This window comes from Myodes glareolus, chromosome 1 (genome assembly GCF_982192425.1).
Source record: "Myodes glareolus chromosome 1, mMyoGla1.1, whole genome shotgun sequence".
NCBI classification, from domain to species: Eukaryota; Metazoa; Chordata; class Mammalia; order Rodentia; family Cricetidae; genus Myodes; species Myodes glareolus.
This window is the reverse complement of record NC_142026.1, coordinates 7,981,717-8,125,895: the sequence shown is the minus strand read 5'-3', so window position 1 is coordinate 8,125,895 and position 144,179 is coordinate 7,981,717. Positions and strand designations below refer to the sequence as shown.

General features: G+C 40.2%; 1 protein-coding gene, 1 long non-coding RNA gene and 1 pseudogene across 3 annotated transcripts; 1 reads left to right on the top strand and 2 right to left on the bottom strand.

Moving 5' to 3' along the window:
- Positions 1–2,572: 2,572 nt before the first annotated feature.
- Positions 2,573–3,799, bottom strand: LOC148123248 (glyceraldehyde-3-phosphate dehydrogenase pseudogene; annotated as a pseudogene).
- A 31,323-nt stretch (positions 3,800–35,122) lies between these two features.
- Positions 35,123–134,862, bottom strand: Pth2r (parathyroid hormone 2 receptor). 2 transcript variants are annotated; one of them, XM_087903788.1, is made up of 14 exons: positions 134,286–134,862; positions 131,579–134,013; positions 96,760–96,862; positions 87,067–87,177; positions 86,838–86,953; positions 80,929–81,026; positions 78,971–79,160; positions 77,656–77,809; positions 73,936–73,996; positions 68,892–68,955; positions 52,608–52,702; positions 39,134–39,272; positions 38,033–38,074; positions 35,123–36,323 (listed from the first exon to the last, which is right to left on the bottom strand). In XM_087903788.1, the coding sequence occupies exons 3-14, from the start codon at positions 96,812–96,814 to the stop codon at positions 35,931–35,933; spliced, it is 1,518 nt and encodes a 505-aa protein (XP_087759914.1). In that variant the 5' UTR covers positions 96,815–96,862; positions 131,579–134,013; positions 134,286–134,862; the 3' UTR covers positions 35,123–35,930. The 2 variants fall into 2 exon arrangements, with proteins under 2 accessions (XP_087759914.1, XP_048315120.3); XM_048459163.3 differs by lacking the exons at positions 131,579–134,013; positions 134,286–134,862 and adding an exon at positions 118,700–119,208.
- LOC148123247 (uncharacterized) lies at positions 105,166–110,890 on the top strand. Its single transcript, XR_015735015.1, has 3 exons — positions 105,166–105,237; positions 109,665–109,737; positions 110,495–110,890. It is a non-coding gene; the product is annotated as an uncharacterized LOC148123247 (long non-coding RNA).
- Positions 134,863–144,179: the final 9,317 nt, after the last annotated feature.

Genomic DNA, 144,179 nt, shown 5'->3' with positions numbered 1-144,179 from the left:
ATTTCATTGTGATATGCATAATATAGAACAGAACCATGAACCCACAGAGAATTCAGTGGAACTGGTTAAATTCTACATGATGAAAATAGTGTTTCCCCATTCAATAACCAAAAGATATCTGATTTGAGGACATATCTGATAAACATCCATTGCTTATATACTTTTTCTCTATTTTTGTTTTTTATTAACTTGCTGAGGATTAGTTTTTATTATGGCATCTCTCAAACATACATTCTATTTTATTCCCCATATATTTTTAACATAATTTGTTTGATTCTTTGGGAATATCACATCATACACCCCAATTCCATTCATTTCCAACACCCTCCATGTTGGTCCTTAATCCTTGTAGCATCTCCCTCAAAGGAAACTTTAAAAAGAAATAATAAAAGTAAAAGTAAAAACTACAAATAATAATATTAATTTAAAAACAAACAAAAATGATATCAACAACAAAGAAAACCACTTAAGTGCTCTGCCTTCCTTGCCTCCCCATCACCTCCTGGCTCATCTCAGGGGCACTGGGAGCTGCAGTGTGTCACGCAGCAGACCCTTCTGTCCACACAGCTTTACTTGTGAATGTCCATTGTGAAATGGGCTTCAAGAACAATAATTCTCTTTAATCGAGTCTTAATGCTCCCTTATGAGAACTTGTATACATACTCTGGAATTACGTTTCAAAGCCTTTTCTATACTTAATAGCATCTTCCAAAAAGATATTAATTTAAATTTATGCACATTAATATGATAAGGACATATCACTTTCCAATACAATGTTATTGTTATATGCTCTTGCTTCAAATACTTAAATCTAGGAAGAAAGTTTTATTTTTTTTATTTTTTTGAGATTAATATAATTACAACATTTACTCTTTCCCTTTCCTCCAACCAAACCTTCCTATCTCTCCTTATTTGCTCTTTTTCAGAAATAAGGTCTCTTTTTTATTAATTGTTATAAGATATATATATATATATGTATATATATATATACATACATATAAACACAACATATCCTAATATTTCCAATATATGATAATATACTCTAATATTTATATATTTAGGATGTACATTCTAATATATATCATAAATTAGAATGTACATCCTAAATATATAAGCAAAACTACTTAGTTTGAATAATGTAACTTGTATATTTGTTTTCAGGACTGACTATTTGGTATTGGGTACCCAGTTGGTGGGCTCTTCCCTAGAAAAGACTATTTCTCCTGCTTAGTTGCCTGTAGATCTTTGTGTAGGGTTGAGGCCTCTTGGGTTTTTCATAGTTCATGTTAGCATGTCCATGTTCAGCTCATGTTTAGACAGGCGTGTTGGTGAGACTTCATAGGTATTCCTTCTGACATTGTGAGGAGGCGTATCTCACAGAAAGCTTTCTATTCCTTTGGCACCAGTAATTATTCTTTCTCTTATTCCACAATGTTTTCTGAACCTTAGATGCAAGAGTTGTATTGTATATGTGTCCATTAGAACTGCAGAAATTTATAAAACCAATCAAAGTCATAATGAAATTTTTCTGACTGGAGATATGACAGCTCTTTAATTAGACTATATTTCTATATTAATTCAACTTTTGGTTCAACTGTCAACTAATGTACTACATTCTGATCCTTTTATCTCATTAGCATTGAAATTATGCACAGATTGTGGCTTTATGATTTATGTCCACAAAGACTTAGAGCTCCTAGCCATCCTTCCAGGCACAGATGCACCATCTTTACCCATAACTCCTACTAAATTAATTCATAAACACAAAAATACATGCGCACACTCAAATAGCTACACATGTTCATACACACACTTCACATCAATAGTGTAAAATTGCAAAGCTAGAAAGGATTGTGCTTTTTCCTTTGTATCTGCATTTAGTTCTCACTAACTTAGATCCCATTACTATACTGGTTCCAAGTTCTTTTATATCACTCATAAACAGTTACATGGGCTTTAAGTGAGAGACAGCACTATATCATGCGGGACAATCTCCTAATTCCTGTCCTGATTTTTGCTAACAGTTCCCATGATGAGGGACTTCTGGGCAGATTAAGGACCTTGAAGGAGCTTAGACTTGGTATGTAGGCATCACAGCCTGCTATACTTTTTTGTTTATTTTTGAGATTCTAATTTAATTATAACATTTCTCTCTTCCCTCGCTCCCTCCAAGCCTTCCCAGATGCCCTTCCCCACGCCTTTCAAATTCATGGCTTCTTTCTTCACTAATCGTTATTGTATGCATATCTATATTTGTATATACATATCTATTCCTAAATATAACCTGTTGAGTCCATATCATGTTAGTTGTATATAATGTTTTCAGTGTTGACCATTTGGTATTGTACAAGAAATCGGTGTGCTCTTCCTGTTATTCTTTTGGTCTGGTCCCTTTAAGGGCAAGCCATGTCCACACCCGGCCACTTCTGACCCCCCTCGTCGCCATCTTAACCCCTTTCTTCTATACCCCTCTCTCGGCGTGTGCACATGTGTTTTTTCTGTGTCTCCTCTATGTCTGTCTTCATGTCTCTCTGTCTGCCTCTTCTTTAAGTAATAAATGTTTACCTTTTTTTTTGAGGGGATGCAGTGAACTTTATTGATGGTATTCAAGAGAGTAGGGCTCCCTAAGCCCCTCCTGCTATCTGGGGGTCTGGGATGAAAACTGTGAGGGAGAGCTCAGTGTCAGGGGTTGAGTTAGGACAGGGACTGCTCAGCAGCCAGAGGGCTTCTCTCTTGCTGTGTCCTTGCTGGGGTGGGTGGTCCAGGGCGGGCTTCTTACTCCTTGGAGGCCATGTAGGCCATGAGGTCCACCACTCTGTTGCTGTAGCCGAACGCATTGTCGTACCAGGAAATGAGCTTTACAAAGTTGTCATTGAGAGCAATGCCAGCCCCAGCATCAAAGGTGGAAGAGTGGGAGTCACTGTTAAAGTCGCAGGAGACAACCTGGTCCTCAGTGTAGCCCAGGATGCCCTTTAGTGGGCCCTCGGATGCCTGCTTCACCACCTTCTTGATGTCATCATACTTGGCAGCTTTCTCCAGGCGGCATGCCAGATCCACGACGGACACGTTGGTGGTAGGAACACGGAAGGCCATGCCCGTGAGCTTCCCGTTCAGCTCTGGGATGACTTTGCCCACAGCCTTGGCAGCGCCAGTGGGTACAGGGATGATGTTCTAGGCAGCGCCACGGCCGTCTCGCCACAGCTTCCCAGAGGGGCCGTCCACAGTCTTTTGGGTGGCCATGATGGCATGGACTGTGGTCATGAGTCCTTCCACAATGCCAAAGTTGTCATGGATGACCTTGGCCAAGGAGGCTAAGCAGTTGGTGGTGCAGGAAGCATTGCTGACAATCTTGAGGGAATTGTCATACTTGTCATGGTTCACACCCATCACAAACATGGGGGCATCCGCAGAAGGGGCGGAGATAATGACCCTTTTGGCCCCACCCTTCAAGTGGGCCCCAGCCTTCTCCATGGTGGTGAAGACACCGGTCGATTCCACAACATACTTGGCACCGGCATCACCCCATTTGATGTTGGCAGGATCTCGCTCCTGGAAGATGGTGATGGCCTTCCCGTTGATGGCAAGCTTCCCATTCTCAGCTTTAACTGTGCCTTTGAACTTGCCATGGGTGGAGTCCTACTGGAACATGTAGACCATGTAGTTGAGGTCGATGAAGGGGTCATTGATGGCAACAACGTCCACTTTGCCAGAAGTGAAGGCAGCCCTGGTAACCAGGCATCCAATAGGGCCAAATTCGTTCACTCCGACCTTCACCATCGTGTCTCTGGAACAAGGCTGGCACTGCACGAAAAGAAGTGGTGGTCTCTAGAACAGGGAGGAGCAGAGACATAAATGTTTACCTTTATGTTTAGCCTTACGTCTATTTACTATTATCTGCCGCGCCTGCCTGCCCGACTCTCCCAGCCACATGGCGGGACCAGCCTGCCACCCTGGGGATCTTTCAGGGACCCACAGCTGTCCTTGTCGGACTAGCGGCTGCTCTGCAAGCCTGCCGGGGAACGTGCCAACAAGATCAATTATATTTTTTAACAGCACTTCCCCCAGGAGGAACCTTCTCCTGCCCCCAGGAGGAACCTTCTCCCGTTCCCATCTTTCCTCAGTTACATGTAGTTCTTTGGGTAAGATTGAGACTTTGTAGCCCTTTGTCTGTTCAGTTTGGTATATTTGTTGGTACCATAGGTCAGTGCAAAGCAGTCACACTAATTGGCCACACAGACCAGGCAATACACACCTTTACTCCCGGCAACCACACGGCAACCACACTAGTTAGTTAGAGAGGCCAGACAGTGGTGGTGCATGCCTCTAATGCCAACACTAGAGAGGAGTATAAGGCAGGATGAGACAGAAACTTGCTCCCTTTCAGTCTGAAGATTTCAGAGGTAAGCGCTCTCTAGTGGCTTGGCTGCTTTTTTTTTCTGATCTTCAGCTCAAACCTCAATATCTGTCTCTGGGTTTTTATTATTCGTTGTTCAACTCATATTTGGGCAGTCATGTCAGTGAGGTTTTATAGGTATAGCTTCTGATGTTACGAGGGGACACAATCTCACTCTTACTATCTTTCCACTCCTTCCACAGTGTTCGTTGAGCCTTAGGTGTTCTGGAGTGTTTTGTAAATGTATCTGTTGGGACTGGGTTCCACAACTCAGAATTTTGATTGGATGTGGCTTTTTATAATAGTTATATATTATATTTATATATAAATATTTATAATATATTTATTAAATAATAAATATATCTATTTGTTGCAAAGAGAAATTTTCTTACCTTTGGGCAGAAGGATGAATGTTATAAATGTTTACAGATTGCTGTTAGTGATTTGATAGATTAATGAATTAGTGGCTGCAAATTCTCCTCTCTGATTTCACTAACACTGAGTAGTTGGTTAGGTTTGCGGTACCAGGCATGGTATTCCTGTTTTTGAAAGGGTTTTAAGTCCAATTATAGAGCTGTTAGTTATTGCCAAGATAGGTGTGTCATTACTCTACCCATAGGGTTATCATGCCATGATGGTTGTCAGTGTGGATCATAGGCATCATAGCCAGGTAGGACTTTTGGTTTCCTTCCTCCTTTGGAAGCTTGCATGGTACCAAGACAGTCAAAACCCAGGGATAGGGCACTCAGGTCAGTTCCAGCTCAGGAGTCTCTGGGCCCTATTTCTGAATTGTATGGTGTCTTCAGCAATAAGGACTTAGCTTTTACCTCTTGGTGATACCAGTGGTAACAGCACCATACTGTACGTTTTGAGAGTCTCTAAGACAGCTCTGGCCAATAACCCAAAGGAGAGCATCTCATCTCTGGTATTGGGGTTTATGTTAGGTGGTCTTTGGCTCCCGAAGCTATGCTTTTAGGCAGTTTGTGGTCACACAGCAGCACTGAAGGTTTCAAGTGTCTACGTATGGAATCAAGTGATGATCTTTGACAATTCCCACAACCCCTACCCGTGATCCAACCTGATACTGAAACTATTTTTCAGGTTTTAGCACAAGATATACCTACCCCAAAGTTAACTGCATGGGACATACCTACTCTAAAGTTTACTCTATATATGCCATGATTTATGTTTCTCTTCATACCCACATTCTAAACACATTGGTATAAATTCAATTCAACACTTTATGGTAGCTTAGGATACCTTCTAGCTTACACTGCACTGTTAGTAACAATCTTTCTAGAAACAGAAATCATGTCTTGTCTTGTCTGTTCTCTCTGTGCGAAGGCTGTGGGAGAGATTAGTGCACAGCTAGCGATTTTCTTGAATTGTGGTGACATGCCTTGCAATATTCAATTCCTCTCTTCAACTAGCCTTCATTTGAACGTTAAAAATATTTCTTGGTTATGTGTTCATTTCTTGCTACTTTCTTTTTAAGAGAATGAGTGGTTTTTATGGATTTCCATAATTACACATGGGTCAGTAACTTTTTTTAAACATGCTAAACATCAAATAATGATAGGAATGAAACTGGGAAATTTTCTAAAATCTTTACATCGTGGAAGTTTTAGGTAAGTTTATATTTTGCTACAAAGTGAGTGCAATTGTGCATTTGTTATTTAACCCTGGTGGAGATTTCTATTTCTTTTTTTGGTGCCAGGATTGATACAAGAGTCTTGACATGTTAGGTAGCCACTCTACAACTGAGCTACATCCTAGGGTGTCTTTACTCAGTGGTATTTATCTTAAGTCCTTACTTCTTTGAGAAAGTCTTTACCAACTATCAGAACCCTAACATGCCTGGGTGACTCTTTTGTCCATTATTTCTTGGGCATGAATGTCAACTACAGGATCTTCACAGATCTCTTGGAATGGATGTAGCACAAGTAAGTTCTTAAATTTTAGTTCAGACTTGATTTACCAGTGAAATATGATAATCTAAATGTTTAATAAACTCTTTAGTCAGTGAACACACTAAAGTTTGAATATACATATTAATCATTTTTGTTTTTTCTGAAGTAAAATCACTTTAAATACAAATATATTGTTAACTTAATTAATTAAATGACATGAAAGAAATTCTATACATGCCACAAACTTCACAATATATATTTTTTTCTTCTAGTGGTTTCCAACCTTTTGTCTTGGTAAACCAACATTGTCATCTATAAAGTTCCTGAATTAGAACTGTAAAGTTGAGTTACAGAAAAAAAAAGTCAGAAAAAAAATTTCACAATATTTTGAGTAAGTTTACAATTTTCTTTGTACAAATTATCCAACCTAAAGTGTAGGCTGGCCATGACTGCTGAAGTATTTTAAAGAAACCCTATGTGTACCACTTTAACACTTGAGAGAAAAGTGTATATAATATATACATCTATCTTAATTAGATTTCTGCTACTCAGAGAGGGTAAGGCACATAGCTTTGTTTAAGGTTCAAGGCCCTCCTTTCTATATTTAGGCTGAGCAAAAAACATCCTGAGTGAGGTAACCCAGATCCAGAAAGATGAACATGGTATGTACTCACTTATAAGTGGATGCTATTTGTAAAGCAAGGGATATTGAGCCTATAGTTCATGATCCCAGAGAAGCTACGTTACAAGGTGAACCCTAAGAAAAACATACATAGATACACTTAGAAAGTCAAAATAGACAAGATCATCTGACAAAATTGGGAGCTTGGAGGGTGAGGGGAGAAAGGAGGATGGAAAGGTAAGAGGAGGGGGAGAAGGAGAAGGGAGAGAAGAATTTAAGGGAACAGGATAGTCACGATGGAGGAAGGACAGAAATAAAAGCAAGGAAAGAGCTATTTTGATTGGGGAAGCCATTATGGGGCTAGCAAGAAACATGACACTAGAGAAAGTCCCAGGAATCCACAAAGATGACCCCAGCTAAGACCCTAAGCAATAGAGGAGAGGGTGCTTGAACTGGCCTTTCCCTATAGTCAGATTGATGAATATCTTAAATATCACCACAGAACCTTCATCCTGCAACTAATGGAAACAGAGGCAGAGACCCACAGTGGAGCACTGGGCTGAGCCCCCAAAGTTCAGTTGAAGAGTGGGAAAAGTGAGAATATGAGCAAAGAGGTCAAGACCATGATGGGCACACACACTGAAACAGTTTACCAGAGCGAATGGGAGCTCAGCAACTCCAGCTGGCCAAGGAAAGAACTAGCATAGGACCAAACTAGACTCTCTGAATGTGGGTGACAGTTGCATGGCTGGAACAGACTGCAGGGTCACCGGCAGTGGCACCAGGATTTATCCTTACTCTTACACTCTTTACACCTCCTCTTTTTCAGGATCTCTAAGGGGAGGGATTTCATAGAGACCTCTCTTTCAGAGGTGTATGTCTTAAGGACTTTCTCTCCAGGAAATATCTGACTGTAGATTTCTGCATCTATTCCCATTTTCTGCAAGAGGAAGCTTCTCTGAGGATGACTGAATAAAGCATGAACTATTAGTACAGCAGAACATTGTTGGTAGTCATTTTATTGATTTTTTTTTTAGACCAGTAGTGTTTGGTTTAATGATAGGACTCTGAACTATCTAGTTCTTGGTCACAAAGTCATGTTGGGCTTTAGTGGAATGGACCATAGTCAAATCAGATATTGGTTATTCCTCCCACAAGTTCTGTGCCACTGTTGTTCTACCATATCTTGCAATGATAACAGAGTGTTCAAAAAAGTATCAAAAAGGTCAAAGGCTTTTTGGCTGGGTTGGTGTTTGTGCTTCTCCTTTGGTAGCCTGCAGAGTACATTCTCACACCAAAGACACCAGAACAGGGGTGAAAACTCCATGTAGGCACCAACACTACTTATCCAAGTTCAATGAGTCATGTGGGTGTTGTTCTCATCAATGGAGCCCCTGCAGTCAGTTTGTAGAGAACAACCAATTTTAGCAACAACTTGGGTTGTTTGAGGATATCCATGGTACCTCCTTGGTCAACAACTCAAATTGAATGTAACCAAGTCCCACCACTGGAAGCTTCATTCGTTGATAGGAGATGACTTGTAGGGGTTTCATCTCCCTCATTATTGGGAGACCTCATTAGATTACCTTTATATATTTTAAGACGTTTCCACTGTACGAGGTTTTGATGTCATCCATCAAATGCTCCTCAATTTCAGACTTCTCTCCATACATTCCCTTTCTTAATGCTAACTACATTCTCACTCCCTGCCTGATCCCCCAGCTCCCATTCTCACTCACCCTCAAAATACCTGTAAAATCTACTGTATTTCCCTCTTCCAGCAAGAACCTTGTTCCAACCTACTCCCTTCCCTTATATCTGACTTCTCTAGGTCTACCAATTGTAGGTTGCTTATTTTTTTAATGGCTAATATCCACTTAAAAGTGATTAAGTACCATATTTAGCTTTCTAGGTCTGGAGCAATTCATTCAAAAGGATTTTTTTTCTAGTTCCATCTATTTGTCTGCAAATTTTATAATGTCTTTTTGTTTATTTGTTTTTGTTTTGTTTTGTGTAGTAAGAGGAGCAGGCTGTGTCCTGCCATGCAGCTAGCTTAACCCCTGAAATAATCACACAGAAATTAGATTAATTAAATTACTGCCTGGCCCATTAGTTCTAGCCTCTTATTGGCTAATTCTCACATATTAGTTTAACCCATCTCCATAAATGTATATCGTCACTTAACTGTGGCTTACTGGCATGAGTCTAACCAAAGTCGATCTTGGGCAGGAGAACCATGGCACCTGCCACTCTGCCCTTCTCCCCAGAATTCTGTTTTGTCTTCCCCACCTATCTAAGTTTTGTCTTATCAAAAGGCTAAAAGAGTTTCTTTATTTAACCAATGAAAGCAACACAAATACAGAAGAACCTTATATACCATTTTACCAGGTTTTTTTTTAAGTTTATTAAATTATAAAAGTTTCCATTTCCGCCCCTCCTCCCAACACCCTCCCACTTCCCCGACTCCTTCTCCTCCTCCCTCTCCATCCCTAAGAGTAGTCAGGGTTTCCTGCCCTGTGGGAAGTTCAAGTTCCTCCCCCCTCCCTCCAGGTCCAGGAAGGTGAGTATCCAAACAGACTGGATCCCAAAAATCCAGTATATGCAGAGGAAACAAGTCCCAGTGTCATTGTCAATGGCGTTTCAGAAAGACTCCGGGCCCGCCACATCCAGGGAATCCGGCCACATTCAGAGAATCTGGTTAGATCACGTGCTCATTCAGTTCCAGTCCAGCTGGCCTTGGTGAACTCTCATTAGATCAGTCTCCTTGTATCAGTGGGTGATGGCGCGCGTCGCAGTACTGATTTCTTTTTTCATTTTCTTCATCCTTCTGCTCCTCATTTGGACTGTAGAGGGTTCCGTCCGGTGCTCCAACATGGGTCTCCATCTGTATCGCCGTCCAACGTCGGATGAAGGTTTCCTCTGCTCTTGCCCTCCTTGTTCACGTTCTCCTTTCTTCTGCCTCTCGTTTGGACCTAGGGAGCAAAATGTTCATCAGTATGGTTGTGGGCCAAGGCCGGTTCAGGCACCCTCTCCTCTGTCTAGAGAACAATCTGGGGATCTCTCCTTGGACCTGGGAACCCCTCTAGAATCAAGTCTCTTGTAAACCATCAAAATGACTCCCTTAGTTGAGGTATATACTTCCCTGATCCCATATCTATCCATTCTCCCTCCCTGCGATTCCAGTCCCCCAATCTTTCCCCATTCCTCCCCTACTCCCTTCTCTCTAACCCTCTCCCCTTCCAACAGCCCTCCCACCCCCCCATGCACCCGAGGTCACCTGGCACTCTTGTCTATTTCCAATCTCCAGGAGGATAGCTACATGATTTTCGTCAGGTTCACCTTCTTATTTAGCTTCTCTAGGATCACGAATAATAGGTTCAAAGACCTTTAATTACGGTTAGAATCCACTTATGAGTGAATACATACCATATTCCTCTTTTTGGGTCTGACTTACCTCACTCAGTAAAGCGTTTTCTATTTCCATCCATTTGCATGCAAAATTCAAGATGTCATTGTTTTTTACCGCTGAGTAAAACTCTAATGTATATATGCTCCACACCTTTTTTAACCATTCTTCTATTGAGGGGCACCTAGGTTGTTTCCAGGTTCTGGCTATTACAAATAGTGCTGCTATGAACATAGTTGAACAAATGCTTTTGTAGTATGTTAGGGCATCTCTTGGGTATATTCCCAAGAGTGGAATTGCTGGGTCCTGAGGGAGGCTGACTCCCAGTTTCCTGAGAAACCGCCACACTGATTTCCACAGTGGCTGCACAAGTTTGCATTCCCACCAACAATGGATGAGTGTTCCCCTCATTCCACATCCTCTCCAGCATAGGCTATCATTGGTGTTTTTGAGTTTGGCTATTCTGACAGGTGTAAGATGATACCTCAAAGTTGTTTTGATTTGCATTTCCCTGATTGCTAAGGAGGTTGAGAATGACCTTAAGTGCTTTTTAGCCATTCGAAGTTCATCTGTTGTGAATTCTCTGTTCAGTTCAGTACCCCATTTTTTAATTGGGTTAATTAGAGTTTTAGTTACTTGAGTTCTTTGTATATTTTGGAGATCAGACCTTTGTCTGATGAGGGGTTGGTGAAGATCTTCTCCCAGTCCGAAGGTAGTCTTTTTGTCTTACTGACAGTGTCCTTTGCTTTACAGAAGCTTCTCAGTTTCAGGAGGTCCCATTTATTCATTGATTCTCTAATTGTCTATGCTACTGGGGTTCTACCTAGGAAGTGGTCTCCTGTGCCTATGTCTTGTAGACTACTTCCCACTTTCTCTTCTATCAGGTTCAAAGTGGTCAGATTAATATTGAGGTCTTTAATCAATTTGGACTTGATTTTTGTGCATCGTGATAGATATAGATCTACTTTCATTCTTCTACAGGTTGATATCCAGTTATGCCAGTACTATTTGTTAAAGATGCTTTCCTTCTTCCATTGCATACCTTTAGCTCCCTTGTCGAAAATCAAGTGTTCATAGGTTTGTGGGTTAATATCTGGGTTTTCTATTCGATTCCATAGGTCGACTTCTCTGTTCTTATGCCAATACCAAACTGTTTTCAATACTGTTGCTCTGTAATAGAGTTTGAAGTCAGGGATGGTAATGCCTCCAGAAGTTCCTTTATTGTATAAGATTGTTTTGGCTATCCTGGGTTTTTGTTTTTCCGTATAAACTTGATTATTGTTCTCTCAAGGTCTGTGAAGAAGTTTGATGGGATTTTGATGGGAATTGCATTGAATCTATAGATTGCTTTTGGTAGAATTGCCATTTTTACTATGTTGATTCTCCCAATCCAAGAGCAGGGGAGGTCTTTCCATTTTCTGGTATCCTCCTCAATTTCTTTCTTCAAAGACTTAAAGTTCTTGTCAAATAGGTCATTCACTTCCTTGGTTAGAGTTACCCCAAGATACTTTATGCTATTTGTGGCTATCATGAAGGTGATGTTTCTCTGATTTCCCTCTCTGCTTCTTTATCCTTTGTGTATAGGAGGGCTACCGATTTTTTGGAGTTGATCTTGTATCCTGCCACATTACGAAAGGTTTTTATCAACTGTAGGAGTTCTTTGGTAGAGTTTTTGGGATCGCCTATGTACACTATCATATCGTCTGCAAATAACGAAAGTTTAACTTCATCCTTTCCAATTCATATCTCCTTGATCCCCTTATGTTGTCTTATTGCTATTGCTAGAACTTCAAGCACTATATTGAAGAGGTATGGAGAGAGTGGACAGCCTTGTCGCGTTCCTGATTTTAGAGGAAAGGCTTTGAGTTTCTCTCCATTCAATTTGATATTAGCTGACGGCTTGCTGTATATTGCTTTTATTATATTTAGGTATGATCCTTATATCCCCAGTCTCTCCAATACCTTTATCATAAATGGGTGTTGAATTTTGTCTAATGCTTTTTCAGCATCCAATGAAATGATCATATGGCTTTTTTCTTTCAGTTTATTTATATGATGGATTACATTAATAGATTTGCGTATGTTGAACCAGCCCTGCATCTCTGGGATAAAGCCCACTTGATCATGATGGATAATTTTTCTAATGTATTCTTGGATTCGGTTTGCCAGTATTTTATTGAGTATTTTTGCGTCAATGTTCATGAGTAAGATTGGTCTGTAATTCTCTTTCTTGGTCGTGTCTTTGTGTGGTTTTAGTATCAGGGTAACTGTAGCCTCATAAAAAGAGTTTGGCAATGATTCTTCTGTTTCTATATTGTGGAATACATTAAGGAGTATAGGTATTAGCTCTTCCTGGAAGTTCTGGTAGAATTCTGCATTGAAACCATCTGGCCCTGGGCTTTTTTTGGTAGGGAGATTTTTAATAACAGCTTCTAATTCTTCACGACTGACAGGTCTGTTTAGATTGTTCACCTGGTCTTGGTTCAACTTTGGTATATGGTACTTATCTAAAAAAATGTCCATTTCTTGTACATTTTCCAACTTTGTGGCATATAAATTTTCGTAATAAGATCTAATGATTCTCTGAATTTCCTCTGCGTCTGTGGTTGTCCCCTTTTTCATTTCTGATCTTATTAATTTGCATGTTCTCTCTCTGCCGTTTGATTAATTTGGATAGGGGCTTGTCGATCTTGTTGATTTTCTCCAAGAACCAGCTTTTTGATTCATTGATTCTTTGGATTGTTTTCTCTATTTCTATTTTTTTGATTTCAGCCCTCAGTTTGATTATTTCCAGTCTTCTACTCCTCCTGGGTGAATCAGCTTCTTTTTTTTTCTAGAGCTTTCAAGTGTGCTGTTAAGTCTCCAATGTGTGCTTTCTCCGTTTTCTTTAATTGGGCTCTTAGTGCTATGAACTTTCCTCTTAGCACTGCTTTCATAGTGTCCCATAGGTTTGAGTATGTTGTGTCTTTATTTTCATTAAATTCAAGGAAGACTTTAATTTCTTTCTTTATTTCTTCCTTGACCCAGGGGTGATTCAGTAGTTGACTGTTCAACTTCCATGAATTTGTTGGCTTCCTGGGGGTAGCACTGTTGTTGAATTCTAACTTTAATCCATGGTGGTCTGACAAGACACAGGTGGTTACTAATATTTTTTTGTATCTGTGGAAGTTTGCTTTGTTACCCAGTATGTGGTCAGTTTTCGAGAAGGTTCCATGAGCTGCAGAGAAGAAGGTATATTCTTTCCTTTTTGGGTGGAATGTTCTCTAGATATCTGTTAATTCCATTTGATTCAATCCCTCTAGTAATTCTCTTATTTCTCTGTTGAGTTTCTGTTTGATTGACCTGTCCATTGGTGAGAGATGTGTGTTGAAGTCTCCTACTATTAGTGTGTGTGGTTTGATGACTGCCTTGAGTTCTAGAAGTGTTTCTTTTACATAAGTAGGAGGCTTTATATTAGGGGCGTAGATATTCAGGATTGAGACTTGCTCCTGATGAATTGTTCCTGTTATGAGTATAAAATGTCCATCTCCATCTCTTCTGATTGATTTTAGTTTGAAGTCAATTTTGTTGGAAATTAAAATGGCCACACCTGCTTGTTTCTTAGGTCCGTTTGCTTGAAAAACCTTTTCCCAGCCCTTTACTCTGAGTAGATGTCTATCTTTGTGTTTGAGGTGTGTTTCTTGTAAACAGCAGAATGTTGGATCCTGTTTTCGTATCCAATCTCTTAGTCTGTGCCTTTTTATAGGTGAATTGAGTCCATTAATATTAAGTGATATTGATGACCAGTGGTTGTTGACTCCGGTTATTATTATTTTTTGTTTATTTGTTTAATAGAGTTTGTATGTGTCCCTTTTTTGAGTTAAGCTCGTGAAGGGTCGCTAGATGTCTGAGTTATTGTAGGTAATGTTGGCAATGTTGGATTCCTTGGGTTGCGATTTTCCTTCTATTACTTTCATTAAGGCTGGGTTTGTGGCTACGAATTGTTTAAATTTGTTCTTATCTTGGAATATTTTGTTTTCTCCATTGATAGTGAACGATAGCTTGGCTGGGTATAGTAGTCTGGGTTTGCATCCATGCTCTCTTAGTTTCTGCAGTACCTCTATCCAGGACCTTCTGGCTTTCATGGTTTCCATAGAGAAGTCCGGTGTAAGTCTGATAGGTTTACCTTTATAAGTTACTTGACCTTTTTCCTTTGCAGCTCTTAATATTCTTTCTTTAATCTGTATGTTTTGTGTTTTGATTATTATATGGCGAGGGGATGTTTTTTTTTGATCAAGTCTATTCGGTGTTCTGTATGCTTCTTGAACCTTCATAGGAATATCATTCTTTATGTTGGGAAAGTTTTCTTCTATAATTTTATTGAATATATTTTCTGGTCCTTTGATCTGCAGTTCTTCTCCTTCTTCGATCCCTATTATTCTTAGATTTGGTTTTTTGTGTCCCAGATTTCTTGAATGTTTTGTGATGAGAATTTTTTGGATTTGCTGTTTTCTTTGATCAGAGCATTTATTTTCTCTATGGTATCTTCAGACTCTGAGATTCGTTCTTCCATCTCTTGTATCCTATTGGTTATGCTTGATTCTGTAGTCTCTGTTCGTTTACCTAGATTTTCCATATCCAGCCGGCCCTCGTTTTGTGTTTTCTTCATTGATTCCATTTCAGTTTTCAATTCTTGAACTGTTTCCATTACCTGTTTGATTGTTTTTTCTTGGTTTCCCAGTGTATCATTCATGGATTTACTCCTTTCTTCGAATTTTTTGTTATATTTCTCATCCATTTCTTTACTCATTTCTTCAATCTTTTTGTTGTACTTCTCATCCAGTTCTTTAAGGGAGTTATTCATATCCTGTTTAAGGGACTCTATTGCTTTCATAATGGCATTTTTGTCCACTTCCTCTGAATTAAGAGGTTCAAGACCTTCTATTGTAGGGTCATTGGTCTCTGGTGTTTTCATGTTGTTTTTTAGATTGTTGGAGGAGTTCTTGCCTTGGCGTCTGCCCATCTCTTCCTTCAAATGCTCTCTATTGGATCTTCTGGTACCAGGTCAGGTTCCCTTGTTGGGCAGGGACTTTACTGACAGTAGGTCTACCTTTCGGCAGGTAGTCTATTGAAACACAGGCACTCCCTCCTGCCGAGTTGCACTCACAGCCCCGGCCCAGCGCGCAAGGGAGCTGCTCTGGGGAGATCTTGTGGCCCCAGAGGGAAGGGGGGAAGAGAGGAAGGTGTGCCTGGATAAAGACTGGGACAGGATTCGGGAGAGCTCTGCAGGGAGGAGCCTCCTCTGCCTGGTGACCAGAAAGTCGAGGGGGGTGGGGAAAGTCTGAATTCCTCCTAGCCAAAGTCCTCAGGACAGGAGAAAACTCACCCCTCCTCCAATGGATGACTGCTAGAAGATCACTGTCTCTTGCTGACCAGGAGTGTGGCTGAGCTGAGACAGAACTTACCTGTCCTCAGGCAGGCTCTCAAAGCAAAGGAACCGCCCCTGCCGGCCTGAGCCCACAGTCCAGGCCCAGCGTGCAAGGGAGCAGCTCTGGGAAGATCTTGTGGCCCCAGAGGGGAGGGGAAAAGAGAGGAAGGTGTACCTGGATATAGGCTGGGATAGGATTCGGGAGAGCTCCGCAGGGAGGACCCGCCTCTGCCTGGTGATCAGAAAGTCGAGGGGGGCGGGGAAAGTCTGAATTCCTCCCAGCCAAAGCCCTCAGGATAGGAGAAAACTCACCCCTCCTCCAATGGATGTCTGCTAGAAGATCACTGTCTCTTGCTGGCCAGGAGTGTGGCTGAGCTGAGACAGAGCTTGCCTGTCCTCAGGCAGGCTCTCAAAGCAAAGGAAATGCCCCTGCCGGCCTGAGCCCACAGTCCAGGCCCAGCGTGCAAGGGAGCAGCTCTGGGGAGATCTTGTGGCCCCAGAGGGGAGGGGGGAAGAGCACCAGTTTTGTTTTTGAGAAAGTGTTTCTATGTGTAGCTTTGGAGCCTGTTTTGGAATTCCCTCTGTAGACCAGCCTGGCCTCAAACTCACAGAAAACTCACTGCCTACTTTGCCTCCAAAGTGCACCACCATAGTCAAGCTCATGATGTCATTTTTTAACACTCAAGTAAATACTCTATTGTATCTATGAAAGAGACACCATTGCATCAGAGAGAGACCACCAGAGAGACTCAGACTGTAATAAACAAGGTTTATTTAGCATAATACAAACATGTTTGGAACCCATCTCTAACTCTGCTGCAGTGAGGTAGAGAGGAGTTGTGTTTCCTCTGCAGGGTTAGTCTTTTAAAGGTGAAACTACAAAGAGGCTGTTTGAAGCTGCTTTGCACAAATGCAAGGTCTTTTGCTGTATCTCATCCTGCTGTATCAGTTAGTTCTTTGTTTTTAGAGCAAGGTCACCCTGTTTCTGAGTCAGGCCATCTTTATCAGTCTATACCAGGTGACCAGGTATAATTTCTGGGTGGGAGGGAGGAAGATCACTATCTTCCTGGGAAAACATTCTGCTAGGAATTTCTTCTCACCCCTTTGAGAATAAGGGGTGAGGGTCTTAAATGGTGATTGAAAGTTTTACTGTGTATAATCGTCACGGCTGGCATCTGTGGTCTCTTAGAATCTGCAGCATATCTATCCAGGACCTTCTGACTTTTAGAGTCTTCATTGAGAAGACAGGTATAATTCTAATAAGTCTACCATTATTTGTTACCTGGTCTTTTTCTCCTGCAGATTTTGATATTCTTTCATTGTTCCGTATATTTAGTGTTCTGATTACTACATGCTGGAATAGTCATCTATCTCTGTGTGCTAAATTTACAGTGTTCAATCTGGGTTAAGTAGGTATTAATTAAATGAAGTAAGTTGATGTGTCACCATTGCCCACTTAACAGATCAATAATTCAAACATCTAGCTTTAAATGCTATAAAGAAGAAAAAATTGTACATTACTATCAATGTGTGTATGTGTGTGTATAAGTTATAACAAAAGAACCATGAAGTTTACTGTGACAACTTCATTCACAAAAGTAATCATATGATAAGGATTACATCACAAAAATTGACATTTAAGAAAAGGTAATTTGTATCAAGAGGAAATTTAAATAAGAGCTGTATTGGGAATTTAATAAGGCCATAGCCAACACTGTAAAAAATTCTAGATTTGACTGTCAATTCCCACAGTTTAATAACTACCTTTCAGTGCAACAGAAATCACACTAGATTGAAAATGAAAACGTCATACAAAAGAATTTGGGGATAGTAAAACCTTCCCTAAAATGTCAATAAAAAATCTATTAGTTATTAACTATCTTCAGAAGTAGAGTCGGTGTGATATGCAGTTATATATGAGAAGGTCCTAGTGTGTTAGTTTTGTACTGTGTCTGCCCAGTTCCACCTCTCTGGTCTCTGACCTGTTACAATCTCAGATGCTTTTTCCATGAGCACCAGTCTGTGGAGAACCAGCCACAAGTTTCCTGTAAAATATTCTTCAGTTTGTTTGTCTTGTTTGTCTCCTAATTAAGCCAGATGAAAATAAGACGTTTCTAAACAGGAAAATAGCATTATTTAAATAAGTTGTATTAACTAGCTACTTTCTGTGTGAGAGAAAACAAACATGAAAAACCTTCATTATTCTTCACATGAACAGATCAGGTTTTATTCAAACCATGATGCAGCAGGGTTCAGTTGTACATTGTGATTCTTGTGACTATAGAAATTTTCATAAGAATCACAGAGTCCTGTGATTTGGGGAAGCATTCCTTCCCAAGTCATACCAGCTTTGAAAATACCAGATGCCCTAGTAGCCAACAAAAATGACAGTGAAGTGGGATCTCCCCTCCACCACCACATTGCCCCTCATGGTAAGCTGAACTGAGCTGCTCAGACTGTCATTTAAAGATATAGCAGTGACCTCTGGGAGGTCAATGTGAGCTCTGAAAACATCATTTGCCAATAAGAATCTGTTGATCATCCTGACATAACCAGAATACTGAAGTCTATGCTGTGTCTGTGGAGGGGCCACTTGTTTGTCCCAGACTCCCAGAAATAAAATAATCACACAGAAACCATATTATTTAAATCACTGCTTGGCCCATTAACTCTAGCTTCGTATTGGCTAACTCTTACATATTAATTTAACCCATTTCCATTAATCTGTGTATCGTCATATGGTTGTGGCTTACTGACTAAAGTTCCAGCATCTGACTCTAGTGGGGCTACATGGCTTCTCTCTGACTCTGCTAACTCTCTCCCAGCATTCAGATTAGTTTTTCCTGCCTACCTAAGTTCTTCCCTGCTATAGGTCCAATGCAGTTTCTTTATTCATTAATGGTAATCACAGCATACAGAGGGGACTCCCACATCAATTCTGTCTGTTACTGCAAACACAAATGAGTAGAGAAAAGAATTAGATCTTTAATTAATTTAATTTAATTGTGTTTATTTAGAGAGATGGCAATGTGTAAAGAAAGCCAGTTCAAACCCTAAGAAAAGACCAAGGAATGCCTTCAATCTCATCTTTAGTTAGCAGGTTACATAGCAAGGGAAGGCATGCCTAGTCCTGGCCCTCCAGTCAGGGAGTCAGCCATGTTTCTGGACTTGTGATGTCTATGATATTTTTATTATTATCTTTTGCACATTTCCCTCATTTCAAGCATTTCTTGAAAGCCCGAATTTAGTTAGTGGCTGCGAAAATCAAGCCTTATACTCCTTCAGGACCACCTGGGTTGGAGAATTAAGTCAGAAACAGCAAGCCATTAATAGTATGTTTGTACTAAGTTATTAATAATATGCCCATGCAGGCTCTACTGTACAGTATAAAACATAAAGTGCCCCCATCATTTATATATAAAGGGTCCTCTGTCTAGTCTCCTCCTCTATCACTAAAGACTTGAGCAAATGTAGTAGTCTCCAATACTCAATCAGTTTTTCTTTTTTGCTATTAAATCACTAATAAAATGATTCATATAAGATATCAAAATCAAATGTAGTTTTAAAGCAGATTAAGTCTAACAAGAGCTGGATTTAAATATTATTAGCATTAAATTAAGAGTTGGTGAAGGGTAAGAATGCTTATCCGTTGCTCTTAGCTTCTGCCATTTATAGATACCACCAATGAGTAGCTTTCATAATAGTGAATGCGTAGAAACTAACATAAACATTATCGTTAAATGTCAAAAAGGATGAGTAATCAAAAGATAAAATTGTTCAGTCATTTTGTAACAATACAATGAGCAAATTTTTCGGGCTTTCATGAGGTAGTCTGAGAACAGGATTTGTGTGTTTGTATCCAATTGTATATTTTGGGTGGCATTCAAGAGAATTTGACTTCAAAAGTAATTTTTTATCCTCACAGTCAGGAGATATTGGAACATAACATGATTTTATATAGGACCATAGTCCCATTATTATTGATTTTCCAAAGGATCAAAATGATTGGCATTTCTACCATCAAAATGGTTTGATTCTCATTTAATCTTACCAAAGCCTGATTTGGTTTACTATTGAACTCAGTTAAAGTAAGCTTTAAAAGACCACAAGAGTGAAAGAATCACTAAGGATATCAAAGCAAAATACAACTGATTCTGCTACTCTGATCTGCAGCAAAGTAGGAAGTGCCTATAACTGCTTCTGAGTCTTTGATGTGGGGACAATGACTCCATCGTATGTGACCAAGAGCACGGGTTGATCCCTGGACACAAGACTGTTGCTTTGTTTTGTTTTGTTTTGTTTTGTTTTGTTCTTACAATGGTGGGAGAATATTTCTGTAGAGCCATTCTAGGGCATTTTGTTCTTTTGTTGTGTTTCATTTTCAATATTGTATCTTAAGGAAATAACATGACATATTCAACAAATTTTATGTCAAATTGACACAAGATAGAGTCATTTGGGAGAATGGGAACCTCCACTGAGAACACATTCCTACAAGACTGGCCTGTGAGAAAGTCTTTTCTACATTTTTTTTAAATTTTTTTTATTAATTTATAAAAGTTTCCACTTCCGCCCCTCCTCCCAATACCCTCCCACTCTCCCCACTCCCTCTCCTCCTCCCTCTCCAGCCCTAAGAGCAGTCAGGGTTTCCTGCCCTGTGGGAAGTTCAAGTTCCTTCCCCCTCCCTCCAGGTCTAGGAAGGTGAGCATCCAAACAGATTAGGATCCCAAAAAGCCAGTACATGCAGAGGAAATAAGTCCCAGTGCCATTATCAATGGTTTCTCAGACAGTCCCCGTGACAGCAACATTCAGAGAATCATGTTTGATCACGTGCTCATTCAGTCTCAGTCCAGCTGGCCTTGGTGAACTCTCATTAGATCAGTCCCCTTGTATCAGTGGATGAACGCACTCCTCACGATCCTGCCTTCCTCATTCATGTTCTCCCTTCTTCTGCTCCTCATTTGGACCTTGGGGGCTCAGTCCAGTGCTCCAATGTGGGTCTCTGTCTCAATCTTCATCCATCGTCGGGTTAAGGTTCCCTCTGATCCTGCCTTCCTTGCTCACATTCTCCCTCCTTCTGCTTCTCATTTGGACCTAGGAGTTAAATCCAGTGTTCCAATGTGGGTCTCTGTCTCTATCTCCATGCATCGCCAGATGAAGGTTCTAAGGTGATGATATGCAAAATATTCATCAGTATGGTTATGGGCCAAGGCCAGTCCAGGCACCCTCTCCTCTGCTGTCCAGGGAACAATCTGGAGATCTCTCCTTGGACGTGGGAACCTCTCTAGAATCAAGTCTCTGGTAAATCCTTAAAAGGCTCCCTTATTTGAGATATATACTTCCCTGCTCCCATATCCATCCTTCCTCCCTTCCCCCATCCAATCCCCCAAGCTTTCCCCAATCCTCCCCTACTCCCTTCCTCTAACCCTCTCCCCTTCCGTCCACCCCTCCACCCCTGTGCACCCAAGGTTGCCTGGCACTCTTGTCTACTTCCAATATCCAGGAGGATAACTACATAATTTTCTTCAGATTCACCTTCTTATTTAGCTTCTCTAGGATCTCGAATAATAGGCTAAAAGACCTTTAATTATGGCTAGAATCCACTTATGAGTGAGTACATACCATATTCCTCTTTTTGGGTCTGACTTACCTCACTCAGTAAAGCGTTTTCTATTTCCATCCATTTGCATGCAAAATTCAAGATGTCATTGTTTTTTACCGCTGAGTAAAACTCTAATGTATATATGTTCCACACCTTCTTTAACCATTCTTCTATTGAGGGGCACCTAGGTTGTTTCCAGGTTCTGGCTATTACAAATAGTGCTGCTATGAACATAGTTGAACAAATGCGTTTATGGTATGATAGAGCATCTCTTGTGTATATTCCCAAGAGTGGAATTGCTGGGTCCTGAGGGAGGTTGACTCCCAGTTTCCTGAGAAACCTCCACACTGATTTCCACAGTGGCTGCACAAGTTTGCATTCCCACCAACAATGAATGAGTGTTCCCCTCACTCCACATCCTCTCCAACATAGGCTATCATTGATGTTTTTGAGTTTAGCTAATCTGACCGGTATAAAATGGTATCTCATAGTTGTTTTGATTTGCATTTCCCTGATCGCTAAGGAGGTTGAGTATGACCTTAAGTGTCTTTTGATCATTCGAAGTTCTTCTGTTGAGAATTCTCTGTTCAGATCAGTACCCCATTTTTTAATTGGGTTAGTTAGAGTTTTAGTGTCTAGTTTCTTGAGTTCTTTGTATATTTTGGAGATCAGACCTTTGTCTGATGAGGGGTTGGTGAAGATCTTCTCCCAGTCCAAACTTAGCCTTTTTGTCTTAGTGACAGTGTCCTTTGCTTTACAGAAGCCTCTTAATTTCAGGAGGTCCCATTTATTCATTGATTTTCTTATTGTCTGTGCTACTGGGGTTCTACCTAGGAACTGGTCTCCTGTGCATATATCTTGTAGACTACTTCCCACTTTCTCTTCTATCAGGTTCAAAGTGATCAGATTAATATTGAGGTCTCTAATCCATTTGGACTTGATTTTTGCATGGTGATAGATATGGATCTACTTTCATTCTTCTACAGGTTGACATCCAGTTATGCCAACACTATTTGTTAAAGATGCTTTCCTTCTTCCATTGCATACCTTTAGCTCCCTTGTCGAAAATCAAGTGTTCATAGGTTTGTGGGTTAATATCTGGGTCTTCTATTCGATTCCATAGGTCGACTTCTCTGTTCTTATGCCAATACCAAGCTGTTTTCAATACTGTAGCTCCATACTAGAGTTTGAAGTTAGGGATGGTTATACCTCCAGAAGTTCCTTTATTGTATAAGATTGTTTGGGCTATCCTGGGTTTTTTGTTCTTCAATATAAACTTGATTATTGTTCTCTCAAGGTCTGTGACGAAGTTTGATGGGATTTTGATGGGATTTGCATTGAATCTATAGATTGCTTTTGGTAGAATTGCCATTTTAACTATGTTGATCCTCCCAATCCAAGAGCAGGGGAGGTCTTTCCATTTTCTGGTATCCTCCTCAATTTCTTTCTTCAAAGACTTAAAGTTCTTGTCAAATAGGTCTTTCACTTCCTTGGTTAGAGTTATCCTAAGATATTTTATGCTATTTGTGGCTATCGTGAAAGGTGAAGTTTCTCTGATTTCCCTCCCTGTTTCTTTATCCTTTGTGTATAGGAGGGCAACCGATTTTTTGGAGTTGATCTTGTACCCTGCCACATTACTAAAGGTTTTTATCAGCTGTAGGAATTCTTTGGTAGAGTTTTTGCGGTCGCTTATGTACACTATCATATCATCTGCAAATAACGAGAGTTTAACTTCTTCCTTTACAATTTGAATCCACTTGATCCCCTTATGTTGTCTTATTGCTATTGCTAGAACTTCAAGCACTATATTGAAGAGGTGTGGAGAGAGTGCACAGCCTTGTCGTGTTCCTGATTTCAATGGAATTGCTTTGAGTTTCTCTTCATTCAGTCTGATGTTAGCTGTTGACTTGCTCTAAATAGCTTTTATTATATTTAGGTATGATCCTTGTATCCCCAGTCTCTTCAACACCTTTATCATAAAGGAATGTTGAATTTTGTCAAATGCTTTTTCAGCATCTAGTGAAATGATCATATGGTTTTTTCTTTCAGTTTATTTATATGATGGATTACATTGATAGATTTGCGTATGTTGAACCAGCCCTGCATCTCTGGGATGAAGCCTACTTGATCATAATGGATAATTTTTCTAATGTGTTCTTGGATTCGGTTTGCCAGGATTTTGTTGAGAATTTTTATGTCGATGTTCATGAGTGAGACTGGCCTGTAATTCTCTTTCTTGGTTGTGTTTTTATGCGGTTTTGGTATCAGGGTAACTGTTGCTTCATAAAAAGAATTTGTCAATGACTCATCTGTTTCTATATTGTGAAGTACATTAAGGAGTATAGGTATTAGCACTTCTTGGAAGTTCTGGTAGAATTCTGCATTGAAATCATCTGGTCCTGGGCTTTTTTTGGTCGGGGGGTTTTTGATAATTCTAATTCTAATTCTTTGCGACTAACCAGTCTATTTAGATTGTTCACCTGGTCTTGATTTAACTTTGGTAAATGGTACTTATCTAAAAATCAGTCCATTTCTTGTACATTTTCCAACTTTGTGGTATATAAACTTTCGTAGAAATATCTAATTATTCTCTGAATTTCCTCTCTGTCTGTTGTTACGTCCCCCTTTTCGTTTCTAATCATATTAATTTGAGTGTTCTCTCTCTGCCGTTTGATTAGTTTGGATAGGGGTTTGTCAATCTTGTTGATTTTTTCTAAGAACCAACTTTTTGTTTCGTTGATTCTTTGGATTGTTTTCTGCGTTTCTATTTTGTTGATTTCTGCCCTCAGTTTGATTATTTCCAGTCTTCTACTTCTCTTGGGTGAGTCTGCTTCTTTTTTTTCTAGAGATTTCAGGTGTGCTGTTAAGTCTCCAATGTGTGCTTTCTCTGTTTTCTTTAATTGGGCACTTAGTGCTATGAACTTTCCTCTTAGCACTGCTTTCATTGTGTCCCATAGGTTTGTGTATGTTGTGCCTTTATTTTCATTAAATTCAAGGAAGACTTTAATTTCTTTCTTTATTTCTTCCTTGACCCAGGGGTGATTCAGTAGTTGACTCTTCAGCTTCGATGAGTTTTTAGGCTTTCTGGTGTTAAAATTTGTTATTGAATTCTAACTTTATTTCATGGTGATCCAACAACACACAGGTGATTACTAATATTTTTTTGTATCTGTGGAAGTTTGCTCTGTTATCGAGTATGTGGTCTATTTTTGAGAAGGTTCCATGAGCTGCAGAGAAGAAGGTATATTCTTTCCTGTTTGGGTGGAATGTTCTATAAATATCTGTTAAGTCCATTTGATTCATTATCTCTATTAATTCTCTTATTTCTCTGTTGGGTTTCTGTCTGATTGACCTGTCCATTGGTGAGAGAGATGTGTGGAAGTCTCCTACTATTAGAGTGTGTGGTTTGATGACTGCCTTCAGTTCTAAAAGTGTTTCTTTTACATAAGTGGGTGCTTTTATATTAGGGGCATAGATATTTAGGATTGAGACTTCCTCCGAATGAATTGTTCCTATTATGAATATAAAACATTCATCTCCATTTCTTCTGATTGATTTTAGTTTGAAGTCAATTTTGTTGGAAATTAGAAGGGCCACACCTGCTTGTTTCTTAGGTCCATTTGCTTGGAAAACCTTTTCCCAACCCTTTACTTTGAGTAGATGTCTGTCTTTGTGGTTGAGGTGTGTTTCTTGTAAACAGCAGAATGTTGGATCCTGTTTTCGTATCCAATCTCTTAGTCTGTGCCTTTTTATAGGTGAGTTGAGTCCATTAATGTTAAGTGATATTAATTACCAGTGGTTGTTGACTCCGGTTATTATTTTTTTATTTTTTTAATTTTTTTGTGTGTAGTAGAGTTTGTGTGTTTCCCTTCTTTGAGTTGTGGTTGTGAAGGGTCTCTAGATGTCTGAGTTATTGTAGGCAGTGTTGGGAATGTTGGGTTCCTTGGGTTGCGATTTTCCTTCTATTACTTTCTGTAAGGCTGGGTTTGTGGCTTCGAATTGTTTAAATTTGTTTTTATCCTGGAATATTTTGTTTTCTCCATTGATAGTGAATGATAGCTTGGCTGGATATAGTAGTCTGGGTTTGCATCCATAGTCTCTTAGTTTCTGCAGTACTTCTATCCAGGACCTTCTGGCTTTCATGGTTTCCATAGAAAAGTCCGGTGTAAGTCTGATAGGTTTACCTTTATAAGTTACTTGACCTTAATCCTTTGCAGCTCTTAATATTCTTTCTTTAATCTGTACATTTTGTGTTTTGATTATTATATGGCGAGGGGATTTTTTTTTTTTGATCCAATCTATTCAGTGTTCTGTATGCTTCTTGAACCTTCATAGGAATATCATTCTTTAGGTTGGGAAAGTTTTCTTCTATAATTTTGTTGAATGTATTTTCTGGGCCTTTGATCTGCAATTCTCCTTCTTCAATCCCTATTATTCTTAGATTTGGTTTTTTTATTGTGTCCCAGATTTCTTGAATGTTTTGTGATGAGAATTTGTTGAATTTGCCATTTTCTTTGATCAGAGCATTTATTTTCTCTATGGCGTCTTCAGAATCTGAGATTTGTTCTTTCATCTCTTGTATTCTATTGGTTATGCTTGATTCTGTAGTCTCTGTTCGTTTACCTAGATTTTCCATATCCAGCCGGCCCTCGTTTTGTGTTTTCTTCATTGATTCCATTTCAGTTTTCAATTCTTGAACTGTTTCCATTACCTGTTTGATTGTTTTTTCTTGTTTTCCAAGGTTATCATTCACGGATTTACTCATTTGTTCAAACTTTTTGTTATACTTCTCATCCATTTCTTTACTCATTTCTTCAAACTTTTTGTTATACTTCTCTCCAATTCTTTTTTTCTAATTCAAAGTTTATTAAATTATAAAAGTTTCCATTTCTGCCCCTCCTCCCAACACCCTCCCCTCCCCCTTCTCCCCTTACTTCTCCCTCTCCATCCCTAAGAGCAGTCAGGGCGTCCGGCCCTGTGGGAAGTTCAAGTTCCTCCCCTCTCCCTCCAGGTCCAGGAAGGTGAGTATCCAAACAGACTAGATCCCCAAACTCCAGTATATGCAGAGGAAACAAGTCCCAGTGTCATTGTCAATGGCTTTTCAGAAAGACTCTGGGCCAGCCACATTCAGAGAATCTGGCCACAATCAGAGAATCTGGTTGGATCACGTCCTCGTTCAGTCCCAGTCCAACTGGCCTTGGTGAACTCTCATTAGATCAGTCCCCTTGTATCAGTGGGTGATCGCACCCCTCGCAGTCCTGATTTCCTTTTTCATGTTCTTCCTCCTTCTTCTCCTCATTTGGACCATGGGGGTCTCAGTCCGGTGCTCCAATGTAGGTCTCCGTCTGTATCGCCATCCATCGTCGGATGAAGGTTCCCTCTGGTCTTGCCTTCTTTGCTCACGTTCTCTTTCCTTCTGCTTCTCGTTTGGACCTAGGGAGTTAAGTCCAGTGTTCCAATGTGTGTCTCTGTCTCTATCTCCATCCATCACCAGATGAAGGTTCTATGGTGATAAGCAAAATATTCATCAGTATGGTTATAGGCCAAGACCGGTTCAGGCACCCTCTCCTCTGTCCAGAGAACAATCTAGGGATCTCTCCTTGGACCTGGGATCCCATTTATAATCAAGTCTCATGGAAACCCTAAAATGACTCCCTTAGTTGAGATATATTCTTCCCTGATCCCATATCCATCCTTCCTCCCTCCCCCCATCCCAGTCCCCTGAGTTTTCCCCATTCCTCTCCTACTCCCTTCTCTCTAACCGTCTCCCCTTCCAACAACCCTCCCATCCCCCCATGCACCCAAGGTTACCTGGGACTCTTGTCTGTTTCCAATCTCCAGGAAGATAACTACATGATTTTCTTCAGGTTCACCTTATTTAGCTTCTCTAGGATCACGAATAATAGGCTCAAAGACCTTTAATTTTGGCTAGAATCCACTTATGAGTGAATACATACCATATTCCTCTTTTTGGGTCTGGCTTACCTCACTCAGTAAAGCGTTTTCTATTTCCATCCATTTGCATGCAAAATTCAAGATGTCATTGTTTTTTACCGCTGAGTAAAACTCTAGTGTATATATGTTCCACACCTTTTTTAACCATTCTTCTATTGAGGGGCACCTAGGTTGTTTCCAGGTTCTGGCTATTACAAATATCATCCAATTCTTTAAATGAGTTATTCATAACCTGTTTAAGGGACTCTATTGCTTTCATAATGGCATTTTTTCCACTTCTTCTGGATTAGGGTGTTCAAGTCCTTCTATTATAGGGTCATTGGGATTTGGTGTTTTCATGTTGTTTTTTAGATTGTTGGAGGTGTTCTTGCCTTGGCGTCTGCCCATCTCTTCCTTCAAATGCTCTCTATTGGATCTTCTGATATCGGGTCATGTTCCCTTGTTGGGCAGGGGACTTCACTGATAGAAGGCCTACCTTTACTCAGGCAGGCTATTGAAACACAGAAACTGCCTCCTGCCGGGTTGCACTTACTGCCCAGGCTCAGCTCGCAAGGCTGCTGAGCTGGGGAAATTTTATGGCCCCAGGGGAAAGTGAGGAAGAGAGGAAGGTGTACCTGAATGAAAGCTGGGATGGGAGGCGGGGGAGCTTAGCAGGATGGAGCCACCACTGAAGGGAGTCAAGGGAGTCGGGGAAAGTCTGAACTCCTCCTTGCCGGGCTTCTGCCGTGGGCCAGGAGCAAACTCACCCCTCCAATGTATGTCCGCCAGAGGTTCAGTGCCCCTTGCTGGCCAGGAATGTCGCTGATCTGACGCAGGGCCCACCTGTCCTCCGGCAGGCTACTGAAACACAGGAACTGCCTCCTGCCGGGTTGTGCTTACTGCCCAGGCCTCTACATTTTTTTTTGATTGATTGTTGATGTAAGAGGGCCAAACTCACATCTGGTGGTGCCATTCCCAGACTGGTGATTTTGGATGCTACAATAAAGAAGGCTGAGCAAGCCATAAGAAGTATGTCATTAAGCAGTGTTTCTCCATGACTCATGTATTAGTTCCTACCCCCAGGTTCCTCTTGTGTTCTTGCCTTGACTTCCTTCAATTATGGACTGCAAACTGTAAGCTGAAATAAACCCTCTTCTCCCCAGTTGCTTTTGATCATGGTGTTTTATCACAGCAATAGTAGCCCTAACTAAGACCGATGGTTCCATCCAAATACCGTCTAAGTGTTCTGAATAGATGTGGTATTTGTTAAGTAAGCTACGATGTAGGTTTAGTGTTTCAAATGCATTTTTGAATTATGGTGATTTATCACAGTATAATCACATCATAAGTTGAGGAGTATCGACACATGATAAAATACAGGAGGAAAATGTACCTAATTTGAGAAGTAGGTAGACCCACATTACTTATTTACTTATGTTAATTCTAAACAAGTATAGAGAAGCCATCTTTTTATCTAAAACATCTCTGAAGACTAAACAATGGACTCACATTTCTTAGAGGAACTAAATGTAGAAAATGGACAGAGTAGGTCTAATAGGAAAGAAGGTGAATGTATCTCATAAAGTCAGAGGTTCACAATTGTTTTTTAACTTTCAATTGGTATAAAATAATGAGTTCCGTTATGACATTTTATACATATATCATTATATGTTTACACACCTCTCGTTGCCTTCCCCACCCTAACACAGGCTTCCCCATCCACCCATACAACCTTCTGCTTTCTTGTCATACACGAATGTATTGTGTATGTATATGTATATTTAAATTTAGGTTCTGTGTGTGGAAGAGAATATATCTTAGTCTTTCCCCCCACTATACTCTCTTATTTAAGGCCTCTCCTCCCCCACATGGTCCCTCTTCTACTTTCATATCACATTTATGTGGCGATGAATGAATAGATTGATAGATAGAAAAAGTATAGATAGATAGATAGATAGATAGATAGATAGATAGATAGAAAGAAAGAATATAGATAGATAGATAGATAGATAGATAGATAGATAGATAGATAGTAGATAGACAGATAGACAGATAGACAGATAGACAGATAGACAGACAGACAGACAGACAGACAGACAGATAGATAGATAGATAGATAGATAGATAGTAGATAGATAGTAGATAGATGGTAAGTAGGTAAATACAGTCACATTTATCAGATCCTGTGCTGTTGGGTTCTTTTCAGAAAGTTCTGTGTTTATGTCCTGAGATGCCTCTCTTGTCTTTTGTTTTACCGGGTTCAGGTTTTAGACCTTACAGTAAGGTGTTTGATCCATTTTGAGTTGAGTTGTATTATAGGGTAAGAAATAAAGACAAAACTTTATTCTTCTACATGTGGATATCCAGTTTCAGTAGCATTAGTGCCTGAAGAAAGCATTGTGCCTTAGTATAATTCTTGGAAACTCTTCAAAATTCAGGTGGTTGTTCTTGTGTGGCTTTGTCTTGAGCCTCTGTTCTCATCCTATCTAATTTACACACGTAATTTTGTACCAAGCTGATTTTGTTACTGTGACTTGGTGGTATTATTTGAGATCAATATTGTGATAATTCCAGCATTGCTTTTTCTGTTTAGGATTATGCTGACTATTCAGGGTCTTTTACCCTCCATATGAATTTCAGAATTGTTTTATTTTTCTAATTCTGAGGAGAAAGTCATTGGAATTTCACTGAATCTGTAGATAACTTTCAGTAACACAGTCATTTTTACAGTGTCAATTCTGCCAACCCCTGAGGTATTTGGGATTTTTTTTTTCATCTTGTAACATCTTCAATTCATTCTTCAGTGTCTTCACATTTTCATTGTAGAGCTTTTTGGTCTCCTTTGTGGAGATTTTTTTCCCCTATGCTTTTGTTTTATTTTGCTGTTTCAGGTTGGTTTCAGGATATTGTGAATAGAATGTTTTGTGGAGGTTATTTTTGTTTTTTCCTGATCTTGTGAGCAAGTTTGGTTTCAGTGTATAGAAAGCTACTGATTTTTATGTGTTGATTTTGTCTTCTGCCACTTTGATAGAAGTCTATCAAAACTGTGAGTTTGTGATAAGTTTTCTGGTGTTCTAAGCACAAGAATGTGTCACCTACAAGCAGAATAAATGTCTTCTCCAACAACATCAACAACTTAGGATAAAGAAATTTCTGAAACATGTAAGGCTCAGTAGTCTGGCAAATAAGACAGTCTTTACCCTAATAAATATAGCATATGAAATAGAGTTGTTTTTTTTAAAAAAATTGGCATAACAATTGATTTCAAAGAAGCAGTAATAAATGATTTCAATTTTCTTATTATTAGAAATTCATGTAAATTTCTGTAATAGTTTTCTATGGTCACTATTATAAGTTACCACAAAGTCAGCATCTTAAGACAACCCTTTTTATAGGGAAGTCGACAAAGGTCTGGTTTGTGTCTATGAAGTTGCTTTACTTCTTGGCAGCTCCACAGGAGGTGCTGGTTTTTATTGTTGTTTGTTTTGCTTTGTTTTTCTGAGACAGGATTTCTCTGGTAACAGCCCTAGTTGTCCTGGAACTCACTCTGTAGACTAGGCTGGCTCAAACTCACAGAGATCCGCCTGCCTCTGCCTCCCAAGTGCTGGGATTAAAGACGTGCACCACCATGGCCTGGCAGGAGGTGCTGTCACTTTGCTCTTTCCAGTTTCTGTAAACTCCAAGAGTTTCCTGGCTTAGAGCCTCTCCCTCTCTCTCCAAAGCGGGTAATAAGAGATCAAGTCCTTGTATCACACTGTCAGTCCTCCCATCTCTGTCTTTCTTTTCTTTCTACTTTTGAGTGCCATTGTGGTTAAGTAGGTTCCACCAAGATGATCTAAATAAATCCCCCTGACTTAAAGTCAGCTGATCAGCAAATCTCAACTTTGTTTCTAACCTTTGTTTGCCTTCACCATGGAACCTTATGCAGTCATCAGTTCGGAGGATTAAAATTTAAACATCATCAGTGCCATTTATCCAAGAGTCATTCTTGAGCACTTAAAATATTTAATCTGTGAGTGCAAACAATATACAGAAACTCATATTATTCATATGCATAATATTCATCTGCTTCCTACTATTTAAAGCTAAAGTTCTTGGGTATTTGGATGTGTTTAACAGTATGTGTTGTAAAACAAATGTGTTTTCATGTAATTTATCAGGCACAATAAAGAGTTCTGGTCTCATCCATTCGTGTTTACCTTGGGCAATAAATATTATCTCTGATGTCAAACTTTTATTTGGCTGCAAGAAAAATGCAGTATTAATGTTGATTTCAGTAAATCCTACTATTTAAACCTCTTGCATCTGGAACCTCTCATCTTTGAAAACTGACAAACCTCTGGTCCGTGAGCATGCAGCACTTTACAGTGGTCATCTAGACAGGAAAGCTTTGCATCATGTGATGGGGATCGAAGTATAAGGATGGGTTTTCCTCTAGTCATGCCTGTTATATAAAGAAGTTGTAGTCTAGTCTTAGGATTTGGAGCAGGCTAGAAAATTAGTATCTTTCATGTTCTATAAGGATATCCATTCTAAAAATTCCTTATTGTTACAGTGACCACTAAGGCAATTCATAAGAAGTCAAGACAAAAGTGTAACTTAAAGTTATGATAAGAATGACATAAACCAAACATTTCTGTAGAATATTTATGTCACAAAGTTTTCTTCTAAAATGTGTTTTTTCTTTTCTATCATAACATAGTTTGGAAGTAGACTGAAAGTTCCAAAATTCGTAAATTGATCAACTGAATTATAAAAGTTTTTTTCATTTTTAAAATTATAAAAGAAACTAAGTTATAAAAGTCTGCATAAACAGTCTGTGACTTGGCCCATGATGGCTCTCTCCTCACAAGAGGGCAGCTCAGGTAGGCAATGATGCAGAATTGAACTGTGTGGGTTAGGTAAGCACACTGGCATCTCTATACGCTGAATGCAAGGAAGTGACTCTACGCTAACACTCAGAGAAGGAAAGAAGGGAGACATGTAAGTATAGTGCACCTAATCCACAATACCACTGGGTACTGTTGAATCCATTCAATAGTCTGAGAAATAGCAGCTTCAACTGCATTGTTTGTAGCTCAAAATACACTATTCATTTGCCTTTTGCATAGATTTTTCTGCATGACTCACACACTGAGATATATTGCAGTACAAAGTCTTGAAGCATTCTCTACACAAAAGGAATTCATTAAATTATTTCATTGGTTAATGATGTGTGTGTGTGTGTGTATGTGTGTGTGTGTGTGTGTGTGTGTGTGTGTGGTAATGCTTGTAAGTGCATGAGACTCAGAGTCAGTAGATGACATCTGAAACCACTTTCACTCAATGACTTGGGAGAAGCCGATCCACCTTGTGAGTCCTTTTAAAAAAAATAAAACAGTGGCATTGGTCAAACCTACTCCAAAATTATAGTGAACCAATGCTCACAAAAACCCTAGCAGAATACCTGTGTTGTAGGATGCACTCAGTAAATGTTTTCATAACTGAAATTGCGAATTTGGCAAAACATGGGAGCTATGTGCTGGAAGCTGAAGCCTTGGGGAAAGAACATTTTGGTGGCGTCTCAAGAATAATGTGCAATAATTTCCACAGTGGCTGCACAAGTTTGCATTCCCACCAACAATGGATGAGGGTTCCCCTCATTCCACATCCTCTCCAGCATAGGCTATCATTGGTGTTTTTGAGTTTGGCTTTTCTGACAGGTGTAAGATGATATCTCAAAGTTGTTTTGATTTGCATTTCCCTGATCGCTAAGGAGGTTGAGCATGACCTTAAGTGCCTTTTGGCCATTCGAATTTCTTCTGTTGTGAATTCTCTGTTCAGTTCAGTACCCCATTTTTTAATTGGGTTAGTTAGAGTTTTAGTGTCTAGTTTCTTGAGTTCTTTGTATATTTTGGAGATCAGATCTTTGTCTGATGAGGGGTTGGTGAAGATCTTCTCCCAGTCCGAAGGTAGCCTTTTTGTCTTACTGACAGTGTCCTTTGCTTTACAGAAACTTCTCAGTTTCAGTAGGTCCCATTTATTCATTGATTCTCTTATTGTCTGCGCTCCTGGGGTTCTGCTTAGGAAGTGGTCTCCTGTGCCTATATCTTGTAGACTACTTCCCACTTTCTCTTCTATCAGGTTCAAAGTAGTCAGGTTAATGTTGATGTCTTTAATCAATTTGGACCTGAGTTTTGTGCATGGTGATAGATATGGATCTATTTTCATTCTTCTACAGGTTGACATCCAGTTATGCCAGCACCATTTGTTAAAGATGCTTTCCTTCTTCCATTGTATACCTTTAGCTCCCTTGTCAAAAAATCAGGTGTTCATAAGTTTGTGGGTTAATACCCGGGTCTTCTATTCTATTCCATAGGTCGACTTCTCTGATCTTATGCCAATACCAAGCTGTTTTCAATACTGTTGCTCTGTAATAGAGTTTGAAGTCAGGGATGGTAATGCCTCCAGAAGTTCCTTTATTGTATAAGATTGTTTGGGCTATCCTGGGTTTTTTGTTCTTCCATATAAACATGATTATTGTTCTCTCAAGGTCTGTGAAGAAGTTTGATGGGATTTTGATGGGATTTGCATTGAATCTATAGATTGCTTTTGGTAGAATTGCCATTTTTACTATGTTGATTCTCCCAATCCAAGAGCAGGGGAGGTCTTTCCATTTTCTGGTATCCTCCTCAATTTCTTTCTTCAAAGACTTAAAGTTCTTATCAAATAGGTCTTTCACTTCCTTGGTTAGAGTTACCCCAAGATATTTTATGCTATTTGTGGCTATCATGAAAGGTGACGTTTCTCTGATTTCCCTCTCTGCTTCTTTATCCTTTGTGTATAGGAGGGCAACCGATTTTTTGGAGTTGGTCTTGTATCCTGCCACATTACTAAAGGTGTTTATCAACTGTAGGAGTTCTTTGGTAGAGTTTTTGGGGTCGCTTATGTACACTATCATAGGACTGAGATGGGGGAGAGGGAGGAAGGATGGATATGGGATCAGGGAAGAATATATCTCAACTAAGGGAGTCATTTTAGGGTTTCCATGAGACTTGACTATAAATGGGATCCCAGGTCCAAGGAGAGATCCCCAGATTGTTCTCTGGACAGAGAAGAGGGTGCCTGAACCAGCCTTGACCCATAATCATACTGATGAATATTTTGCTTATCACCATAGAACCTTCTTCTGGCGATGGATGGAGATAGAGACAGAGACACACATTGGAACACTGGACTTAACTCCCTAGGCCCAAACAAGAAGCAGAAGGAAAGAAAACGTGAGCAAAGAAGGCAAGACCAGAGGGAACCTTCATCCGACGATGGATGGCGATATAGACAGAGACCCACATTGGAGCACCAGACTGAGACCCCTAAGGTCCAAATGAGGAGCAGAAGGAGGAAGAAAATGAAAAGGAAAACAGGACTGCGAGGGGTGCGATCACCCACTGATACAAGGGGACTGATCTAATGAGAATTCACCAAGGCCAGTTGGACTGGGACTGAACGAGGACGTGATCCAACCAGATTCTCTGATTGTGGCCAGATTCTCTGAATGTGGCTGGCCCAGAGTCTTTCTGAAAAGCCATTGACAATGACACTGGGACTTGTTTCCTCTGCATATACTGGAGTTTGGGGATCCAGTCTGTTTGGATACTCACCTTCCTGGACCTGGAGGGAGGGGGGAGGAACTTGAACTTCCCACAGGGCAGGAAACCCTGACTGCTCTTAGGGATGGAGAGGGAGGAGGAGAGGGAGTGGGGGGAGTGGTAGGGTGTTGGGAGGAGGGGCGGAAATGGAAACTTTTATAATTTAATAAAATCACTTTCTCATCAAAAAAAAACAAAAAAAACACAAAAAAGAATAATGTGCAATAATGAAAGGAAACTTTAATGACCAAAGGTGTATCTTTAAAACAAACTTTTAATTTATCCTCCATACCATCTGTCACATAGCAAGCAACAGAAGAGAACAAAGAAAGAGACAAAGATGCAGCATGACTTAGCATCAGTGTGCATGAACCCACACGGAATCAACTTTCAAACACAAGGTCACTGACTGAGAAAACCTTTAACTTGCCATGGATTACGAAAAAGAAGAGCAAGAGAAGATTTTGGCTCGTCACACAGGGGATATTTCAAGGAAAACCAGAGTGGGTTTCTTTGTTCCTGGGATCAATCATAACTGACAAGAATGTATCACTTTACTAATGTCCAGTCAATTGATTTTACAGCACGTCTTAGAATCTGTCTTCCTTTGTACATTCTTTGATTGCTCCAGTACATAGTCAAAATGAATGCAATCATGGAAGTTCATTAAAATGAGAAAGATAGAGATCCATGATTGCTTTAAAGGAAAGTGATACAAACTTAATGATCTTATCATATTCAGGGTAATATTTATGAGAGAAAGATGGAGCCAAGCATTTGAAACTTTGTCTATGCGAAAGAAGTAAAATAATAATAACCACAGAGAAAGCATTAATTTTGGGAGGAGTAATGCCAACATAAGCTAATAAACCACCCTGATAATATCCTTTTATGCATGAATACTTTTAGTAGCCAACTGGTGGGAAGTGAAAATGTTTAAGCAAAGGGTTATTCCAGAATTCCAGTCTTCCAGCTTGGGTTATCTCCTACACCAGATCCGCCAAATCATTGGAGCTACAAATGGTGACTCAGAAATGCTCGGTTTGTCCTCTGCATCCTTCGGAGTCTAGGGAGAATGCCACTGGCCTGGAAGACACCCCTACTGGAGTATCATCTCCCTGCCTCCCAAGACCTTCTTTAGTCTCCTCGGGGGTGGAGTGCGGCTGACAGTCCTGCTCAGAATTACTCCAGACGTAGCCAGGCAGAGTCACATGGCTGTCGATCTGTCTACTGGCATTCTTGGTGGGTTTGCCAGAGAAGAGCACCAGTCGCGTGCTTGCCCCCATCTGTGACTGGCTGCTGGTGCTGTGAGTGACAGTGGTGAGCACTGAGCCGTACCTGTGGCCACCACAAGGTGGCGTTCTTTTCCAGTCGATGGACAGGTTCCACCGAGTCCACATCTTCTTCATCTCAGCCTGCACCTACAGCGCAAGAAACACGTGTGCACGTGTCAGAAAACATAGAGGAGCCCCACGCCTGAGTTATGACAAACTTTGCTTGGATTTTAGTGATAATAATAATAAACACTGGTTGAGGTCCCTCTGTGTTCAGGGACTCCACAGATCTGTGCCTTCCATACACCTCAAAAAGACCTTTCCAACCAAAGTTACTTATAGTATTTAAATGAGACTGAAGCGCCGCTGATACAAACAACTGCCTTATCAACAGAAAAAAAAAAATTCTGGGTTTGAAGAGTCTGTGCAGCGGGGAGCACAGGACTCTTCATGTGACAGGTCCATCTAAACCCTGTGTGGAAAAGGCATAAAGTCTCGCACACCCCAAGGATAACCTCAGTCCTCCTGAAAGTGTCTGAGAAAACCGTAAAGCTTCAGGGAAATCCTGCTGTTCATTCTAGCTAGTGGACCTGATCAAAGTCCCCTGCCTTTTTCCTTCAAACACTTTCCCACAAAGTACCCACATTGTCCTGACACTCACTCGGAACTCCCCCCTAGGGCCCAGTAGTCCCTTAAGAGACAGGGTGGCTTCTGCTACCCTGTTACTGCGGGAGGAGGACGGAGTCTTAACTTAGCGGGCACAACCAGCTCACCCCGACCCCTGAACCCTGCCTAGTTCTGTGCTTTTTCATTTATGCCTCTAAGCTCCCAGATCTCCATTTAAAGTGCTCTGCCTAAATGAAAACAGAGATCAGCTCTTTGCCCGACACCCTCTAACTACGGAATCAACACCACCCGAGGCAGAGGAAAGCCAAGGAAGGTACCATGCTTGTAACGAAACTGCCATATTGTCAACCTGCAAGAGCCAACAAGACGTGGGGGGGGGGGGCACACGGGGACGCAGGGGAAGCAAAACCCTGTAAGTTGGAGTCACTTGTGCAACACACTCATCTCTTTATTGGGGGTTAGGGTGTGTGTATTGGGGGTGACACTGATACACTTAGCCCTGCTGAAAAGTAAGGTAAAAATAACACAGCAGTAAATCGGGAAGGTGCGTTGGTAAGTTGCCCCTCAAGGGCCTTATGCAGAGACCAATATCCCACAGAGCCAACACGCTCAGAAGCATCTGGTGAGCCACTGCAGCAGCAAGTGTCATTGTCCTTCTGGGACTTGGAGCAAACTGGAAATCTGAGAGAAAAAGGAGGCAGCAACCCAGGCAACAGCAGGGCATGCTGAACCCTCCAGGGCCATCTGCATCATCCACGTGATCATGTGATGTGTAGTTGCTTCTCTCTGGTGACTTCTGAATGGGGTAAGATGGTGCCATCCTCAACTTGCCCTGAAAAACTTATCTCTTTTAATTAAATTTATTTTCATTTAGATTCACCCTAAGGAAAGTGGTTGACTTTTTATAGAACTTTACGTGGACTAAAAGTTTTAGTATTAACCAGAATTGATTTAGAATTAACTAAAATAATCTCCCTCTTTGGGAAAGAGCTCAGGGTTGTGAGGTCAGTCTCTTAGAATTGCCTTACTTCTACCTTCCACTATGGGATGATGTAACAAGCAGGCCCTGGTCAGATGTGGCCTCCTTGACACAGATGGTCCCATGTTTAGATCTGTGAGAAACAGACCTCTATCTCTCCTATGTAAATTACTAAGCTTCTTGTGATCTGTCAAAAAGACACAAGATGGATTAAAACAAAAATTGATTTGGAGCTCATCTTCAGACCTACCTCTCCATTGCAGTAGCAGTAGACAATAGACACGAAGAAACCCTGTGGAGGAAAAGGCTGTATGAGTCCTCTGGCAATTCATGAAGCAATAGCAGAGACTGGATACTTATCAAATATCTTGTATCAAAATGCACCAACTGAAAAGTTGGCTTTTGATGACTTCTTCAGAAAATTATAGAAATTATTTCCTCCTAATATTTCCAAATATTGTATTTATATTGTGTTTGTTTGTGTGACCTTTCCTTGGTTTCAACCAAACTAAGCACCTGAGCAAAATACTCCAAGGTTTACAAAGAACTGATTCCTATGATGCAGTTTCAGTTCCCCCAAGAGTCACCCACCTTATAGCAGACCTACACCGCTTTAACCATCAGGTAAAAACCTCTAGAATGTATTGATTTAGCAAGCCACTGGCTCCCACACCAAGAGCTCAGAGCACTCTCAGGCTCCACCTGAAGTCCACGGTGCAGAACTTTGTCTTCGTGGTGACTCACCTACATGATGTCCCCACCAACATACTTGATAAACACACCGACATGACTCCCTTTTATTCTGTCATAACCACTTCCAAGAGGGCAACTTCCATCTGTACTCTCAGGCACAGTCACTCATGTCTGTCTCAAGCTCTCTGTTGCTCCCTCTGGTATAAATGCATCACTAGATTCAAGGTGAAGGGAAGAGGTGTGGAGACTGGTCCATTTGAGAGGCTGCAGTCTTCCTCTTTACAGTGGGGAAAACTTTCCTTCATTTTCACCTTCCTGTCCCTGTCACCCTTTTCCCTGATTTTGTCTTCTTTTTATTTCATTTACTTTTCATACACACTCAAAAAAAATAAAAAATAAAAAGGACTCTGCCCTGCAGTGATGTCTGTTCTCCAGCAATGTGCCTTGTTATCTTGCTACCCAGGCTCGTTTCTGTGCCAAACAGCTCCACACCAGTTCTCTCTGGGGTCAGAGAATTAACCTGATCCCTAGGAGGGAACACATAGTGTCCTCTCCTGGGCCCTCAGAAGACAGGTATCTCCATCCAGAGCAAAGGGCAAAGAAAGAGGTGGAGGGCACTAACTCAAACTAAACCCACAGCACAGGCGCTGCTGGTCACCTGGAAGGAGTTGAAGAAGAGCTCACAGTGCATGCGGATCTCCCACCAGAGCCCGGAGAAGGAGTGTGGCTGGCAGATGAACACGATGTAATGCACACCGAACACCAGCACCAGGACCAGCGTTGACTTGGCCAGTTTCCTGGAAGAAAAAATACACAAGGTTTTCTATGAAGCAACCTCGGGTGACTTTGGGAAAGCAGCTTGTTGCAGAAGTGAGTCAGAGATTCCTCAGCTGCCACTGTGCCCTTATTCTCCTTCCTCTACTTTTGCTGTTTGTGGGTTGCTCGCTCTCTCTCTCTCTCTCTCTCTCTCTCTCTCTCTCTCTCTCTCTCTCTCTCTGTGTGTGTGTGTGTGTGTGTGTGTGTGTGTGTGTGTGGTCTGTGTATGTCTGTGTGCCATGTGTGGTTTGATTGTGTACGTGCTTATGGGGTGAGTATGTGTTGTTTGTGATGTGTATAGTTGTGTTGTATATGTGTGGTTGTGGTAAACATATGTGCATGTACATTTGTAGTGTGTGTGTGTGTGTGTGTGTATGTGTGTGTGTGTATTATCTATGAAATGTGTGCATATGAGTATACAGGTACTCAGGCCCTGGCATGAGCAAACAGGACATTTGGTGTCTTCCTCTATTTCTCTCTACCATTTTTTTTGACAGTGTCCCTCACTGGACCTGGAGCTCCCATTAAAGAAAAGTTGTCCAGCCAGTGAGCTCTCAGGATCTGCCTGTGTCCACCCCCTAATTCTGTGGTTACAGGTGTTTGCAGCCGTGCCCCGTTTTTACACAACTGCTGGGGTCCCCATGCTTGCAGAGCAAGGGGCTCCTCTCAGAGCCGTCTCCCCAGAGCCGCCCCTTGTCCCTCTATAGTAAGTCCAGCAGTTGATCCTCACTTCCTATGATCAGTATCCCCTAGGTCTCTCTAATTTCACATTTTTCTTCTTGATGGTAGGCTGCTATTTTTTATAAAGTCATTAAATGGCCTTGGTTGTTGTACTACGTCATCTTTAACGTTGGTGTTTGAGACTGAAGCATTTCCTCCATCTTACACCTGAGGTTCAGGGTACATCAGGGAAGAGGGGAGAAAACATTTTGTAAGAACTGGAAAACCAGGAAGTCTGCTGCGAGACGGCGCCATCTGTGTATTGATATGGGACAGAAAGAAATATGAGTTTAGAAAACATTTTTACTTTTCTTCATATCTATCATACCTTTCATAAACAAAAGGGGGAGGTGTTGTGGGAGTATCTTCCGCTGCCTCAGCCAATAGTCGCTGAAGCAGGAGCCGGGAGCAGGAGCCGGGAGCAGGAGCCGGGACCAAGCACCGGAACCAAGAGGGCCTGATCTGGGATCTGTGGCTCTTTTTAAAAGAGAAATATACCACGCCCCAGTGGGCTGGTATTTCAGCGGCTATTGGCTGACGGAGCGGAAGGCACTCCCTGTTGCACTGTGGGCTCGTGCTTCAGCGACTATTGGCTGAGGCAGTGGAAGATACTCCCACAACAGTGTATGACAGAAAAGGCTACACGCATAAAATCTCAACAATATGGCTGCCGAAATAAGACCCGAACAATTGCAATGCCAGTTGACATTCCAACATGGATGGGTGAAATCCCATGGGACCCCATGCTTGGATGAAGAGCTCCAGGCAATTAATGACAATTGAGAGAGAATCAGTCTTCCCCAGGGATGAGCCCTCTGATTGGTTATCCCCAATACCAAGTGGTCAGCCCTGATAACTTATGCACACGAGCACCAGTAAACTGATTCAGCAGGTTATATTTATAATTTTTTATTGCAATAATAGTTAAAAATTTAATGATAATAATAATAAATGACAATAATAATTAAGGAAAGGCTATTTGAGATAGAGTGGAAGGAGCATAGGAAGGGAAGAATGATATAAATGAAGTACATATGTATATGAAATTTTACATTTTAATTAATTTTTTAAAATCAGCTACTCTAGGAGACACTTTGCAATTCTTATGAGTTATATGTGCTCAGTCCTTCTTCTTAGTCTGAATGTTCTGTCAATACTCTGTTTCTAACTATCTGTATTTATCTCTCTCTCTCTCTGTGTCTCTCTCTGTCTCTCTCCTTCCCTCCTTCATTCCCTCCCTCTTCCTCCCTCTTTATTTCTCCCTCTTGTTTTCTGTCTGGTTGTTTGGTTGGTTAGCTGGGTTCTTTTTTCCTTTTCTTTCTTTTATTTTGAGAATTGGTCTCATTACATAACCTTGGCTGGCCTAGAACTCACAGGGATCTGGCCTATGTCTCTGCCTCTGCCCCTGCCTCTTTTGCCTCTAGAAGGCTAAAACTAAAAGTGTGATCCATCCCTGTCCTGGCCTGTATATTTGAAGCAATCCTGAGTTTTCTGATGTGATGGTGTAATATTTAGTTTTAGGTGTCAGTTTGCCTAGGATGCACAGGTAAAGCATTGTCTCAATGTGTCTGTGGAGGATGCACAAAATACTGGTAAAGCATTGTTTCATTGTGTTTCTGAATGAGATGGCTACATGAGTGGCCAGACTCAATATGAAAGGTCTGCCCTCAGTGTGGAATGATGTGGGATGTCCCTCTGTATACTGTGAATACCATTGGTTAATAAAGAAACTGTCTTGGACCTGTGCAGGGAATAGAGCTAGGAGGGGAAAACTAAACTGAATGCTGGGAGAAAGAAGGAGAAATTAGGGAGAAGCCATGAAGCCACTGGAGACAGACACGCCAAAATTTTGCTGGTAGGCCACAACCTCACAGTGACACACAGATTAATGGAGATGGGTTAAATTAATATGTAAGGGTTAGCCAATAAGAAGCTAGAGGTAATGGGCCAAGCAGTGACTTAATTAATACAGTTTCTGTGTGATTATTTGGGGTCTCAGATGCAGGGGGACCGGGAAACAAATAAGCAGCCTCCCACAACAGTGGAGTGTGGGTAGGTACCACCAAGCACCTGGGGCTCACTGATTAATATTCAGAAGGAGGACAAGTACTGGCAGGCTCTGAAGATTGGAGCACCAGTCATTTCCAACAGACCCACAGCTTATCAGCAATCCTGCCTTGAATGAAATGTACAAATGTGGAATTATAAAACTGAAGGAACTGTAGGCAAGGCAAGACTCAGATCAGTGGTTAAAAAGTCCACAGGCTACAGAAGAAACTGTGAGTGAGGGGCGGGTCACTGCACCATGGGAACAGACAGTTCTGACAGAACCAGAGGGCAGAGGAAAGGTCAGTGCTTCCCCTCTTCTGCAGCTGGAACACAACTCTCCTGCCTTCAGCCTTCCAGGCACCGCAGCCTTGCATCTGGGATTTGTATTTGTAGGCTGTTGAGCTGTTGGGTATCCCTCTTAGGCTGAGGGTTACACCATTTGTTTCCTTGATTGTAAAACTTTGAACTGTAAACAGCATCCTGGAACTCTGCTTACTGAAGGTTTGCCACAGACCTTCCCAGTCCCCAGACTCACAGGAACCAGTTCACCAAGTGCTGGCTCATGTATCCACTTTTCTATAACTTCCCATCAAGCCATAAATCTGTTTGTTACATTTGTACACCCGTGCACATCTTGTCAGGCCTATTGATTCTGTCCTGAGAGAACCCTGTCTGGTACAGACAGACTTATTCTAAAATGGTCCCCCCGATCTCTTCTTTTGCTACTTATGCCCTTGTCATCTTTTCCCTGAGTTTAATCAAGTTGGGGTCTTTCTTAATAGATTTAGGCAGCAATGAAAGAATACCACTTCTGGGACTGTGCTGCCTAAGATTCTAACTGTTTTCTCCCTGGTCTTCTGTAGCAAGACAAGCTGCCACAAGGTGAGCGATTTTCCTGAAAGGCTCATGTGACAATAAACAGTAGTCCATCAGCTGAGAAGCACCCAGACCTACCACCAGTGGTCACACCCACTCAGATAAATTCTCCCCAGTCCAGCTTTCCCATAATGCCACCACCCTGATTGACATTTCAGTTGTAGCCCTATAACAGCCAAGTAAAGAAGGGGCACAGAGACTCTTGACCTACAGCGAATGAAATGAAAAACGTGCTACGTTAAACCACTAAGTTTGTAGTAAGCAATTCATCCATAACCAGAACGCCAAGGGCACCATTTTCCAGTTTTGGGTAACTTTTGTTTTGTTTGCACTCTTGATCCAAGAAATTGCCAAATGTAACTTATTTCTTTCTCATTTCTCAAATTTACCCCTTTGTGAATCATTTACACCCAAGAATCTTGAACAACTTCATCTTTCATCCTTACCAATTTCTCCTCTCATTGCATTATTTATTTATTATTTTTCTTCTTGAAACAAGCTGAGTGGGTGAGCCAAGATCTCACTAGTCTAAAACTAAAGAGAACTAGATTCAGAATCCAGGGTTGATGTTTTCTAGCTATGGAATACTGATTCATTTATCTGGTCTCAGAAATGGGGGGCAGAATTTCCAAGTCTCTAATAGTTCAAAGCTTCCATTCCCACCAACACACTGTCCAGGATAGACCACTTTCTGGAATTCCCACGGGTTCACATGGAGGTGTCTAGCTCAGATGTCTAGAGCTGTCTTCCTTCCTCACCGTCTTCAGTGTTTCAGTAGTGTCTGAACCATCTGTTCCCTTGGCGCTGATCAGCGACCTGCCTCTCACTCACAGTTTCCCCTGTAGACTGTGAAATTTTCATCTGATGGTCTGAGTCCTCACTTGCCTTACTTACAGTTTCTTCAATCTTATATTTCCACATTAGTCCATTCCATTCAGGAGAGCATTGCTGATAAGTAGTCAGTCTCTTGGACCTGACTAACACTCTCAGCACACAGAACCTGTGTGTACATGTCCTCCCTCTTAATGCTGAGTAGTGAGCCCAAGCTCCTGTGACTGTAAGTCTAAAAAGGATGTTATAAACACCTAGGGAATTTTATACAGGCCAATTAGATTCAAGAATTGCATTAACTACAGTTGCATAGTCTTAAAACTCTTGTCTAACATCTCTCTGGATGCGGTGTGAATTTCCCTGGAGAATATTCTCAAAATCAAGCTAATTTTGCTTGTTCCTACTTTTGTGGCTAGGAACCAAAAGCTAGGTTCAAAAAACATTAAATCAGAGAGATAGTTTATGAAATGGTCACAATGTAAATGTTTTGTCACCATTCAGTTTAATGCAGACGAGAGAAAAACTGCATTAGACAATGCAATCCATTTGCTATCTGTCAGTTCTGTCCCTGGAGTTCTCTCTTCTTTCTTCTTGTCTATGACTAAGCTATTTTATAGTTCTGTAGGGATAAGGGATCATCTGTTAAAAAAAAAACAGTAATTGAATTTATCTCTAGGATGCTGTATAACAAAGTACCACAAAGTCCCTGCCTTAAATGAGGCTCACTCTTTTCTGTTGATATGCAGTGATAGAAATATAGATCTAGAGCTTCTCAAAACTGAACTCACGGTTTCATCTAGGGTTGGGTTCACATCTGGACCTAGGGTTCTAGGGTTCTTTTGTAAACTCATTCAGATTCTTAAAGACTTCCATTTCATTTGTAAGGTTGTCTTCTGGCTCTCAGCCAAGAGTCAATTGGATTCTACAGGTTCCCTATATGTCCAAACCACAGGCTCTCCAAGGCTTTCGAGGTAGAGTCTGTGTAACATATTATATTATATGATTATAATGATTATATTAGACTGACTATCACTCTTTGTCATATATGTAACCTAATCAAGGGAGAGAACAAAGCTGTCATAGATCTTGCCCTTATTCCAGGTCTAGGTGAAAGAGCAGGTATTGCACATAGCACATGACACATACAGGATACCAAAGACTAGAGATCCCAGAGACATCACAGAAATTTGTCTACCACAGTAATGCAAGTCATTCCTGGCCACTGAAACACAAGTTGTACTCAGCAGATTATTGATGTCTCCGTGGCCCTGTAGAGGTAATAACAAGCTTTGCAGTGTGCATACCTTTATAAATTCATTCCAGCATGTATTTCCTAACTATATGTTCTCTTTTGAATCAGGTGAAATGTTTTATTGCCTCCTCCATTAATTATGGAATCAAATAAAATGGTTGAACTGTGCTCATGTTTATATATTACCTATGATTACATCCTCTTTTAGAATTTATCCTTCAGAGCATATGACTAGCACAAGTGTACACATAGGATTGAGCACAAGCGTCTCTGGGCATTGGTGTTTATTAGTGCCCATATGATCGATCATATACACTATACAGCTTTATAGCTTAGCTGTCTACAAAGACACAGCTGTGTAATGAGATGATCTGGGCATGTAGCAACTGATATGGGTCTTCTGGCTGGCTGGAAGAATGGTGATTGTTCCAGTTACAAGAGAAATGCAAAGGAGTCAAGTTGTTTGGAGACATAGAGTTCTGTTTTGATGTTGGATGACCTTCTGTATATGTGTTGCTTTTATTGGTTAATGAATAAAGCTAATTTGGTCAATAGTTTAGGAGAGTAAAGCCAGGCATGAAATTTAAATAGAGATATATAGAGAGAGGAGGTGGAGTCAAAAAGACACCATGTAGCTGCCAAAGGAGAAAGATGCTAAAACTTACCAGTGAGCCACAGTCTTGTAGTGATACATAGATTAATATAAATGGGTTGATTTAAGATATAAGAGCTAGCTAGGAATACACCTAAACCATGGGCCAAACAGTATTGTAATTAATACAGTTTCTGTGTGATTATTCAGGTCTGGTCAGCACGGAAACCAAAGCACAGTCTCCATTTGCATAATGACACCCAAATATTTGGACATAACAATTTCCACATAAAGTTTGAGAAACCTTTTCAAAAAAAAATAGGATTCTAGATGAACAAAAATAGTCGGCTTTTTGGTAACTGCAGCTTCTTGGTAACCATCTTTTCTATGGTAGACTCTGTTTGTCAACAGCCAGCAGGAGCAGCACTCCTTTAATAGAGGCTTCTTGACTCAACATTAGGGGCAAGAACCTCACAACTCTTTTAAGAGGCCCTGCAAAATAAGACTTAAATGGTATTTATGAGACAGCCAGAGACATGTTTCTTGGTAGTGGCATGGACCTAGAAACTCTGCAGAGTTATGGCAAAAAAAAGTGGCTCTGACCAGTACTTCTGCCTTGAACTTGACTCTCAGGAAGTCAAAGAATGGGGTGGAGCCAGCCACCAAAGCCACAACCTTAATCCTAGCCATATCACTTAGCAGACTTAAGACTCATGTACTCAGGAAAAGATAGATACATACAGCAAAGATAGATTCAGAAGAAGAAAAAAATAACCTCTAAATGGTTTACAATGTGTTTTAAAATATACATAGACTTAGGAGAGAAAAGAAAAAGGATAGAGAAAGTCCTTTTAAAAAAGAAATAGAGTAGTTAGGCATGGTGGCACATACCTTTAATCCTAGTGCTTGGGAGGCAGAGGCAGGCAGATTTCTGTGAGTACAAGGTCAGCCTGGGTTACAGAGTGAGATCCAGGACAGTCAAAGACAGACAGAGAAACCCTGTTTCAGAAAACCAAAGCTTAAAAAATAAAAATAAAAGAAACAGAGGAAAAAAACAAGATGAGAAATATACAAAGAGTATATTATTGTGTTTTCCTTGAATTTTTTGACTGTGAAGGAGCTAACTACTAAGAGACATCTCATTGTGTTGGCTGCTAAGCTAAGCAAACATATATATTTTAAAGTCATCTTGATCTCAAAATGTAAGTCTAAGGACTTGCTACTTTGGAAAAGATGTTCCGCTTTTGTTTTCACAGAGAATAGAAAGCTGTGGATTCCTTAATGGCTAATATAGTTTGATCAAACAATACCTCCTTAATCAATGGCCCAGGTAGTCCAACATCTATGACAGCTTCAGGATTGCTGGCTGAGATAGACCAGCCACACAGGATATCCCATTAAAAAAAAAGTACCACCAATCAGCAGAGAGTAGTCTAGAGAACTGTGCTCAAATTCCCAAATATTGTTTTGAAATGTTTCTTTTCATTTAAAGAAGGTTGATAAATGATTATTGCTCATAGTCAAGGTCTTTCTAAAGAAAAATTGGGGATATGATATAGAAATGAAGTCCTTTATATTAGTATGTACTTTGTTTTTTGCTACAAATTAAAGATCAATTTTGTTATATGTATATTTCTACCCTTGTTTAAGGTATTATGTTTATATATAAACATTTAAAATGTAATGTTTAATTAAAATTTATTTATTAATAGATAGTCACCTGTAATAGTCATATTAGATTTTCTAGATGTACAGAGATATATTTCAGATGGATTAGTATTCTTTAAACCTTTCAAAGACCTACAAAATTTGGCATTTAAAATGTTTTAGGAATTTAGATTTTTCTCAACAATGAGACATGTCTGCTTCAGAGAGGTTGAGGGTCACTGAACAAACTCATTATAGAATTTGCCTCCAATGTGACAAAGCTAGCCATTTGGGCAAGAAATTTCTCTTTCCTGGACTGCTTGATAGTATGCTGCATAAACTGAACATGCAGAACACACAGAATAGTGACTGGTGGACTTTGCAAAAGATGGGATGGTCCTTCAGGGTTCTTGCTTCACAGAAAATACTGCCAGACATTCTGCAGGACACAGAAGAAAGAAACTGATAAACTTTTCCAGTACAAGGCAGAACAGATCTTCAAATTTTGTGCTTCATGAAAAGTCTGCCAGATATTATGGGCCTATAGGCTAAAGATGGATGCTCCAACGTTACAAAAGAACTTTGGATGACTGTCCAAGCAGCAAGATGTCTCTGTCACTTCTAGAACTTTGGAAGTTGCTTACAATGCACTTCCTGATTACTTAGGTAATATTATATCATTCTGGGGCCTTTGATGGAGTTGAAGACTAAATAGTTATAATTATAGTTTTCCAAAGTCATGATAAAAGATAATTAGATATAGAACTTTAGACTCACAAAGATAGGCTAGATGATAGAATATTTTTCTTAATTAGTCAAATGTAAATGGATTAATATTGTAACTATAATTCTTGCTTAATAAATGTTTTGCACATATACTTTTACTATGTTAAAGCTAAAGCCTTTTTTAATTAGACAGAAAGGGGGAGATGAAGTGGGATGTCTTTCTGTATATGTGTTGTTTTCGTTAATTGATGAATAAAGCTGGTTTGGCCAATGACTTAGTAGAGTAAAGCCAGGCATGAAATCTGAACAGAGATAGAGACAGTAGGTGGCGTCAAGGAGATGCCATGTAGCTGCCAAAGGAGAAAGAAGCTGGAGCTTTTCCAGTAAGTCGCAGCCTCATGGCAGTACATAGACTAATAGAAAAAGGTTAATTTAAGCTATAAGCGCTATCTAGGAATATACTTGAACCATGGGCCAAAAGGCATTGTAGTTAATATAGTTTCTACGTGATTATTTGGGTCTGGTCAGCCAGGAAACCAAAATACAGTCTCTGATTACACTATTTAGAAAATATATGCTCAGTTCATACAGTATCTAGTCTGTATCAGTCACTAAGCAAATTCATACATAAAAACTCTAGTAATCTTTATCAAGTCATATTTAACTAAAACAAAGGAAAACAGGCTCAGCAACCCTGTCTATCCCAAGCCTTTCTTGGTTCCTCCTGGCCTTAAGTGACATTTTCATGTCTATGCAAGTAGGTTTTTTTTAATTTTAGTTTAATTTTTTATTCTAAATTTATTTACTTATTTATTGGCAATTAGTTTTTTTTCAGGTTTCTCCTCTTTAATTGACTACTTATATACAAACTTTACAGTATACAGGGGAAAAAAACAGTATTTAAATCAAATACACACAAGCTACCCATATAAATTTTTCACTTCACAACTTCACAATCAAGACAAATATGCAAATAGAGTTTTACATATGCATTTCTGCATATACTTTCCTCACTTCAAGGAAAAACTTCTACAAGATCTCAGATTCTCTCTTTTCCTTCCTATATCCCTCCTTCTCAAAGGGAAGTGTAGCAAATGAAACTGTAAGCTATTTTTCACTATGCTACTGTAGCATCCTGTAGCTGCCTCACTTCTTGTAAGAGAAGCATATTATCCATTTCAGCTGAGAATAGAAGTTCAAAGAAGGAAAATACCCATAAAAATTAGACCTTAAGTGATTATTCACCTTTAAATCTCTCTGCTTTGCTGTCATACTGCACTGGTTTTATTCTGATGTTAAGCAAACATCATATTTAATGGCATATTTAACATCATATTGAATGACAAATTCAGTTAGAGAAAACATTGAAGTGTTCTCCTCCTTGAACTCTTTTACACATCTTTACCAAGTTCTGACAACTCGCCTTGCTTGTTAAAGCAATTTAGAATAAGGTAGAAAAGACCAATTACTGGACATTAGTTTATTTAGTGGTTTGCTTAAAGCACCTGTGTGTACTGCCTATTTGCCAAGCATAACCTCACTTGCTACGTGGAACAGAATGACCTGAAGGAGTAGCTGAAACAGTGGGTCATTTCCCTTAGCAACCTACTGACTACCACATATGCTACTAGAGAATTTTACTTGCTTTCATTAGAGTATAAAATGAGAATACCAACTGGATCTTGGATCAAAGCCTTTCAGGAGCTATCCTGGCTTTGGTTCACAGATGGCATCTCTCTTGCACTCTCATTGGCATCAGTGTGCTTATACTAGAATGATTCTGGCTACATTTCTGGAGGCCCACAGTGAGATCTCCTTCACAATGACCCCACTTAGTCCAGAGAGGCTGCCTCTCTCGGGCCTCAGCCCACTGAAGGTCTCTAGAACTAGGAGACACATTCCAAACAATGGAATTCTGGGGTTCTTGGAAGATTTGCCTGACACTGCACAGAAAATTGCTTTAAGTTACAGGTGTCAAGTTGTTCTCTGCCTCTTAATGTCCTCCTTATTCCATGGATGTGCATCCATGCAGTCCCCACTCAGCCTCTCTGATCCCGTCACATATATTAGACAGGAGGGCACCCTTGCTCCAGGGAAAATTCAATCAATATAACTCATCAATATAACTAACGCCAACTTCACTCCTGGAAGAGTTCTGCCATTGCATGAAGCTGTAAATGTGAAGCCTGGATTGCCTTGGATACCTCAAGATGTTAGAGATACCTGAGCTGTAGGATACCTGCCAACAAGAGCTGATAACAGAGAGTAGAACCAGCCTAAGAGAAAGAAGTATGTCACAGTCAACAAAGCTAAAAGGGTTTGGAGATCTGAAGGGCATTTTGACATCAGATGTGAGATATAGAGATATAGAGTTTGGAGTTTGCCCAGTTGATTTTCAGTCTTGTGGTACAGGAGAATTGTCTATATTCTGTCAATCATGTTTTAAATAAATGCTGATTGGACAGGCAGGAAGTATAGGCAGGAAAACCAGACAGGAAGTAGAAATAATGCAATGACAACAGGAGAATTCTGGGAAGGAGGAAGTTGATTCCTCCCAGTCCTGCACAGAACACCAAGGAAGCAGGATGTGAGCTGCCAGCTGGAAAAGGTACCAAGCCATATAGCAAAAATAGATCAGAATAATGGGTTAATATAAGTCATAAGAGCTAATAAGAAGCCTGAGCTAATGGGCCAATCAGTTTTATAAATTATGGAGACCTTTGTGTGATTTTCTTTGGGGCTAAACAGCTGTGGGAACTGGGCAGGACAGAAACCCCCAACTAGCCGGACCTCATGTTACAATCTTGCTTTTGTATTTCCTCACTCTGCTCCTTTTCCTCCATTTTGGAATGGTGATATATATCCTGTGCCATTATATGTTGGAAGTATGTGATCTGCTTTTTCATTTTTATTTTACAGGGATTACAAATAAGAGCTTGCATAAGTCTCCAAAGAGACTTTAGACTTTCAAAGAGCGTTGAGACTGATAGACTATGGGGGCTTTTGAAGTTGGACTGAATGCTTTTGCATTGTGATAGGGACCAGGGAGTGAAATGAGGTGGTGTGAACAAAAATAGCCCTCATAGACTCTTAGGGAGTGGCATTATTGGAGGTGAAGCCTTGACATAGCAAGTGTGTGAATGGGGAGTGGGCTTTGAGGTTTCAGAAGCTCAAGCCAGGGCCAGTGGCTCACTGTCTTTTCCTGCTGCCTGTGAATTCAGATGTAGAACTCTTAGTTACTTCCAGCACCATGTCTATCCACATACCACCATGCTTCCCACCATGACAAAAATTGACTAAACCTCTGAACGGTAAACCAGCCGCAATTAAATGTTTTCCTTTATAAGAATTGCCATGGTCAGAGTGTCTCTTCACAGCAATAGAACACTGACAAAGACATATATATTTAAGTAGTATACTCTCAAATTAGAACTAATTAACACGGAGACAAAAACACAAATTTCGTCTTCCTAAGTCTGTTTCAGAAGTAGGACTCAATAATCTGGAGTTTTTGAAACTGAGTGCTGAGCTGAAAATATAAATAAGCACTTTGCATTAAGAACTAAAAATCTATACCAGTTACAAATGACATCACACCTTTTCACTTTATGAAGAAGAATGAAAGGTTTTTTTATACCTTCCCCCACTATGGCATCATTCTTGGTCTATCCTCACTGATGGACTATAACATGAGACAAGCTATATTAGTTTATATATAGATTCTTGGGCACAATGTATATCACAATACTACCACTGCAACTCACAGAACATAGTTGAATTGGAAGCTGCAGGTTTGTTCATACTGTGCATCCTAAGACAGTCCCAGGCATCCCTGCCATCTTTGCTGCTGGACAGAAAAGGCTGACTGCACATTGGAGGAGAAGGAATCAGTAAAGAACTTAGAGAACATTTGTGAAATAAAATCAAAATGCTGGACACGGTTTGTTCATTCCTCTGTCTGAGACAGTACTTCATAGCAAACTGGATTAGAAGTTGTTACCTATTTAAGGAATGTAAAACCGTCCATATCTACCTGATTACTAAATGTGTTAGTTCAATTGAATACAGGCCATTATTACTCAGAATTACCAAAATGGCCACTGGAAGGAATGGTACTCCCATGAGATGAACTGATAGTGATTATAAACACTCAACTTGTCCTTTTTCTTCATGAAAGACAAAAAAAGGAACTCCTCCAATCAGTGCATTTGAAATGTTCTTAAAATTTGCATTTAGTGGGTACCAAGTCACCAAAGGACTAGATGCAATACAACAGATGCACCTGCTTGATTATTTTCATAAGGACATATTTTTAAATGCAGACAGTTGTCTAAGATAATCATAAAGAGATTTTTTATATGAATACATATAATTTGTAGAAAATTAACAACCTACTAATAACAGACAAAAACATAGAGAAACCAGGCACAGTAAGACGGTTTGGAATATTTTTATCTTGATTATAGATAAATTATAGATAATTTTCCCCCAACAAATCACAGAAGTGAATGAAACAAAAACACAGTCATAGAGTAGATGCCCCAGAAACACTTCAGAGCAGCTGGTGTGAATTCTTTAAACAGCAAACAAAACATTTCCTCTGATGGAGACACTCTGGATTACCTGTACTGCTTCCTCATGTCGTGCCCAACTGCATTGGTCTCCCAAATCTTGGTAGCAAGAACTCTAACTGTATTCAGGAACAGAATAAAATTCAGCTAAAAGAAAAAAAAGGCAAGGTCATAAAGAAATTAAGCTACTCTTCAAATCATTTATAGAAATTGAATAATTTGAACTTCTTTATATTGAGACTAGGAATTACTCACTCCATAAATTTGAATATAGAATCTGAAATAAGACAGTAAAAACTACTAATTCTCAATTTGCCTTCATTTAAAAAAAATAAAAAATAAATTTTTAATAGCATTAGAAACCAGAAGTATCAGAGAACTTTCAACCAGGATCTAATTTCCAAACATCACATGAAATCCATGGTAGGTTGGTGAGACAAAATTAAGTTATTGTACACACTGGACTACCTTTCTAAATTATAAACTAATACTTGGCTTCTGCCTCTGTGTTGAAGAAAAGAAATAATGGAATTATTGAGAGAATTTTATTCTTTCCTATGATGTAAAATGTACTAGGAGATTATTTTATAAGATGGTGTATAAGGAAAGGCACCTGGTATAGAAAGCCACATTGTATTTGAAAAATAATGGGTGTGGGAACTACTAGAGAGGACTGAGCTCTGTCTTCAAACAAGGAAGAAAGTCGGTGAGATGAGCCCTTGTGTAAGAGGGAGGTGCTTCTAGACTAATGGTTCATGGCTCCCATTTCTTGGACACTCTCTGAGCCTCACATGAATATGGGATCCTTTTATTGTGTACAATTATTAAGGACCCCAAATCTTCCAATTCAACGAGATTTGACCTGGGGTACCCAGCTGTCAGCTGGAATTTGAAGCCATATGCAAAGTTCCGTGATGTGTTTAAGGATCACAGTCTCACAGTCTCTCTTCAGACAGATTTAAAAAAATAGAAAACATGAGAGTCGAAGCTTTCCATGGGGATTGCTTTCTAAACGGTCATATTTATTTCATACCCCAGGATTTCCTATCTACCTGACAGCAGTTTCCAGCAATGCAGCATGTCTGAAGTGAATATCTGGGAAAGGCTGAGTCATGACAACAGTGTGAGAGACTAAGTGATAGAACTTGAACCAAGAAGTGCCCTGGGTGCAAACCCAGCAGCAAACGGTCACTTATCTTCCCTACTCCTTGTAATAGAAGAACAACCATATTAAAATATCCAGAGCCAACGTCTCTGTCTTCATGTCATATGTTAAAGATAAATTCTGAAGACCAAAAAATATTTTATTGGAAGAAATACAAACTAGTTAACCCACCAGTTTAATAAAAGAGGAGACAATTAGTTAAGAGTAGCTAAATTGAATATAAAAAATTAAGAAAAACTAAGCCTAAGCAAAGTTTCAAAGAAAATACACACATATGTATGCACATAATAATATAGTAAAAATAGTTCAGGAAATTCAAGAAAATTGTTCTAAATAACTTAGGAGATATAGAATATAGGGTAACTAGAAAGTGCTATTGACTACTTAAATATCTTGAATTTTTTAACATAAAATGTTTTTTTAAATATTCACAATTGCTCTATGGAACAGACATATCACCATCATCACCTCACAAGGTGACATTCCATGTAGCCACACGGCCAGTGAGAGGCAGGAACTAACGCAGACAGACCACACTGCTGGATCTGCTGTGTGCTCTTGGCCATTCTGTTGCTCTGCCTAGCAAGTAAAACTGACCAAATAAATGATTGAGTTGATTCAAAATGAATCAAAGACCTCAATTTTAAATATGAAATTCTACTTCTAGATGAAAACATTGAAAATGTTCTTGAGAACAATGGGGTCAGCAAGAAGTTTCTAAACATAACCTTCCTAGCATAGGAATCAGCCTGGGAACCAACTGGTGTGGCTCCAGAAAACTAAATATTGTGAGCACAGCAATGGAACAGCCAGCACAGCACACAGGCCACAGGTGGGAGGAAATCTTTACCAAGTACACCTCAGACACAGCGAACGGCAGAAATTAATGCCGAGGAGATAAAACTGCCGATCAATAAATGTTGGAGAAGATGTGGAGAAAGAAGAACCTCCATTCACTGCTGGTGGGAGGGGTAAAAATTAGTACAGCCAGCAGGGAAATAGGTTTGGAGTTGTCTCAAAAAATTAAAAATAGAACTATCATATCTCCCAGCTATTCCACTCCTGTGCATATACTAAGAGAATTTCATACCCTGGCACAGAGATATTTGAATTCCCATTTGTATTGTTACTGTACTCATTATAACAAAGAAATGCTACTAACTTAGATGCCCATGAACAGGTGAATTGGTGCTGAATATCTGGTACATATATAAAATGGAATATTATTCAGCTCTGAAGAAAAAATGAAATCACAAAATTTTCAGGAAAACTGATGGCCTTAGAGTGTATAATGTTAAGCCAGGTGGCCCAATCTCATCACGGAATTTTCAAAAAGTATGTTCTCCCAACTCATCGCCCAGCCTATAATGTATGCATGTATATGTGTAAGCAAATGCATATGTAAAAACACTATAACATTTTAAAAGGAGAATAAGAAAGGTCAGTAAAACAAAGTCAAAATGCATACTAGTGAGTTCTCATAGATAACACACTTTGAGTAAGCCCTTTGACTCTGCTATGAAAGTGTAACACATTCTCAATGCAGACTAGGCCCTTAATGGGCAGTGTCTACATGTGATTCCATGAGGGGTTGTTATCTTCCTGGGAAACCTGAATTTTAAGTTACATGTTTTGCTATCTAAATATTCCTGAAGGGAGTAGCTCTTTAGAAGCACTGCTAAACTCCTAATTTCCATGATGAGGGGATGGAACACCAAGAATCTTAGTTTCAAAATAATAGAGAATGAAGGTTGTTGAGGAAGAGTGCCAAGAGCAGGCAAAAGAGTCAGAGATACACCGCTCCCACCATTAGCAGTCCCACAAAGACACCAAGCCAACAATTATAACATCTGTGCAGAGGATCCGGTACAGACCCAAGGAGGCCCTGTGCTTGCTGCTTTAGTCTCTGTGAGTCATTTGTGCCCTTCTTAGTTGATTCAGGGGGCCATGTTCTCCTGGTGTCCTCCATCCCCTCTGACCCCCACAATCGTTCCTCCCCCACTTCCTTGGAGTTAGAGTAGGTAGAGCTAAGCAATACTGTAAAACAACAATAAAGAAATAGATCAGGCTTTGAGGAACCCACAGCTGATATTTAAAAAAGAATCAGAGAACTAAAATAAGAAATCAGAGGCGGCCACTCACTGACACATTTGAATTTGTATGCTTGTTTTGTTTTGTTTTGTTTTGTTTTTTCTGTACGCTGTAGTTCATTTTCTGAGAACTCTTCAAAATAAGCCACAGGATCAAAGAATGAGCAAGGTGGGAACCACTTAAAAGATCTTTTCCTGATGGTGATTTGACGATGATAGTGTAGAGATCTTCACATTTAAATAACCCTGCATAAACCAATGCAGCTGTGAGAACTTGCAGACTACAGTTTACATTATACACGGGGCTAAGAATTAGAAATATGTGGATCAGGAGTGAGGACTTAGGAGGCATTTTTTATTGTTCTGTCTTTACAATTCTCTAGACATTTACAACGTTGTGCTATGGATCAATTTCTGTGCATTTAAGAAGAGCCAGCTCCTCAGAAGACTACTGGTCTACTCTGAGAAAAGTCTGTTTAATACCAAGTTCAGATTTTCAGGATTTTTCTTTTCTCAACTCACGAACATTTTGTTCTACACGTCTGTAAAAAGATACCTCAAAGACTTCTGACAGAGGAACAAGATGGTAACTCTCAGAAAAGCTTTTAGAAAAGTCTTAAAAGATGAATTTTTAAAATACCATATCCATTGATCTTTAAAATATGAAGAGAGAATAAACAGGTATAATCTACTCTCTGTTGTTTAGGTCGATGATTCATCTCTCCAAACTATTACCACTGGAGGGTCAACCTCCAAAATCAATAAAATAGGAATGAGAAGAAATTTGGTAAGAGGGGATTTATATAGTGAAAATTTAGTACATATCTTTGACAGAATTGAGAATACCAAACTAATTTTTTTCTTAGAGAAAAGTCTTCCTTCCAGAAGTATTTCTTAAATTTCTCAAAAATAGCACTACAAAGAAAATTTGAGCTCTAATATATACTATAGAAGCCGTCTGTGGGTGACAGACTAACAAGAAATGAACTATGCATTTTGTATTTATATTTATTGTAGAATTAAATTGTCATATTAGAATGGAATGTTCGTTACTTACTGTTCAAAACCCCAGTAATTTATAACAATATACCTATAAATGAAGTAAAAGTATTCCTCATGTTCAACATATTAAGAAATAAGCCAATTTGTGGTGTGAATGACTGGGTGGCATTTAGAGGTCTCTGAGGGGAGAGGATGCATAGCACTTGAATTTGAAGGAGACGAGTATTGCAACAAAGGGTAAGGATTAAGTTGGGGTTAACCAAAGAGAACCCTTCCTGCCACTGACAGCTGGGCTGGAGATGGCTCTTGGGTTTGTTCGCAAAGTGGGCCTGTTAAAAACCCTGTAAATAGTGGAGATTGCCTCACTGCGGACAGGACACCAAGGAGCAGTACTGTCTCTGGAGATCTGGGAGGCTGCCCAGGCTGCTCAGTGCAGGTTCCCAGAACAAAGGATGGGCTACCTGAAGCCACCTCCATGTCTTACATTCACACATGCAGGGCTTCAGCCCATTCCCCTAGGGATGAGGAGGATGAAGCAGGAGAAGAAACAAGTCTACATCCGTTGAGTCCCTCCTGTGGAAGGAAAACTCAGGACTGAGGGAAGGAAGGAAGACAGCAACTCCAGAGAGTGGCTAAAGGCACAAACTGAGGCAGACAAATGAGCCTCTGTCTGGGAAGAGAAGGGAGAAGAAAGGAGAAATGGCTGGATTCTGGAAGAGTTTTACTCACCCAGTGGCATCCACCAACAAATTAGTTATATGTTTGCGGTTATATGCATTGGTTACGTTTACTTTCCTTGGTTCCTTTCCTTTAAAAGAATGCTCACTTGACTGGTGGTAACATACCTTTAATCCCAGGCAGAAGCAGGCAGATGTCTGTGAGTTTGATGCCAGTTTGGTCTACATAGTGAGTTGCAGGACAGCCAGTACCACAAAGGGAGACCCTATTTCTCTCTCTCAAAATAAAAAAAAAAAAAAGAGTTCACTTTATTGCACGTAAGCATTTTAATTAAGCTAAGGTGAGGCAACACATTATACAGAGAAGTACATACAGGCTTCACATGACCACCAAAGAAATCATTTAATGCATGGAACATATGAAATTGATGCCCAAAAAGCTACAAAAAAGTACAGACTGTTGTTTACAAGTTGGCACAACTTTGACCTTCCTTAACTACATCAGCAGCATGGGTTATGGCTTCTCCCTTAGATCCTTGGGTCTCTGGACCCAGCGTCAAGAGTAAAGTACCTCACTTAAAATGCAGAGGGCCTTCAGAATACCATACCAGACACCAGAGCCAAACAGGGCTGTGTTGGAGGTCCATCAATCTTGCTAAAACAGGCATTATGTCTTCCATAAAAAAATCACTTAATCTGGCCACACGATGCCTCCGGAATTTTCTATTTTCTTTTCAAACCACATATCTCAACTAAGGATGTAGCTCAATTGGTAAAGTACTCAAATAACAGACACAAAGATCTGAGTTTGGTCCCCAGCACCACACACACACATACACACACACACACACACACACACACACACACACACACACACACACAAGGTGGGGATCAATATGGCTCAAGGAATAAAGATATTTTCTGCCAAGCCTGATTATCTGATTCAGTTTCCAGAGTCTACATGGTAGACAGATCCAATCCCACTTGTCTCCTGACCTCCATACAAGCACAGCATGTGTGCATACCCTACCTGCCTTCTACACAAATAAATAAATAAAACAAGTTTTTTAAAGATTAAGATGGGTGCAGTGATGAAATGATGAAGATGGGTGTAATCTCAACACTCAAGAGCTAGAAGCGGGACTATCATGAGGTCAGGACTAGGCTCAGCTACTGTGAGTTCAAAGCCAGCCTGATGGGGGTTGGTACTCATACCACTCCAATCTCTGACAGCTCTTAAATCTCTTCAGATGTTATCATACATTTTTATAAAAAACTGAAACATACAGTAGATGGGAAAGCCACTCAGTCATGACTCCACCCACCTACCAAACGACCTCCTACATGATTTGCAACTGTGCCTTCATTCCTGGCACGGAAAACATGTCCCATTCACTAACACCTCATGTGAAGAGATGCTTAAACACGCGCAAAGATCATCTATTTCTCATTTACTTTCTCCTAACCTGTCAATTCAGTATCTCAGAATTCTTTTTTATTATATATTAAAAATCTATCTTTTCTCATTTTACATACCAATTCCAGTTCCCACTCCCTCCTCTCCTCCCATTCCCACTCCCTCATCCACTCCTCGGAGAGGGTAAGCCTTCCCATGGAGACTTAACAAAGTCTAGTACATCGGTTTGAGGCAGGACCAAGGCCCTCCCCACTATGTCTAGGCTGAGCAAGGTATCCCTCCAAAGAGAATGGGTTCCAAAAGGCCAGTACAAACAGGGATAAATCCTGGTCTCACTGCCAGTGGCCCCACAGTCCACACTAGCCATACAACTGTTACCCACACTCAGCAGGCCTAGTTTGGTCCTATGCTGTTCTCTCACTGTCAGGCCAGAGTTGGAAGGCTCCCATTAGCTCAGGTTAGCTGTTTCAGTGGGTATCCCCAACATGGTCTTGACCTCTTTGCTCATATTTTCACTCCTCCTCCTCTTCGACTAACTTTGGGAGCTCAGTTCAATGCTCTACTGTGGAGCTCTGCCTTTGCTTCCATTAGTTTCTGGATAAAGGTGCTATGGTGACATTTAAGATATTCATCAAGGCCAGTTTGGCACCCTCTCCACTATTGCTCAGATTTCTAGAGATACCCAAGCCACTCTCTGCCCCACCAGGAGCATCCTCAAAGCCTTCTCGAAGGATCCCTTCACAGTTTGCTCAATCTCTCAAAATACACTTTTCCAGCTATGGTTTTAATTCTTTTCCACTGATGCAGGCCTTAAACTCAGGTCTTAGTGTCTCTGGGAGTTCTAGTTTATTGAGCACTTGAATTGGTAGTGGACGTATTGAATCTACCCATGGAGTAGTCACTGTCCTTCCAGGCCTGACTGGCCCTGCCTGCTGCATCTCTTGCTCTACACCAGGCATCCCTGCACTCTCCAATGAGGCTCTGGAAGCCCCATCATCTAAGCATAGGTCCTGGATTTTAATTTTTGAGACAGATGCTCAGGTATCTCAAACTGATCTTGAATTCTCTTTATAGCTCAGTGAGAATGACTTTGAACTTTGTTCCTCCCGCTTGACTGCTAGACTGGAGACTGCTAGGATTACGGGCAAGCACCATTTCCAAGCCTGGTTTATCTGTTATTAATTAGAATATATTCCTCTTTTATTTTGGTGCTGTATAGGAGAATTTAAAAGCCATACTCATCAACATAAAGACAGTGGTCTTAATAACCAACTGTCTCATTTGGAATGCATGTTTTCATAACAAAGCATTATTTTCTAATGACTGACTGACTCTCTTACAGATTTCAGCATGGGAAAACCAAATGTAACAGGAAAATGCTCAGTTACCAGTCCCACCCTTTCAAAATCAAACTGATACTTCGACATTTATGCTGAAGTTGGCATTCATCTGGCAACCTGGGTTCTCTGACACATTCCTGACTGCCCAGAACTCCTTTATTTCCTTGAGCATAGTTTGTTCCATATGTCACTGAAAAATTCTGACTTCATTTTACCTGGTTCAGTTCTCAGAAACAGAAACATCCCATTAAAAGAAGCCTCATTGTTACAACAGCCAAATCCAGAGTTGGACTGGGACCCAATTCGGTTTGAAAATTCTGTGCTACATTTCTTGTGACTGCACACAGCGAGCAGATCTGTTTGCATCATATCATGGCACACTTGGACAAAAGGCCATAAAGAAAACAAACCTGATATTGTAAAGGAAATATATTTTTAAAGTAAAAATGTACCCATTAAAATGAAAAAAATAAAATAAAATGAAAAAAAATTACAAGAATTGTTCAAGACAGAATTTGGCATGTTTTGAGTGAGGTGAAATAAACAAGGCAAAATGCAGGTTGTGCTTTTTCTGTCACACTGCTGCATGACCTCTGTCTGCAGGTGTCACACTGCTGCATGACCTCTGTCTGCAGGTGTCACACTGCTGCATGACCTCTGTCTGCAGATGTCACACTGCTGTATGACCTCTGTCTGCAGGTGTCACACTGCTGTATGACCTCTGTCTGCAGGGCTGTAGTTTCCATCCCTAGACAGAAAAAGATCTGGCGAAAAAGACTTGGAATTTCTACACTTGTGCGTGCTTTTCCTTATTCTGCCTCTCTTGTATCCCAGTCCCCAAGGACACCTACTTTGTACAGATGGTTGGTCATATCAACTACTATTGATCCAGTGGCCAGTGTCTTCCAGGAAATTCTCAAGATGTATTAAGAATGTAGATGTTCAAGAGACAATATTGTGCTTATTCACATACACCATGCTGCTTAGAGGGCATGACTGTCAACAATGAGAACACTTCCCTTTTTTTTTTTTTTTTGAGATTTGTGGCCATCCAAAAGGCCTAATTGAAGCTAGGACACTCCATAGTGTCCTAAAAAAGAAAAACAAAAGAAACACAAAGGCTCAGAAAGGCCTGTAAAACAAGCCAGCATCAGCAGAGGCGGACAAGTTCAGGTAAACAGCATGTAAAGGGTATGCACAGGAGAGTTCTTGATGCAACACCCAGGGATCCTGGTTTCTGTTAAAGATGCCTGGAGTCCACTAGTTAATAATGTATGTCCTCAGTGCTCCTCACTTGGCAGAGAAGCGACTCGGTCCGCTGTTATTGTGTCTGTGCCCAGCCCAAGCTTGGCCGGCTGTTATCCCGTCTGTACCCAGACCATGGTGAGCACCGTGTCATATTCACTGTCACCATCTTCACCCTTTCTGCTTTCAGAGCACAGAACCACTCAGAAGGAAGGACCACTCTCTGGGTTCTACGAGGGAGCTCTAGACTCACTCCTCCTTTTATTCTGTTAGAGGATATGGGATGCCTGGCATGGAAATCCCCAAAGATCTGGAATCCCAGGACGAAAACATAAGAGAGTTTTCCTCAAAGTCACTGCAAGGCGGTTTTAAATTCTAAGTAACAAGTGGACTTCTGCGATGGGGTTAGGATACAAACATATACACACCAAAACTCTGAGGCTTCACTGTCCCTGGCGAAGACAGTGGAGGAGACTTTCCTTCCTTCCTCTTCCTCATACTTCTAAGCACTTTCTCATGGCTCCAAAATATATCAGTCTTTCTGTTGATCAGATAGGTCTTTTATCATATTGAAGACTTTCTCAAAACCAAGGTTTTGGAAACAAGTTCGTTAAATACAAGTGTCTCCTGGTTTTCTTGGGGATAGAAAGAGTCTAACTTCTACAGGTAGGCATCTTCAAGGTTCAAAGCCACCTTCTGTCACAAAGTGTTGAGAAGTTTACTTTCCCTCTGCATAAGCGTAGTTAACAAACAGGAAACCACGCCAAGTTTAGGAGGATTCATATGTGCCTAATGGTGTTGATGAGCCCTCCTAGATGAGAATCAACTGTTGTTCATCTTGAAAACACCTATACAACACTGATTTTGTTAGCCACAAGAAAAGAATGAGATTTCTATGCCATTTCAGTTTTCAACAAATGACCCACCGCGCACAGGGCACTCTAGTTTCATAATTTAATGTTAAAAGTGTTTTCTTACTGACATTGTAGGAAGCATTTCAGTAACAGGAGAAAGTTCTGGCATTTCACTGTGCCTCCTTAACAGGTGTGGTGTTGCACCTATAAACCCAGTACTTGGAAGATGGAGGCAGGAGAACTGGGAGTTCAAAGTTGCCCTTGGTTACCTATCAAATTCAAGGCCCATTATGAGACAGACATACACACACACACACACACACACACACACACACACACACACACACCATACCACACACCAAAAAAAAAGCAGAGAGATTTCCTCCATAGCAAAACCTCATTCCTATCATCACAACAAAAACAGTACTTGCTAATCAAAACAGAAAGGAAGGAAGGATGAAAGGAAAGAAAAGAAAAGAAAAGAAAAGAAAAGAGAAGAGAAGAGAAGAGAAGAGAAGAGAAGAAAAGAGAAGAAAAAGCTTAAAACAACAAAATAATCATAGGGCAAAACTACAGGATAACCAACTAATGTATAATCCATGAAGACAAGAACTCCATGGAGAGATGCAGGCTGAGCACTTATTTTCCAGAGCAGGGTCCAAACCTGCTAAAATCTTGACAAACTGCCCAAACACTAAACTACATGAAAACAAAATAAGAAAGCAATCTGTTTCACAATAATAACAAAAAGAATAAGATATTGGGGAATCAACCAATGAAAAGATCTGTAAACTGGAAGTTATAAATACTATGGAAGGGAATTAAAAAAGACACAGATGAATGAGAAAATATCCCATGTGAATAGGTTGGAGAAATTAATTTGTTGAAATGTCCATACAACCAACAGAAATCCCCATATTCAATGCAATTCACATTAAAATTCCAAATACATTCTTCACAGAAGTCATAAAAGAAAAAAACCCAAAATTAATTTAAGAGTAACTAAAATCCTAAATAGTTTAAACAATATTGAGCATGACCAAAACTGAAAGCATACTTCTTTGACTTCCAACTATTTTACAAAATCACAATAATCAAAACAGTATGGCAGGGGGCTGGAAAGATGACTCCGAGGTTAAGAGCACTAACTGCTTTTTCAGAGGTCCTGAGTTCAATTCCCAGCAACCACATGGTGGCTCACAACCATCTGTAATGAGATCTGATACCCTCTTCTGGTGTGCAAATAAACATGCTGTATATATAACCAATAAATAAATCTTTTTTTAAAAAAATCACTGCTTGGTCTATTAGCTTTAACTTATTTTTTTTTAAAAAGCAGTATGGCAGTATCAAAGAAAAATACATGTGGCCTACTAGAATTAGAGGTCTCACAAGTAAACCCATGTGTCTATGGTCAAATAATTTCCAAGAAAAAAATATGAGGAATAGACAACGTGTAAAAGAGAATTTCTTCAATAAATAGTGTTAAGGAATCTAACTATCCATATGCAGAAGAATGAAACTGGACCCTCATCTCAAAGTATACTAAAGGCTTAAACATAAGAACTTTAATTGTAAAACTAAGAGGGAAACAGGGGAGAGATGCTTCATTATATTAGTCTTGGAAAGATATTTATATATCACCCAAACCACAGACAACAAAGTAAAACCTGGATGGAGAGAATCCTAACAAAGGCAGTCTAGCCCCAGAGTCTACTCTCTATGACCCAAAACAGGGCAGACCTTCCTGGGGATTCATACCATGTTCAGGTACAGAAAAAAAAAGACAATATAGATCAAGTCTGATGGTATGTACCTGTAAACTCAGCACTCAGAGCATAGAGGCAGAAGGATCAGAAGTTCTAGACCAGCCTGGGCTACTTAGCAACATCAAAACAACCTATAGCTCTACAAAGGAACAATTATAGCTATACCGACAAGACATGCACTATAGTGCGAATGCTTCCCCTTTCTTCACACCTCCACACAGACTTGGTGAAAAGAGACCTAGGGCTTCCACATGGGTGTTAACTGACTGCCCAGCTGGATTGCCAAGGGAAGTAACTAGGAAGCCAGTTTCTCTCTCTCTTTTTTTTTTTAATTGCTTTTTATTGAGCTCTATATTTTTCTCTGCTCCCTTCCCTGACTCTCTCCTCCCTCTTCAACCCTCCACCAAGGTCCCCATGCTACCAATTTACTCAGGAGATCTATCTTTTTCTACTTTCTACTTTCCATGTAGATTAGATCTATGTAAGTCTCTCTTAGTGTCCTCATTGTTGTCTAAGTTCTCTGGGATTGTGATTTGTAGATGGTTTTCTTTGCTTTATGTTTAAAAACCACCTAGGCACTCCTAGTACATATCAAATATAGTACTATCAAATATTTACTAATTTCAGAAATGGTATCTCACTTGGGAGTCAAGAAAGTGAAAGTAAAAATAAGAATATTATGTTTTTCCTCCGTGAGCCACTGAGTCATGAATCATGAAATGCCACACCAGAAAAGTTACAAAAATAAAGGCTTACTCACTTTTTCAAAATTTAGGTACCTGTGCTTTGAAGACATAATGCAGCTTTCTACTATCAGAAAGCATTCATACCAAAAAATATTTCTGTTTGTTTGCTTACTTTTTGAGATTATAATTTATATAACTGTGAGGCAATTTTTCATTTGGGGTATGCTCTTTCATGGTCTTTTTTTACACTATCAAAGCAATCGCGTGCCAGCCCTCAAGCATATGAGAAGAAAGAACAGTCTACCATCAGAAAGCTCTGCACAGTAGGAGGACCCCTCAAAGTGTCTTTGTGGGACAATGGGGTCAGGAACCAAGAAGAGTTGCTGAGAGCCTTCTGTGTCTCAAGGACATGCACAAGCATTAACACTGCTGTGGTCTAGAAACTGGACTTACCCTTTATCGCTCTGTGAAAACACCAGACTTTGCCCAGTTGTTTGTTCCAGGACACAAGAACCTGGAACTCCTGGCAGGTCTTCCCCAACCTCCAGTACCACCATGACCCCTGAGCCAATCTGCCTCAGCCTAACAGCCCCCCTGTCAATCTCCTTCATGCTCCAAGGGACTCTCTGAATGAGAGCTCTGATTCCAAGGCTCTCCAGTGTGAGAACCTTGGGTTCTCACCACCTGCAGAATTCTGTCTCAATTTCTAATGAGTCATAAAAACCTCCTGAAGTTTCATCCCAAACATCCCTCATCCTTGGTTCCTGATGCCAGCATTCAGAACATGAAGTCAGAACCAACACATTTCTCCCCAGACCATTACCAACCTTCACAAATGAATGAAGCCACCCCATTAATCACTAATTTTCTTGCTTGTGGGGTGTGAAAAGTCCTTATGCATAGTGTTGCTTTTATTGATTAATGAATAAAGCTGTTTCAGCAGTGACTTAGCTGAATAGAGCAAGGTGGACATGCCAAGCAGATAGAAGAGGAAAGAAGGCAGAGTCAGGGAGACATCATATAGCCACCAAAGGAGACAGACGCTAGAGAACCTTATCAGTAAACCACGAACCTCGTGGGAAAATACAAAATAATAGAAATGGGTTGATTGAAGATATAAGAGCTAGCTAGGAATGTGCTAGAGTCATTGGCCAAGCAGTGTTGCAATTAATATAGTTTCTGTGTGATTGTTTTGGGTCTGGACTGCCGGGAAACCAACCAGCAGCCACTTGTGTTCATCTCTACGTCCTTTTGAAATGGATATGAAATCACCTCTCATTTTCTAACTGCCAATTTTACGTATAAAGTACTGGTCTTCAGAACTGAAGGAAAATAATCACTTCTTGGAGAATCTCGGTTCTAGCATACATCGAAAGGGTTTTGCTGCGTATGTTCTTACTCTCGACTGTGCTTCCAGGACTCCTCTCTGCCATCTCCACCAGGAGCTTAACCACCATTGTGGCTATCCAGGCGGGCGCTTCCCCAAGGGGTTGTCTGCTATGACTTAATCTCTTGACTCTCAAGATAATTCCTCATTTTATTAGAAAGGCTACATCAGGGTTTCTCTTTGTAGCTCTGGCTTTTCTTTCCCTTAGACTTCTACTTGCCTTTATAAATTTTCTCTTTTATAACCCAACTTTCTCCAAGTTATTGATAGAAATAAGGGAGATATTGATTTTTCAGTATAATTTCTAGCATCTGATGAGAACTTTCTGATACATTCACAGACTAATAAATCGAAAGATTTGAGCAGCTTCTTTTATCCTTGAATTGTAATAAATAAATTCTTGAATGAACCCCGAAGGCAATTCTCACTGAATAGAAAGTTGCTATCTAATGTCTTCAATGATTTATAAAACTGACTAAAATAACTTTATCATATTGGACATAGTAACCAAGGATTATTGGACTGGACAAAGTCTTGTTGAGTAAAGTCCTTGCCCTGCAAGCATGAGAACCTGAGTCAACCCCCTGTAATTTACAGAGAAAAAGCCAGGCATCTGCATACGTGGTGAGCAGCAACACCTGAGACCCTGGAACTTGCTTGCCAAGCAAGCTAGGTGAATCAGCAGCATGTTCCAGGTTCACCGGCAGAGCCTCCTCTAAACAAATGTGATGAGAACTGGTAAAGAGACACCAGACACCGACCTCTGACATCCATACACATACATGCGGACCTCTCCCACACACAAGTGAATGCACACAAGCATACACACATACAGAGAGAGAGACAGAAACAGAGACAGAAAGAGTTGGCTATGTGATTTTAGTTGAAGAAGAAAATGTCCTCCACTTTCCTTTTACCTATTTTATAATTCCTTAATTCTAAGTTCCCATTTTAGCTTAGAAAGCTCAGCAAACAAACCATTCATGTAGAAGATAGCAACTCCAGCCAACAGACAGACAACACTTTGGGAAAAAACACTTGTTTTTGTGAAATATGACCAATTGCTACTGCTTTTACTTCAATTCTAACAATCCTACAAAGAGCTTGTGGGCTCAGAATATCCTTCCTTTAATCAAATGAAATAAAACACATACATTTAGAACATCAACTGAAAACACAAGAGTAGTAAGATATACATTGCTGCCCCTAAAAAAAGACAACAGGAAGACATGAAGGAGCAAACACTCAGAGGAGAAACTAGAAATATGGAAAAGAAAGGGGTGGCCGTACAGAAGAGCAGAGAGCTGAGTGGAAAGGAGAAACCAGCAGAGAACAGCAGACCCTTTGGGAAGTCCACTGCTCCCTTCAGGTTCACGAATGCTGTCTCAGAGACATTCTGCAGCTCTGCCTTGTCACTAGATTAACAGGGTAGCATTCTGTTTACTTTTAAACAGCAACAATTTGTTAGAGTCACTTGTTCCTTTATCCCAGACACAGTTTTTGAACTTCTGAGACACGGGCTAGTTTGACAATATAATGGTAAGGTACAAACAGCCTTCCTAAACTTATCCCTGCACCGTTCAGTTTCCCTCTCTAAGCATCACATCCACAGGCCTTGGGGGAAGGTTCTTTTTGACCTGCACTATTGCTATTTTACCACTTTCCCTATAAGCAACATAAACTCCTACTGGTTGTCTAGACGAGCCTGGGCATATTAACCACAGCCCGTGTGGACCCAGTATGGTTGAGGCTGGGACAGTGGATGACAGTTGTAAGGAAAGGGGCAGAGAGGGCAGAAAGGCAGAAAGGAGGGAAATGGAGGGGGAGGAACAAAGAGAGAAGAAACATGATCAAAGAAAGGCAAAAGTCGTAACTGGGCTTTTGAATTAGTGATAATGTGTTGACATCTATCTAGCATTTGTGTTTTTACGAAGTACATCTTGTATGACTTGCAAGAACCAAGTGAAGATAAGCTAGCATAATTTCTTCTTCAAACCACAGAGACGCTGATGTCATGGAGTCATGTGGAAAAGTGAAAAATAAGCATTTTGCAGAGTCTTGTTGGCCCAGCTGTGTAATTTTGTTTTCCTCTGCAACCCAGACACAATTTGTGGTAGAAATACTCAGACACACGTCTTGTGCAGTACACTCCAGCTCAAGCCTGTCCCTCTACTACCCAGTAGACAGGGTCTTGCAAGGCATCTCTTTATGGGGACCCGACCCACGTCCATGGAGCAAGCAAGATCAACAGAAGAGTCAGGCAGTGCTCTAGAGAGGACCTCACCACCACTCTTCTCTCCCCAAACTCTTCTACTCTGCTGTTATTCTCACTCTCCCTCCTCTCCACCTCCGTTCACTAACAGGTATAGAGAACATTAACTCCAGATGCAGATGATGAGAGGGGCCTTAATTTAGGGCCTTAAATCCCTACACATAAACACTCACATGTGTGATGGAACCTCAGAACTGCCCACAGGGCCACTTGGTGCCCTAACTCAAAGAACGTCAAGCACTGTCTGCAGCAGTCTTGATGTCAGCCACAAACAGGGGCTGACTCTCAGCTGCGGTCTTCCAGCTATCAGGACACATGTGAAAGTTCCTAAATACCACTGTACTGTAAAGCAACACAAAGACTTACCTAGAGTTTCTGTAGCGATTTTGTTTGTTTATTATTTATTGAGGCTACATAAACTTTTAAACTTACCCCAATAGCAGCTAAGATTGGAGCCTGGTAAATCCACCGGTCTCCAGCACTAAGTTCCCAACACCTGAGATACAAAAGAAAAGAAGAAAGGAATGAAGGGAAGGGGGAGGAAGGGGGGAGGGAGAAAGGGAAAAAGAAAGTTTAATGAATAAATTTGGAAAAAAGAAATGAATGAGAATAAACTCTAGCCCCAGTTTCTTTCTTTTGAGAAACAAACACATTTTTTAAATTCTTATCCTAAAGTATCCAGACCACTGAAAACACATTGTGAGTTCTGATCTCCTTACCATGAGGAGCCCATATATGAGTGTTATAATATTGGGAAGTTACTTCTATAGCAGTCAGGTCAAGACCTTGTTTCTATAGCCACACACACACACACACACACACACACACACACACACACACACACACAAAGAGTTGCTTAAGTGTGGTACAATGGTAGTTTGCTTTTATTAGCATCAAAACATGTAGACAGAAGTTTCTGTCCTACCTGGTCCCGCAGCCATTCAGTCCCAAGGAAACACATAGAAGCTTATATTAGTTATAAACTGTTTGGCCTATTAGCTCAGGCTTATTATTAACTAGTTCTTATGAGTTAAATTCGTCCATAATTCTTGTCTATGTTTAGCCACATGGCTAATACCTTTTTTCAGTAAGGCATTCTCATCTTGCTTCCTTTGCATCTGACTGGTGACTGATTCTCTACCTTTCCTCTTCCCAGAATTCTCCTAGTCTGATTGCCCCAGCTATACTTCCTGCCTGGCTATGGACCAATCAGTGTTTTATTAAAGCAATAAGAGTGACAAACCTTTACAGTGTACAAGAGCATTATCCCACAGCAAAAAATGAGACATTTAAAAGATTTTAGCAAAAAAAAAAAAACTATCTCAGAAGTTAGAGCAATTTTATTTCATAGTTTATTATTTGTAGAAATACAACAGAACAGAAAACTGAACATAAATGGTTCTTATCATAGAAATAAAAACAGCTTTGGTGATAGACTATAACTCATAAGTGTCCTCTTGGCTAGTTTTTGCATTTATTTGTAAATCTTCAGTATTAACTTTTGTGAGTATAAGTGGTTCAATCAGGTCCCATTTGAGCAAATGTAACATCTTCCCAATCACTCATTGAGTCGGGAGTTAAACATTTCGACAGGTGTTCATTTCATATCTATGTACAATTTGTGATTTTATCTTTAAATTTACAGTTTATTTTGGTAGCGTTAGTAAAGCATACCATGCAATTTAGCTATTTGTTATAATTAGTTCCTAATTGCTAACTAAAATCAAAGTAACACATGGTCAGAAATCAGTGTGGGAGACGGTAGGGGTGTGGTGAGCTATCCTAAGTGCCCAGACTTTACAGAATGCAGATGACCATTACAATTTGTTTATTCATATGAATAAGTTGAATCCAAAATAAGCTTAAGTCAACCTCACCTAATCTGGTTTGTACTGGCAAAAGCCATACAATAAATATTACAAAGGGTTTTTTTTAATTGCTTCTACTTGAAAGTTTAATGTAACGCTGAAAGTAACTTTTAAACTTACAGACATGAAAATAAAAGGCTTTTATTTCTTTCTACTCAGACAAAATTCAGCATTGGTTATACCAATAGAAAATGATATAAAGAATTTGTGGAAATAAAATGTTAATTTTCAAATTCTAGATAATAATATTAACAAGAAATTATACTTTATAAATAACTTATAGACAATGAAATGTTATTTCAACAATAAGATAAAAATATTTTTAGTTCATATCTACAACTATGTGTTTTGGAGTACAGTTTTCATGCACAAATCATACATTGTCACCAGAAACCATAAAGTAGAGAAGACAGAGATACTGAGACTCTGATCTTCCCTGCATTCCCTCACTTATTTTATAAAGTAAGTGCTGACAGTGCCTAAGCTTTCCTAAACAAACACAAGCATCATACTCTCTCTTTTCTTATTGCTTTATTTTAGATTTTAAATTACTCTCCAGAATCCCATGTGTCAACGGCCTTGTTCCAGCGTCTGGCATTACTGAAAGGTGGTAGGACCTCTACAAGGTGGGGTCGAGTAGAAGGAAGTTAGACTGTTAGGAGCTAGCCCGTGAGGGATAAATCGAGAGCCTCCACCCTCTTTCCTTTGGTTCCCAGATTCCATGAAGCTCCTTCTCATTGTGAGGAACCATATAGGCCCAACAAGAAGGCCAAACAACCACGGGTCCAAACCTCTGAGAGTCAAATATTAGACTTCCTCCTATTTTTAAGTTGAATGTCTTGAGTATTCCATCATAGTCACATAACTCTGCGATAATTAATACCGATTATCAGCACAATATGATCTGCAATTACCTACAAAAAAAACCTTGTGGTCATGTCTGTGCATTATTCGGTGGGTGATTGATTTCTGAAATCCCACCCTAAATGTGAGTGGCACCATACAATGGGTGACAGTTCACGTTCAACCTTCTCTGTACCCTGGCCACAGAAACGAGGACCAGGCACCTCATGCCCTGCCTGCAAGACGTCTCAACCATGATAGACCACACCTGCAAACTGCGAACCAAAATATATCATCCTGCTTAAGTGCCCTTGCCTGGTACTTTTGTCACAGGAGCAATAAATGAAACCAAAACACTAACACACTTATCTCATAAAAATGCAATGCATATGCTACTATGCAATGTTATTTTCCTTTTGAATGTCCATATAAAATTGCATATGTAAATTCCATATTGGTATCAAAATATATCAGTCGCATATATGTTGCAAGACTGTAGCACGGAGAACAACAAAACCCCTACATCAAACTAATTCTGGTTCCTCCCAGCTGAAGTCTGTACAACTTGGAATCTTGAGAAAATGGAAATCCAAGACACAGAATTGTTACACTTGCACATTGAACATTTCCAGGCATCTCTCTTTCACATTATTCAATAGATAAGAAAGATAAAAGAGTGTTACTAAGTTGCACACATCATGGATCACACTACTCTCAAAAGCCTTCATCTATGACCAAAGTCTTGATGTACCAGCTACAAGGCTTTTGAATTCCATACATTTTCATTTTAGTTTTTAGCATTAATAATATCCTCACAAGCTTTTTTTCTCAGCCTCACTGACATTTTAGCTTCATGTCTCTGAACACATGGGATTCAAGCATGCAATTCCAACTCAACAAAATCATTATATTTGGAAGTAGGTCAAAATCGGCTATCTCTAAATGCATTGACTTCAAGGGGTTAGAGTGTCAAAGTTTCAAATTTTCTCTTTTGACATATAAGAGAGGCAAGTGAGACTTCAGACATTTTCAAGAAAATGTTATAACTCCATATTTTAAATTAATTTTTCAGTGGTCGACATCATACACAGCTGAAGAACTAAACTCTGTTCGGATGTTTTAAAACAGATTTTAACACTCTAAGATATGAAGTTCTGAATGCTGTAGTTTCAGGCTCAAATGTTTAACTAGAAAGTATATATGTGTTTATATATCAACATTGGGAACCTGTACCATCCCACCACAATGCGTAAGTCAGTCCCCCTCCCCACTCCCATCTCCCCCTTCTCTACCATATTCTGTAAAAAGAGGAGGCCAAAGAGACTGGGCCCTGGGGACTACGCAAATATTAAAATGCCTGAGTGCATCTTTTTCTGTGTTTTCTACTACGCAGCCCACCTTTGCTTCTGAATGATGAAGCTAAAGAACAACAAAGGAGTTGCAGGTCCCCATTCACTGCCATTCTTCATCTCCTCTAAACAAAGCACGAATAAAGTAGGCTTGTTTCTGTTACTGTGATAACACACACACACACACACACACACACACACACACACGCACACACAAGAAGCAATTACAGAGATAGGGGTTTATTTGGCTTACATTTCTAGAGAGGAAACCAAGGCAGGAACTCAGTCAGCTAGTCACATCCCATCCATAGTCAGAGAGAAACAGATGCTCCCATGCTGCTTGCTTGTTTGCTAGCTACTCAGCTAGCTGTCTTCTGTCTTACGTAGTTCAGGACTTCTGCCTAAGGAACTGCGCTGCCCACAGTCATCAGGGTCATCCCTTGTCAATTAAGATAATCCTCCACAGACGTGCTACAAGCCAACCTGATCTAGACAATTCCTCAGTAAGAGCTCTCTTCTCCAGTGATTTTCAAGTTGCCGCAAGTTGGTCAGTATTTAAAACTAACCATAGTCAGTGTCTTGTAAAGTATTCCTACTTTGTAAGTAAATAGAACCAAGAAACAGAAAGTACTGATTTTGAAATTTTGTCAATTAGCTTAGTACTGATTTTGATAATTTTATCAATTATCAACTAGTCTAATAACACTTGATAGAATTTTAAGACTAGGTCAAGTAGGGCGCGCCTTTAATCCTGGCACTCGCGAGACAGAGGCAGGTGGATCTCTGAATTCAAGGCCAGGCTTGTCTACAAAGTGAGTTTCAGGAAAGCCAGGGCTACGCAGAGAAACCCCGTCTTGAAAAGCAAAAACAAACCTAAATAAATAGAATTTTAAAACTAGAAGAGACATCTTTTGTATTTCCAATAGTGTTTCAGGTACCTTTTGAAAATCTATCTGGTATGCATATTTCTAAATAGCCAAGATGCATAGAAAAATCAAGAATGCTAGCTTTTAAAGAATTAGCTTAGGACTGAGGGTGTGTTTTAATGCTAGACTGCATGCCTAGAAAGTACAAGGCTGTGGGTTCAAGCCTTGGCATCACACACACAAACATGAAAAAGCAAACTCAGAAACTGACTGTGGAATGTTAAGAATGATAGACATAGACCTGTTTTTGTCATCATAGGTTTTTAGTTTGGTTACATAAATCACAAAATTCAGCATCTGAATCTACTCTGCGAGCCTTTCTGTTCTCTGACCTAGGAGCTAAACAGCCTCTGGGAAATGCATTAGAGCCTACCATTGCACACAGGCGATTTCATGCGACTTCCCCAAAGGACAACAGCATCAGGAACAGCAAATGAGTAAAAGCCTGAGTCCACAGAAACCCCCGTCCCCCATTTTGGCTTCCACTAACCTGGTGTCTGCCAGAGTGGCCCGGACCACCGCCCAAACGACAACAAACACTGCTGGAAACCCTGTAACAAGAGAAAGATTTGGAATCCATATTTACTTTCAGATCAAGAAATTTTTTTTCTCGTGTGCCTATAATATTAGCAGATGAGAGGAAAAATAGGGACACAAAAAATACTGTGATTGAGAAAAGGCACATAACACCATATCATCAGTTTGAGAAGTGAGTGATAACATAAAGGGCCAACTGTCCTTGGAAATCTGAAGACAATGATGTTTGGTCAAGTTTTCTCAGCATAGATGGAGGAAAAAAGCACATTTAGAGGGGATCTGAGCTCCCAAAGCCATAACCATGCAGAGGGTGGTACACACAGACACGTGCTTCCAAGGAGCGAGGCAATGAGGGCAGAGGGAAGCTGGAAGAAGCTGTGGGCTTAGAAATAATTTGCTGTTTGCATTCTTTAAAAAATGGACCTCAAGGAGAAGCTGCCGAAGGTTTTAAATCAGGAAGGTTTTAAATCAGGAAGGTTTTAAATCAGGACAGATGCTTCCAAACAGAAGCACACTCATGGGAATGAATTGACCAATCAAAATACCGTATTACAGAGCTTCCTGTATCCTTGGCTCAGTTTTCTGCTTCCTCCCTCAGCACTGCTCTCTCTTACTTAACAAACACTCTGCCACACCATGGTCACTTGCCAGGAAGCCTGCCCCAGAAGCTGATGCTCTCAGACATCTAGAACTATGTGCCTGCTTCCATTTATTCTTTGCAAATTTTCTAACTTCATCTACTTTGTTATAGCAACACAAAATGAACTAAGACAGGGATGTTAACAAATATTTCTATATTTATTTTACCATCAAATGAACAATTAAAAACTATTTTCTAGACTGAGGTCACATATATATGTGGAATACATTATATCCAGGTAATGAAATATTTATATTTGCTGTTGATTTTCACACAATGTGAACTTTTTCTGCATTGAAGGGAGGACAACAGGTCCGTGGCCAGATTGAATGACAAGAATAAGAACATTATATAATAATAAACAGACATTGGCACCTCTTTTGGCAGTTGAAGGTGAGGTATATGAAAGTCAAATATAATAGTAAAAACTACAACCAAAACCTTTTAAATATAAAGTTAAATTACAGATAGATACGTAGATGAGAGAGTAAATGGAGGAGGAGAGTATCGTCTGTGGAGAACTGAGGTGAACAGAAAGACATCAGGATGTGTCAGGTTGAGAGAAAGGCTCCTTATTAACTTTTATTCCTCTCTACACCACTTTTTCTTGTGTGACTATGTGCGTGTATAAGTGTGTGCCACGTGCATTTGGACTAGAGGCATTGGATCCCTGTGAACTGAAGTCACAGGCTGTTGTGAGCCTCCTGAAGTGGGTACTAGGAATTTAACTAAAGTCCTCTGGAAGAATAATCTGTGTTCTTAACTGTTGATCCATCTCTCCGCCCCCTCTCTACAAAGTGTGGTCGAATCTTATAAAAGAAGTCACTTTAATATTTGCCTTTAATCTAGAAATGGTCTGATATGCGTTGGTTCCTCTTCAGATTCTAACTTTCCTTTTCTTTCAATGAATTAATTAAAATTATTATTTTAAAAAATCAGTGTAAATAGTATATCACTACACCATGGGTAGCAGAGTTCTGAGTGCTTGCCTAGCAGGAGAGAGGCTCAAATGGGTGATCAAAGAAAGCAGACAAGTTCCTTTCTACAAGAAAGTCGTTAAAACGTCATTGAGAGAAAATATGCGATTGGATCCTCTGTGAATTATTGCCACAAAGCATCATGCAAAGCAGATGTCATGTTTGTAAGCATTGGAAGAATGGATTTGTAAAAATAAACTCAGCCTCTCAGTTGAGATATAAGAACAGCAATCTATTAACCAACCAGGCGTAGATATGTACTTTTTTAAGGTTTTACTTTAGGATCCAGGAGCTCGTCTTAAAAAGCTACTACTATTCTTCCCATTAAATATGCCCTAGAACAGCATTTCTCAACCTGTGGGTTGTGACACCTTTGATGGGTCAAAAAAAATTTTACAGGGTGACATATCAGTTAACATACGTATCAGATATTTACATTATGACTCACAACAGTAGTAAAATTACAGTAATGAAGCAGTAGCAAAATAATTTTATGGTTGGGGGGTCACCACAGCAGGAGGAACTGTATTAAAGGGTCACAGCAGGAGGAACTGTATTAAAGGGTCACAGCAGGAGGAAGGTTAAGAACCACTTCCTAGGTTATCTTTTAAAGACTGGAGTTCAAAGAGAAGTCAGAAGATAGATTTTGCTGTCATGTGGGATTGTGCCAATGAAATGTGGATAAAAGACGCTCCGTATCCTTGTCTGTGAAGATCCTATGTGCTTTAGTGTGTTCTTAGCCTCCCTCAGGAAACACAGATCTCAAAGGACCTTGCTTATTTTCCGCTGCATCATCCCAGTGACAGAAATCATTGTGAGCAAAAGTTGTAAAAGGAAGTTAGACTCCTACGCTTGCATGAAAATATACTAAAAACCAGTTACTTTTATCCTTTCTTCTTCCGGTCATTGGAAAATCTGTAATCAAGTCTCCCAGGCTTCACTGCGATCAACTCTCGACTTTACCTGGGCAAAGCCAAACTGCACTGAATGGCAAGAGCCAAAATAGAGCTGGTGAGGAGGCCTAAACCTGTTCATTATCAAGCCAGAAGAAATTAGAGAAAAATTAATTCATAGTGCACACAATCAATGTAGAAACTCATAAAAGCGAAAGAGCAAGCTGGTTTCAAGGACAAAACTTTACCCATAAACACCATCTCAAAATTACGACAGCGCTAGCAGCTGGTGCTTTGTCATCCTAAGGCTCAGTGAGATAACCAGAAGTTCCCTTTTCCTTATTCATGTTTTCAGACACTGTGATAATTTTAAGGCAAAATGTGCAAAGGAAAATGTGCCTGCTTCACTGGGAGAGGAAAACAGGTCTTCCAGTTTATTTCTGAGACTTTAGTGCCTTTCTCCTGTGCTGAGCACTCATAATTCAAATGTTAAAGCAGCAACTTAGGTCAGTCTGTAAGTGCTCAGCCACCTCAGGCTTTTCTTTCCCTGAAATTTTAACAAGGACATGGTATCCTTTTCTTTGTCTCCTGACTGATCCAGTAATTGCCGGGTACTAGTAAGTACTGTGGAATGTGAGCTAAGATCCAGGTTTTAAATTTACTCTACTGAAAGTATGAATAATCACTTGACCAGAATGGTAAGACTCCATAATTAGTTCATAGCTTTATGTGTTAAATGCAGTCAAACAGTACTGTAGATGCTTTTCTGACATTCTCATTATTTGACCTATAAACACAATTCAGAGACACAATGTTGTATCTTATAAATTCAAACTTCAAAACTGCTAGGAAGAAATCACTGACAAGGCAGACACGGCACAAGGCAGGGGCCAGAAAGGTTTGAACAAGTACAGCTAGTAATGAGCTCTTTCTAGCTTCCTCCACAGAGTTCTGGTGAGAATTTGATCTAGGCACACTAACTGCAGTTTAAGTTTCAGAAGTTTATTAAATGTATTTCATTAACCAAACAATGAAACAAAACGAAAGTAATATGGGAAGAAGGGTGGGATCAGTTTAGGGAACTAGCTGAAGGAACACTGGTGACAAACAAGACGAAACATACTTAGTTCCATAACCAAAGGAAAGGTAACGCGAGTACTTACCCCAGCCTATCAGGATGAAGCCCCACAGGTATTTGGTGTCCGAAAAGAAAGACACAAAGATTAAGTTATGTAGGTAGAGCCCTTCCACCAGGATCCAATAATAGTTTGTAGCCAAGAAGTAAACAAACATCACGACGGCGATCTTGCACCCAACCTGTTACAAATAAACCAGAATAGCATCGAATTAGGACATTTCCTTTTGCTTAACACGACCCTGAGACCACTAAAAAAATAATTGTTTTACCTTCCGATAATCAAAACTGTCTCAATTCATGACAATGCTAAGAATGTTGAAGAGACCAGAATCTAACTGTCTTAACATAGGTCTCTACAAACTTCAGACTTGATTCTATTTTTAAAATAAAAGTATATTTTTTCTTCTAGTAGTTACCAAATTTCATAATTCTTTCTTTTTGTAAAAATAATGTATGATCATCAGGAGAAAACAGAAGGATAAAAAATGAGGAAAAATATTATTATTAGTCATATTTCTGTGACAAATTTGTTTCATTTCAGGTTTTTTGTGTGACTACAGCAAAATCAATTGCATCAAATGTTAATAACTGAAAAGAGTAAACATTTCACATCTGAGGGATGACAGAAGGACTCATGGCTCTGCTGATCTGAGCTGGGCTCAGCTAGCCGTCGCCAAACAGACTCTGCTTCATCCGTTTCTCTGACATTTACTACACAATACCAGGGAAACAAATCAGAGGCCGGGCCAGGATCACACAACAGGACCACAGAGTCAAAGGGAAACAGAGAGACAGATGGCCATTCACTGAGACTGTGGAGAAAAAGAGTCTACCATAATTAAGTGCCAGGTGCCAACTTAAGTAGATCATCTCCCATGATCAAATTTACTGAACTAATTACTATGTGACTCTAAACACTAAGACTGGGGAATTTAAGAGAAAAGTCGCATGCCTTGGAATTTTATGTTGGGACAAGACTTCAAGGGTACAGCAAGGCAACTGAATATGGTATCCTTTTACATTCCAAGAGTCTGTTTTTGTTAATGATATTTTACTTTTGAAACTATCCATGACAACCACTGTGATCAAATTCCATTGCAATCATGCATTTTGCAGAATTTTCTTGAAGAATGAGTTCAAATGAGTAACTAGATATGAGAGGACAGTTTTATTTATAGACAGATAGGTAGGAAGGTAGATAGATAGATAGATAGATAGATAGATAGATACATACATACATACATACATACATTCCAGTACAAGTTAATAAATGTTTAGCCGAATATGAAATAGAATGTATGTATAAAAATCCTACAGTGAGAGAAATTGAGAGCACGTACATACTGAGATTTGTCCACAGCCGGCCCTCTGATGAAGTTCTGAAGGTCACCCTGCATCACCAAAGACTGCAGCGCCTCTATTCCTAGGTGAGCCTGGGCCACTCTGTCCTTGACAAAGATGCTCACAGCTCTCAGCATGAAGGACACAAACAAGTGCAGGTGGATATAGTTCCTAGTGCAGTGCAATCGTCTATGCAGAAAAAACATTTACTATTCAGATTGGATAAAGTTAGAACAGAGGAAGAAAATATGCCCACCAAACCCAAACACCTCCCCCTTAAAGGAAACCATGGTAAACTCAAAAGTGAAAAGTCATCATTAGGTTTCTTACAGAAACAACTGGTGACTATAATTAAAATACAACTTGATGAGTAATCATTTCAAATATATTCTACCATCGTTGGGATCCAATTTTTGCTGTTAACTATTGTGTTATGTTATACTACAGTGCCAATACAATGTTCTCTCTCTCTTTCTCTCTCTCTCTCTCTCTCTCTCTCTCTCTCTCTCTCTCCCTCCCTCCCTTCCTCCCTCCCTCTCTCTCTCTCCCTCCCTCCCTCCCTCTCTTCCTCCGTCTCTCTCACTCTCTCTCCGCTTCTCTTCTCTTAACTTGTATCCCATCAATAAGAGTCTGCCACATATTCACTAAATGAATTGAGAGGTCAGGAAAATAAATTCTGAGTTCTCGGGTAACAAGATTCCTTGACTCACACATGGGTTCGATTAGTCCTACCCTGTCTGTTCTTTGCTTACATCCTATATTTCACTTGAGGTCTCAGTAGGAGACTTTCCTTTTCCATTTTCCATCCTACAAAACCACTACACACTGGTTGGCATTGTGTAAATCACTGAATACTCCCACGGGGCACTTATAGCCCATCTACCACTTCTTCCATTAACTCCTTGAACTCACAACCATGTATATGGTAATACAACCTTCCTATACATGCTGTTCTCTGCTTTAGTTCAATTTTGTTGGTCACAATTTTGTGTCAACTTAAATTATATAGAATTTTGTTGGTCACAAATGTAGTACTCTTTTATGTGCTGATATAAAATAATTTAGAACATAATTTTGTCCAATAGTACCAAAATAATTTGGAGAAAATGAGATACTCCACTGTGAATGAAAACTTTTGTTAAATTGTGTGCAGTAGCAACCACTTTGCAAACAAATATACTGAACTAGAAATTTATTAGCCTTAAGACTTCACACACTTGATGCTTTCAGATTTTGGAAAACATAAAAATGAATTGTCAGAAACAATTAACAATGTTTCATTAATAATCCTATATTGGCCAAAGAGAGGAATTGGAATGGGATGTAGCTCAGTTGGTTGAGTGCTTGCCTAGCATTCATGACACTAGATTCAATCCCTATGACCATATAAATCAGGTATGGTATTTAGACTGCAATCCCAGCACTGTGTAAGTGGAGGCAAGAGGATCAAGATCAGACAGATCATTACTAGCGTGGTGGTTAGAAAGAAAATGACCCCCACAGGGAGCAGTACTATTAGGAGGTGTGGTCTTGTTGGAGAAAATGTGCCACTGTGGGGGCGGGCTTTGGAATGTCTTTGGCTCATGCTTCCCTCGGTGTGACTTTCAGTTGACTTCCTATTGTCTGTAAAATGTAGCACTCTCAGCTCCAGCACCACATCTGCCTGCTCCCTGTCGTAATGATAACAGACTGAACCTCTGAAACCATAAACAAGCCACCCCAATTAAATGTTTTCTTTATAAACACTATCATGGTCATGGTGTCTCTTCACAGCCATAAAATTAGCCACACAGTGAATCTGAGGCCAGCCAGAGCTACATAAGACCCTATCTCAAAAAAGAAAAAAAAAAATTCAATAGAAAAAGGATAGAGAGCACAGACTGTAAGTATTAGGTGACTTCTACAGGTAAGCATTAGAACATCCCTTCTAGGAGAAAACTCACTGGGAACTACTCACCTGAAGTAGCCAATGATGAGAATGGCCACAGCCAAGGAGCCAAAAGAGATGGAGTAGCCAACAGTATACAGGACATAGAGGCTTTCAAAGAACTCTTGCTGTAGAGGAAAAGACAATCAACATATGCAAAAGAAAACGGTTCAAAACAATTACATTTTTTTCTGGAATATTGTGTCTGGTTCTCTCTAGCTTTTACGGGCTGTAATTTTCATGCTATGAAATGGACAAGTCTAAGACAAGTTGCTTGACAGGCTTTGACACACCAAGTTCATTTGTGCCCCTTGCTAGTAAAAACCACCCACTGTCCACCCACACACAACTACTATCCTGATGTTAGTCACCACAAATTAGCTTTCTCTGTTCACACACTTCATATTCTTCCAGACTGTTCTTAGACTTAGAAATTATAAAACGTGTGCTCTTTTGAGACAAACAGCTTTTGATAATATTCAATACTGTTAAATGTATTTATACTTTATTTCCTGCTAAATTTCTTTATTTAAAATAATAGAATCACAGAATATAGAAAATAGATTAAGCAGTGTTTCATGTATAAAGGTAGTGTTCATGTATCCTCTACCCATTGTTATTTAATTGTTATATGTAACATAATTATACTAAGATATGCAAACCATGAATCCACATTTTTGCAATGTAGTGACCAAGATATCTGCGTAATTATATCACACATGAAAATTTTTATGACTAAAATTGAAATCAAGACACAGAAGTCATCTAGCCCTGCAAAGATCTACTATATTGCTCATATGTGGTCATGTCTACCCCCTTTTTCCCCAGCATCCAAAACCCTGGCAACTTTGAATTTGTTTTCCTTCACACAATTTTTTTTTCATGGTGGTGTGTAAACCAACTGAGACATTAAAAGATTTACTGAAGAGTCCTTGAGATCCATCCAAGTTGTCATATCCATCACTAATTTGTTTTTTTCTTAGTTGCTGAGTAGTTTCCATGCTGTGTTCATATCATATTTACATTATTATATTTGAGTAAGTTCTTTATCAATAGTATATAGTTGGATCATATTTTAACAGATTCAATCAGTTGATTTATGTATTTCAAGTATATTTTATATAATATTTTTCTATTGTTATTTTTTATTTAAAAATTCTTTCTAAATTGTATGTTGTTTGAACAACTGTCAAGTTCTGCTTTATTATTTTGTATATTATATTCGATGTCTGTTTTAGGTATTACATTACCCCGCTGAGTATAGAAGCTGTACCCCTACATGGAATAACTTCAGATTTTCAATGATCCCATATTCTGAGTAATCCGTCAACATTATAACTTTCTTTCTAGGTTTGCATTTGGCATCTCACATAATATTGGTACTTCAGACTTTTGTTTATTCAGTTTGAACTTTGCTGAATCATGTAATTTTCAACTGTTTGTGAATTATTTACTTACTTATTATTTGAATTTTAATTACTCATTCTATGAAAAGAGACCATATTTAGAATTTCAGTCAAGGCACTTATGGAGAGATTATTTAGACTGGTGTAAATTCTATCTTGATGAAACTTTGTGTGTGCTCTAAAAGATGTGACTTTTGAATTATTAAGTATTCTATAAAAGTCGATTTGATCAAGTGTTTGAAAGATAGTGTATCTGTTGCTTGAGAATGGTATTTTTAAAACCCAGCTTGGTGGGATGTCAGTATTTCTCATGTTAGCTCTGACAGTTTTTGTTTCCTAACAACTCTGAGGATGTTTTCTGTAGCTTGACAATCAAATAATGCTACAAGGAGCATGAGTGAGCAAAAGTCTTTCCAATATTCGGATTGTATTTTCTCTGAATATGAACCTAGTAGTGGGACTTCTGGATAACATAACATTCAATTTTTAACTATTTTAAAGAACACAATACTTGTTTCCACAATGGCTGTATTGATTTGTACTCTCACCAATGATTGATATGAAAGGGTCTCCTTTCTTTCTTCTTTTCTTCCTTCCTTCCTTCCTTCCTTCCCTCCCTCCCTCCCTCTTTCTTTCTTTCTTTCTTTCTTTCCTATTTATTTAGGCAGGGTTTCTCTGTAGCATTGGAGCCTATCCTGGAACTAGCTCTGGTAGACCAGGTTGGGCTCAAACTCACGGAGATCTGCCTGCCTCTGCCTCCCAAGTGCTGGGATTAAAAGTGTGTGCCACCGCCGTCTGGCTTTGGGTCCCCTTTCCTAAGCTCTTAGTATTTTTCTTTTTATCATTTTGGTAATAATTGTTCTGAAAGATACAGGATATCTATTGTTGTAGTTTTAATTTACATTTTCTGATGATAAATCATTTACATTTTTCTGAATAGTAATGTTGACTATGTTTTCAGGTCTGTTGGCTGTTGCTTGTCATCCTTTGAGAAATGTCTATTTGCATCCTTAGCCTGTGAAATAATTGCTTTCTTTCTTATACTGAGTTGTCCTTTTTCTGTATGTATCTTGATATATCCTCACTACATAGGCCAGGCTGGCTTTGAACTCACAATCCTCCTATCCTTACCTGCATATGATGGAACTAGAGGTCTGCTGTACCAAGTCTGTACGGATACATTCTCTGTGGCTCTCATGTATGCCCTTCTGCTCTGTGGGTTGTCTCCTTGTTCTGCAGATTATTTCCCTGGTGGGGTGGATCCCTTTTGTCTGTATTGCTAAAGGATATGGTTTTGGAGACCACACCCAATACCCAGAAGAATTTGGTGAAGTTTTTCCCCTTTGTATGCTCTTCTACTAGTTTTACAATTTCAGAAATTACAGTGACGTCATTAGCCCATTTGACTTTACCTTTGTACATGAAATAACAGTCCTCGTACCCTTCAGCATAGTGATATGCAGCATTCCAAACATCATTTATTGAAAAGGCTGTCTTTTCCCAAATTGTGCGTTTTCGGGTTCCTTTCTCAAAACTTGGCCAAGAATAAGTGGATTCACTTCTAACTTCTCTATTCATTCCATAGGTCTGTTTTTATACCATGCCCTGGTTACTAAGTTTTCTGATACATTTTAAAGTTAGAGAATGAATATTCTATGTTTGTCAACACTCAATATAGTTTAAGCTATCTGTGTCCTCTTGTGAGGCTACACAAATTTTAGAATAGTTTCATCTATTTCTATAAAGAGATAAATCTTATTTAGGCAGCTATGTTGTCCTCAAGTAACAAAGCTGCAACATGACTCCTACACATGAATCTTAAGAAATATGGTAGAAGGGGCAGAAAGATTTTACAAACCAGGAGACCAGGAAATCAACTGTGAGATTGTACCTCCTACTTATAACAAGGAAACTACACTCATGAAAACTCTTTGAGATGCTTAATATAAATTGATAATTGTATTCTAATTTACATATGTCTACTAGATAAGAGAGAGCTTACATGGTACTTTCTATAAATGATACTATCTGACATGTCAAGTTCTAATGGGGTTAGCTCACCCACCTGTGTACAGATGTCAGAGGTCAGTGTTGGGGATCTTCTTGCATTCTCCATGTTTCCATGAAATTAATTTTAATTATTCTTTTGTTAGTTAAGTTTGTTCTTTGGCAATTTCATATGTATAAATTTTTGAGACAATCTCTCACTGAACCTAGAGTTCACCATTTTGGCTACAATGGATTGACCAGCAAGCACCAAGAATCTGCTTGTCTCCAACACACAGCACTTGAGTTACAGATGCATCCTGCTGCCCCAGGTTTTCTATGGGTGCTAGAGATCTGAAGTATATCTTCATAAACTAAGCAGTTTATCTACTGAGCCTTCTCCCTAGAACAATCATTTGTATTTTTTATACTGAAAAAATAAAATTACTGAATTCTCACAAGATTCTTTGCCTCTTAGTAAACTTTCAAATAATTTTCATATGGAATATGAGATAGATATAGATAGATAGATATATCATTATGTAATAATAGATATTATTAGATAATAATAGATATAGTATTATATGTAATACTATATAATGTTTTCTATATACATAAGAGCAAGAGTTTGGATTCCCAGAAGCCCACAAAAATGTAAGTAGGCGTCGGGGCCATCTGTAATTCCAGCCTCAGAAGTCAGGAGATTCCCAGAGCAAACTGACTAGTATGATTCATCATATGGACAAGTCTAGGTTTGACTGAGAGACCCAACCTCGATGAACTAAGTGGATGAGTGTCTGGAGATGCACCTCAATACCAACCTCAGGACTCCACATACACACACAAGAGCACATATGCACATACACATTAAAATGGGGGAAAAGAAATAGCATTTATTCTGGGTTTATTAGCCATCCTTGATGATTATTCGTCTTAGAATGCACTGTAATTATGACAAATGGTTGAAAGATTAGAGTTCTATGTAAATAAAGCCATGTTGATGAATGGCCACATAAACATTGTGAATGATGAGCGTTTGTCAGTCTTTGATACACAAAGAAAGAGCAACACCAAGCACACAACTTGGCAGTGAGTGTTAACTTTCTTATTTTTCATACTCACATTTTAATGGCATTTTAAAAGCACATTTAGTTATCAGTGACTGCTTTTTTTCTGTCAAAGACTGAAATGAGTTGCCTTGTGAAGTGCATAGCAATCTCACATTATCTGTCTAGAGTTTCAACCTGGAAGTACAAAACTAAAGACTGAAAATTACCAAAGAGCTCACTGAGGTGGTGAAACTTAGTCACAAAAAAAAAAAAAGAAGAAGAAGAAGGAAGGAAGTTCTATTTTCACAGAATAGACAATGAAAAATTTATTTCAAACACTTCCCATATCTTGCTCTGAAGAGACATCATGACCACGGCCACTCTTCTAAAGGAAAACATTTAACTGGGGCTGACTGGCTTACAGCTCGAAGGTTTAGTCCATTATCACCATGTCAGGAAGCAAGGCAGCAGGCAGGCAGACATGGTGCTGGAGCTGAGAGTCCTTACATCTTGATTCAAAAGCAACAGGAAGTGAACTGTCCCAGTGTGTGTGGTTTGAGCATGTGTAAGACTTCAAAGCCCACCTTCACAGTGAGACACTTCCTCCAACAAAGCCACACCTCCAAATAGTGCCATTACTCCCTTTGGGGGCCATTTGCTTTCAAAACACCACCCTTCCTCCTACAGTCCACCCTCCAGACAGAGCCACCATTTTAAGGCCTGCTCTATGGTCTTCGCAAGCTACATCAACTTGCATCAACTTGCTACACTCATTTCAGCTTCGTGGTCATGTGTCACCACACACTTTTGCTCAACAGGGCTGTGTGACTGGAATTTAACTGTGACTTTTAAGCCACTGGATAAAACTTTCTCACATATACACATGGTTACAGCACCACACCACTCTAATAGGTAACTGGGACACCAGAGTTTAGCCCACAACCCTGCCATCAGCAAACCGTCTCCTGGGCCCACACTCTTTCCCTGGTTCACAGTTGACTCATATCTGTGAAATGAAGATACTGTGCTGGAAGACCTGTACCCTGAACCTTGCTCAATATAATGCTGCAACTTTTATTTGTCATTTAAAATGAAATCATCAAATGCCATCTTCTGAGATAGAACACACTAAATGTGCCATTCACTAAGATGAAAACATTCTTCAGAAACATAGGAGGATGAGATTTGGCATTCACAAGTAATTAAGAATGAATCATGAATCATGTTGCTCGCTACCTATTTGTATATATACTATAACATAATATAGAATAATATAACAATGTAATACAATAAATTGTGTGTGTGTGTGTGTGTGTGTGTGTGTGTGTGTGTGTGTGCCAGATAACTCTAGTGCAAGGAAAACAGGAGAAAAGTTCAGCTGCATCTGACTGTGTCGTTGAATAAAAAGGATTTTGTGTATAATAGCTGACAAGCAAAAACTGTGCCAAAACATTTTCTTCTTCTCCTTGGGGATTCAAAAACATTGAAATATCATTACCTTTCCTATGCTGATATCTGGCTGCAGAAAGCAGTCTGAATAATTAGCCCATGTTTTATTTGAGCTATGAATGAAATCCCACGTTCCATTGGGGGTACAGTGCCGGAAAGCAACTCCTGGAAAGACATGAAAGATGCTAAGATCACAGTTCCTTACGAGTCTGTTATTAAACATCAAAGAAAAGAATAAATGTCTGGTTGCAATCAATCATCTCAAAAAAGTTCAATACCTTTATGATTGAAGTCATAAATATAAGGAGGGCATGGCACAGCTGATATTTTCCCCACTGTTCCTCGAGGCCAACAAATAAGTCCATCCCATTCTGGGAAACAATTGCCTTCTGATAAGAAACAAAAATAAAGAAAGACAAGAAAACAATATTAAACAATGTTTTCAACACAGAAAACGTCAGCTCAGCCCCTGGGATAAAATGTAAAACAAACTGCTTAGTTTGGAAACTAAACCAGAAGAGATGAGAGGCAAATGCCCCCAAATGTCTCATCATGGGCACATTAGCAGGAGTCTGATCTGCTAAATTAAAGTATCTAAATTATTCCAATATAGTCACTATAAAAGCAACAACAGTTAAGGTATAAGAAGCATTGGTAGCACTGTGAGCAGCTGTGGCATATTTCTTCCAACTGTCCTAGTAATAGTTACAAAATTTACCTTAGATTTTTAAAAACTGCTGTTGAAGAACATGATACACAACTTTTTACTAATAAGTATGAACCTCATGCTCATCTCAGACACAGCTGTCACAACTCTACATGTCTCTTTTTTATTTTTATTTTTTAATAATTTTTTTAATTTTTATCTTATGTGGATTGGTATTTTGCCTGCATGGATGTCTCTGCCAGGGTGTCAGATCTCCTGGAACTGGAGTTACAGTTACAAGCTGCTATCTGGGAATTGAACCCAGGTCCATTGGAAGAGCAGTCAGTGCTCTTAACCACTGACCCATCTCACCAATCCCCTCCATACTTTTCAAGACAAATGTAGTCTTATCATTGTTACAACTTCCAAGTTCATCACACCTCTATCTAGAGTTACTAGATGAGTTTTGAGCAGGTCATTCTTACTGCGTATTCCCTCCGTGTTTTCTTCTTCCTCGTTTTCCTTCTTTTCTTCCTCCTCTCTTTCTCTCCCCACCCCCAAGCCTCTCTTCAGGACAGTTTCTACAGCTCTCCCCACCACTGTACTTAAGCTGCTCCTGGTTAGCTGCGGAGAGCAATGCAACACTGTGATAAAGAGGAAGCCTAGCTAGAGCAGGCTGTGTTCAAGTCCTCAAACACGTGAAGTTCCCACAACATGTTGTGTGTTCCCTGCACTGTATGTCTCACTGCGGGAAGCTTTCTAGGGTGTCTGACCATCTGGGAAATGGTAGATCTGCAGGAGAGAGTCCAAGAACGTTACCAAGTCTATGCCACAAGCCACAAGCTCATGATGAACCCTTAGTTTCTCTTGTCCTTGCTGCCTGTTTAGCAAGCTACTTCCTGTTACCAGTTGTGTGTTTAGCTGTTCTCTTACCCAATTCAAACACCAATCGCACACTCACACTTACTCTTACCACATCAGTTCTCAAATCCCCACACAGTCCCCTGCCCCCAGCTCACTCTAAGCCACAGTTTACTTCCTGGCCAGGTCTGAAGTCCCTCAGGATATGTCACTGGCTTGTCCAGGTACAGCTCAGCTGGCTCTTCCTGGGTTTCAATGTCATTTCCCCTGATCACCTCAGTGCTCACTCCCTGGCATCCTCCAGACTTTTTCTCAAATTTCAACTCTGAGTGAACATTCTCAATCTAAAACTGCATCCCAATTCACCACTCCCTCTTCCCTCAATGTCATTCTCCACAGGTCTCATCACCTCCCAGTATTACACGGAGGGGTTTTTTCTATTGTTTTCTTAAGTCGCAGGACTGAAGAAACCCAAGTGAAGCTCTTTCGTCTGTTTTGTCTCGTGCATTAGCCATGCTTCAGGCACAGCCTCCTGCTACTTAGTAGAGTTTAGCAAATGCTCACTGTCAGTGTTGAGCTCTTCAGGGCTCTTTTGCTTTGGTCATACACTGAACTGCCAAGAAGAAAGCCTGTCAGCCACATCACACCTCCACTTCCCCAATAAAGACACTTGCCGTGAGTGCTGCTGTATTCATTTTCTGTGACAAATTTCACAGTTTTAAACAAGGTCAGAACTCTGACTCAGTAGGGCCCTTGCTTATGAACTCAAAGGCCATAGCTGACAGGGCTATGCTCCCTTCTGAAGACTCTGAAGGTGCGCATGTAGTTCCCTGATCATTTCAGTACTTGGCAGAGTTCAGTTCCTCCATTGTGAAACTGGTTTCTTTCTAGCTGTTAGCAGTGCACTTGTCCAACTTCTGAAGACAGTTTGTATAACTGGCCCCTTCCTCCATCTTCACAGTCAGCAGTGAAGACTGGATCCTTCTTGCATGTTGAGCCCCTCTCTGCTCTTCTTTGCTTACAACTCAATTCATTCTGCCACCTTCCTTTTCCATTTTTCAAGACCTAGATGAATATATTGTGTAAACCCAAATAACCCAGAACAACTTTTATATTTTAATACACATAATCCTAAGTCATCTACAACTACAACTTTGGGCCTTTTTGGCTATGTAGCATAGCATTCACGGGCATAACAATATGTGCAAGGCGTAGATATCCTTAGGGGCTCATTTTTCTGCTATCACAAGTACTAGCTAACACTAATCGTGTCAAATTGTTTGGTTTGAGAGTCAGTTCACTAAAACCTCATACAAACACTGATACCCCTGATAATAATTTAGCCTTAACCTGGAATAAACTTCTCCATGTCACCTTGTCACATAGAAACAAACATTTGATGTTTTGTGTCTTGCTGAAGCGAGTAAGAAAAGAAAAGCATCTTCATTCACCCATACCTTTCTCAGAGAAGACAGTGTTTTCCTGGAAACAACCTCCCTTCCCTCACAGGTCGCAGCCTGACTTCACATACTACAGGCAACCCAGGAATTCATCCCACTGCCTCTTGCTGCTGATGGACCATTGCATCTGCCTCTCTTCCTAGAGCATCTGCTTTTGCTGCTGATGTTGCTACTGCTGGATGTGATGGTGTCCTTTGCTTTTCTCGTTGCTCCCCGTGATTAGCGAGTCATTCTCACCTATCAGTTTCTTTTACAGTGCGTTAGAATTCCATATGACTTCCTACCCGTTTACTTTGTTGTTAATAAGTCATGTTGTCTTTTCATATCTGGACTATTGCTGGCGTCTGGGTCTTAAACACCCCGCAAAGTCCCATGGGTTGAAAGTTTAGCCTCAGCTTGTGCCGTTGGGAGGTGGTAGAACCTTTAATGTGTGAGGCCCCCTGTGGTACATCTTCTGGTGACTGGGAGCTGTCCCTGGAAGGGATAGTAGGACCAGGGTTCCTTCCTTCCTCTTTCCAGGAGTTGAATAGCTTTGCTCTGTAATGTGTTTCTGCCATGTTATCCTGCCATAGGCCCAGAGGTACAGAGGAAATCAGTTATGGAATAAAACCCAAACTGTGTACCAAAATAAGCCTTTTTCCTGTATAACCTTGTTTATCTCCAGTTATTTGTTACTGTTTCAGAAGGCTCACACTACTATCCAATCAATATGTACTTCACAACCAACACCAGCTGGACCTGGAAGCATGGTCTTGTTTTCCTGTCTGGAAAATGCATGCTGCCATATCATGTTCTCTGTTTGGGAGTTAGTCACACAGTGAATTAGAGTCTTCATATAAATGTAAAAATCTGTGAGTCAGTGCATCGTACAATTACTCAGTATTAAACGAGACAGTTTTCTGGTTTCTACAAGATGCCACCCGATATGTGAATGAATACTACCCTAGACCTCACTCCCAAATTCAGAAAACCAACAGCCTTCAAAACAGTATTTTTATGGAACATATTAATGTCTCAGGTGGCTCTTTGATAATAATGTTAACTATTCGCAAAAGGTCATAAAGACTTGGGAACATGGACCTCAAACATACAATGTGGATCTCTTAATTAACATGTTTTTCGCCATCGTGTCCAATTTCAGCACAAAAGTAATTACTAGACTCAGAACTCTCCTTTTTACAAATTAGCGCCAGAAATTATAACTCTGGCTCCTGTCTATATCCCAAGCAAAGTTAATCATTACTGAAGCTTGTTCAGCCCTGTATACACAGAATGGTCTAAAATTTATAAAATTCAGCTTTTATCCTTTTTAGCTCTTGAAAAAAGTCAGACCATACTTGGAAGGAGAAGCAGAAGGAAAGAAACCTTCATTTTTTTTTTTTGCTTTTAAATCCTCAATAATTTTATGATTAGGTATTTATATTTGCAACTCTTTTGACAAACATTTAGAAGTTTTCATGTTCTTGTTATATTTTTTAAATGTTCATTTATTTAATTTTGTGTGTATATGTGTCTGTCTGTCTGAGTATATGAATTTGTACGCACATGTATGCAGTGCCTAAGGAGGTGAGAGGAGGCACCAAACCCTTGGAATGTGACATGTGGGCATTGGGAATTGAACTCAGATCCTCTGGAAGAGAAACCAGTGCTCTTAACCTCTGAACTATCTCACGAGCCCCAAGGTTTTTCAGAATTACAAAATAATACTATATAGTTAAAATGTAGAATTGATAGCTGTTGATATTTTACAATACTTATTTCAGTTACCTTGTTTTTGCTATAGCTTTGTATTGTTTGCATGAAGCATAACAGCCCCTTTCTAAATATTTTTATATCTGTCTCTCAATCTCAAGATCACTTAAAATGAAAATTAAGTTAGCTAGTAAATTCAAAATGTCAGTCTAGTCTTTAACAACTTGAAAGTGCAGAATGTTTTACTTAATTTACACATAATAAAACATTTTCATTGAAAGGTAGCTCAAAGTTTGCCACATTTAATACTATATTATTTCTGTATGAAGAAAGATCTTAAAGGAAGAGTTCTCTTTTTAGTATTAATTCATGCACATGTGCACATATTCGCAAATGTCAGGTGTTACACAAGTCAGTGTATCCAGATAATGTGTTCTTGTATCTGATGTTTCTACAGTCTGTTACTGATTTATATTTACTAACCTTTGCTGCCCTAACCCTCTTCCTGAAGGCTTGTTTGTTTGATTGATTGGATGGATGGATGGATGGATGGATTTCTTGCTCTATCCACCTAACTCCTATCCCTTTAACTTTAAAATGTAATGATTATGCATCCAGGAAACTTTCATTTGTCCCTCATGGATATTAATAATTTTTCCAAGATCTTTGATATGTTATCTCTTTCTAATAAATTTGTATATCGGGGTATTCTTTAAAGGTAAATTGAGAGTGTCCTTTGGGATACTCTCAGAGTAGCATTTAAGAAGACTTACTCCTCTTGGAACACACATATTAAAGCCAAATTAATATATAAAAGTTTCTTCTGTGCTGTAACATAGACCATAAAGTAAAAGGAATAAGTATGAGGCCAGAAATTATTCTATAGGGTCATAAATCTCTTTGTTTAGGGTCTTAGCTCAGAAAATCCCACTAACATCTTGGGTTTTGATTACAGTTGAGTAATGAAATAGAAGCCTAGGCCATGAAAAATTTATAACATATGGACAATCCTGCTATAAAATCAGTATCCTTGAGAGAAGACCACACACACACACACACACACACACACCCGCAACACTGGTGAGTGGATATAAAATGAAACCATCATACCCAGCAGAGATAGATTCTTTTCAAACTCAAACTCGCCTAAATTTAGAGCTGAAATAAGAAACAGTGAGAGGAAAAATTCTTATCCAAAATTTTGTAACTAAAGCCCATATTCGATAAGTTGTCTAAATTGAGTTTAAACTAAAGTCAAGTCAGTAGTTTCTGTAGAAGTCTTGTAGAAGACAATAAATAAATACATAAATAGGAGCTTGAGTTCTTCCTCATATCTCATGTGGCACATAGGGAAACAAGGCACCAATGTAGCAGCCCTGGTTCACCAACAAAGTCTGTAGGTATACAAATTACTAAACACAGAATATATAAAAAGCACGTCTAGAAAAGCAAGAAGAGATTCAAAGGTTAAAAGTACAAAAGACTTAAAGTAGGATATGAAGGTTTCTGAGCTTTTTAAAAGCTCAAACCAATAAATTCATAAGCCAACTATAACACAATACTAAACAGTGACTTGGGAAACTTGAAAATACTTGGAAGAAATTACCAAGACAGCACAGGAAAACTAAGAAAAAGACTACAAATAAGACATAAATCCAGAGAGGTGGTATGAGGTACTCCCACGTCAGTCTGCAGGAAGCTCCAGGTGGTGCTGGACAGAATGGAGGAGGGGAAAATTTCAGAAACCAATAACTTTCCCCTCACCAAATCACCAAATACACCTATGTTAATTTTTTCAGTACTGTGGCAAAATACCGGAGAACACCAGAACACATAGGGCAAGACGGGTTTATTTGGGCCCACGGCTTCAAGTGTTCCAGTCCGACGTCCTTTGCTCTGTTGACTCTGGATTTATAACAAAACAAAATTCCGTGGCTGAGTGAACAAGTAGAGAACATTTGCCTCACAGAGGGGGTGGAGAAACGGAAGAAAGGGGGAGGGTAGAGAGAAAGGGGAGACAGAGGACTCAAAGAAACACCTGTAATGTCCTGCTTACCCCAGCACAGCCCACCTACTTAAGTTTCCCAAACCTATCAAAATAGTGCAACCAGATCAAGACCAAGCCTTCCAGGGAGACACTGCGGAGCCAGCTCTTAGTGACACAGATCCTCAGATGCAGAAAATCCAATGGCTTCCTACCTGGACGCAGAGTAAAACTGAAAACATATAAGTCAGAGGGAAGCTCTTAAAAAGACCCAGAGAGAAACAGATAACCAGCAAAGGCTGAAAACTGATTCAGCAACAGCAGCAACAGCATCTAGGATAAAAAATGAGGGATATGCTCAGACACTAGCAGATATATCAGTCAAGGATCATATATTCAAAAAAATATTAAGATTGTAACTAAAAATAACATTTACAAGTCAACAAAACCTCATAGCACAATAAGCACAATCCCAAGTAAATAAATATAAAAGAAACAAAAGACGTATTTGAGGAAGACAGAAAAATTAAACATAAAATTAAGGTCAAACTTGAATTCTATGTGACAATAGCCTACAATCTGGAAACAATTAAAATACCCAAATCTGCTCTTGTAATATGAAAAGAAGATATTATGATAAACTTTAAATTTTATTTCTTCTTCTTTTTTTTTTGGTTTTTCAATCCAGAGTTTCTCTGCATATCTGTTTAATAATCTTGACTGTCCTGGAACTCATTCTGTAGATCAGGTTGGACTCGAACTTACAGATCTGCCTACTTCTGCTCCCAAATACTGGAATTAAAGGCGTGTACCACCACCACGCTTAACTTCCTAAATTAAATAAAAATTTTTAATCCTATGGTAACCACTAAAGGAATTAGTCAATGAGCTATAGATGTTGGAACAGAGTAGAATAAAATAAGCAAAGGTGGGCCTGGAGAGATGGCTTAGTGGTGTGCAGACTAAGACTGTGTTTTTGTTTCCCAGCCTCCCAGACACAAATAATCACACAGAAAATATTTTAATTACAACACTGTTTGGCCAACAGAACATGGATATTCTCAGCTAGCTCTTATATCTTAAATTAACTCATTTCTGTTCATCTGGTTATCTCTACGAAGCTGTGGTTTACCAGTAATGTTCTGGCATCTTCCTCCTTCTGCAGTTACAGAGTGTCTCTTTGACTCCACTTACTCTCTATTTATCTCTGTTTGGATTTCCCACCTGGCTTTACTCTGCTAAGCCATTGGCCAAAACAGCTTTATGTATCAACCAATAAAAGCAACACATATATAGAAGGACATCCCACATCAGTGGTTCAGTTTCCAGCACCCATGTGGTGGCTCACAGTCATCTATAACTTCTGTTCTAGGTGATCTGATGCCTTCTTCTGGAGTCCACAGACATATATGTAATGACATACACATACATGCAGGTAAAATGTTCATACATGCGAGATAAATGTGTCTAAACTTTAAAAAGAAGCAAAAGTGCTTCAATCAATTCAAAAGGAGATTAGAGATGGAGAAATGAAAGGGACCCAGAGAGAGTTCGATTAGGAAGGTATAGTCAAATTCAAATGTTGTATGTTAGCACTCACAATTAAGATAACCAAACTAAACTATTTGTTTGATACACAAAGATTATTAGAATAACTAAACTAAAGTTTAGATGCAAGCTGTTTACATAAAATGTTCCTAGCTAGATACAGTGACACTCGCCTTTAATCCCAGCACTTGGGAAACAGAAACAAGTAAATCTCATTAAATTCAAGACATGCCTGGTCTTCAAAGTAAATTCCTAGCTATGTATCCTGTCTCAAAACTATATGTATGTGTGTATACATATATACATATGTGTGTATGTATATATACATATATATGTGAACATATATAATTTAAGTGTATGGAAAGTTTAATAAAATAATATGAAAAATATAAGTGTTTGCTTAAAATATATTATAAATTTTCAAAATAAAAAATTTCTGCAGATTGGGTACATAATAATGTGAGTGTGCTTACTAATGGAACAGCAAACACCTGTACATTATATCACATTGAAAACATTTTTAATGGATTGAAAAAGTTACACTCAACTAACAAAGCAAGAAATAAATTGGTGTTGATTAATTAACTGCTACTATTTTTAATGTGATTATTTAAGTATATGTGATTTTAATATTCCAATCAAAAGTATCTCTAGAGTTATAGAATCCTTCTTTAAATTGATAAAATATTTTATCACTGGAAAATAAATTTCTAAACTTGCATATATTTAATAACAGTTTCAAAGAATTTGAAGTGAAAACCATCTGATGAACTTTTCAATGAAAAATTCACCAGCATGTTGTTATAAAACATGTTATCTTAAGAAATAAAAAGTCAAGTGATCATTCTGGATTCAGATTATATGAACAACACAATGGAGGAGCTTAACCTGGCAGATTCTATAACACATTGCAGTGGGAACAGGAGCACTTACAGTCATTCAAGACTGGCTACAATAAAAGCCATTAAGTCTCTTTTTTATTATTTTATTGATTTTTGTTGAGCTCTACGCTTTTTTCTACTCCCCTCCCTACCTTTCCCCTCCCCTTCAACCCTCTCCCAACACATTTTGATAAATCACCATCACAACAACTACATTCTCTGATCATAACAACTGTAAAAACAATCAGTCACAATTTTTGAACATTTCAAACCAGTATAAACAGATACCTATCTGCAAACTATATGAAATATAGTTTTAAGGACATTGTTCCATCCAATTAGTTGGGATTCAGAGGGCTCAGTAAATCAACCCCTACTCCTGACCTGAATGTAGAAATATTTGAGAGAGGACTTGAAAACTCAAGAAATAATAATTTCCTTAAAATTATTTTTATTTATTAAATTTATTTAGAATAAAATTATCATTTTAACTAAAAGTTTTCTTCAGAACATGACTTACAGACTGGTTTGAACTGAGATCACAACCTGAGACTGTGGACAATATCCACAGGGACAGAGTCTACACCCTCTGAGCGTACTGCACTGTAAAGGGCAAGTCAACACACAGGCTCCCAACAAGCAGGCAGGTCTACAGAGAGGACAGACACACACATGCTCAACAGAGACTCCTGAACTCGTGAATCAGACAAGTCACTTCTGCCATAGGAAAGGGAAAGTACGTGTGGTAAAAGATGGAAGAACTTCGTTCTCTCTACATGGAAATACAGACTGTTTGACCACATCTCCCTAACACTTAGGAAGACTATTTGAAATTTTCGTGAAGATAGGAATGAAGAACACAAAGAAAACACTGTAACACTGTTTGTTGGCATCATTACCTCCTTCCTGGAGTTGAGTTGTGATGTTGAGCTCACACTGCACTTTGGCTTTCATAACAAGAAGGATCTGCTCTTCTATAGTGATGATGCCATCAGAATCCAGCTGTGGAAGCAAAAGAAAGGCTATCATTTCCCATCAGTGTAAAAATAGGATGAAGTCCTCACTAGTCCACTTCCAATCAAACTATCTGAAACTGTCTCTTATCTGAATATCCACTGGCCTCCATAGGCTCACGAACTGAATATGTGGGTCCCAGATGATGGTGCTACTTGGGGCCACCTTAGAAACCTAGAAGACTGAGTAGAGCTCACTTCCTATCTCCTTCCCCACTTCTTATCTCCTCCCAGCTTCCTAGTTGGTCGTGAAGTGAGTATCTCTACTCCACCACATGGCTGTGCTGTTCTGCTGCTTTACCAAATTTCACAGGTGTCAAACAACCATATAGACTGAATCAGTTGAGACTGTGAGCCAAAATATCTGTCATTCCTTAAGTTTGTTTTTCAGAATTTGGTCACAGTAATAAAAGGAAACAACTATATATACATACATCCATACATACATTATGTTTTGGATAATTTTAATTGTACCAGAAAATGTAAGAAAATTCTAAATTGTGATTTAGGTAATTACATTAGAAATAGTGTAACCAGAAGGAACACTGAAAATGCCTAACATGCTATGAAGGCACAATTCTTTCATTACATTACTATTCTTTCACATTATGGCAATTTTGTTACATAGAAATAGAAGTCTAAATTTAGCTCTACCAGAAAAATGATCAACAAAATATGGACATAACATGCAACATCTGACTGGGTTTATTTATCTATGAAAGAAATAGGTTATTCTAAATTGTCTCCACTCAGCTCCTTGCCTTAAAAACTGGGAACTTTGTAATGCTAAGATATTCACCCATGTATCTATTATCCACTTGATCAGTATTTATTATTTTCACATCAAAATAATGTGTTTTGTGAAGAAAGAAAGAATATAATTTCAAGGACATTGAGCACACTTGTGCAAGCATTGTTCCTGACCTTACAATGACATGAGAAATGATAGTGTCATTAAAACAGGAGCAATCTTTCTCCCCAGTCTCTATTACTCCAAAAGCAACAATTGTATCCACCACAAAGTGCCACATTTAGAAAAATGGATGTTAGTCATTTGTTCTGGGCAAGAGATCATTTGTTAATGTGGAAGAAAACATTGAATTACAACGTCAGAGATTTAAGATCTAAGAGAAACCCTAGTTTGATTGTGTGTGCTATCTTGAAAGTTCATAAAATTGCCACTGTAAATATGAATTCTTAATGTCATAATATTAAATTCCTCATGGTTACAATAATTACAATTCCTTGTGTATTCCATTTTCAAGTAGGTATGATGCTATAAACTATATATATTCAAGAGGAAACACTCTGGAAATTTTAGAATCAGTAGAATAGACATACATTCTACTATTCATACCAGAAACCACAACAAAAAAAACCCTGAAATAGAGATAGATAGACATAGAAATCAGTATAGGTTATAAATAATAGATAGATAGATAGATAGATAGATAGATAGATAGATAGATAGATAGATAGATAGATAGACAGGCAGATAGATAGATAAAATTAAGACACTTCTGAGAGGTGCAGAGAAGAAAGCACACCAGGCCAGGACTTCAGATCCTGTACAATGACACAGTAGAAGGCTACTTGCATTTTCTTTCTGACTCATACACTATAAGTGTGCAGTTAAAGTAGTTGTAAACTCTGAAACACTAACTAAGATAAATTGGCCTCAAGAAAAGATTCTGAACCCAAGAAAGGAAAAGGACAAGTCAGAAAACCTAGAGACATTAATAGTCTGACCCCAGTCAATTAACAGCCAACTGTGGGAAATCTGAATGTGTAACCTAACAAGGCTGTCATGGATACCCCAATGACCTTCCACAGTGATCTGAGAGAAAGGAAGAAAACAAATACTAGCCTTAACAGGCTGCCTTTTTACCCTCAATATCTGCATGTCAATAAAGACCATGTTGGTAACCTAGGAGCAGGAAGCATTAAATGGAGTGAGAGGTGGGAGGGTAGAATACATAAAGAAATGTGAGGTACGCTGACAAACACTAAAGTCGTATGAAAACCTAGGACTGCAGAAGCTTCCCTATATACAGTTTAAATGGAGTTACACTAGCAAGGGAAACAATGTCACTACTAGACACCACAGACCAGTGTGATGGAGGAGGGTCTATGTGTTGCTTTCATTGGTTAATTAATAAAGAAACTGCTTGGCCTGATAGGTCAGAACATAGGTGGGTGGAGTAGACAGAACAGAATGCTGGGAAGAAGGCAGTGAGGTAGACGCTATAGCTCTCCTCTCCAAGATGGACACAGGTTAAGATCCTTCCCGGTAAGCCACCACCTCGTGGTGCTACACAGATTATTAGAAATGGGTTAATCAAGATGTAAGAGTTAGCCAATAAAAGGCTGAAACTAATGGGCCAAGCAATGTTTTAAATGAATATAGTATCCGTGTGATTATTTTGGGGGTAAGCTAGCTGGGATCCAGGCGGGAACACAGCCTGCTGCTCCTTCTACACCAGTGCAGGAATGGGTTACCTCTTTTGGAATTGTTGACCAATAAGGGTCCATAGATTCCCAACTATTACAGGTTATTGTCAGTGCTCTTGGTTACCCTCCAAACATTACAGTAAGTCCCTAATTTTGAAGATAGTATGTGGTCCAATATGAAGAAAGCAAACTGAAACTCATCTGGAAGTTTCACCCCTTCTGTCTTGTTCCATGGCACTGGACAGTTCTATGCACACTATCGGACTGTGAGCTACCATAATATCAGGTCTGTTAAGACATGCCTACTGGTGCTATAGTACCATCATGGGAGTAGCCAATCACTTTACGGTGGAATTTAAAGCATACTCCACAAGATGAGACCCATACCTGACCCATTCAATGGGACGAAAAACCTGCTATTTTTTTTTATTTTAGGCCCTAGGGGAACGCCTGCTATGATCATTCTCCGAAGGTCAGTATTGAACTGACCTTTAATTCCTTATCATTGTAACTATGGATTAGTTCATCATTCAACCCTCATTACAGATGCTTCTGCTTGTAATAAATGGTGATTAACACAGAGGCCAAAACTGGTCAAGATGTAGAGAATGAGAGACTGGGAGATGCTCAGTCCTAAGTGCAACATCTCTGTCATACCCCCTCCTCTCAAGGCTCAGGGATCATTGCAGAAAAGGAAGTAAAAAGAGTGTAAGAGACAGAGGCGGTGGATTACTACAAGGAAACAGTGTTTTTCAGACACAGTTGGGCAGCTGCACAGATAAACTTGGGTTAACAGTTCTTGGCAGCGTGCACAAGATCTGTACAAGCTCAAACAAGAAAAAGCTGCAGCATGGTGAGCAGAGGAGGCTTCAGAGTCCCTCTCCTATCTGAAGACCTCTTAGCGATTGATAATTGCTGGGAAAGAGAGTCAGTTCTCTTTAGTGGTATGGCCCCTGGTAGGTTGGTGTGGTGATTTGAAAGAAAATGACCCCCAAAGAGAGGGGCACTGGTAGTAGGTGTGGCATTGTTAGAGCAGGTGTGGTCTCATTAGAGAAAGTGTGTCTCTGTGGAAGAGGGCTTTGAGGTCTCATCTATGCTCAAGACATGCCCACTGAGACAGTCTACTTCCTGTTGCATGCTAGATATAGGAGTCTCAGCTACTTCTCCAGCACTATGTCAACCTGCACACCACCGTGTCCCACCATGACGATAATGGATTGAACCTCTAAGCTGTAAGCAAGCCACCCCATTTAAATAGTTTTTTCATAGGAGCTGCCACGGTCATGGTGTCTGTTCACAGCAATAGAAACCCTAACTAAGATGGCTGGCCTTGTTTCACGTATACCCAAGACTTTAAGAGCTGTACAGATAGGATTTGTTGGGAATTAAAAAAACAATTGGGTAGCTAGGGAAGAATGTAGATCTAAAAGAAATTGAAAGAGGAAGGAATTAATCATTATACATTTATAAGAATCTCAAAAAATTAATTCAAAGATTAGGAAAAAAGGGAAGAGCAGCAGAGGGCTCTTTCTTTTGTTAAGACTATCTTATGTGTCTTGAATGAATCTTGGTTGTAATATCTCATTATAATTTTGTTCTTACCATTTTGTAACCTGGATATAGAATATATTGCTTTTCATTAGTATTTTTTTGCAAATCCAAGTAAGTTTTTTTTAATTGTTTTTATTGAGCTATATATTTTTCTCAACTTCCCTCCCTTCCTCTTCCATCCCTTAAACCCTCTCCCAAGGTCCCAATGCTCCCAATTTTCTCAGGAGATATTATATTTTTCTACTTCCCATGTAGATTGGGTCTATGTATGTCTCTCTTAGGGTCCTCTTTGTTGTCTAGATCCTTTGGGATTGTGAGCTGTAGACTAGTTTTTCTTTGCTTTATGTCTAAAAGCCACTTATGAGTGAGTACATATATTTGTCTTTCTGGGTCTGGGCTACCTCACTCAATATAATGTTTTCTAGATCCATTTATTGGCCTGCAATTTCAAAAAGTCATTTTTTTTTGCTTTGTAGTATTTCTTTGTGTAAATGTACCACGTTTTCCTTATTCATTCTTTGGTCGAGGGTCATTTATGTTGTTTCCAGGTTCTGGCTATGACAAACAATGCTGCTATGAACATAGTTGAGCACATGTCCTTGTGATATGATTGAGCATCCTTGGGTATATACCCAAAAGTGGTATTGCTGAGTCTTGAGGTAGGTTGTTTCCTAATTTTCTGAGAAATCATCATACTGATATCCAAATGGGCTGTACCAGTTTGCACTCCCACCAGCAATGGAGGAGTGTTCTCTTTACCCCATATCCTTTCCAGCATAAGTTGTCATCAGTGTTTTTGATCCTGGCCATTCTTACAGGTGTAAAGAATTTCAGAGTTGTTTTGATTTGCATTTCTCTGATGGTTAAGGATGTTGAGCATTTCCCTAAGTATCTTTCAGCCACTTTAGACTTATCTTTTGAGAGTTATATGTTTAGGTCTGTACCCCATTTTTTATTGAATTATTTGTTCTTTTGATGACAAATTTCTTGAGTTCTTTGTATATTGTGGAGATCAGCCCTCTGTCTGATGTGGGGTTGGTGAAGATCTTTTCACATTCTTTAGGCTGTCATTTTGTCTGTTGACTATGTCCTTTGCTTTACAGAAGCTTCTTGGTTTCAGGAGGTCCCATTTATTTATTGCTTTTCTCAGTATCTGTGCTACTGGGGTTATATTTAAGAAGTGATCTCCTGTGCCAATGCGTTAAAGTGTACATCCCACTTTCTCTTCTATGAGGTTTGGTGTGGTTGGTTTTATGTTGAGGTCTTTGATCCATTTGGACTTAAGTTATGTATATGGCGATAGATATGGATCTATTTTCATTCTTCTACATGTTGGTATCCAGTTATGCCAGCACCATTTGTTGAATATGCTTTTTTTCCATTTGATATTTTTTGTTTTTTTTGTCAAAAATCAGGAGTTTGTAGGTGTGTAGATTGATATTCGAGTCTTGATTCAGTTCCATTGGTCGTCCTGTCTGTTTTTATGCCCATCCTAGGCTGTTTTCAGTACTGTAGCTCTGTAGAAGAGTTTGAAGTCAGGGATTGTGATTTCTCCAGATGTTCCTTTATTGTACAGGATTGTTTGTGCAACCCTGGGCTTTATGCTTTTCCATTTAGAATATTTTTCTTTTGAGGTCTGTGAGAATTTTGCTGGGATTTTGAGGGCATTGCTTTGAATCTGTAGATTGCTTTTGGTAAGATTGCCATTTTTACTATGTTAATTTTACCGACCCAAAAACTAGGGAGATCGTTCAATTTTCTGGGGTGTTCTGTTTCTTTCTTCAAAGATTTAACGCTCTTGTCATTCAGGTCTTTGCTTGTTTGGTGAGAGTTACTTCAAGATATTTTATATTATTTGTGGCTATTTTGAAGGATGATGTTTCTCTGATTTCTGGTGCGGGAGAATTGTCTGTATTCTGTCAATCATGTTTTAAATAAACGCTGATTGGCCAGGCAGGAGGTGTAGGTGGGAAAACCAGACAGGAAGTAGAAATGATGCAAGGAGAGCAGGAGAATTCTGGGGAGGAAGAAGCTGATTCCTCCCACTTCTGCCCAGATCACCGAAGCAGCAGGATGTAAGCTGCCCCACTGAAAAAGTTACTGAGCCACATGGCTAGCATAGATCAAAAAAATGGGTTAATCAAGATATTAGAGTTAGCCAGTAAGAGACTAGACTTATGGGCCAATCACCATTATAACTTATAGAGATTTCTGTGTGATTTTTCTCTGGGACTAAACAGCTGGGGGAACTGGGCAGGACAAAAACCCCAACAAGCAGGCCCAGCCTTTTCATGTTACAGATTTCTTTCTCAGCCCATTTATAATCTGTGTAAAGAAGGGCTACTGATTTTTTGAGTTAATCTTGTATCCTGCTACATTATTTAAGGTGTTTATGAGTTGTAGAAGTTTTTTGGTAGAATTTTGGGGGTCATTTATGTAAACTATAATATATCCACAAATAGAGAGTTTGACTTCTTCTTTTCCGATTGTATCACCTTGATCTTTTTCTGTTGTCTTATTGCTCTAGTTAGAACCTCAGATACTATATTTAATAGATATAGAAAGAGTGGACAAGTTTGTCTTGTTCCTGATTTCAGTGGGATCACTGGGAGTTTCTCTCCATTTAGTTTGACGTTGGCTGTTGGCTTGTTGTATATTACCTTTACGTATGTCCCTTGTATGTCTGCTCTCTCCAAGACCTTTATCATAAAGGAATGTTGTATTTTGTTGCAGGCTTTTTCAACTTTCAGTGGACACTTGGTTTCCTGCATCATAAAACCAGTCCCTGTCTTCTTTATTTTTAAAATTTCTTGAGATTTAGATTATCAGGAAAAAATGTGGAGTACAGAAGATGTGGGGATCTCATCTATCCCCATGATCAGCTTTTCTTTTTGCTATGTTAACAGGGTATATTTGTTATAAGTGTTAAATTAATATTGATATATTACTAGTTAACATTCACACTTACACATACATATTCTTTATACAGCGTTCCTTATATTTTAACTTAATATCTTCTTATGTTCCAACATCTCACTGAAATACCACAGTACAATTTATGGTATTTCCTTAGGATTTTCCACACTTCTTCCTTTTTTTAATTATCTTCACAGTTTTGAGGTGCTTTGATCAGGCATTTTACATGAGACCACAGAGTGGGGTGCCATTCATAAAGCTCCGTACCAACAGCAGCTAGAATCAATATGCTTCACTGTAGATGTTAGCCTTGGTCTTTTCTTTCTACTTTTATTCAAACATCAAAAACACAAAAGTCATTCCTAGCCCTCAACCTGTATGGAAGTAGGTTATAGGTCATATTTGGATGTCATACTACAGTTTGTCAATTTATGTTTATGTGAATAAAATTTTTGAAAGAAAGTTTGAGAATTGAAGTTATATATATTGTTATTTCAAATATATTTTAATAAATAAAGACTGCCTGAAGATCTGAGAGTAAAACAGTCCCACTGCTCAGCCTTACAGACCAGATTATGGTAACACACACATTTAATCCCCGTAGTCACAATGACACACATCTTTAATCCCAGTATCCACCCTAGTTGTTATAGAAATCGGGTGGTACATGTCTTTAATCCCAGTGGTGCACACCTTTGGCCCCAGCCCTACAGAGGAATATAAAATGGGGCAAGGCAGCTCTCAGACACAGTCTCCTTCTGAGATTCTAGGAAGCAGGATTGCCATTTTAGACTGAGGTCAAGGTAAAACCCAGTGGCTGATTGTTTTGCTTTTCAGATCTTCAGGTTGAACCCCAATTTCTGACCCTGAGTTTTTATTAATCATGCTTCATTTAATTGTGCTTCAGATATCAACTCAAAATTACCTATTATAGTGAGAATGATTGTAAGAGAATAGCATTGCCTTTATTGACTGATGGAAGATGTGAAATATAAAAGAAAATAAATAATACAATGGCTATTGCCTATGCAGCAGTTAGGGAAAATACTACATGACATACAACTATATAAGATGTACTATAAAATTATACTTAACTGTAGCTGTCACAACCTGTATCAAAAATGTAATCTGTAGAGTGAATTCTCCTTTGGTTCTAGTTGTGAAATTACTCAAGGTGACTAATTAGAAAAATGAATAAGGAAAAGGTTTTCAGTACTAGAATACTTCAGAAATGTGAAAATGGTAGGGGAGAATTGTCTGTATTCTGTCAATCATGTTTTAAATAAACGCTGATTGGCCAGGCAGGAGGTGTAGGCGGGAAAACCAGACAGGAAGTGGAAGTGATGCAAAGAGAGCAGGAGAATTTTGGGGAGGAGGAAGTTGATTCCTCCCACTCCTGCCCGGATCACCAAAGCAGCAGGATGTGATCTGCCCCAGCTGAAAAAGGTACTGAGCCACATGGGTAAAATAGATCAGAAAAATGGGTTAATCAAGATATGAGAGTTAGCCAGTGGGAAGCCTGACCTAATGAGCCAATCAGCATTATAACTTACGGAGTTCTCTGTGGTTGATTTTCTCTGGGACTAAACAGCTGTGGGGTACTGGGAGGCATAGAAAACACAAACAAATAGGCCCCCTCATGTTACAGAATGGCGCCCACGTGGATAACTGCATCCACAGAAAGCCTGAGAAAGCTTGGGAAAGACTAGAGTAAAGCATTTCAGTTTTCAGCTGAAGCAGGAAAAAAGCTGCACTGTTTTAAAATGCCGTCCGGCCAGGGAAAACTCTGACTCTTTCAAGCAGGCAGTCCAGACTATGGACACAATGTTGCAGCTTGCTTCCTGGCAAGGACCTTGAAATGCCTTAAGAGCTTTTGAGTGGTGTTTTCTCCATATTCCTTAGCAAATTAAAGACCCATGTGGTCAGAAAAAGAGAGATATACAGTAAAGAGAGATTCAAAGAGTAAGAAAACCTCTAAATGGTTTACAGTGTGTTAAAAATACATGCATGCTTGAAAAAAAAGTTTTAAAGCCTTAAAAATAAAAAAGAAAGAAAGAGAGTAGTTGGGTGTGGTGGAACACACCTTTAATCCCAGCACTGGGGAGGCAGAGACAGACGGATCTCTGGGAGTTCAAGGATAGCCTGGTCTACAGAGTTATTCCAGGACAAAGATATACAGAGAACCTGTCTCAAAAAGCCAAAAGTTAAAAGTAAAAATAAAAGAAATAGAGGTTAAAATAAAGCCACGTAAACATGGAAAATACACAGAGAATCTTGATACTGTATGCTATTATGCTCTCTTTGAATTGTTTAAATGCTGAGGAAGGAGCAACAGCTGCTAAAAGATATTTGCTTATAACTGCTGCAGAATTAATCCAAGATAGGCATTTTGAAAATACCTTGGCTTCAAAATTGAAGTCAAAAGGTATGTTACTTTGGAGAAGAGATTTTGCTTTCATTTTCACAGAAAATGAGAGGCTCTGGATTTATTCAGAGTTAAGAAAAATCATCTTTGACCAAGGGAGACCACCTGAGCAATCTCCGGTAGGAACAGATGGCCCAGATGTCTGAGCTCTTTATCCAGAACAGATTCAAGACTGCTACCTGAGATGATCAAGACTCACAGGACTTGATCATAACTCTCAATTTTCTTTAAGTCCCCATAAGATTATCAGCGCCCCCAACCAGCAAGAAGTAGCCTGGAATACTACGCCCACATTCCAAAAAAAAATGGACTATGGATATTTTCCTTTGTTTTTTTAAAAAAAGAGGGGGAAGTGGTGCGGGAGATTTGTCTGTATTCTGTCAGTCATGTTTTAAATAAACGCTGATTGGCCAGGCAGGAGGTGTAGGCGGGAAACCCAGACAGGAAGTGGAAATGATGCAAGGAGAGCAGAATTCTGAGAAGGAGGAAGCTCATTCCTCCCACTCCTGCTCAGATCACTGAAGCAGCAGGATGTGAGCTACCCCACTGAAAAAGGTACTGAGCCACATGGCTAACATAGATCAGAAAAATAGGTTAATCAAGATGTGAGAGTTAGCTAATAAGAAGCCTGACCTAAAGGGCCAATCAGCTTTATAACTTATAGAGATCTCAGTGTGATTTTTCTTTGGGACTAAACAGCTGGGGGGCAGGGCAAGACAGCAACACAAACAAGCAGGCCCGGCCTTCTCATGTTACATGAAAATGATATATTATCAAACTCATCAATATTTTATATTCCCTCTGTGAACTGTTTTTCAAAAATAGTATATAACAATGCTGATTGTGGCTCTTGTACTACTGAGTTCTATGCTGACTTAATTTGCTTTGCCATTTCCAAATGCTGGTTTCTTAGACATACTCACTCCTAAAATCTCAATTTTTCTGTCTACTTATCAGGGATATTTGACTGTGGCTGGATGCTGCCGACTGATGGTTTAGTTCTCAGAGATTTTATGGCTGTTATTTCTCTGCAGCTGCATCTGGAACAATTACAACAGTATCACAGGTTGGCATGTCCAACTCAGCTCAAGATCCAAAACAACAGCCCTCAGCTCATTTGGAATATAATCTAACAGTTTCAAATTATCACCCTCCTTGTTGTATAAACATCCTCCCATCCCCAAACTCCAGGGTCATGGTCAGTGATTAGTTTACCAAACAAGACCCAAATGTTTTGTGTGTTGTAATTTTATCAAATAGCCTCTGAAGAAAGGAAGACACACATGATTGGAAACAGTGGAGAACAGTGAAAAGAAAAGAGAATGAGTAAATAAAGCAGAAAAATGGTTGTGGAAAATGAAAGTTACATCCTGTAATGTCAAATGAAATATAATGTATAAAATCTCATATATCATAACTGGAAGTATGTGTTAGCTTAATATAATATAAAATAGTAAATGGGATATAAACCATTTTTGCCTTGGACTCAAATTTAGACCAAAAAAATCTTTTTAGAACTATTGTCTTGATAACCCAAAGAAATCTGAGTCCCTTATATGTCAGAACTCAAAACCTACTGTTGTGGGAACAAATGAAATGCAGTAGCCAGCCAATGAGTGTTGCAACCCAGTTACTTATGGAAGATGTGGGCTCCCAGGACAACTTCACAGTGTGCACTCTGTTATTTTGGGTGATTCCTGATATGCTCTATGACTACAGAGTTCATTCCATTTGGAAATGACAAGCAGACAAAAGTTACCTCTATGAAATCAGTGTTGGCCTAATTTGAGATGTGATAAACTGTCAGGAAGATCCTTTCCTTCATGCAGTTAGCTCAGAATTTGAGATTACAGAAAATCAGAACATGGGCCAAATGATAGATAGGTACATAATAACATCAAAGGTCAGTGGCCAAGTCATTCGTAGCTAATGCCGTCGCTGAAGCAATACATCTGCCATTTAGAGCACATCTGTGTCATCCTGGGAGAAAGTAGAGACTAGGAAAACCAGCATGACTGATATCAATCAGCAATGAGAAGGCCAGTTTGAACAGAAGCAGTGATATAAAATCACTACTAGTAATATGATCACTAAACTATTAACTTGTAAACAACAACAGAAACTCCATATACCCACAGTAGTAACAACTGAGTGTATCAATTAAGAACATAAAGAAAACTTAACATGATGACTTGTAAATTAAATACTCTTCTATAGCCTTTCATAATGTGAACCCAGTAAAGCTACAGAGGTCCCTTGAAGTGCTTGCTGGGCAATTGTGATGACCAAAGTTTGGATATCAACACCCAAGCAACAAGGGTAGTATCAGTTCACAACTGTAACCCTACTCTGAGCAGAGAAGGATGATCTCGGGTGACCCAAAAGAGACAATGAAAGGCTTAGGTCCAAGGAGAAGCCCTGCTTTAAATGAAAACATGTAGAGTCATAGAGACGACCTGACATCCTCTTCCTCTCTGATATCTACAGCTATAGTCAGGGGCATTCATCCACACACACACATGTAGGCATACACTCAACACAGACACACAGACACCCACACTCACACAGATATACACTACCAAAACACAGAAACACACTCACAAAGTAAGCACAAAAATCATTTTTACTGGCAAACCCAGGAGTTAAGCCTTAGTTCCCCCATTTTCCAACATAAAGATGTGACTATCAACCTTTGTGAGTGAAAACGGAAGAAGCCAAAGAGAAATACTTCTCAAAATAGGTTAGATGTCTGAGCAATGTAGTCAGCCGTTCTGGGAACAAGCAATAGCTTCTGGAAGAGGAAATCTATGTGTTGTCAGCAAAGCCAGGTCCAAATGAGGGCAAAATGTTACACTTAACAATATTGTGAAGTGTAAGTATAATTTGGGACCCAAACTTTTGTCCAGACAGAGGGACAAGACACAAGACATGGTAACTTGAGAACAGATCATAGGTCAGACTCATTTCCCCTTCTACTGAGCTATCATCACCCCAAGTTTGTTTTAGGCATTGACTCCAATCTAGAAGCATTTCTAAAACTGTTGAACAGGATCTTTGAGGGAACATGATCCACTGTTCCATTTTGATCCCAAGGATTCTCAGTCTGGAGCATGAGAGGCCCTCGGGGCACCCACGAGGTTGAACTGTTATGAGCTGCCATTGTATTTTTGGTTGGGGAAGGTTCTCAGTTTCCTAGGATCTATACAAAAAGCAAATATTATATTGTTTTGGAAGAGAAACTCAGCCAGTTGTATACTTAACCAGGTAACATGAAGAAAGTCCTTAGCAGGTCTATGTAATTTGTTAAGTAAAATGGGCTCACAGAAAATGAGAGACTATGAACCTAAATTGCTGGAATTCAGTTTTATAATTTTCAGGGCATTCTTACTGTGTTTTCTGCTAATCAAAATGGCTATAACTGTTTTCTGATTCTCTGATTTGTCTTCAGGGTCAAAGAAGGAAGCTGATTGTCCTGGTTGGTTTTTGTAGGAACTTTCTTGCCACAAGTTAGAATCACCTTGGTAAAGACCCTTCTGTGAATAATTGTCCTGAACGCCTTAACTCATGTGGGAAGATGCACCCCAACTGTGAGCCGCACTTTCTGGAAGCAGATTTGAAGGGATGGCAGAAGGACAGTTCCTCACTGACCTTCTGACCTTGCTTGGCCTTCCCTCCGGCAGTTCTAATGCTGCTGATGATAATTCCTTTGCTGATCTCAGAACTAGTGTTTCCAGGTTTCTATTGTAAAGTAAGAACTTCCCATGAACCTTTTGGGTTTTCAACACCATATGGGGACTGCTGAGGCACGTAGTCTCAAGCAGCAAGCAAGGACCTGGTTCTCAGCCTCTCAGGGTACAATTCAGCGGTTGCTACCATTTTAGTATAAGATGAGGTTTAAAAAAATCTTTAATAAATATAAGCATTCATGCCATTGGTTCTCTTCCTCTAGAAAGTCCTCATTAACACACATATTAATGGAATATTCTTAATAACATACACCTTATAACAGTCATAAGTGATACGGCTGATGGATCTGAGGGTTGAAGAGAGCTTGCAGAGTGGGATGGTTGAGATGGAGGAAGGACAGATATGGGAGCAGGGAAGAAGATATCTACATTAAGGGAGCCATTTTAGGGTTGACAAGATACTTGCCTCTTGAGGGGATCCCAGGTGTCCACAGGGATGTCCCCAGCTAGGTCCTTGGGCAGTGAAGAAGAGGGTGTCTGAACTGTCCTTGCCCCACTATCACACTGATGTTTATCTTGAATATCACCATAGAACCTTCCTTCGGCGACGGATGGAGATAGAGACAGAGACCCACATCAGAGCACTGGACTGAGCTCCCAAGGTCCAATTGAAGAGCAGAAGGAAGGATACGAGCAAGGAAGTCAGGACCGCGAGGGGTGCGTCCACCCACTGAGACGGTGTGTCTGAACTAATGGGAGCTCACCAAATCCAGCTGAACTGGGACTGAACAAGCATGGGATCAAATTGGACGCTCTGAATGTGGCTGACAATTGGGGCAGACTGAGAAGCCAATGATAATGGCACTGGGATTTGTCTCATACTGCATGTATTGGCTTTTTGGGATCCTAATCTATTTGGATGCATACCTTCCTAAGCCTGGATGGAGCGGGAGGGCCTTGGACTTCCCACAGGGCAGGGTACCCTGCCCTCTCTCAGGACTGGCGGGGGAGGGGAGGGGAAAATAGGAGAGAAGTGGGAGGAGGGGAGGAAGTGGAAATTTTGATTGGTATTATTTATAAAGTAATAAAAAGATAGTCTGCTGAAAAAATAAGCTTAAAAGAAAAAAAGAAAAAAAGAAAGAAATCAGGTTCTGGAGCTGTCATAAGGAATAAAAGGGGAGCATGGCAGATGGAGGGAATGGCCTCACCAGTTAATTCTCACTCCTGCCAATTCAAAAGCCTGCAGCAGTGCCCAGTCTCAACCAATCACTTTTTATTGAAAAGAGCTTGGTTAATCCAGGCAGGAGAAAAGAAAGAGATGATACTTTTATTTTCTTCTTGTTTGTACATCTTTAAATTCAAGACACTCACATTCTGTGCATAAATGATATGATTACCGCTTACACAGTGGTGGGGAAGAGACGCAAAAGAGAATAAATGAAGTGCCACTTTAAATAAAAAAAAAAAATAAAGACTAACCCAGAGAGGTGACAAAAAAGGGAAAGACTATAGAGAAGAAGAGGCATCCTGTGTTCTAGCAGTTAACCACACAACTGAAGCCAGAGACAGGAAAATGAACAGGATGTTAGAGATTTAGTCACAAGGAATTGAGAAAGGTGCTCAGAAATTAAAAATGACTTGATGCATGCAAAGAAAAAACAGAGTCTCGCTCCCTTCCGTCCCTCTGCCTCTGAGCTACTGGAGCTGAAGAGATGGCCCAGAGTTAGTGCATCCAATAAGAACTCCACAAAAATTCATCCCATCAGGGACATGAGGTTTCTTTGTACTTTTACCTAGAAAACAAATGACAAGAGCCGTAGCTGTCAGCAGAAAGGGGAAAAAAAAAAAAAACTATGCTTTGTTGCAGCAGGACTTGCAGCAACCTGCACAATGGGGCAGTAATCAGCAGTCAAATTTCAGTCTGCTAAAACAAAGAGTGTGCTAGCTGCCCATGACCCAGGACTGTCCCCATAGCTCTGTCTACTGGTGCTGGCTCTGTGGTACTTCTGTCTCTTAGGACTGCGCTGAGAGACTGAAGCGCACAGTGTATAGTGACTACATGTGTTGATTTGTCCACGTTCTCCCTTACTTTGCACTCACAATTCTCTATCCCCACATATGTCTCTGTGAAACACGCACTTTTATCTGTACACATTTACACAGTATGCATTAGTACTTTGCATTATATATGTGTGTAAGTGGAGTTTTCTTATTATCCCACGACTTCTCTGTCACATCTCCTCCTGCTTTGTGATCTCATCACGCTGGCAAGAGCATATTTAACGCATTGCTTTTTGCTGTGCACAGTACCCTGTTACGAACACTCACATTGTGCCCATTTCTACAGCAGCACAGACCTGCTTTGGTGCTCATTATGGACGACAGTGAGAAATTCTATGGGCTACCTCTCAGGGGAGAGCATTACTGAGCCAACGGGGTGTGTGCACACAATGTAGCTGAGGGGTGCCACAAAAAAGGCACCAGCAGGGGATGGAAGCGCTGAAGCCAAAGGACAAATCAAGGTGCTTTAACGGCAGCTACTGCATTTTTACATTCTCTGACATCTCAGCCCACTTTCCCCATCTATAAAAACGTAAGTAATGACAGTGCTTATTTCATGGCGTTATTGTGGGAATTAAATGGGACGCCAAAGTGCTCCGCACATTATTGGGTGTCCAGTCGGCAAGTAAGTGGAGTCATGGGTTATCTTTTTTGCCATCCACGTAGATGTTTGACCTTCCAGAAGACTGGATCTTCAGAATAGGTCGGTAGCACTCACAGACCCCTGCCCCATTGTATAGACAGGGACAATAAGAGCAGAGAGAACTAGGTCTGTACACGGGGTTTACTGAAGATGGAGTGTGATCTGAGTGCAGCAACCCAGGTTCCTGAAGCTGTTCTTCCCCTTACTAGATAAGGCCCACAACAGCGCTATCACTCCATTCACAGTGGCAGCAGGAAAGCAGAATCTGCTCATTGGTCTCCGCTTGCATCAGGTATCACACAGGCTTTACATACTCCCATTCACAGCATGAGCTCCTGGGAGTTTGTCCAGATACCGTGATCTTTTACATCACACTTCCCAGAATCCACACTGTGCACCAGTCTATTGGCAGAGGCTACTTTTCCATTCCTGGACACCCAGAATCAAAATAACCTCACAGAAAATGTATTAAATTGAAACACTGCTTGGCCAATCACATAAGCATATTGCTAGCTAGCTTTTACATCTTAAATTAACCCATCTCTATTATTTTTGTGTCCTACCAGTAAGGTTCCGTCCAGTATCTGTCTCCTGTGGCACCTGTGGCTTCTCTCTGGCTCTGCCTACTCTCTCTCTACATCTATCTGCTTGGAATTCCCTCCTTGCCTTATTCTACTCTGCAATAGGCTCAAAGCAGCTTTATTCATTAACCAATGTTATTCACAGCTTACATAGGGGTATCCCACATCACCTTCCCTTTCCTGTCTAAATAAAAAGGAAGTTTTTAACTTTAACATAGCAAGATTACATACAACAACAGAGTTATCAAGCGAGAATTATAGTTACAATATTTATATCTACTTTATCTTTTATCATAACTAAGGAAAACTATAACTATCTGTTCTTCAACTCCATCAAAGACCCCAGAAGGATAAAATATTACCTAAGTTAACAGGAAGTGCATTGTAAGCAACTTCCAAAACAGAATTGACAGAGACATCTCGCTGCCTCGAAAGTCACCCAAAGATCTTCTGCAACATTGGAGTACCCAATCTTCAACCTATAGGCCCATGGTATCTGGCAGACTTCTCAATGAAGCAGGAAATTTCAAAGACAGTTCCACCTGTATTGGCAGTTTGTCAGTCACTTTCTTCTGTGTTCTGCAGAATGCCTGGGCAGACTCTTTCATGAAGCAAGAACCCCAAAGGACTGTCTCACCTTTAGTCAAGTTCAGCAGTCATTTTTCTGTGGGTCCAGTTCATACAGCATAACAGCAAGCAGGCCAGACAAGAGCAGTTTCTTGCCCAAATGGCTAGCAAATTCCATAAGAAGTTTCTTCGTTACCCATCATCCTCTTAAAGTAGATTGGTGGTACCAGGAGCAGATGTGTCTCGTTGTAATAAAAAGTCCTCAGTTCTTAAAACATTTTAAATGCCATATTCTGTTAGTCTTTGAGAGGTTTGAAGAATGCCTATGCATGTGAAATACATCTCTGTACATCTAGAAAACCTAACTAGCATGACTAGATGCTTGACTATTATAGATTATCTATTAACCTGTATTTCTTAATTATACATTACATTTCTAAATGAGCTACACAAACACAATGCCTTAATCAAGAGCAGGAATGAATATATATACATACATATATGTGTGTGTATGTGTTTGTGTATGTATAACAAAATTAAGTTTGTATTAATAAACCTAGATCCATACCAATGCAAAGTATTCATCTCTATAGCATATTGTACTTTTAATGTAAACAAACATTTAAAAACAATATTTGAGAATTTGGGCATAGTTCTCTCCAAACTGTTTTTTGTTGGGTGAAGCATTTTTGGGTGTTCATGAAGACTTTTCAGATGGTCTTGGTCCATCAAACCACATTAGTCTGGAAGGAATCCACAGGTTCTCATCCTCTGTGGAAGCAAAAGCAGAACCTCTTTTCTAAAACAGCATATCCTTAGACCCAAATTTTGAAGTCAAGATACCCTTAAAGTACATATGTTGCTATATTCATAGCAGCACTGTTTGTCATAGCCAGAACCTGGAAACAACCTAAATGCCCCTTGACCAAAGAATGGATAAGGAAAATGTGATACATTTACACAACGGAGTAATACACAGCCGAAAAAAATAATGACATCTTGACATTTGTAGGCAAATGGATGGATCTAGAAAACATCATATTGAGTGAGGACCCAGAAAGTCAAATATCATTTGTACTCACTCATAAATGACTTTTAGACATAAAGTGAAGAAAACCAGCCTATAAATCACTATCCCAGAGAACCTAGACAACAATGAAGACCCTAAAAGAAATATACATGAATCTAATCTATATGAGAAATAGAAAAAATACAGTATCTCCTGAGTAAATTGGTAGCATGGGGACCATAGAAGAGGGTTGAGAGAGGGGGTAGAGGAAGAGAAGGGAGCAGAGAAAAATTTACAGCTCAATAAAATCAATAAAAAAGTTCATATGTTGAGTTGATCTAGATTAGCATCACATACAATGAAATGTCTCTCTGTACTTAGCTCCTTCACAGTCAAAAAATTCAAAGAAAATACAATAATACATATAATCCAGTCTCACTGTGTATTTTCCATATTTACATGTTTTTTTACTCCTTTAATCTATGACTGTCTGTACTCTGTCCCTTTAAAGACTTTGTTTTTTTAAACTATTTACTTCTTTTTATAACTATTCCTTCTCTCACCCAAGCCTATGTACATTTATCCAACACCATGATCCATTTAGAAGTCTTTTCCATCTGGACTTGTCTTTATTGCATGTGTATCTGTAATTATTTTTTGACCAGTAGCACTTTAAAAAAATGCTAAGTGGGCTTGTCTGGAAACGACTCTGTCTGTGCACTGCCTATTAACATGGTGAAGGCATGTTCACTGCCTCTGAGAGCCATGCACAATGCTCAGCTCCAGGGTAACAGTGGGTCTGTGCCACCACTAAGCAATTTGTAACATGCTGCTCACAGACCCCATTTAAGTACTCAGCCTCCTGAAAGAGCCAGAACTGTTCCCGCAACTAGCATAAACCAGGAAGCCGCCATTTTGAAACCATGTGGGGTTTTTTTGTTTGTTTGTTTTCATTTCTGTTTTTGTTTTGATGCTAATGCTGAATCAGGAAGACCTCTCTTCCTGAAAACAGTTGTGACACCCCTGTTCATCACCAGCAAACAGAGCCCATCCAGGAAAAAAAAAATGTGGCTACCAAGAAGCCATGCTTAACTCTGTTCTTCTGTGTCTAGAATTCCTTTCCAAGCTTTCTCAGGTTTTCCATGAATGTAGTCAGCCACACATCGGCATCAGAGGCTGCTTGTTTGTTCCTGGCAACCCAGACCCAAAACAACCTCACAGTAACTGTATTAATTAAAACACCACCTGGCCAATCATTTAAGCATATTGCTAGCTAGCCCTTATATCTTAAATTAACTCATATCTATTAATCTGTGTATCAACAAATGGTTGTGGCCTACCGGTAAGTTTCTGTCTGGTGTCTAGCATCTGTCTCCTGCGTCACCTACATGGCTTCTCTCTGACTCTGCCTACTCTCTTTATATATCTGTCTGCTTGGAATTCCTGCTTTGCCCTATTCTGGGCTGCAATAGGCCCAAAGCAGCTTTATTCATTAACCAATAATACTCACAGCATACAGAGGGGAATCCACATCACCAGCCTGCCTTATAGCCAGCACCATAGGTCTTGACTCTCTCCTGTTCCATGTCTTTTCATTTTTCATGGGCATCCCCCACTCCCGCAACAAACCTCCTACACAGACCCACTAGCACAGGAGAGAAACGTATATGGTGGTACTGGCTATCATGTGATCATCTGGCTTTAAGTCATGCACTGCTGCACTCTGCAATGACATCCAAGTTATGACTGCATGAGCCCTGAATTGTGCCTTGAGGCAAGACTACTTCTTTACAGAAATGACAGCTATCTTTACAAGAATCAATGAGCACTGATCCATGCTATCTATTTTGTGATGTGATTCAATGTCAATTGACAATTAAACATTTATTCTATACTAGTCTATTCTACTTAAATGAGTCTTCTTTGGTGTTTTCTCAATATTTTATAATTTTTAAATATATGTATAGCTCTGAGTATATTCATCACTTATTTAGCACTCCAAAGATAAATCAAGACAGATCTTTTTTTCATAAATACCTTATCTCTTACTCTTTAGCTAATAGAATCAATAGGTAACATTTGGTTAAATAATACCTACAGTGTGTTTCAGCTCTATTATTATTCCTATTAACTAATGAAATTTCATATATAACAATATCCATAAACTAATACAATAAGTCAAGAATTACAGAATTTTAAAAAAGTCCAATATAATTCTAAGATGAAAAACTAAAGGTCAGAGGATGTATAAATATGTAAAGGTAACTTATTCAAACCTACAGTTTTTCTTTTAAGATTAAAAATGTAGTATATAATATGTCATCATACTGTAGGTTTATGAATTCCTATACAAATACACACACATACACACACAGGGAGGATAAAAGGGGTAAGAAAAGAGAGAGAGAGAGAAAAGTCAGTGTTAAAAAAAAAAATTCTCAACCAAGAGGAATTTCCACCCCCAAAGCCACCTAGCAATTTCTGCAAATGTTTACTGCTGTCCCAGTGAGAGCCAAGGGGTGCCACTGGCCTCTAGTGGGCAGAGGACAGAGCCTCTGCAGAATGTCCTATACACCACAGGAGACCGTCCAAGGGAAACAGGCACATCACCCACACAGGCAGTGGTGCTCAGACCAAGGGTCTACTTGTTTTATTGAGAGCAAAAGACAAATGAAATATTCTGCTTATGATTTCACAGTGATTCATTTCTTTGTTGAACTAAATAATATCTCTCATTTCTTGAGAGAAGAAACTTAGAACACTGAGTACAAGAGAGGGTCAGAGTAGATCTGCCCCTGAAACAAAAAGATAGTGGTTTTGAATTTTATCCAAATATCTTATTGGACAGGAATGTAGGAGGCACCTTAGAGATCACAAAGTCCTATAACTCTAATGGAAATTTACGATCCAGTCTAGAAGGCTTTCCTGTAGACACCCGTAGTTCTTCCGTTCATTTGGAGGCTTCTTTCAAACTTAAAAGAATCTATTTTTAAGTGTTCATTGAATGACACTATTTGGTTTTGTTGTTTTTGCTGTTTTGTTTTATTTTTAAACACAATAAGTCTCCATGAAACGTTCTGATTATGTGAGGTAAATGATAGTATTTTTCAGGACACGTATTTTCTAGAAATACCTTCTGATTTTATGTGGCTATGACTATGGTAGATTGGTTATTTTTAACTGTATCTTCTGAATGATTAAAATTTAAGTTGGTCATTTACAAGTCAAAGCCAACGTTTTAAGTACCACAGGAACTTAAATGGGTGCATTTAACTGCCGAAGGAAAGGTTTTTTAAAAAACCCAATTGAATCTTTATTTGATGATCAACGTGCGCCCTCTACCGAATTGCAGAGATATAATCTCGGATCTGTTTTAATCCTCAGGACTCAACCGGCAGAACACCGCTGCAAGCATCTTTCTAGTTAGTTCATCTGAAAAAAAATAAAACTATGAAACTTACGTATACATTGACTAAAAAAATAAGTGAGGATGAGCTATTCCTTGCACCACATTAAAGAGCCGCATTGTGAGACATCTCCCAGAAAATCCCCCAAACGACAGTGGCAATAGGAAAATTACAAGACCACCGCTACTCAACCCAAGAACCGAGCGGTATTTGTATTAGGTCTAGCTCCTTTGCTCCTCTATCAGAGAAAGAGAGTTACACTTTTACACTCTACCATTGATTCTAGAAGTTTTAAGCTCTCAAACACGATAGTGAATTACCAACAGACAGAAACCACTGAGGTGGTTAAAACAAATATCCCGGGAATTCCGTGGAAGAACAAAGTTCTTCCCTTTTCAGCTGTGCATTCTCCGATCCCAAACACTGGTAGAACGCCCGGAGCCCGGGACCTCCCGCCTAAAAAGGATGCTGGGGAGAGCATGGTAAGATGCTGGAGAGAGGCTTGCATCGCGAGTACCCCAGTTCTTACCTGCGCTCCGACCAGGAGACAGCTGCGGAGAATCAGCCATCCACAAACGTAGGGTAAAGCCTCCAGCCAGGCCATGTCCAGAGCCGTCCAAGACACAAGCAGCGTCTGGGTCCCAGACTCGACTACTTGGCCAGTGCTAGGCAAACTTGTGATGGGGAGTGAGACGCAGTTGGGCAGCTGGAGCGCGGGAGCCACCGGCTGGGAGGCTCGGGTCTGGCCGCCTGCACCCCTAAGTCTGAGAACCCGGATTCCGGGTGTATCAGCTCCGGGTGGTCCCGCCTTCCACAGTGCACAGCCTCGGGGAGGCGGCGGAGGATGTAGGCGCGTCCTTTGCCTGTCACTCAGTCCGCAACCCAGGAGCCCCAGACCAAAAGATTCCCGAGGCGACGCTGCGGCCACACTAGACTCTCACTGTGTATGCTTCCCTGTAGTGGGTTCTGAGTCCCCACGGCATCTGTGGGGACGCCTTGAGTCCTAGGAGGAGTAGCCCAAAACTTTCCTCCTTCCCAAAAGCGTGCTGACCATCCACCACCACGAAGCCAGTGTGACAAAGTCTTCCGGGGGCTGGGGGTGGGGCTGTAGGGTCGGTCTCTGTAGCTGTCCACTGCACAATCTACATACAACCCTCTGAAGATCGATGATTCATTTTCTCTTCACTACAGTGGTATTTCCTGGGTAGGATGGAATGGAAGCGGACAGGTATGTAAGGAGTGTGTGGAGTGTGTGTGTGTGTGTGTGTGTGTGTGTGTGTGTGTGTGTGTGTGTTCCACAAAAATTACTAACAAAAAAATCGAATTTTGGGTATAAACGGTCATGAGATCTTCAGTCCTGAGAAAGCTCACAGTCCCAAAGGAAATGATCTGGTTACTTCTGGCAGTGTCTTTGCTGTGGCTTTTTGAGTTTTGGGGGGTTTGTCTTTTAGTTATCCATGAAGACATAGTCTGACCAGCATCAGGACCTACCGGTGCAGTAAAAAGCATGTTTCTTCCCTTCAGAGTCACTGAAACACCCCTAAGATTGTCCTCAAATAGGGAGTTTTGTGTAGATCATAGAGGATTGTCTTCAGTCATTTAAATGCAGTTCTTAAAAAGGTGTGCTCAAAATGGAGGCTTATTACAAATACTTGAACACCATTAGCCTCTTGCTAACCCTTCTCTCACTTGGACTAATTGATAGTAATTTTTATACAAGCAAAAATTTATTTCTCACAGTTCTGGGGCGTCAGTGGTCTGGCAGAGTTGGCTCTGACTGCCGGTTCTTCTCACTATAACCTCACATGACAGAAACTCTGAGGGCATCTCCCGGAATCTCTCATCAGAGCACTGCTATTTATGAGCCCAGGATGGGAGCCCCTCAGCCCCACTTCCTGGAGTTAGGCTGCAAGAGTATGAATTCTGGGAGAACATATGTGTTCTGTCTATCAGTATTCGCCTTGGGAAAGTTGAGCTTAAAATACAGCCTCCTCTAAGGGAGAAGCTCAGTAAGTGTTGCAGTCGGACTTTCTTTGGGCCTCCAACTCCCAAACAATGACAGGAAGACTTTTATGAATTGTGAAAGCTTGGCCTTAACTCAGACTTCTTCCCAACTAGTTCTCAAAACTTTAACCTATTTATATTAACCTATGTTTTGACATTTGACTCTTTACCTCTCCTCAATATAGTGGTCTCACTTCTTCTGTGTCTGGCTGGCAAATGCCCTACCTCTCAGACTCTTCCCTTAATGTTCCTGGCTCTCCCTGGAAGTCCAGCCTATCCTCTCCTGCATAGCTATTGGCCATTCAGTTTTTTACTAAACCAATCATGAGGTGCCTTAGCAGAGACACATCTTCACAGTGTAGAAAAAGATTATCCTTGTATGCTTAATAAATAAATAAATATTTAAAAAAGATTATCCCACAACAAAGTGTACTTATTATGGTTAGTATTGCTGCTGCTTCTGCTGCTGCTGCTTCTGCTGCTGCTGCTGCTTCTGCTGCTGCTGCTTCTGCTGCTGCTGCTGATGATGATGATGATGGTGATGGTGATGATGGTGATGGTGATGATGGTGATGATTGTGATGGTGATGGTGATGATGGTGATGGTGATGATGGTGATGATGATGATGGTGATGATGATGATGGTGATGATGATGGTGGTGATGATGATGATGGTGATGATGATGGTGATGATGATGATGATGATGGTGATGATGATGATGATGATTATGATGGTGATGGTGATGGTGATGATGGTGATGATGGTGATGATGATGACGATGGTGATGATGATGATGATGATGGCAGGGAGGATGATAATTGTGGTTGTTACACCTCAATGGGCAAAGGGCTGTGGTGAACAGAATGCTGTCTATATTAGGATTGCTCTCTTTATTTGACGTGTACAACCTTATTCTTACCTTAACTTTTAATGTTTTGATCAATGCCAAAGGTTTCTCCTTTTAAAGTATCTAAATCTATCCAAGTTTTGTTTTGCAATGTTGTGGATCAAATCACTGTCTCCGCATGTAAGGTTAAGACTATACCACTGAGCTAACTCAGCATTTTTAAATAGTTTCTTCTTTTGATTTCAGGCCAAGATATTGCATACTGGCTTTTGCATAAACTAAAAAACATAAAATCTTTTCATAAAACATCATTTCTCATTAATTATATCTATTTAATGGCAATTTGACAGTTTCTCTAAGTACCTAGTGTCCATGTAAGATCCCTACTATCCTACACTGGACACCAGAAAACTGTCAATATAAAAAAAATACTTTTGAAATAGCAAAATTATTTCTCACTAACAAAAATACAAGGGACACCCCCCCACCCCGATTAAACTTAAGGAACTGGAAACAAGGTACTCTGTGAGAAACTTCATAAATCATAAAATAAAATGTGTCTCTAAATAGTCAGGTGACAAAAGGGCAGGACGTCCTCCAGAAGATTCAGAGATTGTCTTCAGTAAAGCAGGGGTTTCTTGTAAGATTAAGCTGCCAACTTCTGTCACTCTCCTAGGGTGATGGGAACCAGAGTCCATCAAGCCTTCTGTACATTTAAGACTTTGTCTTGCAGACGCAGCAAATGCCAGTGCAGATACATCGGCCGATACACACAGCTTGGGCTTCTTGATTGACAGCTCTACCTCTCTTCAGAAGTCAGGATGCTCCAAGAGCAAATTTCAAATAGTCAGAGGATCTTAAGTATAAAAATGGCCAAATTAGTCAATTAGTATATCACCTATTGTTCGTGTATGTGTGTATGTATATTCATGCATGCAGGGATGGCTCTGTGTGTGTGTGTGTGTGTGTGTGTGTGTGTGTGTGTGTGTGTGTGTTTCTTGTTCTGTTTTGTTTGAAATAAAGTCTCTTGTTCTGTTTTGTTTGAAATAAAGTCTCCTATTAGCCTGGAACTCACCAAATAGGCCAAGCTGACTGACCAACCAATCCTAAAGTCTCATGTGTCTTCAATCTCCCAAGTACTGGGATTATAAGTATGTACCATCTCTCCCAGACTTTTTATTTCAGCAATCACAGTTTCCTCTCCCTCCCTCCTCTCTTCCCAGTCCCTCCACCTTTTAACCCCCATCGACTCCTCCCCTTTTCTCCCCAGAAAAGGGCAAGCCTCCCATGAATATCAACCAGCCATGGTATATCAAGTTGCCCAGAGACTAGGCACCTCTTCTCCTATCAAGGCCAGAAGAGGCAGCCCAGTAGGAGGGAAAGGTACCAAGAGTAAGCAACAGAGTCAAATACAGTCCCTTCTCCCATTGTCAGGAGTCCCACAAGAAGACTAAGCCACAAAGCAGTAACATATTGCAGAGGGCCTAGGTCAGTCCCATACACACTTTTGGGTGGGCTGTTCAGTTTCTGTGATCTTCTATGAGCCAAGGCTAACTGATTCTGTGGGTTTTCTTATGGTGTCCTTGATCCCTGTGGCTCCCACAATCCCCCTTCCCCTTCTTCTGCAGGATTCTCCGATCTCCACCTAATGTTTACTGTGATCTTTTCATCTGCTTCCATCAGTTTCTGAGTGAAGCTTTTCTGCTGACAACTGGGTCAGGCAACAATCTATAAGTATAGCAGAATGCCCCCTCATTGACTGTTTTTGCCAGGCATGTTTGGTTCTATCCTAGGTCTCTTGGTTGTGGAGCCTCAAAAGGGTCAAGATCAAAATCACAAGTGACATCTCAGACTGGAGAGGATGTGAAGCAAGAGGAACTCCTTCCTTGCTGATAGGATTCTACATCCCATCTTCTACAGCCACTTTAGAAATTAATAAGGTGCTTACTCAGAAAATTGAGAAAAGACCTATCTCAAGAGTAAATTATACCACTCCTAGGCATATACCCAAAAGACGCTCCACCATACCTCAAGGACAACTATGTTCATAGCAACCTTATTCATAATAAGCAAAAACTAGAAACAACCTAGATATCCATCAACCAAAGAATATGGATAAAGAAAACATGGTACATTTACACAGTGAAATATCACTCAGTTGTTAAAAACAATGACATCAGCTGGGCAGTAATGGTCCATGCCTTTAATCCCAACACTCGGGAGACAGAGGCAGGTGGATCTCTGTGAGTTTGAGGCCAACCTGATCTACAAAGTCAGTTCTAGGACAGCCAGAGCTGTTACATAGAGAAGCCCAGTCTCTAAAAACCAAAATAAAAATTATATCATGAAATATGCCGGAAAATGGATGGGATTATAAAAGATTATCCTGACTGAGGTAACCCAGACCCAGAAAGACTAACGTGCTATGTACTCACAAGTGGATATTAGCAGTAAAGTAAAGAGTAATTGTAATGACTCAGCCACACAGCATGGCTGACACTTCCCAGTTCCAGGGCCACGCACACAAGCCCTCTGGCAGAAATGCCTAATGGCCCCGGGGAATCTTAAAGGACCCTGCATGACCCACGCGTGGCAGGGTTGCATCACCTACTTCTGACACAACTGTGTGAGCCCTTGCATGCATGCGTGAGTTCCGCCATCTGCGTATGATGCAACCACGTCATCCCCCTGTGTGCTTGCGCTAGGCAACCTTTAAAAGCTTGACGCACCATCTTCAAGCCCTCTCTCTGCACACCGACCTCACCAGGCCTGTACACTGACCGGAATAAACTCTAAGCAGGTTTGTTATATGTTCGTGTTTGCTTCTCACTCGCGCCAGGTAACTTCAGTAACTATGCTACAACCCACAGACCCAAAGAAGATAAGAAGCAAGGAAGGTTCAGGGGGAAACATGAATCTCATTGGGAAGGGGAAACAGAATAAATATCACAGGTGGACAGTGGGGGGTGGGGTGGGCGGTTCGGGATGGAAGGTGGGCTTAGGAACAGGAGGGATCAGGTCAGGGGAGGCTGGAGGGAGAGAATACTATGAGAGACAACTGGAATCAGGAGCATCTCTGCGATGAGCTAGAAACCTAGTGGAATGGAAACTCCTAAGCATCTATGAGGGTGACCCTAGCTAACACTCCTGCTGTCTTTGTTAGGGTTTTGGTTGCTGTGAAGAAACATCATGACCACGGCAACTCTTAGAAGGAAAATACTTAATTGAGGTGGTTTGCTTGCAGTTCGGAGGTTCTGTCCATTACCATCATGGTGGGGAGCTGCAGGCTGATGTGATGCTGGAGCTAAGAGTGCTACATCTTGCAGAAAACAGGAAGTCAACTGAAAGTCACACTGAGGTAAGTTTAGCAAAAGAGACCTCAAAGCCCTCCCCCACAGTGGCACAACTCCTCCACCAAAGCCACACCTCCTAATAGTGTCAGTCCCTTTGGGGTCATTTTCTTTCAAACCACCACACCTAGCAATGGGGCTTACAGAGTCTGAAGTGGCCATCTACTATAACCAGGCAATGCTTCCTCTGGAGGGATTGGGACACCAACCCAACCACATAACCTTCGACCTACAATTTGCCCTGCCTTCAAGATGTGCTGGAGTAAAGGTGATGTAGAAATTGTGGGAGCAAGCAATTAATAAGTGGTCCAGCTTGAGACCCATACCGTGAGAGGGAGCCCATCCCTGACTGTCCCAGACCTTTTTACACAGGCTCTGGAGACCAAACTCCAGTCATCAGCCTTATGAGGCAAGTGCTCTGCCAGATAAACTGTCTTCTCAACCCAAGAATCAATCTTTTTAATGCGGAAGATATTTTAAAGGGGGACAAAGGACAAAAGTTTGATGATACCTCTAAAATCACAACTACAGCTCCCTGTGAGGGTAAGAAATAAAGAGGGATTTACAGCTGAGTGAACAGAGCCTCTTGCCATTTACCCGGGGAGGAATCCCATTCATCAACCCCAGATGTCAAGGACTTCTAGCAAAAAAATTGGCCAGTTCCCTCTGCTGTAATATCTGAGAGTCGGGCCTGGAAATTCTCTGCCTGAAGCTCTGGAAAATGACAGCAACAAAGGGCAAGGAGAATCATGGGTATTTAAAGTGGGGACTTGGCCCAGGTACATGTGTGAGGAAATGGGGCTCTACCCAGGGAAGGACCTCTGTCTAGAGTCCACACCAATGTGCATAGTTCACAGGCAAGTGACTTACTCTCTGTTTAATCTGGAAAGTTTGCTATCAAAAATGACTGCTCACCTCACAGTGCTCATGTGACAACCGAAGTAATGGCCATACCAACAAAACTTCTCTCAGCTCGGCAGAATTATACAAATGACAAGTATGCTTGGTGTCTGTGAGTACCTTCACAACGGCTATCAAATTCAATTTATAATTAAAAATTTTCAAAGCCTATTATAAAGTGCTCAGTAATTAATTTGTAGCTTTAGAAAACAATGAAAAAGAAGCCATAGCAATTCTTATTTTTTTTTCCTCTATTGGGGATTAAGGGGAATAACTAATAAACACAAGACCCAACCCAGGCAAGATAAAGTCTGAAGAAAATTAAAATGTTAGACAATTGCACATTTGGCACCCCTTTCTTCAATCTGTATTTGCCCTAAATTATAAAATAACAAAAACTTGCCTTTTTCTTGAATAATTAGGTGAGAAATTCCTTGTTAATGCTGATAAACCACCCACCCACTCAAGCCTGCTCTCCTTAGCCAGCCTTTTACTACCTGTTGTTCCCCCTTCACTATCCATTTGGGGTTTTCAAATGTGTCCTCTAAATTCCTTGACATGCACTTCCCATTGAGAGCTGGGGCCTGAGTCTCCTCTCTGTTTAAGGTCTTTGATTGCTCAGACTAGAAAATGCAGTAGAATTTAGCACAGCCTTACAAAACCATCAGCTGTTAACTTTAACCTCCAGGATTCACTCTCATGGCGGGAATTTCACAACCTTGCTGCAAGAAAAATGGAAAATGTCCACAGAGAAACCAAACAGAGACAACTGACACTCTCGAGTCTCCCTCCTAATATTCCACACATCACTACCAACCGATTCATTAGCCACAGAAAAGCCCCATTAGAAATGATTCCTCTATGGGCTGGAGAGATGGAGCCGTGACTGAGAGCACTGGCTATTCTTCCCTAAAACTGAGGCTCAGTACCTAGCAACCATATGGTGGTTTACAACCATCCATATCCATTTTAGGAGCTGTCGAACCCTTTTCTGGCCTATGAGGACACCAGGCACAAATGTGGACCACAGACATACATAGAGGCAAAATACCCATTCATTTAAAATGAAAAGAAACATGTTGTGTCATTCAAACTGAACAGCCTGAGGTCATGCCATATGAAGTGTCAGTGCTGCTCCAATCGTAGACTCTGAACTCAGTGGCTGTGCTTTCTGCCATGCAGTGATGAGCAGATGCCACCCAACTGCACAACTCTTGTCCTCGTGGTGCGAAGAGCTAATGTATCTACTCACATAGACTATGAGAACAATGGGTTTTTCCTAATCATTTCACCACATGCAGCCAGGAGGGAGTCCTGATTGGTGCTGACTAAACAGAAAATTCCTTTTGCCCTTTCAGTTCCACTTTTTCTTTCCAAAATTATATGGCTTTCTCAAAGATGGCTCATTCTTTGTCAAGATCCATCCCCACACACATACCATGGATCTTGAAATATCAGGGCTTGAAAAACAAAGTCCCTCAATTTCCAAGATTTCAATCATTCCTGCATATCTCTGACCATATTTTTGCCATAAAAATAGTTTTAATGATAAGAATGTTGTTTGCATGGAAAATATGTTTTAATGAGCCATCGTCAGAGATTAAATGACCAATCAAACTAATATCTCACGCTTTCTAATTGTATTATTTTACAAATTCCTTTCATAAGCATAAATTTTGAAAAAAACATATCAACAAAATACCTTGATCTCCAAACAACCCTAAAACATAGGTTAAACTAAGGTTCCTGCTTTAGTGGTGGTACCCATTTAAATAGGAAAACTTAAGCTCAGAAAGCTGAGTAACTTGTAGATAGAGCACAACCGGAAGCAGAGATCTCAGCCCTGACTACTGTTTTCACTTTCTATCCTCTGTTTTTGTCAGGAAACTCACAGAGGTAGTCAGAGCGCCCTCATTCAATTGTTTATTTCCCCCACAGAGAAAATTTCCAAGTCAAGTCACCCCTCACAAAGAGATTCTTGTCCAACCAAAGGTAGTCACATTTCAGGCAGCATGCTACATCTTGGATAATTTCTTTTGAGACTTTTGAACCAAATATCACTGAGACAAGAGATTAACCTAGTTTGCAAAAAATGACAGTCTTTTAATGCGAAAACAGATTAAGAAAGAACACTGAACAATCTACTTGTTTATTGTACTCTAAAAGAATGTTCTGGAAGCCTTGAAAAAATAATTTGATTACTATTTTTAAGAAACGAAACAATTTATGCTAGGTACTTTTTAGACAGAAAAGATCTCTGTAAGAAATAAACAGGGCTAAACACAGAAATACATTGGTTTTAATATAAAGAAAGAATTATCAACATTAATAAAATAAGGTACCTTAAAACACAGCTGTGAGGTAGAAGAGAGTTTGAAGATTCTGTGGTAAGTTGAATAACAATTGCCTCATAGGCTTGTAAATTTGATTGCTAGGTCACCAGGGCGTGGCACTGTTTGAAAGGACTAAGAGGTGTGGCCTTGTTGGAGGAAGTGTGTCACTGAGGGTGGGCTTTGAGGTTTTAAGAGCACATGCCAAGCCAGGTGTGTTTCTCTCTCTGCCAGCAGATCAGGATGGTTCTCATTGACCAGTCCAATGACATGGCACCCTAATGGACTAAACGAGCCCCCATTTAAATGTTTTCCTTTATAAGAGTTGCCTTGGTCATGGTGTCTCTTCACAGCAATAAAACAGTGTCTGAGACAGCTTCCAAGAAGAAACGGAGAAGATTGAAAAGTTCCTCAGGCGGGGTGCTAAAGGAGAGCATTTCCCAAAGAGCACAAGCTCAGTATTGAGCCTGGTATGCTGTACATAATGTAAAAACAGCAAGACAGGTTCCATGTTAGCAAGAACAGAAAAATGAGAAGTAGAAAGAACTGTAAGTCCCTTGTTGCATGGCTAAGAAGGAATTCCCCTTTGTAAGAAAGCCTGTTCTCTTTGTTTTGGGGGAACAGATCCTTGTGGAGAGGAAGCAAGGATCTGAAAGAAGGAATTGCAATGAGAAGCACCACACACCAGGCTATGCTGAACACCAAAAAAGGAAAAGCATCTACCCTATCACCAGTGTGCTTGTAAGTGGGATCCCTGGAAACAGTGAATATCCTCTAATTCCTGTGTAGGTGAGAGGGGATTTCCAGAGGAAGTAATGGAACAATGTAGAAAGTGGCCATGTGAGGAACACTGGACGCTTTCTCTTCAGGCAAAAAGGCCTTCAAGAGTGAAAAGCAGAACATTTGCAGAAGGGGAATTTAGAGGAATGTGATGGGTCATGGAATATCAGTTGGTACAGAGGAGAAAAGGCAGGTGCAAGCTCTGAGAATGAAAATGATAATTGGGGAAAGGCAAGGAAAGACAGAATTGAGACACTGTGGGAGGAAATCCTAAAGGAATTGGTCTGGCTGGCACTGGGAGGTAAAGGGGATGACAATTTAAAATAACAAGACAGCAACACTTCTAAAACTCTTTGTTAGACTTGGATATCATCTTAGCTTTCTGTTGCTTTGATAAAACACCAGAATAACCAAAAGAAACTGTCGGGGAGGAAAGGGTTGATTTTCCAATGTCAGTTCCAGATCAATCTGAATTACATAGGGACCTCCAGGCCAGTATAAGCTATATAGCAAAACCCTGTTTCAAACAGAAATCAAAATAAACAAATAATTTTTATTTTTATTTTTACATTTCTAAAATAAGTTTCTCTGGGTTAAAATGAAACAATGGAAGCTTCTTTAAGAGTCATGAGCAAAATAAAAAAATACCAAAATAACAACAAATATAATTTATTTTATCCCATCCCTAATGATCTGAGTAGCACAATTTTTACCCAGATTACCTAGTCAAGATAAACATCCAAATAAGTGTCCTAGAAAGCAATGCAAATAGCTCGTGCTATGACCCAAATCATAAACCCACAGCACTGAACAGGAGACAGACACATACTGTCATTGTACATAGTCCCAAAGAGGTACGGATGACTAATTTAATAACTGTACAATATTTCTGTATTTCTCAGGATATTATGGCAACATATTGCAAAATAGCAATGTCTATTACAATCAACCTACAGGTGACATTTGAAGAATGAAGACATCCCTTCTTAAAATTCATATTTCATTCTGTTTTCAAATACACAAGTGTGTTGCTAGTCTCTGGATATATTTACCATGATATAGTGTTGCTTTTATTAATCTATATTTCAGCATGGTCTGCAACACAGGTCAATCAATAGGTTGAGTTCTAGGAAGAATTTAATTTTTTCAGGTGATAAAATTTAAAACCTACTAAAAAATGTTATTTTCTTAAGGACAATTAAGATAGATTTAAAGCCCTGAAGAAAGACTAAAACAAATATTAAGAGCTGGACAATATCAGCACAAACATTTGTAGTTCCACTCTCTACATGGGGAGAAGGCATTGTTATCAGGGAATGGGGTGAGAGGTAACCAAAAGTAAATCTCTTTATAAACATTCAGCGTTGGAAAGGCCCAGGATCATGACTTCCAGGCTGAATGATCAGCCAGGACTCAGGAGTCTGTAGATGTTATGTTCACCATTATGGTTCATTACCGTGAAAGATGTAGATTAAATGTAACATGGGGCAAAGCATGTGGAATTAAGTGCGGGCAAACTATGCTTAAACTCATTTTCTCTCAGTGGTGTTGCCCAAATTCCCAGGGCATATCAAACCCAACATGCTATTTCACACCACATTCCATTCCAACATCCTTGGGGTTTCATTCTCCCAAAAGTGATTCTAACAACTTATACAAACTCTCGTCAACCTGAGAGCTTTGGTGTCTAGATACTTTTTTCGTCTTCCAAATTCCAATCCCATTCCAATCTCACCCCAAACAAAAACATTCACCATAGACCACAGTGTTCCAATGACTCAGCACTTGATTCCAGAAGAAGCTAAGCGCCTTCCTCACACTACTGACAACAATTTCAACAAATATATCAACACCAACAGTGTTTACTAGGAATAGAAAGAGAGTGGATTAGCCAGTTGAAGTGGCACCCACCATAGTCACAGCACTAAGGAGGTGAAGACAGGCAGATTTCTGTGAGTTCAGGCCAATTTGGTCTACACAGGGAGTTCGGGGACAGTCAGTACTGTGTAGAGACACTGTCTCATAAAGGAAAGAAGGAAAGAAGGAGGGAGGGAAGGAAAGGGTGGAAGGTAAGTAAGCATAGGTAGTAAATATTAATTGGTTTTTGGAAGATTATCAACTGTTTTATTTTAAATGATCTTATCATTACAGATTTACAGAAGATATGGCTTGTCAGAAAATAATGAAAGAGGGTGAATATACAAACAGATAATGAGATAAGAATAAGAGATCCTCCAAAATTAAAATTATCCCTTTTGTTTGAGCAATTTCTCCATATATTACTTGGAAACTTGTGTTGTTGGTTTATTTTAACCAAAATTCATTCTACTGCTTGAGAATAGAATTACTTAGGGAATTTGTGCTGAATGATCTCAGGTTTCTCCAGGAAAATGTTTTGTTTATACCTGGTATTTGCCTGATCCCTGAATCCTTGTCAAGCTTGTTGGTGGTAAGGAGCTAGAAATCAAGAGGGTCTGGTTTGATGCTTCAACCCATTATGTTACTACAAAAACCAAAGGTAGATGAGACTAATCTTGGCCTTAAGACTTGATTTATTTTAGATATGTATCAAATGGCACAAAATCAAGATAATAAGAGAACCTGGGTGATGGCTTAGTCAGTAAGTACTTGCCATACAAGCATGGGAACCTGAGTTCAGAACCCTAGCACCAATTTAAAGTCAGACAAGGCAGCATGTATATGAAACCTATGCACTGGATGGAACCATGAATTTTATTGACATACCAGGTGTTGGATGAGGCTGCTGGAAACAAAAGTAGAACCTCTTTTTCAAAGCAACAAATCCTTAGACCCAAATTTTAAAGTCAAGATACCTTTAAAATATATATGTTGGTTTATCTTAGCAGCATGTACAATAAAATATCTCTCTATACTTAGTTTCTTTACAGTCAAAAATTCAAAGAAAACACAGTAATAAACATAATCCAGACTCTATGTATATTTTATATTTACTTCCTGCCTGGCCAATCAGCATTTTATTAAAATACATAATTGACAGAATACAGACAATTCTCTCGTACCATTTCCCTCTTTTTTTTTTTTAAACAAAGGAAAATACCCATAGTCCATTTGTTGGGAATGTGGGCGTAGTATTTCAGGCTACTTCCTGCTGGTTGAGGGCGCTGATAATCTTATGGGGACATAAAGAAAATTTAGAGTTATAATCAAGTCCTGACTGAAGTATCCTGTGAGTCTCGATCATCTCAGGCAGCAGTCTTGAGTCTGTTCTGGATGTAGAACTCAGATCAGACATCTGGGACATCTTGTTGGACTCTAGTGTCCAAACCAAGAAGGAGTCGCCCCCAGAGACCATCTCATACACCATAGCCAATGCAAAAGCATGAGGATTTTATTAATCCTCATGACAGGGGTCCCCCAGCATTCGGGAAGCTGAGAGACCCCGACTAACTGGTACAGTCTACTTTTAAAGGAGAAGGCCCCATAGAAACAAGAGGGGTTGTTCCTTGACCATTATGATTGGCTTATTTGAAAAGGGCTAATACCAATAATTGACTGGAGAACTATTGTTAGATCAGATGAGGTAAGAGGTCATTTTGACCCCGTTTCCCAGGGGACTGAATCAAAACATACGTGTATGGGTAATTGTTCAGGAACTGAGTACGTGCATGTGTAGCTGTTAGGTCCTTGGTTCCCAGGGGAGGAGGAGAAGCACTGAGGCTCACAGAGGCTGAGAGGGTTTGGAATTGTCAGAAATGGCTTCAGAATTGTCTAAAATCTTACATTCCCTCCTCTTATTTGGACAAATATCTCAATCTTGAGATATTAGTAAATTTGGGGAACTAACTGGATCTGTACACAGAAATCAACAAACCAGTGTTGTAGGCCCATCATAGATCAATAGAGGGCACCAGGCCCTGTTGTCCTGGGACTTGGGAGAGTTAGGTTTGTCCCCAATTGCAGGACATATAAGAGCTGATATGGTTGAAACTGCCAGATGAGGCTATTTCCTCATAATAGGGATGTCCTGCTGACAGGCATAGCCAGCAAAATTATGTCAAGCTGGGGTCAGTACTATTTAGCAAAGAAAAGGCTCCCATTATCAGACTAAACAGTTGCTGGCCTGTATTAGAGGTTGCCAGCAATGAAGCAGGAGTTGCAGAAGGGTTCTTAGCACTAGGAGTGGGGCCCAGGGCCCTGGCAAAGGGGGCTATCTCAGCAGGGGCTAGCTGGCCCTGGTCAGGTAATACTGGGTTGGGCCCTAGTATCATGGCCATGGGAGGTGTTATAACAATTCGCAGGGTGAACAGAATTCCTATGTCTTTACTTCCTGGATCATACAACTGTAAACCCCAAGTATTACCTGTTAACCATTTCGTGCTTTTTGCTAACCCCCAACCAGGAGACATTGACATTGGTTTTATATTATCAGACAGCATAATAAAATACTTTAGGCCCCCCTGTACTTCAGAGTTTGCTTTTTTTCCCCAGACAAATATATCATTTAGAATATTTGCATGTAGGACAAGAGTTTCCGGGGATTGCTCAGTATCCTCCCAAGAGTCTTTTGCTAAAACACATAGGTCAAAAGTTAGCTGGGGGAACCAGGTATTCAGGGGATGAACTCCAGTGGCTAGCCTTAAGGCTTGCCTAGTCTCAAAGTTAGTCAGGGTCCAGGTTAAGTCCTGGACTAAGGTATAAACATCAGGGCAAAGATCAGCAAGCCTGGCAGAATCAGGCCTTCTTGAGAGGATTTTGGGCACGCTGAAGCTTTCATTTGGAAGGTCCTGGGTCGTCCTGTGGAGGTGCAGGCTTGACGTGAGACGCGTGGATCCAGGCTGCAATACCTTCTATTTTGAGGGCAGTAGATGTCTTAAGAAGCATGGTGTAGGGTTCCTTCCAGCGACGTTCAAGGTTCTGGGACTTGTGTCTCCAAAAGTACATAGAATCGCCAACCTGGAACAGGTGTGAGATTTCCAGGTGCCCGGGCTGGCGTTGGGAGGTTCCGACAGAGAAGTAGGGAGAGTAGCTTAGTCCAGCGGGCAGCAGCAGGACTAATTAGGACCCCTTTAGGGGAGTCTAATCTGGTCGGCAGCAACAGGCTCTGGTCAGATAGTACTTGGTTTTAAATATCATCTCATGTCCCAAGTCCTTCCCAACATCCACGGAGACAGTCCCATTGCTGGCCCCTGGGAGACAAGTGTGGGAGATGTCACATGTCCCTGTGCTCCACATGGAGCATTGTAATTTTATATTTTCAGGAATCATAGTATAAAAATCTAGCTTTCCCAGGTGGCATCTGTGTTCTGGACCCCCACACCCGAATATTTTCTCTAGGGGAAAATCTTCTGCCAGCCTCCAGGGGCAGCTGTGGGGGATATGCATCTCAGATATCCCAGGAGGCTAGCCCTGCTACTAATTGACAGACATCAGGGGTGAGGGCAGGGGTATCAAAGCAAGGGCTTGAGGAGACATGGATTGCAGGTATGAGCGGGCAGCTGCTGTTCTGGCTGTGGGGTGCTGCGCTTTTTTTCATGTCCCTCTGGATACATCCCAGGCATCAATTCTGGAACGAATGCGAGATTTCCGAGTGTCAGGGTGGCCAGGGGTCTCTATGCCTGGGCTTGGAGATCTGGAGAGCCTTCAACTGCACCTGCAGAATGGGTTTGTGAGCAGATGGGTCATGAGGGGCCTTAGGAAGCCGAGGTGGGGTGGTCCCCCATATTGGATCTACATAGAGCAGGGCTAGGAGGAGGAGCTGTGCCCAGTCTCTAATGCCAGTTCTAAGGCTTAGGGTCTCTATTATTTATCCTTTTTAGCTGTCCTGAATTCTGGGGTCTGTATGCATAATGTAATTTTTCCCAGTCTTATCCATGTCCTGACTTTTCTGGGCAACAAGGTAGTTTTACCATAAATTCTGATTACCTTGGGCAGGCCAAACCTCGGGAAGATTTCTTCTTTGATCTTCTTAGTCATGGTGAGAAAAAGTTTCTCTGCCATCCGTAGTTTGTATCAAAAGGCCGATGTACCTTTAAGAAGACTATTAGTTCCGTGTCCCCCGCCCCTCCTCATCGAGGTGGCATCAGTTGTTGCCTCTCTGAAGCCCACCTCCATTGACTAGGAGGCTTGCGCTTATTCTGGCTGTGCAGGACTCCTCCTGCTCAGTCTGGTGACAGAGGGGTCGTTGCTACAGTGGCAGTGGCGGCGCTGGGTGCGGGCTCCTCGGCCTTCTCCTGGTCTTCTCCCAGGGACTCTAGCTGCTATTCCTTGCCCCTCTTTGCTGTGCGGCTCTGGTCAGCTCCTTGAGGTTCCGCTCCTCGTGGTTCTGCCTCATTGGCCACTGAATTTGCACTGCTGGCCTTGGATCTGTTCCAAATTCCGGTGAGGTGGGGGCACCCGCCAGCCTACCTGAGCCTCTCCAGCCTGAAGCGCCGTCGGCGCCTGCCCTGCCTGCTATCCTGGGGCTGCTCCCATCTGGCTCATTGCTGTCTGTAGGGGCCTTGCCCAGACAGGTGGCAAAGGCTGAGAGCAGCCTACTTTCCCTGCAGGGGAAACAGCAGGGGGAGTGAAAACAAAAAGGCTTTTGATGCCAGATCTACAGTTCATAAGGTGGTTTATTGATAGCATAGAGTACTCAGTCCATAGTCAAATGTTTTAGACATAGCAAAGGGGAATTCCTCCCCTTTTTCCCATACATCCCAGAATCAGACACCTGGGTGCATAGCGTAAGCAAGTGGGGGAATTTCAGTATTGTCACTGTGGCTGTTGCGTAGGCCTCTCAGGTGGGCAGAGCACCATTTAAGTAGCCGGCTGCATTCAGTGCCCGTTCCATTCTCTGACTGCTTCTGCTCAGCAGCTGCTTTGGGAAGTGTCTCGAGCCCAAAGCCCTGTAGGGCCATTCCTCCTCATTGTTTTTTGTTTGTTTGTTTTTGTTTTTTTTTTAATTGGCCCAGGTGGTGGCAGCTTAAGTCCATATTCGGCCACTCAGGGGCTGCTCTGTCTGAGGTGCACAGTCTCTGCAGCTGTCCTCTTCTGTTGCCTCCCTATCTGTCTAATTTTTTTTCTTTATTAAGTCCTGGAGGGGAGCATCCCTGCAGTCCCTCCACTCTCCGCAACTTGCTACAAATGTCTGATGCTGACTGGCCTATAAAAGACATCATTACATTGGCTTGGGGATCTGCCTGCAGGAGTACTATCATACTTTGTACTATTATTCTTACCTTAGCCAAATTAGCAAATTAGTGGGGTGCTTTGCAAACCCCCTTTTTAGACCCGCCAATCAGAATCTGGTATTAAAGACGGAGTTGCTCCCTACCAGCTGGAGTATTGAAGTCCCATTTGGGTCAAGTCAGAGGGAAAGCATCCCGTCCTCTATCATTCCGTGATTGGGTTGGTCTGCTGTCAGCTCCTGGGACATTCTTTTAAACTTCAAAGAGAACTCACTGTTTTTCCTCTGTGGTTAGGAGCACCTGTAAGAGCTGCTGGCAATCATCCAAGTGGGCTGATGGATAACCAGAACAGATTCTAGAAACCCAGTCATGGTCTGAGGGTCCCAAGAAAAGGAAGGGTTATAAGTAAAGATTAGAGGCAGAAAAAAGCAGTATTGTAATTGACCTGCTACTGAGCAAAAGGGAAATGCTTGGGAGGTCACTCTCTCCCTAGCAGATGTCTCTCCCCTGTCCCAGCATAGATGCTGAGTGCTGAAGTTTTCAGGGCTAGGACCAGACCAGCAGGGCTCCTCAGGAATGAAGTGTTTCCTCCTGGGGAGGAGGAGGGAGAAGTCTGCCATGCTTGGCTGGATAACAGGAAGAACTGGAGGGGCCTGGATTCTGGGTTTCTTTTGCTCCTGCACAGGAAAGAGAGAAGACAAAGGGCTCAGGGAGGGGCAGCCACCACATCACCTCCTCCAGCTGCGGGGCTGCTTTCAGAATCGGGGAAACTGATGATGGCCAGGGGGCCGGTGCCAGGTTCTGAATTCCTGCAGGTGGATTTTAACAAAGACAAACTGACATACAGAAACAAAAAATACAAAGAGGCGGACATAAACTCAAAACCAGAAGCTGGTGCTCTCACCACCATTCTGGTGGAGAACTGAAGATACATAAGAACAAAAAGACAGACATAGAATCAAAATCAGAAGCTATACGGCAGCAGATCCAAAAATACAGATGGAGGATCATGTCTCCCCTGGAGACTAGGGCGACCTGGTCACCCTTCCCTCCAGTAAATGCCCATGAAACGTCTTTCAGGGCTAGGGAAAGGGATCTCAGGACACGTCTGCCTCGTTCCTTAGCCCCGTTTCAATACAGACCCTGCGCAAATACAATTCTCAAATTACTTATTCATAATTACATAGAAACAGAAACATAATATATAAACAGACAGGCACAAAAATGAGCTCGTTTCTTTATATCTCCAACTGGGTCTAGAGTGTGTCTGGGAGCGATTCGGTTCCCGGTCAGGGAACCAAATGTTGGACTCTAGTGTCCAAACCAAGAAGGAGTCGCCCCCAGAGACCATCTCATACACCATAGCCAATGCAAAAGCATGAGGATTTTATTAATTCTGTCATTACAGGGGTACCCCAGCATTCGGGAAGCTGAGAGACCCTGACTAACTGGTACAGTCTACTTTTAAAGGAGGAGGCCCCATAGAAACAAGAGGGGTTGTTCCTTGACCATTATGATTGGCTTATTTGAAAAGGGCTAATACCAATAATTGACTGGAGAACTATTGTTAGATCAGATGAGGTAAGAGGTCATTTTGACCCCGTTTCCCAGGGGACTGAATCAAAACATACGTGTATGGGTAATTGTTCAGGAACTGAGTACATGCATGTGTAGCTGTTAGGTCCTTGGTTCCCAGGGGAGGAGGGAAAGCCTGTGGCACGGAGGCTGAGAGGGTTTGGAATTGTCAGAAATTGCTTCAGAATTGTCTAAAATCTTACAATCTGTTCCTACCGGAGGTTTCTCAGGTGGTCTTCCTTTATTGAACCTGATTTTTCTTAACTCAGAATGAATCCACAGCTTCTCATTTTCTGTGGAAACAAAAGTAAAATCTCTTCTCCAAAGTAACATACCTTTGACTTCAGTTTTGAAGCCAAGGTATTTTCAAAATACCTATCTTGGGTTAGTTCAGCAGCATTTATAAACAAAAGTCTTTTAGCAGCTGTTGCTCCTTCCTCAGCATTCAAACAATTCAAAGAGAGCATAATAGCATACAGTATCAAGATTCTCTGTGTATTTTCCATCTTTATGTGACTTTATTTTAACCTCTATTTCTTTTATTTTTTACTTTTACTTTTTGAGACAGGTTCTCTGTATATCTTTGTCCTGGAATAACTCTGTAGACCAGGCTGTCCTTGAACTCCCAGAGATCCCTCTGTCTCAGCCTCCCCAGTGCTGGGATTAAAGGCGTGTACTACCACACCTTAAAGTCACAGAGGTCAATCTACCTCTACCCCTTGAAGTCTCAGAGGTCAATTTACCTCTGCCTCCCAGGCATTGGGATTAAAGGTGTGTACCACCACACCCTTCTTCTCCCTTTCTTTCTTTTTTTATTTTTAATGACTTTAACCTTTAGCCTGCATATGTTATTAACACACTGTAAACCATTTAGAGGTTTTCTTCCTCTTTGAATCTCTCTTTACCATATCTCTCTCTCTTTTTCTGACCACATGAGTCTAAAAAAGCCGTGGCTTTGACGGCTGGATCCAGCCCATTCCTTAGCTTCCCAGCCTCATGGCAGAGTTACTGCTGGAGCCATTTTTACTGCCACAACTCTGTGGCGTTTCAAGGTCCCTGCTAGCAAACAAGCTGGAGCATTCTGCTCACAGACCACACACAATTGGACTGCCTGCCTGAAAGAGTCAGAGATTGCCCTGGCAGGACAGCCCAGAAAGCCGGCATTTTAAAACAGCGCAGCTTTTTTCCTGCTACGACTGAAAACCGAAAAGCATGCATTCAGCTTTTCATTAACACCATTTAAGTGTTTTGTGGCAGGACCTATTAAAGGAGCTGCAGAGTTTTGCAACTAAAGCTGAGACAGGAAGCCTCTCTTAGCAGAGAGCCTTGCTTGACTCTAGCAAGCAGAGCAGACCTGAGAAATTGCTGCTACCATACCAAGAAAACATGCTTTACTCTATTCTTTCCCAAGTTTTCTCAGGCTTTCTGTGGATGCAGTTATCCACGTGGGCGCCATGGGGAAATGGTATGGGAGAATTGTCGGTATTCTATCAATCATGTATTTTAATAAAATGCTGATTGGCCAGGCAGGAAGTATAGGTGGGTCAACCAGACAGGAAGTAGAGGCAGGGTGATGAGAACAGGAATATTCTGGGAAGCAGGAAGCTCCCTCTGCCATTCCTGTCCAGACCACCAAAGAGGCAGCATGTAACCTGCCCAGCTGAAAAAGGTACTGAGCCATATGGCTAACATAGATAAGGATAAGGGGGTAATATATGTTATAAGAGCTAATAAGTAGCCAGAGCTAAGGGCCAATCAGTTTATAATCTTATGGAGTCTTGTGAGTGATTTTCTTTGGGGTATGCCGACTGTGGGGTACCAGGTGGAACAGAAACCCCAACAAGCCGGCCCTACATGTTACAAATGATAACCATGCAATTGCTCTTTTCTCTCCCTCTATCTTAATTCTTTAAAACTCAACTCACTCATTCATTAACTCACAATGTCCATTGGAAATGATTGGACCACTAACAGTGGCTACTATAAAAGTCAAAACTCTTGTAACCAATGACCTTGAGCCCATAAGAGTGTTACCTATTTTTTGATATGAGGTGTATTTAACTTCTGTACCATATCTATATCATATCTTTGAAGAGAGTTGTAAGGAATGTTAACTGTGACATGGACTCAATTGATACTCTTAAAATTTAAATAAATATTGCCATTTTACTAAGGATAATGAGGATATACCTGCTCTGTGACTTTTTATTCAAAGAAAAAAAAGGAGCTAACATTTTTTTTTTGGTTAGGGTTTTACATTTGTTTGTTTTGTTTTTTTGAGACAGCGCCTCACTATGTAGCTCTAACTTCCTGGAACCCAGTATGTAGATCACACTGGTTTGACCTCATAAAGACTCACCTGCCTCTGCCTCCTGAGTGCTGGGATTAAAGGTATGTTCTACCACACCCAGCCAAAATTCAAATTTTTAATGGGATACCTAAAATAGTGAACTTAGTCTTTGCATGATTTGTGTGGGTTAAGGAACATTATTAATCAAAGACCTGATTAATTCCTATGAGTTCATATTTTTTCGGCTTGATGAATAAACTATCTTTTAATAATACATGAAATGCATCATTACTGTCAATTTTACATAAGTATTGTGGTAGTTCAAATAGGTATGACCCCACAGATTCTTGTATTTGAATATAAGGCCCATAGAGGTATGGGAAGTGTTTCACTGTGGAGCTGAGTTTTGAGGTCTTATATGCTCAAGCTAGGCCTAGTGTAGCAGTTCCTTTCTGCTTCCTGAAGATCAAAATTTATAACTCTCTACTCCTTCTCTAGCACCATGTCTGCCTTGCATGCCACTATAAAGATAAGAGACTAAACCTCTGAAACTGGAAGCCAGCCCCAATTAAATGCTTTCCTTTGTAAGAATTGCTGGGGTCATGGCGTCATTTCATAGCAATAGAAACCCTAACTCAAACAAGTATTCTTTGATGTATGATATTTGGAGACTCAGAAAAATGTAGATTCTCTGATATAGGTAATAATAATAATAAATTGTTTATTTTTTCAACAAATACCTTTTATGACACATACTTGGCTAGAATGGAACAAAGCAATAGTTAAAAAAATATTTAGAGGCTTAGTCGGTACATTTTAGCCTGTCACACAAGCATAAGCACCTGAGTTCAGATCCCTATCATTCATTTTATTTTTTTTTGTTTTGTTTTGTTTTTAGTAAATTTTATTAAATTATAAAAGTTTCCATTTCCGCCCCCCCTCCCAACACCCTCCCACTCCTCCCACTCCCCCCCTCCTTCCCCTCCGTCCCCCAGGGCAGTCAGGGTTTCCTGCCCTGTGGGAAGCTCCAGCTCCCTCCCCCTCCCTCCAGGTCCAGGAAGGCGAGCGTCCAAACAGACTGGATCCCCAAAATCCAGCATATGCAGAGGAAACAGGTCCCAGTGTCATAGTCAATGGCTTTTCAGAAAGACCCCGGGCCAGCCACAGTCAGAGAATCCGGCCAAATTCCGAGAATCTGGCTAGATCACGTCCTCGTTCAGTCCCAGTCCGGCTGGCCCTGGTAAACTCTCATCAGATCCGTTCCCTTGTATCAGTGGGTGATAGCATCCCTCGCAGTACTGATTTCGTTTTTCATGTTCCTCCTCCTTCCGCTCCCCCTCCGGACCTCGGGGGGCTCAATCCGGTGCTCCAATGTGGGCCTCCGACTGCATAGCCGTCCTTCGACAGAGGAAGGATCTATGGTGATAAGCAAAATATACATCAGTATGGTCATGGGCCACGGCCGATTCAGGCACCCTCTCCTCTGTCCAGAGAGCAATCTGGGGGATTTCTCCTTGGACCTGGGATCCCATATATAATCAAGTCTCCCGTAAACCCTAAAATGGCTCCCTTAGTTGAAATATATTGTTCCCTGATCCCATATTCATCCTCCCTCCCTCCCCCCCCATCCCCGGCCACCAAGCTTTCCCCGTTCCTCCCCTACTCCCTTCTCTCTAGTCCTCTCCCCCTCCATCGACCCTCCCACCCCCCCATGCACCCGAGGTTACCTGGGACTCATGTATATTTCCTACCTCCTGGTGGATAGCTAAATAATCTTCATCAGGTTCATCTTCTTATTTAGCTTCTCTAGGATCACGAATAATAGGCTCAAAGACCTTTAATTATGGTTAGAATCCACTTATGAGTGAATACATACCGTGTTCCTCTTTTTGGGTCTGGCTTACCTCACTCAGTAAAGCGTTTTCTATTTCCATCCATTTGCATGCAAAATTCAAGATGTCATTGTTTTTTACCGCCGAGTAAAACTCTAATGTATATATGTTCCACACCTTTTTTAACCATTCTTCTATTGAGGGGCACCTAGGTTGTTTCCATGATCTGGCTATTACAAATAGTGCAGCTATGAACATAGTTGAACAAATGCTTTTGTAGTATGTTAGGGAATCTTTAGGGTATATTCCCAAGAGTGGTATTGCTGGGTCCTGAGGGAGGTTGACTCCCAGTTTCCTGAGAAACCGCCACACTGATTTCCACAGTGGCTGCACGAGTTTGCATTCCCACCAACAATGGATGAGTGTTCCCCTCACCCCACATCCTCTCCAGCATAGGCTATCGTTGGTGTTTTTGACTTTAGCTATTCTGACAGGTGTAAGATGGTATCTCAAAGTGGTTTTGATTTGCATTTCCCTGATCGCTAGGGAGGTTGAGCATGACCTTAAGTGTCTTCTGGCCATTCGAAGTTCATCTGTTGTGAGTTCTCTGTTAAGTTCAGTACCCCATTTTTTAATTGGGTTAATTAGAGTTTTAGTGCCTAGTTTCTTGAGTTCTTTGTATATTTTGGAGATCAGACCTTTGTCTGATGAGGGGTTGGTGAAGATCTTCTCCCAGTCAGAAGGCAGCCTTTTTGTCCTACTGACAGTGTCCTTTGCTTTACAGAAGCTTCCCAGTTTCAGTAGATCCCATTTATTCATTGTTTCTCTTATTGTCTGTGCTGCTGGGGTCCTACTTAGGAAGAGGCCTCCTGTGCCTATATCTTGTAGACTACTTCCCACTTTCTCTTCTATCAGGTTCAAAGTGGACAGATTAATGTTGATGTCTTTAATCCATTTGGACTTGATTTTTGTGCATGGTGATAGATATGGATCTACTTTCATTCTTCTACAGGTTGACATCCAGTTATGCCAGCACCATTTGTTAAAGATGCTTTCCTTCTTCCATTGTATACCTTTAGCTCCCTTGTCGAAAATTAGGTGTTCATAAGTTTGTGGGTTAATATCTGGGTCTTCTATTCGATTCCATAAGTCGACTTCTCTGTTCTTATGCCAATACCAAGCTGTTTTCAATACTGTAGCTCTATAATAGAGTTTGAAGTCAGGGATGGTAATGCCTCCAGAAGTTCTTTTATTGTATAAGATTGTTTTGGCTATCCTGGGTTTTTTGTTTTGCCATATAAACTTGATTATTGTTCTCTCAAGGTCTGTGAAGAAGTTTGATGGGATTTTGATGGGGATTGCATTGAATCTATAGATTGCTTTTGGTAGAATTGACATTTTTACTATGTTGATTCTCCCAATCCAAGAGCAGGGGAGGTCTTTCCATTTTCTGGTATCCTCCTCAATTTCTTTCTTCAAAGACTTAAAGTTTTTGTCAAATAGGTCTTTCACTTCCTTGGTTAGAGTAACCCCAAGATATTTTATGCTATTTGTGGCTATCATGAAGGGTGATGCTTCTCTGATTTCCCTCTCTGCTTCTTTATCCTTTGTGTATAGGAGGGCCACTGATTTTTTGGAGTTGATCTTGTATCCTGCCACGTTACTAAAGGTGTTTATCAGCTGTAGGAGTTCTTTGGTAGAGTTTTTGGGGTCGCTTATGTACACTATCATATCGTCAGCAAATAACGAAAGTTTAACTTCATCCTTTCCAATTCGAATCCCCGTGATCCCCTTATGTTGTCTTATTGCTATTGCTAGAACTTCAAGCACTATATTGAAGAGGTATGGAGAGAGTGGACAGCCTTGTCGCGTTCCTGATTTTAGTGGAAAGGCTTTGAGTTTCTCTCCATTCAGTTTGATGTTAGCTGTCGGCCTTCTGTATATTGCTTTTATTATATTTAGGTATGATCCTTGTATCCCCAGTCTCTCCAACACCTTTATCATAAATGGGTGTTGAATTTTGTCAAATGCTTTTTCAGCATCTAGTGAGATGATCATATGGTTTTTTTCTTTCAGTTTATTTATATGATGGATTACATTGATAGATTTGCGTATGTTGAACCAGCCCTGCATCTCTGGAATGAAGCCGACTTGATCATAATGGATAATTTTTCTAATGTGCTCTTGGATTCGGTTTGCCAGTATTTTATTGAGAATTTTCGCGTCGATGTTCATGAGTGAGATTGGCCTGTAATTCTCTTTCTTGGTTGTGTCTTTGTGTGGTTTTGGTATTAGGGTAACTGTAGCTTCATAAAAGGAGTTAGGCAGTGACTCTTCTGTTTCTATATTGTGGAATACATTAAGGAGTATAGGTATTAGCTCTTCCTGAAAGTTCTGGTAGAATTCTGCATTGAAACCATCTGGTCCTGGGCTTTTTTTGGTAGGAAGATTTTTGATAACAGCTTCTAGTTCTTCACGACTAACAGGTCTATTTAGATTGTTCACCTGGTCTTGGTTCAACTTTGGTATATGGTACTTATCTAAAAAAATGTCCATTTCTTTTACATTTTCCAACTTTGTGGCATATAAACTTTCGTAGTAAGATCTAATGATTCTCTGAATTTCCTCTGTGTCTGTGGTTATGTCCCCCTTTTCATTTCTGATCCTATTAATTTGCAAGTTCTCTCTCTGCCGTTTGATTAGTTTGGATAGGGGTTTGTCAATCTTGTTAATTTTCTCCAAGAACCAGCTTTTTGCTCCATTGATTCTTTGAATTGTTTTCTGTGTTTCTATTTTGTTGATTTCAGCCCTCAGTTTGATTATTTCCAGTCTTCTACTCCTCCTGGGTAAATCAGCTTCTTTTTTTTCTAGAGCTTTCAAGTGTGTTGTTAAGTCTCCAATGTGTGCTTTCTCTGTTTTCTTTAGGTGGGCATTTAGTGCTATGAACTTTCCT

Coding starts and splice junctions, on each gene's coding strand:
- Pth2r (XM_048459163.3), bottom strand. CDS start 118,774: ATGGCCTGGCTGGAGGCTTTACCCTACGTTTGTGGATGGCTGATTCTC. Junction 77,810..78,970: donor CTGTGGACAAATCTCAGTAT/GTACGTGCTCTC, acceptor TATTTGTAACAG/GTTGGGTGCAAGATCGCCGT. Junction 73,997..77,655: donor CTTCATCCTGATAGGCTGGG/GTAAGTACTCGC, acceptor CTCTTGTTACAG/GGTTTCCAGCAGTGTTTGTT.